The sequence below is a fragment of the Lolium perenne genome, chromosome 7 (assembly GCF_019359855.2).
Source record: "Lolium perenne isolate Kyuss_39 chromosome 7, Kyuss_2.0, whole genome shotgun sequence".
In the NCBI taxonomy this organism is placed as follows: domain Eukaryota; kingdom Viridiplantae; phylum Streptophyta; class Magnoliopsida; order Poales; family Poaceae; genus Lolium; species Lolium perenne.
In genome coordinates, this window is record NC_067250.2 from 256,838,667 (window position 1) to 256,982,845 (window position 144,179).

Consider the following 144,179-nt stretch of genomic DNA (forward strand, 5'->3'; position numbering starts at 1 on the left):
CATTTGTTTTATGAATTCAATTTGAAATGCAATCCAAATCTTCTCCCAAAACTCTAAGTTTCAAAAGTGGTCATGTCGAAATTCATCACACTCACCTTGCTCTAACCCTAATAGCAACGAGAGAGAAACCTCGATCCCTCTTAGGTTTTATGTAATAAAGCGCGGAAATTTCCCCCGTTTTGCGATGAAATGCACATCCCATTTCTTAATCTACCCTTCGTTAGTCCTATGTTCTGAGATATTACACCGTGGCAACTATGAGTAAATATCCAAAACAAATCGATCTGGAAAAGTAAGATCTAAATACCCATACCTAGACAAATTAATGTTCCAACAACACCATTGACGCCATGACGGAGATCTCGTCATTGAGTGAAGGGCCGAATATCACTTATTCTAGGCGATGCCATTCCATTGAGGCAGAGGCCAAAAAAGATGGTTACCGAAGCCCTAATTGAAACACTGTTTATTATTAAAAACTCCACTCATAGATTTGTTACCCATCCCTCCCAACACTAACGAGGAAGGCCGGAGGGGGAGCCAACCTACGGAGGAGGTTCAGCTCGAGAAGGTCTAAGGTAGTGATGGTTACCCCAAATATAAAAACCTAGTCACATAAAGTATCATATTTTTATCAATTTATATGACATGTGGACCTTCCCTATAAGATTGCATATGGCATTATATTGGATAAGTTTTTTTAGAAACACGCTGCAATGGACACACTCACACATACGTACATACGCTCCCTGTGAACACGCACACATCCTACCTATATAAGCACATCTAAGAGACTGATTCGGCATGCCTTGAAAGATTGATGAAGTAACAAATTTGCCTCGGTATTGACGGAGATGCTGCCTCCCACCGAAAGAAAATTTCTCCTATGAAATAAGCAAACCCTAGGTTTAATCCCTGGTGGGTTGGCGGTGGTACCATTGCCGTCCTAACCATCGAAATATGGGTTGGTTCTAGACGAGGCACCACTTTACACATTAATTCTTGGCGCTAGCACGAGCTTGATAGGTTAGCGCTAGGCAAATATTTGGTTCGTACGACATATTATTGGTTCATGCGTGTGAAACTATTGCGCAGTCAAACATACTTTTACCACGTACTACAATGATCTATGTTTTGGGATTAAATTACGGGATTAACACTAGATGCACATGTGTGGAATTCGATGACGCGAGTCGTGGGAGTGCAATCATTGCATGCGTCTAATTTCTCTAACAACTTCTTGTAGGTTCATGAAGTCCTTCATCTTAGTGTTGAACGTATACCACATCTGCTAGTATCCACACATATGAAGCGGAACATTGGTGCCAGATTGCTAGATCTGTTTGTTCGACCTGGAAATTTGTGGTGGTCTGGTGGCTAGGGATTCTAACACACTATGATGCAAGTGTAACCCTTGGTCACTTGTGATTCCACTTTATATAGGCGTTTGTATGGATCGATCCATGATTCGTGGTTCCAATAAACCATAATCTGAGTGCAACACCAATCCAAATTGCATCAAACTCTTTCCCGGCCCGACTCGGGTCTAGCCTAGTCGGCCTTTATATCAGCCAGGTCATATCTGACTAGCTCAGTACCCTTAAGCGTGTGACTTGCTGGTTTTCGACCACCTAGACACAACCAGAGTTAATCCTCTAAGTTCCCACCATGGCACCGAGTTCGAGTCGCTCCCATGACACCTAACCTCAAGTTGATAAACGATAGCAGTTTGTTAATGAAAATCATATTTATCGGTTAGGAAACTTGTATAAGTGCAACCTTACATCGAGCCCATCGTCACCATCATAAACTTCAAATCTATCCTTAGTAAATCTAATGTACTTAAGATTATCCTTACCAGCCGCCTAGTGGCTCTCGCCAAGATCAGCTTGGTAGCTGCTCGTAACGCTTAGTACACAGGAAACGTCAGGTCAGGTGCATATAATTAATGGCATAATCGATCTGACTGCCAAAGTGTATGGAATCAAAATTACATGACTCTTTAGATCTGTGAGGCCTCCGAGTCTTTCTTAGTCCTACACCACGTGACATGGGGCAAGAATGCTTTCTTTCCTACATTCATGTTAAATCTTTTCATCATATTGTCTAGATATGTATGTTGACTTCTCCCAAATCGTTCTCCCAAAAACTCTTGTTAGATGATCATTTGGAGTTGAAGTAAGTGAATATCATTTTCAATTAGCAATATGTCATCCATGAGTATGATCCAAAAAGTAACCGAGCTCCCACCGAACTCGTTGTATAAACAAGATTCTTCTTCATTTTTGTTGAAGCCGAACAATTTGACTATCTTATCAAAGCGAATTTTTCAACTCCGAAATGCTTTGTTCAACCAACAAATAGATTTCCAAAGTTTCCATATCTTTTTTAACATTATGGGGAATGGGGACCGCCAAAACCTTTGAAAAATATTATATACACATACTCGGTTAAATTTCCTTGAAAGAAAACCATACTGCTATTTGTCCGCCATATCTCATAACTGAAATAAGCGGCAATAGAAAAAGGAAATCTTGGGTGCAAAATAATTCTTTCTTGTGTATAAAGAAGCGGGAGAGTAGTGGCCGGAGGAGGACAATGTGGAGTGGGCGACACACTGGCGGCACAGTGGACTTCAGTTAGAATGTAACGCTTCTGTACAGAAAACATGAGCACAAGATGCACACAGCATACGTATTCCTCCCTGCGTGTACCCGAAGATTCTACGAAGAATTGTCAACACAACACAGCCAGGCATGACAAACAGAAAATAAAATAAAAGAAAAGTAGAGGAGCACAAAGAGCTGGAATACCGCGTACGTAGGTGCACTGCGAACAAATTTCCCATCCCCATACACCTTTTTGCATTTTGAGTTTCTTTTTCCTTTAAAGAATAGCCGGAATAAATAAAGCACACCGCCAGAATCCATGGAAGGAGAAGAGAACAAATGGAAGCGACCGGGCAACGGAGGCGGGCCCCGCTGTTTTCCTGTCCCGTGCCATCAAATCGTAAAGTCTCACTGCTCTCCGGTGATCTAGTCAGTTAACGAGGGCGTTTCCGGCAACATGCCACCCCCAAAAGCAGAGGCCATGGCAGCAAATCACAAGCTTTTTGTTAGTGGTGGCTCCGTCCGTGTCACTAGCCATATGTACACACAGCACGGCAGGGGGTCATTTCTGTCAATTCCTACTCCCTACAGTTCGTTGTTGGCGAGCTACTAGCTAGCTAGCCGGAGTCGTCGTCGGATCCGACGGCGGCGATGGAACGATGGGGCGGAAGATCACGGGCGCGCCGTACTGCGGGTAGAGCAGCATGAGCACCGTCGGCGCGTGCACGTACTTGGGCGACGGCCTGAACTGGAACCGCTGGAGCAGGACGGCGAGCGTGAGCTTGGCCTCGAGGATGGCGAGGTTCTGGCCGACGCACATCCGGGACCCGAGCCCGAACGGGATGAACGCCAGCGGGTGCGTCGCCGCCCGCGCGGCGCCGCCGGCGAACCGGGCCGGGTTGAACTGCGCGGCGTCGGCGCCCCAGAACCTCGCGTCGTGGTGCATCGCCATGATCGGGATCAGCAGCTCCGTGTCGCGCGGGACCGCCAGCTCGCCGCCGCCCAGGGTGACGTCCACCTTGGCCCTGCGGATGGTGGCCACCGCCGGTGGGTACAGCCTCAGCGTCTCGTTCAGGATCATCCCCAGCTGGAAAACAACACGGGGAAGAAACAACGTGAGGCTTTTCTTTCGTCGCTGTCGTGAGCAAGTTACCGAAACGCCCCCATCCCCTCCGGCAGGATGGTTTGGTGCTTTCGGTGTGTCGGAACAGTGGTTTGCGGGTGGCGTACCGTTTTCAGCCTGTGGAGGTGCTCCTTGGTGGGGAGCTCGCCGGGGCCGCAGACGGCGACGACCTCCTCCCGGGCGCGGTCCTGCCACTCGGGGTGCATGGCCAGGAGCACGGTGGTCCAGGTCAGAAGGTTGGTGGTCGTCTGCTTGCCGGCGAAGAAGAAGGTCTTGCACTCCTCCACCATGTCCTGCACCGGCATCGGCTGCGACTTCTTGTCCCGGGCATTGATCATCAGCCCCAGCAGGTCCTTGAAGCCGCCGTCGCGGCCCTTGCTCGTCGTCTTCGTTTCGTGTTCGTTGGCGGCGTCGCTGCGCCGGCCGATGAGCCGGACCAGGCCGCGCCTGATGTCCCTGTCCAGCCCCCACGACATCCGGTTCTTCTTCGTCGGCAAGAACCTGCAAAATCAATCGAGTTTAATATGGCGGGCGGTAAATCCGGTTTGGATTAATGCTGTATTTGATGACGTACCGGTATCCTGGGACGAGCACCTTGCGGAAGGCCTCGGAGGCGAAGGCCATGAGGCGGCCCTGCATGCGGAACACCACGCGGCCGGAGTCGTAGCTGCGCCCGAACGTGGCGCGCGTGATGGCCTCCTCGGTCACCGCCTGGAACCACTCCGCCACGTCCACCTCCACCTCGCCGGCGCCGCTCGCGCACGCCATCGCGCGCCACCTCTCCGCCAGAGCCGCCACCGACCTGCCGACGTGCGGGACCAGCCGCTGCAAAACACACACACATCGCCGCCGTGTCAGCCGCCTGCGCAGTGGCCAAAGGACCAGAGAGAAAGGGCACCATTCGTTTCATTCGTACGTTGAGGTTGTCGGGGTAGAAAGCGGGGGTGAGGACGCGGCGGTGGAGCGCCCACTTGTCGCCGTGGAGGCTGACGAGGCCGTCGCCCTCCAGCTGCCGGACGATGGGGTGCGCCTCGTACCGGTCGAACGCCTCCGCGCGCGTCAGGAAGATCTCGCGGACCAGCTCCGGCTCCGCCACCGTCAGCCGCGGCGTCGGCCCGAACCATATCAGGAACGTGGGACCTGCGCAGCCAGACACCACCATTAGAAGCCAATCCACTGATCGCGATAACGTGCAGTCAAGCAAGAGAATAATCATCAGAACAAGAAAAACACAGAAGCGGCGTGGGCGTGCATACCGTAGATCTTTCTCCAGTAGTGGTAGAAGGCGAGCACCCGGGGGAGCGCGTTGTGGGAGGTGGCCGGCGACATGGGCTTGGCGGTGGCGTCCACCATGAGCGCGACCATCTCGCGGACGGAGCCGAAGAGGAACCGGTACGGCGGGCCGCGCACGCCCTGCGCCGCGAAGTGCGCCTCCAGACGCCGCGGCCGCCACCACAGCGCGTCCGCCACCCGCGCCGCCACGTGCAGGAGCAGGCACGCCGCCGTCACGACGACGGCCAGCGAGCCCCACGTAGACCACCACCCCGGCGCCAACATCCCTGCCTCCTCCAAGCCCATGGATCCAATCCCCTGCTTCTTGAAACAGAGGAGACAGCCCGGAGAAGGGAACCAGAGTTTGCTTCCTTGGCGCGTTCGGTCTGCGCGGTGGGATGCTCGAGCGAGCGTTCTTGGGTTGGTTTGGCAATGAGAAGGGAGCAGGAGGAGGTGGGCGGCCGTTATATAGGGAGCGGCCGGCGGCGTTGGTCGGGCCCAACGAGAGCTCTGTTCTGCCCTGTTCTGATCATGTCTTTGGGTTTGTGGGAGTCAACGAGGTAGGTTTAAGAGGCGTCTTCATTGACCATACTGGGCCGCTGACGTGGCGTTTCGTGTTCCCTGTTGAAACTTGGAAATATGAGGAAAACGGCAGGTGGAAAGTCGGCTTGAAATCTGGAAGTCCAAAGATGTACTCCATCCGTTTATAACTACCCTGCGTTTTAGGTTTAGTCAAAAGTCAAATTTTACAAAGTTTGATTATAAATATAGGAAAAATATAAATATCTAAAATATAAAATTTGTATCATTAAAATCATATTAAAATGTATTTTTGTATTATGTAAATATGCAATTATAGATGTTGATACTTTATTCTATATCTTTCATCAAACTTTAGAAATTTTGACTCTAACTAGGGGCAGAACGCAGGGTAAAAATGAAAATAGAGGGAGTAGAAACCGAATAAAGGTTGAATGGCCATAAGTACAACATTTTACCTTCACATGTTCTCAGGCTAGTACCATAAGTAGAATAAGGTCTTAATTTTGAAACCAGACTATAAAGGTGTAGATTAGTTCTACAATACTCCTGCAAATTTAAATATTCACTATATCTGAGAGTGCCCCATTATGTACTTCTTTGTATAATTGGATTCTCTGTCTCCCAGAGGTTTTGACGGGATTGTTCTGTATTTTGCACATGTGGATGCCAACTAGGCTAGTGGTTACTTTCTAAGTAGGTTTTAATGTCTACCTAGCGAGCAATTAGTTGTACCTTAGTCACTTTCGAGTGTTGTTTTGTTATTTCAATTAAATTTTGCATTTGAAATTACATTCTTCCTATTTGTTTCATGGAGATGTAGAGCTTCGAGTTTTCTCAAAAAGCCGATCAATTCTAATTGGTTGAATTCCACTTCTCACCCCCTAGGTGCATTTGTGGCAACAATTACCGCATTTAGTATAAATTTATTCATATGACCTCTTTTAAGAAACATTGGACCCTTTTCCCCCTCTTGTGTGTCATGGGCAATGATACTAGGAAGACGCCAAGGAATGGAATGGGTAAAGAACAAAAGGCCAGCCATGAGCGCCGATGCTGCCCTTTGAGCATCAGACATTATTGTTGTGCCACATCGATCTAACAAGTTGATTTAAAATAGAACAGGGTAAAATCGTTTTCAAACCTTCTTAGATAAAATAAATTCGTTAGAATTTTAACTAGATGGGGTCGTTGTTGTCACAAATGCACAATTAAAAGAAGTAAAAAAAGTGAATTTCAATCATTATACTATGATATATCGATACAGACATGCTCGAGATAGAGCATAGTTTTAAGGATGGGTAAGATCATTACAACAGAAAGCAACCTGCTTCTATTAAGAGAGAAATGATTAATCAATAAATCACGGGAAAGAAAATCCTAGATATAGTGGGAATCTCAAAACACATGATCCCATTTCGATTGAAATATCCAAAAAAAACATAAGAATTAATAAAATCAGAAAATACACGATACATTGTCCAAATATTGCAAAAAAGTATCTTCTATGTTCTTGGAGCAAACTTCTACAAAAAAGAAGATATCAAACATTCTGGTCAATAAACAGTTAATATTTTTGTCGAAGATCCACAACTAATATTTGATATACTGGATCAAGAGACTATTTTCCCGAAGTTTCATGCAATTTGGGCATTGATCCGCGGAGGTTCAGCTAATTTTACGAGTCACTACATAAGAGCTGGATGAGTGTTTAAGATAGTTTGGATTGCACGAGCTCGTGCTATTGTAATGCTTGTGAATCCTGGAAATGTCTTTCAGTGAGAATATAAAGTGCAGAAAATTGTCATTAAATTCCTCTATTTCCCCTTCAAGAATGACAACTGTTCTTGGACTGAAATAAGGAGAAACACGTGTTCTATTAGTGCTTGACCCGAGTAACACTACTACAAACTTATATATGCGTACTAACATTGAAGGGTAGCTCAGAGCTGGAAGGAAATCTTTAGTATGGCCTGACCTGTTTATGCTTCTGTACGCAAGTCGAAACATTTTTTTTTATAGGACTCAAGTTGCTCAATTGCAGACACCTTCCTCCTATCTGTGTATATCTTGATGTGATTTCTCATCACGACTAATGATTGTATTACCTGCTAATAATAAACTAGTAGTTGGCATTATGTGCAGATGATTGGATACACCCAAACTAGACAGGTTATCTGTCTCTAAATTAAGAGAACCGTTGGACTAGAGCACTCATAGGGAAAACTAGTTAAGCATATTGACACCTGACCATGTCCCCAATTAGCTGGACACATATAAATACTCCCTATGTAGATTTGTGTAAGCCGTCTACACTTTATAGCGTTGGATTGCGACCATAAGATCTTTTCATGAAATACTTTATCAAGGGAGTATTTATTTTTCAATAAAGGGAATATATTAATATCGAGAGATATCAATTACACCCAGCTTTTGCAATAACACAATACCTTAATGGTAGTACGGATGCACATAGCTAAAAAAAATAAAAAGAAAAATTAAGAAATAAAAAGTCCTGCTACGGTGTTCCAGCCCTAGCAGCAACAATACAACCCAGGACAACACCTGAACTCCAGACTCTCCAAAAGCAATGCCTCCAAGAAGAGAACACTGCACAAGCGCCGTCTTTGCCCGATCAAAAGATCTTAAGTTTTCACTCTGAAGATAGTCCCGCTCTCAAAATAATATCTTTAGCAAGGCCATTGCCAGTCACGACCAATTATGGCCAAACCTTAGATTTTCACTCTCAAAGGTAAGACTCTGAACTTCAATTGTGTTGTCGTCCACATGTGCATACTGCTGCTGTGAAATCCCACCAAGCAAGTCCCTCAACATCACAGGGACTCGAACCTCCATTGCTGGTCCTCCAATCCGGCCTTCATAATATTCTCCGCCTCTGATTTCACTATGGATAAAAATGTCATCTGATGGCAACACAGAACAGAGCTTCGAGTCGCTCCCTCCAGAATTAACCTGTTTGAATAAAAGCATGGGTGCGCATGACCGATTACCACCGAGTCAGCAAACTCCGGTCATAAGGTGCACTGTTACATTCGCCCGCAGAGCCTTTCGGAACTTATCACTCCGGCTAGATGAAGAAGGACCGGCCTCAGGAAGGCCACCATCTTTGCAAAAGAAGAACCCTAGGACAACCACTTTTTTAGGCACAACGTATGGCCCCCATGTCACCACCCGCCGGTCGAACACATCCAGCAAACCCCACATCTAGGGTTTCCCCCAAAATATGGTAGGAGGCGGGAGCTTCGCGGCAACGATGCCTTCAACAAGGTAAACGCCGCCTGAGGACGCTGCCATCGTCGGTTCCGACCACATCGAAACCTGTCTCTCGCCGGCCTACCACCTCGCCTCCAGCCGCGCACTACAAACAAAGATACCGAGCTGTAGGAGAGTGAAACCGCATCCATACCAACCTCCATTAATCTGCCTGGATATGAGTCGACATGTCGTCCGCCACGCCGTTGTAGATCAAACGATGTTGTGACACCGGCGGGAACGCCACGTCCAGACCGTAGGGTGCCATCCTGGGCCGGTACCATCGGGCGCGGAAGCCATGGGAGGATCTGCCGCTGCCGGCACAAGCCAGGCCACGCCCAGTGATATGTCTCGAACGTATCTATAAATTTTGATGCTCCATGCTTGTTTTACACCAATTTAAATATATTTTGATCATGCTTCGTTGCACTTTTATACATTTTCCAGTACTAACCTATTAACAAGATGCCACAGTGCCAGTTCCATGTTTTCTACTGTTTTGTATTACATAAAAGTTGTAGAGGAAATATTCCCTCGGAATTGGATAAAACAAAAGCCGAAGTCAATATTTTTCCATAACAAAGACAGAGTCCAGAGGGGAGTCGAAGGGGGTAGCAGGGCGGCCACACCTGCCCTAGGCGCGGCCTAGCCCTGGCCCACGCCTAGGGGTGGTGTGGGCCACCCTGGCCTCCACCGACATCGCCCCTCTGCCTATTTATTCACGATCTCGAGAAAACCCTGAATACCCAAGCCTCCATCCACGAAAAGTTCCGTCGCGACCGTCATTATTAGCAGATTCATTTTCAGTAGTTTCCCTGATCAAACTAGAGGTTACCAAGGAACCATGCATAGCACTAAATAGGGAGCCGCCGAATACACCAGCTACACCTAACATGTGGAATGGATGCATAAGGATGTTGTGCTCTGCCTGGAATACAATCATAAAGTTGAAAGTACCAGATATTCCTAAAGGCATACCATCAGAGAAGCTTCCTTGACCAATAGGGTAAATCAAGAAAACAGCAGTAGCAGCCGCAACAGGAGCTGAGTATGCAACATCAATCCAAGGACGCATACTGATGTCTACGGGTGCTTCTATTCTTGTAGACAGTGTTGGGCCTCCAAGAGCAGAGGTTTGTAGAACAGCAGCAAGTTTCCCTTAAGTGGATCACCCAAGGTTTATCGAACTCAGGGAGGAAGAGGTCAAAGATATCCCTCTCATGCAACCCTGCAACCACAAAGCAAGAAGTCTCTTGTGTCCCCAACACACCTAATAGGTGCACTAGTTCGGCGAAGAGATAGTGAAATACAAGTGGTATGAATGAATATGAGCAGTAGTACGACGCCAGAAAAGTGCTTGCTGGCGTGCAGTTGATGGTAGTAATATTGCAGGAAGTAAACATGTAACAGAACAGTAAACAAGTAGCGATAGCAGTATTTAGGAACAAGGCCTAGGGATCATACTTTCACTAGTGAACACTCTCAACATTGATCACATAACAGAATAAATAAATAGATGCTAGACTCTACACCCTCTTGTTGGATGATGAACACCACTAACTGTGTAGGATTACACGAACCCTCAATGCCGGAGTTAACAAGCTCCACAATATTCAATGTTCATATTTAAGTAACCTTAGAGTGCATGACAGATCAACATAACCAAACCAAGTACTAACATAGCATGCACACTGTCACCTTCACACTACGAAAGGAGGAATAGATCACATCAATACTATCATAGCAATAGTTAACTTCATAATCTACAAGAGATCACAATCATAGCCTACGCCAAGTACTACACGATGCACACATTGTCACCATTACACCGTGCAGGAGGAATAAACTACTTTAATAACATCACTAGAGTAGCACACAGATAAATTGTGATACAAAAGACATTGCAATCATAAAGAGATATAAATAAGCACTTCACTATGCCATTCATAACAACGAATAAGTATTCTGTGAAATATAGCCTAAGAGACCCACACGGTGCACACACTGTCACCTTTACACACGTGGGACAAGGAGTCTCCGGAGATCACATAAGTAAAATCCACTTGACTAGCATAATGACATCTAGATTACAAGCATCATCATAGGAATCTCAATCATGTAAGGCAGCTCATGAGATTATTGTATTGAAGTACATAGGAGAGAGATGGACCACATAGCTACCGGTACAGCCCCGAGCCTCGATGGAGAACTACTCCCTCCTCATGGGAGACAACAGCGTTGATGAAGATGGCGGTGGTGTTGATGGAGAAGCCTTCCGGGGGCACTTCCCCGTCCCGGCGGCGTGCCGGAACAGAGACTCCTGTCCCCCAGATCTTGGCTTCGCGATGGCGGCGGCTCTGGAAGGTTTTCTCTGGTTTCGTCGAACGTGGTAGGGTTTTCGCAACGGAGACTTTAAGTAGGCGGAAGGGCAAGGTCGGTGGAGTCCTGGTGGGGCCACACACTAGGCCGGCGCGGCCAGGGCTTGGGCCGCGCCGCCCTACTGTGTTCCCACCTCGTGGCCCCACTTCGTTTCCCCTTCGGACTTCTGGAAGCTTCGTGGAAAAATAGGACCCTGGGCGTTGATTTCGTCCGATTCCGAGAATATTTCCTTACTAGGATTTCTGAAACCAAAAACAGCAACTGGCCCTTCGGCATCTCGTCAATAGGTTAGTTCCGGAAAACGCATAATAATGACATAAAGTATGCATAAAACATGTAGATATCATCAATAATGTGGCATGGAACATAAGAAATTATCGATACGTCGGAGACGTATCAGCATCCCCAAGCTTAGTTCCTGCTCGTCCCGAGCAGGTAAACGATAAACAAAGATAATTTCTGGAGTGACATGCCATCATAACCTTGATCATAATATTGTAAGCATATGTAATGAATGCAGCGATCAAAACAATGGTAATGACATGAGTAAACAAATGAATCATAAAGCAAAGACTTTTCATGAATAGTACTTTCAAGACAAGCATCAATAAGTCTTGCATAAGAGTTAACTCATAAAGCAATAATTCAAAGTAAAAGGTATTGAAGCAACATAAAGGAAGATTAAGTTTCAGTGGTTGCTTTCAACTTGTAACATGTATATCTCATGGATAATTGTCAACATAGAGTAATATAACAAATGCAATATGCAAGTATGTAGGAATCAATGCACATTTCACACAAGTGTTTGCTTCTTGAGATGGAGAGAAATAGGTGAACTGACTCAACAAAAAGTAAAAGAAAGGCCCTTCGCAGAGGGAAGCATTGATTGCTATATTTGTGCTAGAGCTTTTATTTTGAAAACATGAAACAATTTTGTCAACGGTAGTAATAAAGCATATGTATCATGTAAATTATATCTTACAAGTTGCAAGCCTCATGCATAGTATACTAGCAGTGCCCGCACCTTGTCCTAATTAGCTCGGATTACCAGGATTATCATCGCAATACACATGTTTTAACCAAGTGTCACAAAGGGGTACCTCTATGCCGCCTGTACAAAGGTCTAAGGAGAAAGCTCGCATTTGGATTTCTCGCTTTTGATTATTCTCAACTTAGACATCCATACCGGGACAACATAGACAACAGATAATGGACTCCTCTTTAATGCATAAGCATGTAGCAACAATTAATGTTCTCATATGAGATTGAGGATATATGTCCAAAACTGAAACTTCAACCATGATTCATGGCTTTAGTTAGCGGCCCAATGTTCTTCTCTAACATCATGCATGTTCTAACCATTTAATGAGTGGTAAATCTCCCTTCAGACAAGACGAACATGCATAGCAACTCACATGATATTCAACAAAGAGTTGATGGCGTCCCCAGGAGCATGGTTATCGCACAACACACAACTTAATAAGAGATAAAGTGCATAAGTACATATTCAATACCACAATAGTTTTTAAGGCTATTTTGTCCCATGAGCTATATATTGCAAAGGCGAATGATGGAAATTTAAAGGTAGCACTCAAGCAATTTACTTTGGAATGGCGGAGAAATACCATGTAGTAGGTAGGTATGGTGGACACAAATGGCATCGTTTTTGGCTCAAGGATTTTGGATGCATGAGAAGTATTCCCTCTCGATACAAGGTTTAGGCTAGCAAGGTTATTTGAAACAAACACAAGGATGAACCGGTGCAGCAAAACTCACATAAAAGACATATTGTAAACATTATAAGACTCTACACCGTCTTCCTTGTTGTTCAAAACTCAATACTAGAAATTATCTAGACTTTAGAGAGACCAATTATGCAAACCAAATTTTAGCAAGCTCTATTTATTTCTTCATTAATAGGTGCAAAGTATATGATGCAAGAGCTTAAACATGAGCACAACAATTGCCAAGTATCAAATTATTCAAGACATTTTAGAATTACTACCTGTAGCATTTCCCGATTCCAACCATATAACAATTTAATGAAGAAGATTCAACCTTCGCCATGAATACTATGAGTAAAGCCTAAGGACATATTTGTCCATATGCAACAGCGTAGCGTGTCTCTCTCCCACACAATGAATGCTAGGATCCATTTTATTCAAACAAAAACAAAAACAAAAACAAACCGACGCTCCAAGCAAAGAACATAAGATGTGACCGAATAAAAATATAGTTTCAAGGGAGGAACCTGATAAATTTGTCGATGAAGAAGGGGATGCCTTGGGCATCCCCAAGCTTAGATGCTTGGGTCTTCTTGAAATATGCAGGGATGAACCACGGGGGCATCCCCAAGCTTAGACTCTTCACTCTTCTTGATCATAGTATATCATCCTCCTCTCTTGACCCTTGAAAACTTCCTCCACACCAAACTCGAAACAAACTCATTAGAGGGTTAGTGCATAATCAAAATTCACATGTTCAGAGGTAACACAATCATTCTTAACACTTCTGGACATTGCACAAAGCTTCTGAAAGTTAATGGAACAAAGAAATCCATCAAACATAGCAAAAGAGGCAATGCGAAATAAAAGGCAGAATCTGTCAAAACAGAACAGTCCGTAAAGACGAATTTTAAAGTGGCACCAGACTTGCTCAAATGAAAATTCCCAAATTGAATGAAAGTTGCGTACATATCTGAGGATCACGCACGTAAATTGGCATATTTTTCTGAGTTACCTACAGAGAACCCTGCCCAAATTCGTGACAGACAGAAATCTGTTTCTGCGCAGTAATCCAAATCTAGTATCAACCTTGCTATCAAAGACTTTACTTGGCACAACAATGCAATAAAATAAGATAAGGAGAGGTTGCTACAGTAGTAAACAACTTCCAAGACACAAATATAAAAAAAGTACTGTAGTAAAATAAACACATGGGTTATCTCCCAAGAAGTTCTTTCTTTATAGCCATTAAGATGGGCTCAGCAGTTTTAGTGATGCACTCCCAAGAAATAAGAGTTGAAGTAAAAGAGAGCATCAAGAGGCAAATTCAAAACAAATTTAAGCCTAACATGCTTCCTATGAAAAGGAATCTTGTACACAAATGAATTCATGAAGAACAAAGTAACAAGCATAGGAAGATAAAACAAGAGTAACTTCAAAAATTTCAGCAAAAAGAGAGGTGTTTTAGTAACACGAAAATTTCTACAACCATATTTTCCTCTCTCATAATAACTTTCAGAGGCATCATGAACAAACTCAACAATATAAGTATCACATAAAGCATTCTTATTCACATGCATAAAAGTATCATTACTCCCCACATAAGCATAATCAATTTTAGTAGTTGTAGTGGGAGCAAATTCAACAAAGTAGCTATCATTATTATTCTCATCATCAAATATAGGAGGCATATTGTAATCATAATCAAATTTATCCTGCATAACAGGCGGTACTAAAAGACCAATATCATTATAATCATCATAAATAGGAGGCAAAGTATCATCAAAGTAAATTTTCTCCTCAATGCTTGGGGGACTAAAAATATCATGCTCATCAAAGCCAGCTTCCCCAAGCTTAGAATTTTCCATATCATTAGCAACAATGGTGTTCAAAGCGTTCATACTAATATGTTCCATAGGTTTTTTAATTTTCGCATCAAACCATCCATGTCTTAAATCAGGAAATAGAATAAGAAGCTCATTGTTGTCCATTATGCCTAACTAGTGTAAACAAGAAACAAAAAGATGCAATTGCAGGATCTAAAGGAAATAGCTTCGAGTACTTACAACGGAGAAAATAGCTTAGTAGCCGAGATCCGGAGTGTGAGTACCTTTTACCTTTCCTCCCCGGCAACGGCGCCAGAAAAGTGCTTCGTTGCCGGGATCCGGTGTGTGAGTGCCGTTTACCTTTCCTCCCCGGCAACGGCGCCAGAAAAGTGCTTGATGTCTACGGGTGCTTCTATTCTTGTAGACAGTGTTGGGCCTCCAAGAGCAGAGGTTTGTAGAACAGCAGCAAGTTTCCCTTAAGTGGATCACCCAAGGTTTATCGAACTCAGGGAGGAAGAGGTCAAAGATATCCCTCTCATGCAACCCTGCAACCACAAAGCAAGAAGTCTCTTGTGTCCCCAACACACCTAATAGGTGCACTAGTTCGGCGAAGAGATAGTGAAATACAAGTGGTATGAATGAATATGAGCAGTAGTACGGCGCCAGAAAAGTGCTTGCTGGCGTGCAGTTGATGGTAGTAATATTGCAGGAAGTAAACATGTAACAGACCAGTAAACAAGCAGCGATAGCAGTATTTAGGAACAAGGCCTAGGGATCATACTTTCACTAGTGGACACTCTCAACATTGATCACATAACATAATAAATAAATAGATGCTAGACTCTACACCCTCTTGTTGGATGATGAACACCACTAACTGTGTAGGATTACACGAACCCTCAATGCCGGAGTTAACAAGCTCTACAATATTCAATGTTTATATTTAAGTAACCTTAGAGTGCATGACAGATCAACATAACCAAACCAAGTACTAACATAGCATGCACACTGTCACCTTCACACTACGAAAGGAGGAATAGATCACATCAATACTATCATAGCAATAGTTAACTTCATAATCTACAAGAGATCACAATCATAGCCTACGCCAAGTACTACACGATGCACACACTGTCACCATTACACCGTGCAGGAGGAATAAACTACTTTAATAACATCACTAGAGTAGCACACAGATAAATTGTGATACAAAAGACATTGCAATCATAAAGAGATATAAATAATCACTTCACTATGCCATTCATAACAGCGAATAAGTATTCTGTGAAATATAGCCTAAGAGACCCACACGGTGCACACACTGTCACCTTTACACACGTGGGACAAGGAGTCTCCGGAGATCACATAAGTAAAATCCACTTGACTAGCATAATGACATCTAGATTACAAGCATCATCATAGGAATCTCAATCATGTAAGGCAGCTCATGAGATTATTGTATTGAAGTACATAGGAGAGAGATGAACCACATAGCTACCGGTACAGCCCCGAGCCTCGATGGAGAACTACTCCCTCCTCATGGGAGATAGCAGCGTTGATGAAGATGGCGGTGGTGTTGATGGAGAAGCCTTCCGGGGGCACTTCCCCGTCCCGGCGGCGTGCCGGAACAGAGACTCCTGTCCCCCAGATCTTGGCTTCGCGATGGCGGCGGCTCTGGAAGGTTTTCTCTGGTTTCGTCGAACGTGGTAGGGTTTTCGCGACGGAGACTTTAAGTAGGCGGAAGGGCAAGGTCAGTGGAGTCCTGGTGGGGCCACACACTAGGTCGGCGCGGCCAGGGCTTGGGCCGCGCCGCCCTACTGTGTTCCCACCTCGTGGCCCCACTTCGTTTCCCCTTCGGACTTCTGGAAGCTTCGTGGAAAAATAGGACCCTGGGCGTTGATTTCGTCCGATTCCGAGAATATTTCCTTACTAGGATTTCTGAAACCAAAAACAGCAGAAAACAGCAACTGGCCCTTCGACATCTCGTCAATAGGTTAGTTCCGGAAAACGCATAATACTTCACCTTAATGGGCCTAGGGGAATGCATCTTGTATTCGTTTGCCAATTGTGGGGTTGCCGGAGTGACAGCAACCTGAACCCCCGTTGGTATATCGATGCATGAGGGATAGCAGGATCTCAGAGTTTAAGGTTGTGGTTAGATTTATCTTAATTACTTTCTTGTATTTGTGGATGCTTGCAAGGGGTTTAATCACAAGTATGTATTAGTCCTAGGAAGGGCGGTGCATTAGCATAGGTTCACCCACACAACACTTATCAAAACAATGAAGATTAATCAACTATATGAAGCGAAAGCACTAGACTAAATTCCGGTGTGTCCTAAAGAACGTTTGGTCATCATAAGTAAACAAACCGGCTTGTCCTTTGTGCTAAAAAGGATTGGGCCACTGATACGTCCCAAACGTATCTATAATTTCTTATGTTCCATGCTACTTTTATGATGATACTCACTTATTTTATACACATTATATGTCATTATTATGCATTTTCCGGCACTAACCTATTGACGAGATGCCGAAGAGCCAGTTGCTGTTTTCTGCTGTTTTTGGTTTCAGAAATCCTACAAAGGAAATATTCTCGGAATTGGACGAAATCAACGCCCAGGGGCCTATTTTTCCACGAAGCTTCCAGAAGTCCGAAGAGGAAACGAAGTGGGGCCACGAGGTGGCCACACAACAGGGCGGCGCGGCCCAAGCCCTGGCCGCGCCGGCCTACTGTGTGGGCCCCTCGTGACGCCTCCTGACCTGCCCTTCCGCCTACATATAGTCTTCGTCGCGAAACCCCCAGTACCGAGAGCCACGATACGGAAAACCTTACAGAGACGCCGCCGCCGCCAATCCCATCTCGGGGGATTCAGGAGATCGCCTCCGGCACCCTGCCGGAGAGGGGAATCATCTCCCGGAGGTCTCTTCATCGCCATGATCGCCTCCGGATCGATGTGTGAGTAGTTCACCCCTGGACTATGGGTCCATAGCAGTAGCTAGATGGTTGTCTTCTCCTCATTGTGCTATCATGTTAGATCTTGTGAGCTGCCTATCATGATCAAGATCATCTATTTGTAATGCTACATGTTGTGTTTGTTGGGATCCGATGAATATTGAATACTATGTCAAGTTGATTATCAATCTATCATATATGTTGTTTATGTTCTTGCATGCTCTCCGTTGCTAGTAGAGGCTCTGGCCAAGTTGATACTTGTAACTCCAAGAGGGAGTATTTATGCTCGATAGTGGGTTCATGCCTCCATTGAATCTGGGACAGTGACAGAAAGTTCTAAGGTTGTGGATGTGCTGTTGCTACTAGGGATAAAACATCGATGCTTTGTCTAAGGATATTTGTGTTGATTACATTACGCACCATACTTAATGCAATTGTCTGTTGTTTACAACTTAATACCGGAAGGGGTTCGGATGATAACCTGAAAGTGGACTTTTTAGGCATAGATGCATGCTGGATAGCGGTCTATGTACTTTGTCGTAATGCCCTGATTAAATCTCATAGTACTCATCATGATATATTTATGTGCATTGTTATGCCTTCTTTATTTGTCAATTGCCCAACTGTAATTTGTTCACCCAACATCTGTTTATCTTATGGGAGAGATGCCACTAGTGAACTGTGGACCCCGGTCCTATTCTTTACATCTGAAATACAATCTACTGCAATTGTTCTTTACTGTTCTTCGCAAACAAACATCATCATCCACACTATACATCTAATCCTTTGTTTACGGCAAGCCGGTGAGATTGACAACCTCACTGTTACGTTGGGGCAAAGTACTGTGATTGTGTTGTGCAGGTTCCACGTTGGCGCCGGAATCCCTGGTGTTGCGCCGCACTACACTCCGCCACCAACAACCTTCAACGTGCTTCTTGGCTCCTACTGGTTCGATAAACCTTGGTTTCTTTCTTAGGGAAAACTTACTGCTGTGCACATCACACCTTCCTCTTGGGGTTCCCAACGGACGTGTGTCTCACGCACATCAGCCACTCGCTGCAATTATTACTCTCGCATTTTACTTACTTGTACTTTATTTATTTTCTATATCAAAACCCCCTGAAAACTTGTCTGTGAGCATTTACAGTGAATCCTTCATCGAAACTGCATGTCAACACCTTCTGCTCCTCGTTGGGTTCGACACTCTTATTTATCGAAAGTACTACGATACACCCCCTACTTGTGGGTCATCAAGACTATTTTATGGCACCGTTGCCGGGGAGTGAAGCGCTATTGGTAAGTGGAATTGGTAAGGAAAACTTTTACTGTACGTGCTGTTTTTATTTCTGCCTGCTGCTATAATTCATTATGGAGAGATCTTCTCTTGAATTCCTATTTGGAAAATCTACTACTACTGCAATGGTAGTGGATGAGGCGCCAGGTGAGAAAGAGATTGCATATAAAATACCTATGAAAATTATTGAACGTGTTGTGGATAACCGCTATGAAGGGGATGGAACTGTCCATCCTGGAGATCATTTACTGTTTTTACATGAATTATGCGGGTTATTCAAGTGTGCAGGTATTTCTATGGATGAAGTTGGGAAGAAATTATTCTCTATATCGCTGTCTGGTAAAGCGGCGCATTGGTATAAATTGCTGAAGAATGGGAATTCTCTTGACTGGAAGGATATTGTGCCTCTATTTTATTCTAAATTTTATCCTCCAAGTGAAATTCACAAAGACCGAAACCGCACATATAATTTCTGGCCTCATGATGGAGAGAGTATTGCCCAAGCATGGGGGAGATTGAAGTCTTTAATGCTCAAATGCCCCATTCATGAGCTTCCTGGTAATATCATCATTGATAATTTCTATGCAAGACTTTCTTTTCAAGATAAAACCTTGCTGGATACTGCTTGTTCTGGATCATTCACACGCAACAAAGAAGAGTTTAAATGGCAAGAGAATACTGAAGGATGGGAGAACGACAAAGGTAGAGAGTCAGGTATAAATTATGATTATGAATGCATTGAAACTTTTATGGATACTGATAAATTTCGAAATATGAGTGCTACTTATGGTCTTGACTCTCAAGTTGTTGCAAATTTTTATAAAGCTTTTGCCTCTCATTTTGAATTGCCTAGAAAGAATTTTGATAAGTATCATGAACCTTACAAAGATAAAACTGATTCATCTATAGGTAAATGTATTGAAGTTAAAACTGTTGATCACATTCTTCCTGAAGCTTACATTGAAAAAATTCCTTTTCCTGCTAAAATGAAAGAGTATTCTGTTATAACTAGTGTGGTTAGCAAAAGTGCAAAGAAACCTATAGAACCTGAGGAGCAAATAAATGTTGAACCTGCTGTTGCAATAGTTAAAGACCTTGTGACTGAAAATGTAGAAGATGGTCACATCATTTTATGTGAAGATGCTTCTAATATTGTTTCAGATCCTAGCAAGTCTAGGAAAGCCAGTGTTCCTATGCTCTCTGTTAGAATTGGTGAACATTGTTATTATGGTTTATGCGATATTGGTGCAAGTACTAGTGCCATTCCTTATGAGCTTTACAAGGAAATCATGCATGAAATTGGTTCTTGTGAACTTGAAGATATTGATGTGGATATTCGGCTAGCTAATAGAGAAACTATCTCTCCTATTGGTATTGTTCGAGATGTGGAAGTTCTATGTGGTAAAATTAAATATCCTGCTGACTTTTTGGTACTTGGTTCTGCTGCTAGTAAGACTTGTCCTATCATTTTTGGTAGACCTTTTCTAAATACTTGTGGAGCTATTATAGATTGCAAGAAAGAGGAAATTGTGACTAAATTTGCTGGTGAATCTTATGAGTTTAATTTCTCTAAATTTGCCAAAACTCCTTATAAAGCTGATTCGCCTAATAATGATTTTAGAGTTCCTTATGAAGCTGAATTGCCTAATGATGATTTTAGAGTTGAACAGCTTGCATTGCAGCAACATTTGGAGGATCATGAGAGCGAAATCTTTAGAGAAGAAAGGAATGGGCTTGATGAAATTTTCCTTCGTCAACCTATTCTTAAACACGACTTACCAGTTGAAGATCTAGGTACAACACCACCGCCAAAGGAAGATCCGGTTTTTGATTGGAAACCGTTGCCTGATAATCTTAAGTATGCTTATATTGATGATAAGAAAACATATCATGTTATTATTAGTGCTAAGCTTTCAGATTTTGAGGAAGAAAGATTATTGGAAATATTGAAGAAACACCGAGGAGCTATTGGCTACACTCTTGATGAGTTGAAAGGGATTTCTCCCTCTATTTGCCAACATGCCATCAACATGGAAGATGATGCAAAGCCTGTTGTTGAACATCATCGTCGTCTAATTCCTAAGATGAACGATGTGGTAAGGAATGAGGTATTGAAACTTCTTGAAGCTGGTATTATATTCCTATTGCTGATAGTAGATGGGTTAGTCTTGTGCATTGTGTTCCTAAGAAAGGAGGAATAACTGTTGTACCTAATGATAATGATGAGCTCATCCCTCAAAGAGTAGTTGTAGGGTATAGAATGTGCATTGATTTTCGAAAAGTTAATGAAATTGCTAAGAAAGATCATTACCCTTTACCTTTTATTGATCAAATGCTAGAAAGGTTATCTAAAAATACTCATTTCTACTTTCTTGATTGTTATTCTGGGTTTTCACAAATTGCTGTTAGAACTAAAGATCAAGAGAAAACCACTTTCACTTGTCCCTATGGAACTTATGCTTATAGGCGTATGCCTTTTGGTTTATGTAATGCTCCTGCTACTTTTCAAAGATGCATGTCTGCTATTTTTCGTGGCTTTTGTGAAAAGATTGTAGAGGTATTCATGGATGATTTTTCTGTCTATGGGAATTCTTTTGATAATTGTTTGCGAAACCTTGATAAAGTTTTGCAGAGATGTGAAGAAACTAACCTTGTTCTTAATTGGGAGAAATGCCACTTTATGGTTAATGAAGGAATTGTATTGGGACATAAAATTTCTGAGAGAGGTATTGAAGTTGATAGAGCTAAAGTTGAAGCAATTGAGAAGATGCCCTACCCTAGGGATGTTAAAGGTATTCGTAGTGTTCTTGGTCATGCTGTTTTTTATAGGAGATTTATTAAAGATTTCTCTAAAATTTCAAAGCCTCTTACTAATCTTCTTCAAAAAGATGTACCTTTTGTTTTTGATGATGATTGCAAGGAAGCTTTTGAAACTCTAAAGAAATCCTTAACAACTGCTCCTGTAGTTGAACCTCCTGATTGGAATTTACCTTTTGAAATTATGTGTGATGCTAGTGATTTTGCTGTAGGTGCTGTTCTTGGACAGCGAGTAGATAAAAAATTGAATGTTATTCATTATGCTCGTAAAACTCTTGATGCTGCGCAAAAAAATTATGCTACAACTGAAAAAGAATTATTAGCTGTAGTTTTTGCTTGTGACAAATTTAGACCTTATATTGTTGATTCAAAAGTCACAATTCATACTGATCATGCTGCAATTAGGTACCTTACTAGCAAAAGTGCCCGTGCGTTGCACCGGGTAACCAAATACCCAATATGTTGAAACTTCTCCTATTTATGACCATCATCGATGGGTCGCGTTTTCTCCTATGCATTATAATATCAGATTGCAATCCCCTCCCTGCACTGACTTATACCACACACTATAATGGTTGCCGTCATATTTATATTTTATTATGATATGAATTCAAATTTTATAATCACTCTGTTCCATAATTTATTTTGCTAACGGTTCAAAAATTCAGTTCTCACTCTGTTTCATAAATTCGTGTCGTAGATCTGGATGTATTTCTTCACAACATATGTCTCATACATCTAAACCGTGAAAGGAGTGGACTACTGAAAATGGCTAGTTCTGTAAAAAAAAATTAGTAAAAATCTAAATAGTTTAAAATTAGAGCTGAATTAATAAAATACAGTGGCCTTACTATGCTGTAGGCCAGAAAGTAGTTACCTGCTAGTATTTGCAACGATAGAATTTTTGTATTCTAGTCGTTGTAAATTTCAATTCAAAATTCTAAATATAATGGTTAACTTGAGACTGTGAAAAAGAGACATAACAATAATGTAGTCTATATTTATGTTCACCAAGACTGTATAAAAGTTAATCATTGCCGCCTCTGACAATATCATATTGCACAAGTAGTAATTGCACATCAAGTATGCTATCATGTACGATTGCTGCGCATGGCTGGCTGCATCCATCCTATCATGTGCAAGAAAAATTAACCAAATCCGTCAAGTGCAAAAGAACCAAGAGAGGACCGTGCCAATGACGGGCGCCAGCTAATCGTCTTTCCTCTGCACACACATGAGGGCTACTGCTTCAGCGTATGCAAGCTCGCCGTACTCCATCGGTGGCGTGGTGCGGCTCCGCTGAGCTCCTGACGGCAATCCTTCCACCGCGTTTCTCTCTCCTGTGAGAATTAACAGCAACCAGGAATTGATGACCAGTTTGCTTCCGTGATATTTGGGTTGTGCACCAAATCAAAACATGGCCACTCGATCCAGGATAGGCATACATTAGCGTCCAATCGGTCCAGAAGACCAGAATTATCTAGCTTTCGAAGCAGCAGAGAAACTCTTGCCCAGTCGCTAGTGACCACGTATTTCCTTTGGGTTTACTATTTCGGCCGGCCGGTGAGAGGTAGAGCACCAACAAACGATCTCCATCAGGAAGTGATGATGGCGGCGACCGTCCTACCAGGGCCGTGCAGCCCGCGCCTGTGAGCCGCAAGGGTCGCCGAGGGGTGATCGAGACCTCGGTAGACGACCACTCCGGCGAGGCGGCAAGGCAGACTTCATAGATAGAAGGATTCATCGCTCCGGGGCTTCCGTTGCTCACCGGAAGGTTAGTTTCGAGAATCTTTCGCGACCTAAATCCAGCGAGTTCGTCCAAACGATTTGATCAGAATTTCCGCTCTGTTTCTATGGGGATTAGCCTGGGGGAGAAGGACTATACACGGGTCGATTTTTTTGGCCGAGGAGGAAAGAAATTGCCATTGGGTTCTGGAGGAATCGAGTTCATACCGAGCTCGTTCTCCTTTTTTTAGCGTAATCTTTCGGTTAATAGGAAAGTGGGAGGAGGTGGGCCGATGCTGGGCCGATTCGGCTGGCCGACGTGAGAATAGCGAACTGGTGCGATGCACGGACGGGGCAAACAATCACGCGAAGGCCTCAACTCAACTTGACGAAGCGTTTTTCTGACTTTGCGGTGGCAATTGCCGTAATTACTACAAAAAGCAGGGGCAAGAAAAAACGGACCAACAAGAAGCTCTTTTGCTTTTATTATTAGGTATAGATATGGAAAAGAAAGATGCTAAACCAAGGCTTATTAGATGGGTGCTTCTTTTGCAATAATTTGATTTACATATTGTAGATAGGAAAGGTGCTGATAATCATGTTGCTGATAATTTGTCTAGATTGAAAAATATTGCTTATGATCCTGTTCTTGTTAATGATAGCTTTCCAAATGAACAATTGGCTGTAATAAAGGTGAGCTCGCGAGATAGTCCTTGGTATGCTGATTATGCTAACTTTATTGTTTCCAAGTACTTGCCTCCAACCTTTTCAGCTCAACAAAGGAGGAAATTCTTTTATGACTTGAGGTATTATTTTTGGGATGACCCACACTTATATAAAGAAGGAGTGGATGGTATTATGCGAAGATGTGTCCCTGAATATGAACAACAAGAGATATTGAGTAAGTGTCATGGTAGTGTTTATAGAGGACATCACGCCGGAGATAGAACCGCACAAAAGGTTCTACAGTCAGGTTTTTATTGGCCAACTCTCTATAAAGATGCAATGAAGTTTATTTTATCTTGTGATGAATGTCAAAGAGTTGGTAATATCTCTAGGCGCAATGAAATGCCTATGAATTATACTCTTGTTATTGAACCATTTGATTGTTGGGGATTTGACTTCATGGGTTCTTTCCCTTCTTCAGAAGGTAATACTCATATACTTATTACTATCGATTATGTTACTAAATGGGTGGAAGCCATACCCACAAAAAGTGCTGATGGTGAGACCTCTTTAAGAATGCTTTTAGATGTTATGTTTCCTAGGTTTGGAGTACCTAGATATCTTATGACTGATGGAGGTTCTCATTTTATTCATGGTGGTTTTAGAAAAACTCTTGCTAAATATGGTAATTAATCATAGGATTGCTTCAGCCTATCATCCTCAAACTAGTGGGCAAGTAGAATTATCAAATAGAGAAATTAAATCTATCTTGCAAAAGACTGTTAATAAATCTAGAAAAAATTGGGCTAGTAAGTTGAAGGAAGCATTGTGGGCTTATAGAACTGCTTATAAAAATCCTATGGGTATGTCTCCTTATAAAATGGTTTATGGAAAGTCTTGTCATTTACCTTTAGAATTAGAGCACAAAGCTTATTGGGCTGTAAGAGAACTTAATAAAGATTTTAAACTTGCCGGTAAGAAAAGGTTGCTACAATTGAGTTCTTTAGATGAATGGAGAAGTGAAGCTTATGAAAATGCTAAACTTTTTAATGAGAAACTTAAAAAATGGCATGATAGAAGAATTATTAAAAGAGAATTTAATGTTGGATATAAAGTCCTATTGTATCGGTCTCGTCTCGGATTTTTTGCAGGAAAATTACTCTCAAAATGGGAAGGGCCATATGTCATTGTGGAGGTGTATCGTTCAGGGGCAATAAAAATCGCTTCGCTGAAGGATGATGCCACACAAGTGGTGAATGGACAAAGACTCAAGCATTATATTTATGGAGATTCTTATAATGAAGATGTTGATGTTATTCGAGTGGTGACTCCGGAAACTTTCATCAAAGATCAAATTGATAGTTCTGCAGAGTTCGACTTTGAATAGGTAACACTTTTGGTAGTAAAAAGTCCGCGTTTAACTTTCCGAACAATGTTTTTGCTGTTTTTAGAAAATATGAAAAATTACAAGATCGAATCGGAGCGGAGGAGACGCACGAGAGCGCGTCCCCACGTGGTGGCGTGGGCCCCACCCTGGCCGTGCCGCCCTATGGGGACGGCTCCTCGGAGTCCCTCTCCCACTCAGGTTCGACCTGGTGCTTTCCTTCTGTCGTGAAAGTTTTTGCTATATAATCCCCCGGATCCCCCGAGGTCCGTATATCGTCTTCTCGTTGTGTTTTGTTTCGAGCTGTTTTCCGCCAGATACTGTTTTCAGATCTAGAGCCACCATGTCTTCGTCGGGAACTCCGAAGGACAGCTTCTTTGAGAACGTCGTCAACCCGTACATGAATGAGCTGAAGATGCATCCCAAGGAATTGCTGCTCGTAGATGGAGAGTTGCAGATTGAAGATTTCCGGGGTCCTAAAGGAGAAGGAAGTTTGAAGGACAGGATGGAGAAACTAGAACAAGAGGTCTTCACCTACAAGAAGATGGCTGAACATGAAGTGGACATCTTCCACAAAATTGTGTCTGAACTTATTGATGGACACAAGAAGGAGACCGCAAAGCTATGGGACGATATCCTCTCGCTCCACAACACTACCAACAAACTCCAGGCGCAACTTTATGATGTTCAGAATCAAAACTGTGAGTATGAAAACAGGTTTAAACACATAAGCTAAGTTGCCAGTTTCAGGATTCCTGAGACCAAGATGTCGTTTGTTGATGGAAAGCCTCTTCCTTGGAAGTCTGATGACGGGAAGAATTTATCATCACCACCGAAGGAGTAATTCATCACTGGTATTGGCATCCCCTTGGTTTGTTCCAAGCTTGGGGGGAGTGCCGCGGTATCACATCATCACTGTCTTTTACCTTTTTACTGTCAAGTAGTGTCATATCATGAGTAGGGAAGTTATCATATAAGATGGTTTGCAGTGTGGAAGTATCTCTCTTTTAGTTGTTTATCTATGTATCCCTTAGTGTGAGTTATCGTTATGGAATATTAATGAGAAGTTTTATCATTTACATTTTGCACACCTTATTTTAGTTTGCAATTTCTGTTATATGATTGATCTTGTTGTTAGTATTGGTATCACTTTGGGAGCATCAAGTAAATCTATTTGGTTTTGGCAAACTTAGCATTGGTCAACAACAACAATACTTTGAGACTTAAGTAGAAAAGAGGGAAATACATGTAGATATATTATTTCATTATCTTTCTTTCTTGATAGCTAATGAGCTTAGTATTCTGAAGTTAAAATTGTTTGTGTTTACAAGGAAGATGCATGATTGTTTCTATCACATGTATATTTGTTTGTTTCCCTCAACTCTTATGCTTGCTAACCAACCGTGCTAGCCAAAGACCTGTACTGAGAGGGAATGCTTCTCGTGCATCCAAAACCTTAAACCAAACCCATGCCATTTGTGTCCACCATAACTACCTACTATGTGGTATTTCTCTGCCATTCCAAGTAAATACTTCATGTGCTACCTTTAAACAATTCAAAAGAAGTTATTATCTCTTATTTGTGTCAATGTTTTATAGCTCATGAGGAAGTATGTGGTGTTTTATCTTTCAATCTTGTTGGGCAAACTTTCACCAATGGACTAGTGGCATATACATCCGCTTATCCAATAATTTTGCAAAAAGAGCTGGCAATGGGGTTCCCAGCCCCAATTAAAAACTGTCATTAATAATAATTCTCTTCACATGTTTTGCCCTGATTTATCAGTAAGCAACTTAATTTTGCAATAGACACTCCTCCATGGTATGAGAAATGTTGGAAGACACCCGAGGATTCGGTTAGCCATGGCTTGTGAAAGCAAAGGTTGGGAGGAGTGTCATCCATAAATAAAACTAAAGTACATGTGTAAACAAAAGAGAAGAGGGATGATCTGATGGGGTTCGTTGCATAGAAAACAAAAATTTTCCTACCGCAAAGATGAATAAATCCAAGATCTAATCTATGGAAAAGCCAAGATCTAATCTATGAGATCTGAACAACAAGATGGAGATGAGACTAACCCTCGAAGATTCCAAAGCCTACGAGATTAATCTCGTTGTTGGTGTAGACGATCGTCCCCGGTGCTGCAATCCGGCAGCACTTCCGTACTCGGTCGCGCGTACGGTGTCGATGAAGCCCGTCCTCTCCCCATTCCAGCGGGCAAAGGAGGTGTGGTAGATCTCCTCGAAATCCCATCAGCACGACGGCGTGGTGGTGGTGGCGGAGGAGAATCTCAGCAGGGCTTCGCCTAAGCCACAGCAGAGAGAAAGAGGAGGGAGGAGAGGTGGCGGCTAGGGTTTCAAGTTGGGGACTTGGCCGGCCACCCCTCCCCTCTTTATATAGTGGGGAGGGTCGGTTGGGGTGTCCCCCCCACGTCCAAACCCATCTAGGGCCGGCCAAAAGGGGGAGGGGGAACTTTCCTTCCCCCCCAAAGCCTTCCAATTTTAGGGTTTCCCCTAAACCCTAGGGTTGTGGCCGGCTTGGGCCTTTAGGGCTTGGTGCGCCTGGCCCATTAGGGCAAGGAAGCACCCCCTTGGCCCAAGTGGCCCCTCCCGGGGTCGTGGGCCCACTAGGGGTACCTCCGGGACCTTCTAGAACCTTCTCGGTCTTCCACCGGAAAATCCTGAACTTTTTCCGAACCCCAGAAATTAATTTCCCTTATCTTATTCTCCGGACCATTCCGGACCTCCTCGTGATGTCCTGGATCCCATCCGAGACTCCGAACAAACTTCGGTCTCCATCTCATATTCCGAATCTACTTATGCGATATCGAACCTTAAGCGCGTCACCCTACGGTTCGTGAACTATGCAGACATGGTCGAGACTCCTCTCCGACCAATAACCAATAGCGGGATCTGGAGATCCATAATGACTCCCACATATTCAACGATGACTTATTGATCGATTGAACCATGTACATACGATGCCGATTCCCTTTGTCACGCGATATTTTACTTGTCCGAGGTTCGATCATCGGTATCTCCATACCTTGTTCAACCTCGTTACCGACAAGTACTCTTTACTCGTACCGTGGTATGTTATCTATTATGATCCAATCATATGCTTGCAAGCTAATTAGACGACATTCCACCGAGAGGGCCCAGAGTATATCTATCCGTCATCAGGATGGACAAATCCCACTATTGATCCATATGCCTCAACTCACACTTTCCAAATACTTAATCCCATCTTTATAACCACCCATTTACGCAATGGCGTTTGATGTAATCAAAGTACCCTTCCGGTGTAAGTGATTTACATGATCTCATGGTCGAAGGACTTAGGCAACTATGTATTGAAAGCTTATAGCAAATTGAACTTAATGACTTGATCTTATGCTACGCTTATTTGGATGTATGTCCATTATATCATTCACCCAATGACATAACCTTGTTATCAACAACATCCAATGTTCATGATCACGAAACCATGATCATCTATTAATCAACAAGCTAGTTATACAAGAGGCTTACTAGGGACTCCTTGTTGTTTACATAACACACATGTATCAATGTTTCGGTTAATACAATTATAGCATGGGATGTAAACATTTATCATGAACACTAAGAAATAACAATAACTAATTTATTATTGCCTCTTGGGCATATCTCCAACAGTCTCCCACTTTCACTAGAGTCAATAATCTAGTTTACATTTGTAAAGATATAACACCTTGGCCTTCTGGTGCTTATCATGTTTTGCTCACGGGAGAGGTTTTAGTCAACGGATCTGACACGCTCAGAAACGTATGTATTTTGCAATTCATTTGCGTCTTAACGCATCACTCATTTTCCAAATGAGTCGGCATTAATTGTATGTGCTTTGTCCTCTGGTGGAACCTTAATTCCGCGGTCTGAAATAAGTCACTAATATTGTCACACACAATATAGCTTCAAAGTTCTGACACTATCAGAACTACACCAAGTTCTCAAAGAACTCCTAGACTTAACATCCTCAGTCATTGTCAAAACAATGACATACTCTGCCTTCGTTTGTAGAATCCGTCACAATATTTAGAACTGATCTAAATCTAGCATAGACTTCTTCTAGCTCATTGTGCTACCTTTTAAACAACACTTAGCCTAATTGAGATTGAAATTTTATTTTTATATGTGATCAAACTAATATCGGTGCAACACCTTACCCCATACAAAAACTATATATATCCTTGGTTCTTCTAAAGCACTCAGGGATATTTTTACTGTTGTCCAATGATCATTACATGAATCATTCTGGTATATATGCTCGTAACACTTTAGAGCACAGGACATCTGACTTTGTACATATTATTCGTGATCTAAAATCACTCATGTGTTTTTACTTATCGAGCGTCAAATACGCTCAAGTCTTGTTAAACCTTCGCATGAAAAGAACACCTTCTTAATATTTCTATATTGAACTACTTCAATATCCATTCTATGTACTTTGACTTAAACTTATTATGTGTTTCAATCTATCTTCATAGATCTTGACACTAAATATGTTTCAGTCCATATCCTTTCATTGAAGTTAATTCTCAACGAAACCTTTTATAATCAAGTATATAATTACATCATTTATAACCAACTATATGTCATCTACATAAAGTATTATAAATATGTCTCAGCGCTCCCACTTAATTTCTTGCAAATGCAAGCATCTTCATCGTTTCTGATGAAATCAAAAACTCTTTGACTATTTCATCCGGTGAAGATTCTAACTCCATGATACTCACTTCATCCAATTGAAGTTCGTATACCTATCTAGTATTCCACGGACTAGCAAAACTCTTTGGTTTGTGATACGTCCCAAACGTATCTATAATTTCTTATGTTCCATGCTACTTTTATGATGATACTCACATGTTTTATACACATTATATGTCGTTATTATGCATTTTTCGGCACTAACCTATTGACGAGATGCCGAAGAGCCAGTTGCTGTTTTCTGCTGTTTTTGGTTTCAGAAATCCTAGTAAGGAAATATTCTCAGAATTGGACAAAATCAACGCCCAGGGTCCTATTTTTGCATGAAGCTTCCAAAAGACCGAAGAGGAGACGAAGTGGGGCCACGAGGCGCCGCCACAATAGGGCGGCGCGGCCAGCAAGGGGCCCGCGCGGCCCTGTTGTGTGGGGCCACCGTGGCGCCTCTTGACCTACCCTTCCGCCTACTTAAAGCCTCCATCGTGAAACCCCCAGTACCGAGAGCCACGATACGGAAAACCTTCCAGAGACGCAGCCGCCGCCAATCCCATCTCGGGGGATTCAGGAGATCGCCTCCGGCACCCTGCCGGAGAGGGGAATCATCTCCCGGAGGTCTCTTCATCGCCATGATCGCCTCCGGATTGATGTGTGAGTAGTTCACCCCTGGACCATGGGTCCATAGCAGTAGCTAGATGGTCGTCTTCTCCTAATTGTGCTATCATGCTCGATCTTGTGAGCTGCCTATCATGATCAAGATCATTTCTTTGTAATCCTACATGTTGTGTTTATTGGGATCCGATGGATATTGAATACTATGTCAAGTTGATTATCAATCTATCATATATGAGTTGTTTATGTTCTTGCATGCTCTCCGTTGCTAGTAGAGGCTCTGGCCAAGTTGATACTTGTGACTCCAAGAGGGAGTATTTATGCTCGATAGTGGGTTCATGCCTCCATTAAATGCAGGACGTGACAAGAAAGTTCTAAGGTTGTGGATGTGCTGTTGCCACTAGGGATAAAACATCGATGCTTTGTCTAAGGATATTTGTGTTGATTACATTACGCACCATACTTAATGCAATTGTCTGTTGTTTACAACTTAATACCGGAAGGGGTTCGGATGATAACCTGAAAGTGGACTTTTTAGGCATAGATGCATGCTGGATGGCGGTCTATGTACTTTGTCGTAATGCCCTGATTAAATCTCATAGTACTCATCATGATATATGTATGTGCATTGTTATGCCTTCTTTATTTGTCAATTGCCCAACTGTAATTTGTTCACCCAACAATTTATCTTATGGGAGAGACACCGCTAGTGAACTGTGGACCCCGGTCTATTCTTTACATCTGAAATACAATCTACTGCAATACTTGTTCTTTACTGTTCTTCGCAAACAATCATCTTCCACACAATACGGTTAATCCTTTGTTCACAGCAAGCCGGTGAGATTGACAACCTCACTGTTACGTTGGGGCAAAGTACTTTGGTTGTGTTGTGCAGGTTCCACGTTGGCGCCGGAATCCCTGGTGTTGCGCCGCACTACACTTCACCGCCATCAACCTTCAACGTGCTTCTTGGCTCCTCCTAGTTCGATAAACCTTGGTTTCTTTCTGAGGGAAAACTTGCTACTGTCTGCATCTCACCTTCCTCTTGGGGTTCCCAACGGACGTGTGTTAATTGCACGCATCAGTTTGTATCTTGTATACACCTGTAATACACAATTCTATTAAGTAATGTATTTTGCCATCCTACTAGCATATCTCATAAAAGAAATATGTAGCGATTACTAGAATAATCCACATAGACTATAAGCATTGCTACGGAAGATCTAATCTTATCGTAGTCAACTCTTTGAACTTTGTCGTAAACAACTTTTCGACAAGTCGAGCTTCTTCAAGGATATTCCATCCAAGTCCATCAATTTTATAGATCCATTTACTTTCAAAAAAGCATTCATCCTTCTTGGATTTCATGTCGCATGGCCATTTTAACGGAGTCAGGGCCCATCATAACTTCTTTGTATGTAGTTGGTTTATCATTGTTCAAAATTAGTCCTTTGTCCACAAATCATTTATTTGATCACAAAGTAAACCATACCTACAAGGTTCAATAGGTACTTCGATCTCCATGGCTAAAACACTTTGTAGTCATGGGAGCCATGATCGTCGTGGCCGCTTCCGGAACCATTTCCGATGCTGCGCTACTCTGATCATTATGCTCAGGTTCATAAACCTTATCAAGTTCTATTGTCCTCCCACTCAAATACTTCGCTAGAAAACAATTTCTTGGAAATAAACAAGTAACATTAACAAACACTTTTGTCTTTTACTTCATAGTGGAAAGAATTCCCAATTCTGGGATAACAACAAAGACATTCATCCGATTTTGGTTGTAAACTTATTTACTTATGTTATGCATACCAAAATTTAAGAAAGGACTATTAGGGTTTATACCCATGCCATAACTTGTATGGTGTCATTTCAACGGATTATGATGATGCTATTTAGTGGCGGTAGTCTCTAAAGCATAATCCACAAAAATATAATGGCGTCATTTTATTTTACCTCATCATTAACCCAACAAGGTTTGGATACGTCTCTCGGATACTCCATCATCACTATGATACTCCAAGAAACGTGAGTTGTAGAATAATTTCATAACTCTCTTAGATGTTCGCTAAAACTCGTAATTCAAATATTTCCACCATGATCCAATCATACATATTTGACTTTTCTATTACGATGATTTCCACTTCATGCTGAAATTTATTTGAATCTATTCAAATGTTTCAAACTTCTTCCTTATTGAATAAATATATCCTTATATATACACTCAATTCATTGTTGGAAGTTTTCATGAAGTGGAAGAATCTCCCGCACACAACTATGCCTAGTGAACCACATACATCATCATGTATGTTTCCACTAAGTTAGTTTCCCATTCAACTCTTGGCCTATGAACGGTAGTTCAGTCATTCTCTTTAGAAAAGATTTGCAAGTGCCAAACGATTCAAAAATCAAATGACTCCAAAAATCCATTAGCATGGAGTTTCTTCATGCGTTCCTTTCTAACATGACCTAAATGGCGGTTCCACAGATAAGTGGAATTCAAATCATTTGCCTTATGTCATTTTAGCGTCAGTGTTATGCATGTGTGTTTCACCATAAAGATTTATAATAACTTGTCCATCGTACATGGAGTAATGTCATAATTTGAACAACTCATTGTTTTCATTTGACCAGAGCAAAATAATAATTATTAAGTTCTTTATTATAAATTCTAAGGGCTAGATAGAATGCCAACGACGAACATAATAACACTTTATTTTTGTTCCAGACGTGCATTCCTATCATATTCCTTGTCAGTCACTTAGGCCATTGTATTCTTGTATTGCGTTGTTTTGTATGACACTTCATACCAACCAATATGGTACAGATACCCAAGAATTTCATTGTGTGACCAAACTAGGAATACATTCATAACATGTATATCATTTATATACACCTGAGCTAGACTTTCTAGTCTTTTCTTTCTTTCTGCCAAAATATCTTTTATAGTTTCTCTTTTAGTTTTCCTCATTCTCAGAAATCACTTTCACTTTCAATAACTTCTAAGTCCATTGGTAAAATACCAATAACCTTGAGGTTCTTACTTTGAAGTTGATCATCATATGACAAGTGTTCCAGATTTCACTATTAGTAACCTTTTAATATAATGAACAATTTCACTCATAATTTTATCCATCATATCATGATGACTTTCTGAGACCATGTCTGTACATGCTAGGCTCGTAAAGTTTAACCTTAGTATTCGCATGTGCAAATATGGCTTGCACCCGTTGTATGCACACGTAGAATCTATAACACCCGATCATCACGTGATGCTTCGAAACGATGAGTCTTACCAATGGTGCATACTAAGGACGATCACTTCATGGATATGCGAATATCGTTAGTGCCCAACTAGTTGGAGGATTGAGATGCCGGACGTCTTCAACCTTCGTACATTCCCATAAAGCTTATGAGTTTATGTAGTCTCACTAGATTATATTCTATCATCTTGCAATAAGGTCTTAGATATCACATATATCTCCTACCTTGCTTATTTCCGAAAACAAAATTTCCAGCTCCTTACTTTTCAAATGGATTTGAACTTCAAGTTTCATGGAGACAAGATGATTTTAGGTACTAATTGAAACCATTGCTCTTTGAATCATCAATGTGAGGTTTACTAAAAGTTTGCAATAGCACTTAATCATTTCTTGATTCTTTAACAATACGGTACCAGTTCGTAAAGTTGCTTATCAGACTTAACTGTATTTCTATCTCAATTACAAGACTAGCGCATGGTAGAAAACGGATGCCAATTCTACAAATTTAATTCAAAATACTATTCAGACTATGTTCATGATAATTAGTTCATGTTTTAATCTAATTACTAATGAACTCCCACTTAATACAACATCCCTCATAGTTGTTAAGTGGCACACGATCCACATCCACTACACCAAAACCGATCATCACGTGACATGATGTAGCTTCAATGGTGAACATCAACATGTTGATCATATCATCCATATGACTCGTGTTCAACCTTTCGGTTTCCGTTGTCCCGAGGCCATGTCTGTACATGCTAGGCTCGTCAAGCAAACCGGAGTATTTCCGCGTGTGCAACATGGCTTCCACCCGTTGTATGTGAACGTAGAATCTATCACATCCGATCATCACGAGATGTTTCGAGACGACGAACTGTAGCAACGGTGCATACAAGGGTAGAACACTTTATTATCTTGATATTAATGTGAGGGATCATCTTATAATGCTACTGTCACGATCTAAGCAAGATAAGATGCATAAAGGATTAACATCACATGCAATTCATAATATGTGATATGATATGGCCTTTCTTCTTGTGCTTTTGATCTCCATCTCCAAAACACACGAGCATGATCTCCATCATCACCAGCATTGCACCAAGGTCCATGGCGCCGCTTCATGGTTGTCCATCACTTATAGCTACTATAACAACTACTTGAAATAAAGCTATTACATGATGAATAGACACGCAGGTCTTAACAAATTTGAAGACAACCATTAGGCTCCTGCCGGTTGCCATAATACAATAATGAACATCTCATACATCAAATATAATCATCATCACATCATGGCCATATCACATCACCAAACCCTGCAAAAACAAGTTAGACGCCTCTAATTTGGTTTGCATTTTTTACGTGGTTTAGGGTTTTCGAGTAAGATTCAATCTACCTACGAACATGAACCACAACGGTGATACTAGTGTTGACAATAGAAAGTGCAAATTGGAATCTTCACTATGGTGGGAGAGACAGACACCCGCAAAGCCACTTATGCAATACAAGTTGCATGTCAAGCGTGGAGCAAGTCTCATGAGACGCGGTCATGTAAAGTTAGCCCGGGCCGCTTCATCCCACCATCCCGAAAGATGCAAAGTACACAAATTAAAGCAACAAAAGCATCAACGCCCACAAAACCATTGTGTTCTACTCGTGCAACAGATCTATGCATAGACATGGCTCTGATACCACTGATGGGGTTCGTTGCATAGAAAACAAAAAATTTCCTACTGCAAAGACGAATAAATCCAAGATCTAATCTATGGAAAAGCCAAGATCTTATCTATGAGATCTGAACAACGATATGGAGACGAGACTAACCCTCGAAGATTCCAAAGCCTACGAGATTAATCTCGTTGTTGGTGTAGACGATCGTCCCCGGTGCTGCAATCCGGCAGCACTTCCGTACTCGGTCGCGCGTACGGTGTCGATGAAGCCCGTCCTCTCCCCGTTCCAGCGGGCAGCGGAGGTGTGGCAGATCCCCTCGGAATCCCATCAGCACGACGGCGTGGTGGTGGTGGTGGTGGAGGAGAATCTCTGCAGGGCTTCGCCTAAGCCGCAGCAGAGAGAAAGAGGAGGGAGGAGAGGTGGCGGCTAGGGTTTCAAGTTGGGGACTTGGCCGGCCACCCCTCCCCTCTTTATATAGTGGGGAGGGTCGGTTGGGGTGCCCCCCCACGTCCAAACCCATCTAGGGCCGGCCAAAAGGGGGAGGGGGAACTTTCCTTCCCCCCAAAGCCTTCCAATTTTAGGGTTTCCCCTAAACCCTAGGGTTGTGGCCGGCTTGGGCCTTTAGGGCTTGGTGCGCCTGGCCCATTGATACGTCTCAAACGTATCTATAATTTCTTATGTTCTATGCTACTTTTATGATGATACTCACATGTTTTATATACATTATATGTCATTATTATGCATTTTCCGGCACTAACCTATTGACGAGATGCCGAAGAGCCAGTTGCTGTTTTCTGCTGTTTTTGGTTTCAGAAATCCTAGTAAGGAAATATTCTCGGAATTGGACGAAATCAATGCCCAGGGGCTTATTTTTCAATGAAGCTTCCAGAAGACCGAGGGAGAAACGAAGTGGGGCCACGGGGCGCCGCCACACTAGGGCGGCGTGGCCTAGAGGGGGCCCGCGCGGCCCTAGCGTGTGGGGCCCCCGTGACTCTTCCGACTCCGCCCTTCCGCCTACTTAAAGCCTTCGTCGCGAAACCCCCAGTACCGAGAGCCACGATATGGAAAACCTTCCAGAGACGCCGCCGCCGCCAATCCCATCTCGGGGGATTCAGGAGATCGCCTCCGGCACCCTGCCGGAGAGGGGAATCATCTCCCGGAGGTCTCTTCATCGCCATGATCGCCTCCGGATTGATGTGTGAGTAGTTCACCCCTGGACTATGGGTCCATAGCAGTAGCTAGATGGTTGTCTTCTCCTCATTGTGCTATCATGTTAGATCTTGTGAGCTGCCTATCATGATCAAGATCATCTATTTGTAATGCTACATGTTGTGCTTGTTGGGATCCGATGAATATTGAATACTATGTCAAGTTGATTATCAATCTATCATATATGTTCTTTATGTTCTTGCATGCTCTCCGTTGCTAGTAGAGGCTCTGGCCAAGTTGATACTTGTAACTCCAAGAGGGAGTATTTATGCTCGATAGTGGGTTCATGCCTCCATTGAATGCAGGACATGTGACGAGAAAGTTCTAAGGTTGTGGATGTGCTGTTGCTACTAGGGATAAAACATCGATGCTTTGTCTAAGGATATTTGTGTTGATTACATTACGCACCATACTTAATGCAATTGTCTGTTGTTTACAACTTAATACCGGAAGGGGTTCGGATGATAACTTGAAAGTGGACTATTTAGGCATAGATGCATGCTGGATAGCGGTCTATGTACTTTGTCATAATGCCCTGATTAAATCTCATAGTACTCATCATGATATATGTATGTGCATTGTTATGCCTTCTTTATTTGTCAATTGCCCAACTGTAATTTGTTCACCCAACATGCTATTTATCTTATGGGAGAGACACCACTAGTGAACTGTGGACCCCGGTCCATTCTTTACATCTGAAATACAATCTACTGCAATTGTTCTTTACTGTTCTTCGCAAACAAACATCATCTTCCACACTATACAATTAATCCTTTGTTTACAGCAAGCCGGTGAGATTGACAACCTCACTGTTACGTTGGGGCAAAGTACTTTGATTGTGTTGTGCAGGTTCCACGTTGGCGCCGGAATCCCTGGTGTTGCGCCGCATTACATTTCGCCGCCATCAACCTTCAACGTGCTTCTTGGCTCCTATTGGTTCGATAAACGTTGGTTTCTTACTAAGGGAAAACTTGCTACTGTACGCATCACACCTTCCTCTTGGGGTTCCCAATGGACGTGTGTTAACTGCACGCATCAAGCTCTTTTTCTGGCGCCGTTGCCGGGGAGATCAAGACACGCTGCAAGGGGAGTCTTCCACTTCAAGTCTCTTTACTTTGTTTTTGTCTTGCTTTATTTTATTTACTACTTTGTTTGCTGCACTAAAACAAAACACAAAAAAATTAGTTGCTAGCTTTACTTTATTTACTGTCTTGTTCTCCATATTAAAAACACACAAAAATTAGTTACTTGCATTTACTTTATTTGCCTTTTGTTTATTTCATCATGTTTCCTCCTAAGTACACTCTAAAAGACATACCGGTGGGATGAGGGTCTATAATTGGAAGAGATAATATAGAAGATTTTTTCACTCATGTTAGTACATCTGAAGATTTTGAAGATAGACACTTGGTAGAACTTGCTCCTACTTATGAAATTGTTGCTGCTTCTTTAGTACACATGTTGGAAACTAAATTTGTTAATCTCAATCCTATAATTCAGCATATGTTTCTTACACTCTCTGATATGGAGGAAGGAGAAAAGAAAGATTTTGTCTTAGAAACCCTTCTTAAAGAATTTGGTGGTGTAGCAAGAGAGGCTAGAAAAGTCTTTATTAAATATAAAAAGCTTGGCTCTTACACCAACTTTGCTAGTACCCTTGAAAAGATGGACATTGATAGAATAAAGTACACTAATAATGTTAATGATGGAGGGGAGATTAAGACATCAATACCTTGCAAGCTCCTAGGAATGCATGAAGCTCTAGAAAATAACTATGGTTGGCTTGTTCCTGAAAATTTGTTTGATGAGAATAGCAAGCCTAAGAATAATGAAAAAGGAGCCTCTGAAACCTACATAGATAAGATACAATGCATAGTTGAGAAAACTCCAAACCCCTATGTTGATGCTTCATCTCTCGATAACACTTGATTCACACTTTCTGCGCCTAGCTGAAAGGCGTTAAAGAAAAGCGCTTATGGGAGACAACCCATTATTTTACTACAGAACTTTTGTTTTATATTTGAGTCTTGGAAGTTGTTACTACTGTAGCAACCTCTCCTTATCTTTATTTTATTGCATTGTTGTGCCAAGTAAAGTCTTTGATAGTAAAGTCAATACTAGATTTGGATTACTGCGCAGAAACAGATTTCTTGCTGTCACGAATTTGGGCAGGGTTCTCTGTAGGTAACTCAGAAAAATCTGCCAATTTACGTGCGTGATCCTCAGATATGTACGCAACTTTCATTCAATTTGAGAATTTTCATCTGAGCAAGTTAAATGCCCCATAAAAATTCGTCTTTACGGACTGTACTGTTTTGACAGATTCTGCCTTTTATTTCGCATTGCCTGTTTTGCTATGTTTGATGGATTTCTTTGTTCCATTAACTTTCAGTAGCTTTGTGCAATGTCCAGATGTGTTAAGAATGATTATGTCACCTCTGAATATATGAATTATGCACTAACCCTCTAATGAGTTTGTTTTGAGTTTGGTGTGAAGGAAGTTTTCAAGGGTCAAGAGAGGAGGATGATACAATATGATCAAGAAGAGTGAAAAGTCTAAGCTTGGGGATGCCCAAGGCATCCCCTTCTTCATCGACAACTTATCAGGTCACCTCTAGTGAAACTATATTTTTATTCAGTCACATCTTCTGCGCTTTCCTTGGAGCGTCTGTTTGTTTTTATTTTTGTTTTGTTTGAATAAAATCGGATCCTAGCATTCTTTGAGTGGGAGAGAGACACGCTCCGCTGTTGCATATGAACACATGTGTTCTTAGCTTTATTCTTAATGTTCATTGCGAAGATTGAACTACTTCGTTCATTGATATATGGTTGGAAACGGAAAATGCCGCATGTGGTAAATGGTATAATGTTTTGAATAATATGATACTTGGCAATTGTTGTGCTCATATAGATCATGTTTAAGCTCTTGCATCATGTACTTTGCACCTATTAATGAAGAACTACATAGAGCTTGTTAAAATTTGTTTGCATGATTGGTCTCTCTAAGTCTAGATATTTTCTGGTTGAGGTGTTTGAACAACAAGGAGACGATGTAAAGTCTTATAATACTTACAATATGTTCATATGTGAGTCTTGCTGTACCATTTATACTTGATTTTGCTTCAAACAACCTTGCTAGCCTAGCCTTGTATTGAGAGGGATTCTTCTCGTGCATCCAAATCCTTGAGCCAAAAACTATGCCATTTGTGTCCACCATACCTACCTACCACATGGTATTTCTCTGCCATTCCAAAGTACATTACTTGAGTGCTACCTTTAAACTTCTATTCTTTGCCTTTACAATATATAGCTCATGGGAAAATAGCTTTAAAAACTATTGTGGTGAAGAATATGTACTTATGTGTCTTATTTCTTAATAAGTTGGTTGTTAAGCGGTAACCATGTTTCTGGGGACGCCATCAACTTTTACCTTTGTTGAATATCATGTGAGTTGTTATGCATGTTCGTCTTGTTTGAAGTAAGGGCGATTTTCATGATCAAATGGTTTGAGTATGCATATTGTTAGAGAAGAACATTGGGCCGCTAACTAAAGCCATGAATCATGGTGGAAGTTTCAGTTTGGACACAAATCCTCAATCTCTTATGAGAATATTATCTGCTGTTGAATGCTTATGCATTAAAGAGGAGTCCATTATTTGTTGTCTATGTTGTCCCGGTATGGATGTCTAAGTTGAGAATAATCAAAAGCAAGAAATCCAATGCGGACTTTCTCCTTTGACCTCTGTATAGGCGGCATAGAGGTACCCCTTTGTGACACTTGGTTGAAACATATGCTATGCAATGATAATCCGTGTTAATCCAAGGTAATTAGGACAAGGTGCGAGACTATTAGTATAATATGCATGAGGCTTGCAACTTATAAGATATCTTATACATAACACATATGATTTATTACTACCGTTGACAAAATTGTTTCTATGTTTTCAAAATGAAAAGCTCTAGCACAAAAATAGTAATCCATGCTTCCCTCTGCGAAGGGCCATTCTTCTACTTTATTGTTGAGTCAGTTTACCTACTTCTTTCTATCTTAGAAGCAAACACTTGTGTAAACTGTGTGCATTGATTCTTACATGTTTACCTATTGCACTTGTTATATTACTTTGTGTTGACAATTATCCATGAGATATATATGTTGAAGTTGAAAGCAACTGCCGAAACTTATATCTTCCTTTGTGTTGTTTCAAAGCTTTCTACTAAGAACTTATTGCTTATGAGTTAACTGTTATGCAAGTCTTATTGATGCTTGTCTTGAAAGTATTATTCATGAAAAGTCTTTGCTATATGATTCAGTTGTTTACTCATTGTCTTCATCATTGCTTCGAATCGCTGCATTCATCTCATATGCTTTACAATAGTATTGATCAAGATTATGATAGCATGTCACTTCAGAAATTATCCTTGTTATCGTTTACCTACTCGAGGGCGAGTAGGAACTAAGCTTGGGGATGCTTGATACGTCTCAAACGTATCTATAATTTCTTATGTTCCATGCTACTTTTATGATGATACTCAGATGTTTTATATGCATTATATGTCATTATTATGCATTTTCCGGCACTAACCTATTGACGAGATGCCGAAGAGCCAGTTGCTGTTTTCTGCTGTTTTTGGTTTCAGAAATCCTAGTAAGGAAATATTCTCGGAATTGGACGAAATCAACGCCCAGGGGCTTATTTTTCAACGAAGCTTCCAGAAGACCAAGGGAGAAACGAAGTGGGGCCACGGGGCGCCGCCACACTAGGGCGGCGTGGCCTAGAGGGGGCCCGCGCGGCCCTAGCGTGTGGGGCCCCCGTGACTCTTCCGACTCCGCCCTTCCGCCTACTTAAAGCCTTCGTCGCGAAACCCCCAGTACCGAGAGCCACGATACGGAAAACCTTCCAGAGACGCCGCCGCCACCAATCCCATCTCGGGGGATTCAGGAGATCGCCTCTGGCACCCTGCCGGAGAGGGGAATCATCTCCCGGAGGTCTCTTCATCGGCATGATCGCCTCCGGATCGATGTGTGAGTAGTTCACCCCTGGACTATGGGTCCATAGCAGTAGCTAGATGGTTGTCTTCTCCTCATTGTGCTATCATGTTAGATCTTGTGAGCTGCCTATCATGATCAAGATCATCTATTTGTAATGCTACATGTTGTGTTTGTTGGGATCCGATGAATATTGAATACTATGTCAAGTTGATTATCAATCTATCATATATGTTGTTTATGTTCTTGCATGCTCTCCGTTGCTAGTAGAGGCTCTGGCCAAGTTGATACTTGTAACTCCAAGAGGGAGTATTTATGCTCGATAGTGGGTTCATGCCTCCATTGAATCTGGGACAGTGACAGAAAGTTCTAAGGTTGTGGATGTGCTGTTGCTACTAGGGATAAAACATCGATGCTTTGTCTAAGGATATTTGTGTTGATTACATTACGCACCATACTTAATGCAATTGTCTGTTGTTTACAACTTAATACCGGAAGGGGTTCGGATGATAACCTGAAAGTGGACTATTTAGGCATAGATGCATGCTGGATAGCGGTCTATGTACTTTGTCGTAATGCCCTGATTAAATCTCATTGTACTCATCATGATATATGTATGTGCATTGTTATGCCTTCTTTATTTGTCAATTGCCCAACTGTAATTTGTTCACCCAACATGCTATTTATCTTATGGGAGAGACACCACTAGTGAACTGTGGACCCCGGTCCATTCTTTACATCTGAAATACAATCTACTGCAATTGTTCTTTACTGTTCTTCGCAAACAAACATCATCTTCCACACTATACAATTAATCCTTTGTTTACAGCAAGCCAGTGAGATTGACAACCTCACTGTTACGTTGGGGCAAAGTACTTTGATTGTGTTGTGCAGGTTCCACGTTGGCGCCGGAATCCCTGGTGTTGCGCCGCACTACATTTCGCCGCCATCAACCTTCAACGTGCTTCTTGGCTCCTACTGGTTCGATAAACCTTGGTTTCTTACTGAGGGAAAACTTGCTACTGTACGCATCACACCTTCCTCCTGGGGTTCCCAATGGACGTGTGTTAACTGCACGCATCACCCATTAGGGCAAGGCAGCACCCCCTTGGCCCAAGTGGCGCCTCCCGGGGTCGTGGGCCCACTAGGGGTCCCTCCGGAACCTTCTAGAACCTTCTCGGTCTTCCACCGGAAAATCCTGAACTTTTTCCGAACCCCAGAAATTAATTTCCCTTATATGAATCTTATTCTCCGGACCATTCCGGACCTCCTCGTGATGTCCTGGATCCCATCCAAGACTCTGAACAAACTTCGGTCTCCATCTCATATTCCTAATCTACTTATGCGACATCGAACCTTAAGCGCGTCACCCTACGGTTCGTGAACTATGCAGACATGGTCGAGACTCCTCTCCAACCAATAACCAATAGCGAGATCTGGAGATCCATAATGACTCCCACATATTCAACGATGACTTAGTGATCGATTGAACCATGTACATACGATGCCGATTCCCTTTGTCACGCGATATTTTACTTGTCCGATGTTCGATCATCGGTATCTCCATACCTTGTTCAACCTCGTTACCGACAAGTACTCTTTACTCGTACCGTGGTATGTTATCTATTATGATCCAATCATATGCTTGCAAGCTAATCAGACGACATTCCACCGAGAGGGCCCAGAGTATATCTATCCGTCATCAGGATGGACAAATCCCACTATTGATCCATATGCCTCAACTCACACTTTCCAAATACTTAATCCCATCTTTATAACCACCCATTTACGCAATGGCGTTTGATGTAATCAAAGTACCCTTCCGGTGTAAGTGATTTACATGATCTCATGGTCGAAGGACTTAGGCAACTATGTATTGAAAGTTATAGCAAATTGAACTTAATGACTTGATCTTATGCTACGCTTATTTGGATGTATGTCCATTATATCATTCACCCAATGACATAACCTTGTTATCAACAACATCCAATGTTCATGATCACGAAACCATGATAATCTATTAATCAACAAGCTAGTTATACAAGAGGCTTACTAGGGACTCCTTGTTGTTTACATAACACACATGTATCAATGTTTCGGTTAATACAATTATAGCATGGGATGTAAACATTTATCATGAACACTAAGATATAACAATAACTAATTTATTATTGCCTCTTGGGCATATCTCCAACATGATCTACCTTGCTGGTAGAGATAACTTCCTTCATGGGAGCCGCTCTTTGAAAGTCTGTTTGGCAAGGGGGTTAGAGTGCCCACTACCACTCGTTGACAACAACAAACACCTCTCAAAACTTTATTTTTATGCTCTCTATATGATTTCAAAACTTGAAAAGCTCTAGCACATGATTTAATCCCTGCTTCCCTCTGCGAAGGGCCTATCTTTTACTTTTGTGTTGAGTCAGTAAACCTATTTCCCTCTATCTCAAGCAAGCAATTGAGTTGTTGTGATCCAACCATTTATATTGTGATCTATTTAATCATGTCTTTTATTCTTCCTTGTTTAGTAAATTTTTTATCTGAATGAATATGACTTTGAAGGTTATCTATGCTTGAAAAATAAGTACAATCTGTTAATCGTTCTTTGACCAAGAACAAAGTTTGCCATCACCAATTATGATTTCCTATGCACCTTTATTTGTGATTTCTCTTTACTTATTGCAAGTTGAGTTATATGAGGAAGTTGTTTACTAGAATGTCTTGTGTGAATTAATAAATGTGATGCTTCTTGTCCGTATTCTATTTATCGACTCTTCACTCCATAAACATGTGGTCTTGTTTACTGAGTTCAGTTTCGCTTGGGGACAAGCGAGGTCTAAGCTTGGGGGGAGTTGATACGTCCATTTTGCATCACTATTTTATATCATAAATTACTGTTATTCATTGATATATTTCATATTTAGAGATGATACTTATGTTATTTCACCTATTTTGCATGTTTCATGATTATTGGAGAATTACTCACCGGAGTCAGGATTCTGCTGGAAAAAGCGCCGTCAGGATACAATATTTCTGAAGATCAACAATTGACGGAAAATATACCGAAGCTCCTATTTTTCCAGATGATGGAGCCAGCCAAAAGGGGAGGCCAAGGAGGGCCACCATGGGCCCCCCATAGGCCGGCGCGACCACCAGGCCTAGCGCACCGCCATGTGGGGAGGGGACCCACGACCCCCCTCGGCCATCGCCCTTTCGCGTACTTCATCTCCAGAGAACCCTAAGGTGCGGGGGAACATCGAGGAGAGACACAGCCGCCTCTGCGGGGTAGAAAAACACCAGAGAGAAAAGAGCTCTCCGGCAGGCTGAAATCTGCCGGGGAAATTCCCTCCCGGAGGGGGAAATCGTCGCCATCGTCACCGTCATCGAGCTGGACTTCATTGGGATCATCATCATCATCATCTCCACCGTCGACACCATCATCTCCACCGCTGCCCCTCGTCTCCGCTGTAACATCTAGGGTTGAATCTTGATTATTTCATAGGGGAAACTCTCCCGGTGTTGATTACTCCTTGTTATTGATGCTATTGAGTGAAACCATTGAACCAAGGTTTATGTTCAGATTGTTATTCATCATCATATCACCTCTGATCATGTTCCATATGATGTCTTGTGAGTAGTTCGTTTAGTTATTGAGGACATGGGTGAAGTCTAAATGTTAGTAGTGAACTATGTTGAGTAATATTTAATGGTTTGATATTTAAGCTGTGGTGTTATTCTTCTAGTGGTGTCATGTGAACGTCGACTACATGATACTTCACCTTTATGGGCCTAGGGGAATGCATCTTGTATTCGTTTGCCAATTGTGGGGTTGCCGGAGTGACAGCAATCTGAACCCCCGTTGGTATATCGATGCATGAGGGATAGCAGGATCTCAGAGTTTAAGGCTGTGGTTAGATTTATCTTAATTACTTTCTTGTATTTGCGGATGCTTGCAAGGGGTTTAATCACAAGTATGTATTAGTCCTAGGAAGGGCGGTGCATTAGCATAGGTTCACCCACACAACACTTATCAAAACAATGAAGATTAATAACCTATAAGAAGCGAAAGCACTAGACTAAATTCCCGTGTGTCCTCAAGATCGTTTGGTCATCATAAGTAAACAAACCGGCTTGTCCTTTGTGCTAAAAAGGATTGGGCCACTCGCTGCAATTATTACTCTCGCATTTTACTTACTTGTACTTTATTTATCTGCTATATCAAAACCCCTTGAAAACTTGTCTGTGAGCATTTACAATGAATCCTTCATCGAAACTGCTTGTCAACACCTTCTGCTCCTCGTTGGGTTTGACACCCTTATTTATCGAAAGTACTACGATACATCCCCTACTTGTGGGTCATCATGAAGTCATGGAGTGGTTGCTGCTCCTGTTCTGGTTCTTGAGGTTCTTGTTCAACTTCTTCTTCTCCTACGGGTTCATCTTGTTGTTCGGGTAGATTTGCCTCAACCTGCGGATCATAATGCAAATGCCCTATACTCGAGAGAGAATAAACCATTAGGCAGAGGGGCAGCGATCAAGTGATCAGCTCCCGGTATATTGAAGTAATATCTACCTTCTATCTTTCTAATCATACCACATGCATTCGGAGTAGTAAAACCAAGAAGGCGAGGGCCTTCTAATGCTCGTAAATTACTTACATTGATATTAAGCCTTCTTGCCAAGATGGTGATGACTCCACCTCCACATATGGGGCCCCAAGCTTCAAGTGCTTGGTGGTTTAGGTAGATAATGAGAATGGCTCCCAAGGTTGGGCGGATGTTGCTTTCTGGGAACACAAACTTTGTGAGGATCATAATGTCCTCTTCATTAAGTCTTGTGAAATCACCTCGTGCCTACAAGGTGTTAGCAATAACATAGTACAAATAGCGAATAGGGGGGCACTCAATAATTTTTTTTCGCGGGAGTGTGCTAGATACTCTCAACCTAGAAAAAAACATGCTAGGTGAGGGGTGATGCGTGCAAGACACACGTCCATTGGGAACCCCAAGAGGAAGGTGTGATGCGTACAGTAGCAAGTTTTCCCTCAGTAAGAAACCAAGGTTATCGAACCAGTAGGAGTCAAGGAACACGTGAAGGTTCTTGGTGATGGAGTGTAGTGCGGCGCAACACCAGGGATTCCGGCGCCAACGTGGAACCTGCACAACACAATCAAAGTACTTTGCCCCAACGTAACAGTGAGGTTATCAATCTCACCGGCTTGCTGTAAACAAAGGATTAGATGTATAGTGTGGATGATGATGTTTGTTTGTGAAGAACAGTAAAGAACAATTGCAGTAGATTGTATTTCAGATGTAAAGAATGGACCGGGGTCCACAGTTCACTAGTGGTGTCTCTCCCATAAGATAAATAGCATGTTGGGTGAACAAATTACAGTTGGGCAATTGACAAATAAAGAAGGCATAACAATGCACATACATATATCATGATGAGTACTATGAGATTTAATCAGGGCATTACGACAAAGTACATATACCGCTATCCAGCATGCATCTATGCCTAAAAAGTCCACTTTCAGGTTATCATCCGAACCCCTTCCAGTATTAAGTTGCAAACAACAGACAATTGCATTAAGTATGGTGCGTAATGTAATCAACACAAATATCCTTAGACAAAGCATCGATGTTTTATCCCTAGAGGCAACAACACATCGAAAACCTTAGAACTTTCTGTCACTGTCCCAGATTTAATGGAGGCATGAACCCACTATCGAGCATAAATACTCCCTCTTGGAGTTACAAGTATCAACTTGGCCAGAGCCTCTACTAGCAACGGAGAGCATGCAAGAACATAAACAACATATATGATAGATTGATAATCAACTTGACATAGTATTCAATATTCATCGGATCCCAACAAACACAACATGTAGCATTACAAATAGATGATCTTGATCATGATAGGCAGCTCACAAGATCTAACATGATAGCACAATGAGGAGAAGACAACCATCTAGCTACTACTATGGATCCATAGTCCAGGGTGAACTACTCACACATCGATCCGGAGGCGATCATGACGATGAAGAGCCCTCCGGGAGATGATTCCCCTCTCCGGCAGGGTGCCGGAGGCGATCTCCTGAATCCCCCGAGATGGGATTGGCGGCGGCTGCGTCTCTGGAAGGTTTTCCGTATCGTGGCTCTCGGTACAGAGGGTTTCGCAACGAAGGCTTTAAGTAGGCGGAAGGGCAGGTTTAGGGGCAGCACGAGGGCCCCACACACCAGGGCCGCGCGGCCAAGACCTGGGCCGCGCCGCCCTGTTGTGTCGGCGCCTCGTCGCCCCACTTCGTTTCCCTTTCGGTCTTCTGGAAGCTTCGTGGAAAAATAAGACCCTGGGCGTTGATTTCGTCCAATTCCGAGAATATTTCCTTTGTAGGATTTCTGAAACCAAAAACAGTAGAAAACAACAACTGGCTCTTCGGCATCTCATCAATAGGTTAGTGCCGGAAAATGCATAATAATGACATATAATGTGTATAAAACATGTGAGTATCATCATAAAATAGCATGGAACATAAGAAATTATAGATACGTTTGAGACCACTACAAGAAAAACCTTCCATAGTGACATTTTACTAGAGACACTTCCTACTTTGCCTCTTTAAAAATCACATTAAGACACTTTACATGTTGTAGTGAGACTTTTTTAGACACTTCAGAAATAGTCTCATATGTAGAGACATTAGTTGAGACATTTCTGTAAGGGGTTGCAGTTTTCATTCTATAGACAACTAATGAGACACTCCAAAGTGTCACAAATAAGTTATCAAGAGGCAACCCGTGAGACACTTCGTTCTATGTCTTTAATTTTTATCTAGAGACAATGTTTGAGGTATTTTGCTTGTTCTCTAAAGACATTTGTTCTATGTTTGGGTCATGGTGGATAATACTAATTAGAAATTTGTTCCAAGTATCAACATATACTTGTGAAAGGGTGAGATGGTTAATGGAATAAGTCTTAATCACTAAGGTCATGAGTTCGAGTATCACTTTTCACATGGTTTCTTCTCATTTATTTACTCTAGAGACACAATATAATGCCTCTTTTATGTCTTCTAAAATGTAGAGACATTATTACTATTGTCCTTACCACGTAGAGACACCGCCCGTAGTGACAGTTCTGAGACAATATGGAAAGTGCCTCTATAACTATGAAGGAGCAATTTAAGTGTCTCTACGGGACCAAAATAGTGTCTCTATATGCCAATTCTCTTGTAGTGGACGTATCAAGCATCCCCAAGCTTAGTTCCTACTCGCCCTCGAGTAGGTAAATGATAACAAAGATAATTCCTGAAGTGACATGCTATCATAATCTTGATCAATACTATTGTAAAGCATATGAGATGAATGCAGCGATTCGAAGCAATGATGAAGACAATGAGTAAACAAATGAATCATATAGCAAAGACTTTTCATGAATAATACTTTCAAGACAAGCATCAATAAGACTTGCATAAGAGTTACTCATAAAGCAATAAATTCTTAGTAGAAAGCTTTGAAACAACACAAAGGAAGATATAAGTTTCAGCGGTTGCTTTCAACTTCAACATGTTTATCTCATGGATAATTGTCAACACAAAGTAATATAACAAGTGCAATAGGTAAACATGTAAGAATCAATGCACACAGTTTACACAAGTGTTTGCTTCTAAGATAGAAAGAATAGGTAAACTGACTCAACAATAAAGTAGAAGAATGGCCCTTCGCAAAGGGAAGCATGGATTACTATTTTCGTGCTAGAGCTTTTCATTTTGAAAACATAGAAACAATTTTGTCAATGGTAGTAATAAATCATATGTGTTATGTATAAGACATCCTATAAGTTGCAAGCCTCATGCATAGAATACTAATAGTGCCCGCACCTTGTCCTAATTAGCTTGGATTAACACGGATTATCATTGCATAACATATGTTTCAACCAAGTGTCACAAAGGGGTACCTCTATGCCGCCTGTACAGAGGTCTAAGGAGAAAGTTCGCATTGGATTTCTCGCTTTTGATTATTCTCAACTTAGACATCCATACCGGGACAACATAGACAACAGATAATGGACTCCTCTTTAATGCATAAGAATTTAATAACAGATAATATTCTCATAAGAGATTGAGGATTTTGTGTCCAAACTGAAACTTCCACCATGATTCATGGCTTTAGTTAGCGGCCCAATGTTCTTCTCTAACAATATGCATACTCAAACCATTTGATCATGAAAATCGCCCTTACTTCAGACAAGACGAACATGCATAGCAACTCACATGATATTCAACAAAGGTAAAATTTGATGGCGTCCCCAGAAACATGGTTACCGCTCAACAAGCAACTTATTAAGAAATAAGATACATAAGTACATATTCTTCACCACAATAGTTTTTAAGGCTATTTTCCCATGAGCTATGTATTGTAAAGACAAAGAATAGAATTTTAAAGGTAGCACTCAAGTAATTTACTTTGGAATGGCAGTGAAATACCATGTAGTAGGTAGGTATGGTGGACACAAATGGCATAGTTTTTGGCTCAAGGATTTGGATGCACGAGAAGTAATCCCTCTCAATACAAGGCTAGGCTAGCAAAGTTGTTTGAAGCAAACTCAAGTATAAAACGGTGCAGCAAGACTCACATATGAACATATTTTAAGCATTATAAGACTTTACATCGTCTCCTTGTTGTTCAAACACCTTAACCAGAAAATATCTAGACTCTAGAGACCAATCATGCAAACCAAATTTTAACAAGCTCTATGTAGTTCTTCATTAATAGGTGCAAAGTACATGATGCAAGAGCTTAAACATGATCTATATGAGCACAACAATTGCCAAGTATCAAATTATTCAAGACATTATACCAATTACCACATGCAGCATTTTCTGTTTCCAACCATATAACAATGAACGAAGTAGTTCAACCTTCGCCATGAACATTAAGAATAAAGCTAAGAACATATGTGTTCATATGAAACAGCGGAGCGTGTCTCTCCCACATAAAGAATGCTAGGATCCGATTTTATTCAAACAAAAAAAAAACAAGAGCAAACAGACGCTCCAAGTAAAGCACATAAGATGTGACTGAATAAAAATATAGTTTCACTAGAGGTGACCTGATAAGTTGTCGATGAAGAAGGGGATGCCTTGGGCATCCCCAAGCTTAGATGCTTGAGTCTTCTTGAAATATGCAGGGATGAACCACGGGGGCATCCCCAAGCTTAGACTTTTCACTCTTCTTGATCATATTGTATCATCCTCCTCTCTTGACCCTTGAAAACTTCCTCCACACCAAACTCGAAACAAACTCATTAGAAGGTTAGTGCATAATTGAAAATTCATATATTCAGAGGTGACATAATCATTCTTAACACTTCTGGACATTGCACAAAGCTACTGAAAGTCAATGGAACAAAGAAATCCATCAAACATAGCAAAACAGGCAATGCGAAATAAAAGGCAGAATCTGTCAAAACAGAACAATCCGTAAAGACGAATTTTTATGGGGCACTTAACTTGCTCAGATGAAAATTCTCAAATTGAATGAAAGTTGCGTACATATCTGAGGATCACACACGTAAATTGGCAGAATTTTCTGAGTTAACTACAGAGAATTCTACTCAAATTCGTGACAGTAAGAAATCTGTTTCTGCGCAATAATCCAAATCTAGTATCAACATTACTATCAAAGACTTTACTTGGCACAACAATGCAATAAAATAAAGATAAGGAGAGGTTGCTACAGTAGTAACAACTTCCAAGACTCAAATATAAAACAAAATTGCAGAAGTAAAATAATGGGTTGTCTCCCATAAGCGCTTTTCTTTAACGCCTTTCAGCTAGGCGCAGAAAGTGTGAATCAAGTATTGTCAAGAGACGAAGCATCAACATCATAATTTGTTCTAATAATAGAATCATAAGGTAACTTCATTCTCTTTATAGGGAAGTGTTCCATACCTTTCTTGAGAGGAAATTGATATTTAATATTACCTTCCTTCATATCAATGGTAGCACCAACAGTTCGAAGAAAAGGTCTTCCCAATATAATGGGACAAGATGCATTGCAATCAATATCCAAGACAACAAAATCAACGGGGACAAGGTTATTGTTAACCATAATACGAGCATTATCAATCCTCCCCAAAGGTTTCTTTATAGCATGATCAACAAGATTAACATCCAAATAACAATTTTTCAATGGTGGCAAGTCAAGCATATCATAGATTTTCTTAGGCATAACAGAAATACTTGCACCAAGATCACATAAAGCATTACAATCAAAATCATTGACCCTCATCTTAATGATGGGATCCCAACCATCTTCTAACTTCCTAGGAATAGAAGTTTCAAGTTTTAGTTTCTCTTCTCTAGCTTTTATGAGAGCATTTGTAATATGTTTTGTAAAGGCCAAATTTATAGCACTAGCATTGGGACTTTTAGCAAGTTTTTGTAAGATCTTTATAAATTCAGAGATGTGAAAATCATCAAAATCTAAACCATTATGATCTACAGAAACGGGATCATTGTCCCCAATATTTTGAAAATTTTTAGCAGTTTTATCACAAACAGTTTCAGCAGTTTTAGCAGTTTCGGGCAATTTTGCATGCTTTGCACTAGGAGTAGAAACATTGCCAACACCAATTATTTTACCATTGATAGTAGGAGGTGTAGCAACATGTGAAGCATTATCATTACTAGCGGTGGTAATAGTCCAAACTTTAGCTACATTATTCTCTTTAGCAAGTTTTTCGTTTTCTTCTCTATCCCACCTAGCATGCAATTCAGCCATCAATCTAATATTTTCATTAATTTGAACTTGGATGGCATTTGCTGTAGTAACAATTTTATTATCATTATCCCTATTAGGCATAACTTTCAATTTAAAAAGATCAACATCAGAGGCAAGTCTATCAACCTTAGAAGCAAGAATATCAATTTTATCAAGCTTTTACTCAACAGATTTGTTAAAAGCAGTTTGTGTACTAATAAATTCATTAAGCATGACTTCAATACCAGGGGGTACACTCCTATTATTGTTGTAAGAATTACCATACGAATTACCATAACCATTACCATTATTAGAAGGACATGGCCTATAGTTGTTACCAGAATTATTCCTATAAGCATTGTTGTTGAAATTATTATTTTTAATGAAGTTCACATCAACATGTTCTTCTTGGGCAACCAATTAAGCTAAAGGAACATTATTTGGATCAACATTAGATCTACCATTCACAAGCATAGACATAATAGCATCAATCTTATCACTCAAGGAAGAGGTTTCTTCAACAGAATTTACCTTTTTACCTTGTGGAGCTCTTTCCGTGTGCCATTCAGAGTAATTTGTCATCATATCATCAAGAAGCTTTGTTGCCGCCCCCAATGTAATGGACATAAAGGTACCTCCAGCAGCTGAATCCAATAGGTTCCGCGAAGAAAAATTCAATCCTGCATAGAAGGTTTGGATGATCATCCAAGTAGTTAGTCCATGGGTTGGGCAATTCTTTACCAAAGATTTCATTCTCTCCCATGCTTGAGCAACATGTTCATTATCTAATTGATTAAAATTCATTATGCTACTTCTCAAAGATATAATTTTAGCAGGAGGATAATATCTACCAATAAAAGCATCTTTACATTTAGTCCATGAATCAATACTATTCTTAGGCAAAGATAGCAACCAATCTTTAGCTCTTCCTCTTAAGGAGAAAGGAAACAATTTTAATTTTATAATGTCACCATATACATCCTTATACTTTTGCATTTCACATAGTTCAACAAAATTATTAAGATGGGCAGCAGCATCATCAGAACTAACACCAGAAAATTGCTCTCTCATAACAAGATTTAGTAAAGCAGGTTTAATTTCAAAGAATTCTGCTGTAGTAGCAGGTGGAGCAATAGGTGTGCATAGGAAATCATTATTATTTGTGCTAGTGAAGTCACACAACTTAGTATTCTCAACAGTTCCCATTTTAGCAGTAGTAAATAAAGCAAACTAAATAAAGTAAATGCAAGTAACTAATTTTTTTGTGTTTTTAATATAGAGATCAAGACAGTAAATAAAGTAAAGCTAGCAACTAATTTTTTTTGTATTTTTGATATAAAGAGAAAACAAAGCAGTAAATAAAATAAAGTAAAGCAAGACAAAAACAAAGTAAAGTGATTGGGAGACTCCCCTTGCAGCGTGTCTTGATCTCCCCGGCAACGGCGCCAGAAAAAGAGCTTGATGCGTGCAAGACACACGTCCGTTGGGAACCCCAAGAGGAAGGTCTGATGCGTACAGTAGCAAGTTTTCCCTCAGTAAGAAACCAAGGTTATCGAACCAGTAGGAGTCAAGGAACACGTGAAGGTTCTTGGTGACGGAGTGTAGTGCGGCGCAACACCAGGGATTCCGGCGCCAACGTGGAACCTGCACAACACAATCAAAGTACTTTGCCCCAACGTAACAGTGAGGTTATCAATCTCACCGGCTTGCTGTAAACAAAGAATTAGATGTATAGTGTGGATGATGATGTTTGTTTGCGAAGAACAGTAAAGAACAATTGCAGTAGATTGTATTTCAGATGTAAAGAATGGACCGGGGTCCATAGTTCACTAGTGGTGTCTCTCCCATAAGATAAATAGCATGTTGGGTGAACAAATTACAGTTGGGCAATTGACAAATAAAGAAGGCATAACAATGCACATACATATATCATGATGAGTACAATGAGATTTAATCAGGGCATTACGACAAAGTACATAGACCGCTATCCAGCATGCATCTATGCCTAAATAGTCCACTTTCAGGTTATCATCCGAACCCCTTCCGGTATTAAGTTGTAAACAACAGACAATTGCATTAAGTATGGTGCGTAATGTAATCAACACAAATATCCTTAGACAAAGCATCGATGTTTTATCCCTAGTAGCAACAGCACATCCACAACCTTAGAACTTTCTCACACGTCCTGCATTCAATGGAGGCATGAACCCACTATCGAGCATAAATACTCCCTCTTGGAGTTACAAGTATCAACTTGGCCAGAGCCTCTACTAGCAACGGAGAGCATGCAAGAACATAAACAACATATATGATAGATTGATAATCAACTTGACATAGTATTCAATATTCATCGGATCCCAACAAACACAACATGTAGCATTACAAATAGATGATCTTGATCATGATAGGCAGCTCACAAGATCTAACATGATAGCACAATGAGGAGAAGACAACCATCTAGCTACTTCTATGGACCCATAGTCCAGGGGTGAACTACTCACACATCGATCCGGAGGCGATCATGGCGATGAAGAGCCCTCCGGGAGATGATTCCCCTCTCCGGCAGGGTGCCGGAGGCGATCTCCTGAATCCCCCGAGATGGGATTGGCGGCGGCTGCGTCTCTGGAAGGTTTTCCGTATCGTGGCTCTCGGTACAGAGGGTTTCGCGATGAAGGCTTTAAGTAGGCGGAAGGGCTGGTTTAGGGGCGGCACGAGGGCCCCACACGCCAGGGCCGCGTGGCCAAGACCTGGGCCGTGCCGCCCTGTTGTGTCGGTGCCTCGTCGCCCCACTTCGTTTCCCTTTCGGTCTTCTGGAAGCTTCGTGGAAAAATAAGCCCCTGGGCGTTGATTTCGTCCAATTCCGAGAATATTTCCTTTGTAGGATTTCTGAAATCAAAAACAGCAGAAAACAGCAACTGGCTCTTCGGCATCTCGTCAATAGGTTAGTGCCGGAAAATGCATAATAATGACATATAATGTGTATAAAACATGTGAGTATCATCATAAAAGTATCATGGAACATAAGAAATTATAGATACGTTTGAGACGTATCAAGGGGTTCAAAGTAAGTCATGCATAGCGGTTGGCGGTGGTGCTATTCTCAAAGCCAAAGTGGTTGCACCACTAATCTAAAGTAAGATCATACTCACGGTTCATCAAACGGACGGATATCCGGTCGACTCCGGGTTAATTCTCCTCAGTGTTGTAGTAGTGGTTCACAGTGTGCCTCAGGGTGCTGAGGAACTCGAGTATCAAGCGGGGATATGTGGCAGCCTCTAGAAAAGAAAATTCAAGCAAACCAGCATTGTTGCAAAGAGTATTGAAATTATCGCGCAGGGCGTAGTTGGTTAAGAATATGGGGGCATGCCCATTTTTTCGACTTAATCTCGCGGTCCTTGATACGGTTGAAATGGTTGAGATGACGGTGGTCTTCGAACACGATACCGAGCGAAGAGGGTGAGTCTTCAACCGGTAGTGTGGCATGTGCAGCCACATCACGCGAGCGGCTCCTTGAGTTTATCTAAAATAAATAATTAATAGTTTAGTATCTTAGGCACAACTAAAAATTCCTAATAAAAATAAAAATCTGATCCGATAGAAATAGACATATGATCATCCTCTACACATCTTATAAAAGAATCTCCTCTACAATTGCAATCTAGAATGCTCATTAAGGTGATGAAGTTCATAATATGACCTAAGTCTAAATTGATAATGACAAAAGCAAGAGCATGCATTCGCGGATAAAAAGTTGGGAATCGGAGGAGAAACGTACCATACTTCGATGGAGTGCGAGGAAGAGGAAGAGATAGAGAGGATATTAATTTTTTTATTTGGTTACCTCTTCCCGACCTATTTATGGCGTCTGATACGTGGTACGGGCGCATCCTGCCCGTACCAGGTGCAGTCGCCTTAGGAGTAAGGAGGTCGACGCAGTACGGCCGGACGGTGCGGTCGTATTGGCCCATACCGATGGTCGTTAAAATTAGAGTATCCTTACCAAAAAAAATTGGAGTTCCGTCGCTGAAACGGTACGGGCGCATGGTACGGTCTGGTCTGCCCGTACCGATGGTCGCGAAACTTAGAGATGATTTTGGCGAAACTTCCAACTTTTTTTCCTCGAGGCTGCGGATGCGGTACGGGCATGTGGTACAGGCGGCTTCGGCCGTACTGATGGTCGCGAAAGTTACAGTAGCCTGCAAACTCAAAAAAATTTAGGGAAATGGTACCGATGCATAATTTTTTTGAAAGTACATTCTGTTGATGTATTACCATTGCTTGCTCCACTACCGTTGGTGTAGTTATTATTTGAAACTCCTGCATTGTTGTTATATTGTCTAGGAAATTAGAGCCATAGTTTTGTCTCTTCCATGCAGGGTTATATGGATTTCTTACTATGAAGTCTACTTCCACAACATTAGAGTTGGTGATGGCATTAACTTGGGTACTTTGTTTACCCTTAAGAATATGTATAAGCTCATCTACCTTTGAAGTAAGCTCTTCATTGTTACCTTCGGTGATTGTATTCTCCTTTCTCTAGGAGGATCTTTCTACATGCCATTGGGCATGGTTGCTTTGCATATCATCTAGAAGCCTCCTTGCCAGTTCAACTGGCTTGCTCATGAATGTTCCTCCAGCTGCAGTATCAAGTATAGACTTTGACATTGGGTTAAGGGCATTATAAAATAAGTTTAGGATTAACAAATCCTCCATTCCATGACTTGGACAGTTCATGGTGGCTTCCTTCATCCTTTCCCATGCAAGCGCTAGTGGCTCGCGGTCTTCTTGTCTAAAACCTGTAATGTTAGAATGCAGTTGCATAGTCTTTGCTGGTGGGAAAAATTTAGTCATAAATATATTAGTACATTCATCCCATGAAGTTATAGTGCCTTTAGGTAAAGCTAGAAACCAGTCCTTTGGTTTCCCTCTTAATGAAAAAGGAAACAAGCGTAATTTTACCGCATTGGGCTCAACATCTTTAATGTGCATCATATCACATATTTCATTGAATGTATTTAAGTGCATACATGAGTCCTCAGCGGCTGAGCCTCCAAATTGGTTCTGCTGAACCAAACTTAAAAGGTTAGGCTTAATTTCATAGTTCTCTACTGCAATAGCGGACTGAGTTTTGGGTGCACGAATAAAATCATCATTGGGGATATCATATTCTCCAAGCTTCTTTTTTGCCATAATGATTATCCTTTTGGTATTTTGTTCTATGATTGTAAAATAACAAGTAACTAATTTTTTGGGGTTTTCAAGTAAAGAATGAAACTGTAAACTAATAACAATAAATAAAAACTTAAAACTAAAGATAAAGTAACTAACAAAGTCTGTAGTAACCTTACCGGAATAGCGAAATTGCTTCCCTGACAACGGCGCCAGAAAAAGGGTTGATACCTTCATCCGGATTATGGATTGTAGTATGATAAGATTTTTTCCCTAGAAGATCTAGGTTTAATCGAACCTTGGGAAGCACTGCTAAAATGATGTAAAGGAAACATATACAAGACTTGCTAGTGTAGTTTATTGTCAGTTTCCGGACCTATCTAGTTTACTTTTAAGGGGGTTGTGTTCAATGATGGAAATAGGCCAGGGTTAAGGTTTCACCTGCAGCTATTCATACATATATGATTGAAGCACATATGTGTAACAAATAAAATAGACATAAGATATTTGTGAGTAGCACATCCATAAATAATCTTACCCCTAAAGCCAGAGGTGACAAGAGACTAATGGTCCAACCATTGTCCTTACAGCTGCAAGCAATAATAGTTATTAACTAAATGAATACAGACCAAAGCCTTAAGCTAGATGATTGTGCCGTAATCCCGAATGAATCATTAAACATGTACTGTTACTTTCCCCTTTCTGTCACCGAGATTTCGCGGTAGCACGCCTTTCTCCACTCATCCCACCTATTCCCTTGATCGAATCAAATGATATGGGTACCTACAGATCATTGAGATGAGGCAAAGAGACAAGGATACTAGATTGCAAAACTCCTATTCAATCCTTACACATATAATAAGATTAGATGCACATGAATGTTGCGAGGATTCACCCCAACCCGCGGCTCGTGAGGACTACTCACACATAATATCAAGATCAAGTACAAAGACAGAAATCATTGTGCAAAATACTTAGATTGAAATCAGAATATTCTTACAATGGTCGTCAATTCTCAAGGAGATCTCTATTACAATGGTGATGCCTATGGCTATGGAGGAGATGGGATGGTTGTACTATGGTGGTGGATCTCCTTCGGTGTGGTGCATATGGATCTGGTGGATTTCGGCTCTGTTTGGTGACGAATGGCTCCCTTTTCAGCGTCGGTCCCTTCACGAAACTTATAGGGTTTGACCTCGGTAATACGGTGGCACACGGTACGGGCGCACGGTACTGGTGGGGCTTGACCGTACTGATGCTTGTTAAAGCCCCTGGAACCGCCTTTTCGAGTGTAGTCAACTTTGCCATGCTCATGACGTGATTTCCTTCAGTAATTGCAGGTCCATTTGTCATTATGACGACATCATAAAATAGAAGAGATTGCACATCTTTGCATTAATTAGTCATTAGTGGCGAGTTGAGAGGTAAACTTAGTCATTTTCTTGACTTAGCTAAGGGTTTAAACGCGAGAAAATATGGCGTATTTCACAACCATCATCTAGCCATCATGATCTTCAAGCACTGCAAGCAATATAAATGAGCAAACAAATAGAAGTGTGTGATGATAAAAATAGCAAGGATGCAGGTTGAGCCTCTCATGACAAAGAAGTCCGCATACCAATGAACATCCAAGGCAAATAGAGAGTCCGCAAACTAAGTCTAGTGCGCAAGCAATCTTGTTGTAGATAGGACTAGTTTTATGGACAACCCCTTGCCTTATATTGTGCCACACAACAAATCTTTGGCCATTAGAGCAGGATGATGCAAGCAAAACTATAAGGCATCAAATCATTGAACACCAGAATTGATGATATTCAAACAAGTACAAGGCACAAGGATAAGAGTTTGTGCATTTCTCCAAGGTTGGATAGCATCAAATGTGGTGTCATTTGGTTGACACTTCAAATCATTGGCAAAAAACAAGGAAAACCTCATTGGGTTCACACATCATATCATAGGCCAAAGCGCTAGAGTTAAAAGGGAACCAGGTTCACAGAGCAAAAAACAGATCATACTAGTTGGTATCATACAAAAGATCACACATAAACTAGGTTCACAATGCAAACAAAGGCTAATTATCCTACATTACAAGCCATCTTATCTTTCATTACTCATCTCAAATATCCCTAATCATCATAGCTTTATCATTGTTTACGTAACCTTGTTTCAGGAGATCATACACGACATACTCTAAGTTTTTCTTATCTAGCTTAAGCTCCTCTGTTTCTTCCCTCAATGTCTATGTTTCTCTCTCCCACTCCTCCTCCCTGCCCTCAATATTTGTGTGCTTGTGTTCTATGCACACTCTTCAACGTAGATACATGTTTATCCAAATCATCTAGTTCATCTTGGGCTCGATTATGAACAAACTAGGCCATTACTAACATAAAAACATCACCAGGAACAAGCATAGTCAGGCCTCATAAAACATATCATGAGCAAGTGGATGAGATGTTTGATCAGAACCTATTGCATGATCAAACATCAGACTTCGATCATGGCACTAGGTTCTGACAATACGTCTCTTAAGTTGCTTAGCACTAGTGTCTAATCATCGACATGAACAGTAAAGTCCCAATGTGACCACTAATGAACCTAACCAGATCTGGCCAAATGAACCTACGGGCATGACCGTTGCTCTGAAAACCAACTACACAAACACCGATCTACCCACTGGAAACCAGTAATCATGCAAGAAAAGCAAGAACTACCCAATATAACCGATAAGTAAACATATCTAGAATGCATGTGTGTAATAATCATACATCGAACATCGCAGAACCGCATATCTATGAACATTGAAGCCTAAAAGGTTGGATTCGGGTCTTACCGCCATGGATGTTCTTGCCCAGCTGAGATTGAACCAGAGAAGAGGGGAGTCCGTGTAGGTGAACTTCAACCAAGGAAGAGGGCGTCCCCGAATGCATGCTCTTCAGTACTGCTCGCGATGGTCTTCGATCTACCGGTGGCAGTACAACCGCTGGTGGCGAGAGGAGAGAAAAGGTAGAGGAGAAGGCGAGTGAGAGAGGGCGAGAGTGAGAGGGGAGAAAGGGCGGGACGGGATTTATCCCGCGCTTTCTTGTGTGTCTCCCAGTCTTCCCAACGCGTGCAGCGTTCCCCTCCCCCCCTCACGGTAGCCAGAGTCTGGCCGGGGAGAAACGACCGAATCGGTCGTTCTTCTTGGGCCATGTTTTCCACTTCATCTGGCTGCTTTAAGAACCTTGCTATGTAGAAAATCTTTTTCGTTGTGGCCTACCAAATGTCTGTTTTCTGGCCCAACTAATGCGAGAAAAAGGCTTTGTGAGCAATCAATCACGCCCTATAAATTGATCTAAAGTGACCGATCACTTCTTCCTGCGAGAAATAGAGAGTAACGTATTGATTTTTTGTGAAAAACTCAAAAGTCATGATTGTTTTGTAGCCCTAGCCTTAAATATGGTGGCTTTTGCAATTTTCTCGGTAGCGGCGAGGACCAAGAAGCAGGGCAAATAGACCGAAGTCAAATAGCCCTTGTCACTTCGGGCATGTTTGGTTCCCAGCCATATTTTTCAATGCGAAAGTTTGGCAATGTGGCATGTGTTTGATTTTTCCACACTTTGAAGCTGCCACACTTTACTATCTATATGACCCACTTGTTATAGAGTGCATTTTTTGCCAACTTTTACCACACTTAGTAGTTTTTTAAATTCTAACCACACTTTTATGGCTGCCATATTTGCCGATGTTAGGTTTGGCAAAATATGGCTGGCAACCAAACATGCCCCTCTTGTGTGGCTAGGTTGTTGTCTCTTTCATTCTCGTGGAAGTCGGACAAACAGATCTCTGTCAAGGGTCGGAATTACCCACAAGCAAGTCTTACAGAGTCCACATTTTCCACTTGACCATATCGTCCAAGGCACGCCAAGGTCGAACATTGGCGACTTTGGTTTCTTGACCCGGGCACCGAAAGAAACACAAAGATAATAAATAAGCTGCAAAGTTCGTTTCCAGAGGAAAAGAAAAACAATCAGGGTCCATCCATGCAGTACTGTATCCATGGAAGCAAGGGTATTTCTTTCCCCAAGACCCCAGAAGTGCTCTTGGTCGCTTGATGAATGTTAATGACAACTCTTGCTTTATGCGTCTTGGGAATATTGTCGGAATTCATGCGTCTTTGGAGGATTTCGATTTTGGAGTGCTATTTTTGTATAACGTCCTGGTAGGTTATATGATTTTTTTAATATGTATGTTTCTATGGTATGCGTTACTGCAAATTCTATGAAAAAGTTAACATTAGCTAAAGCTCATTTTATTCACTCAAGAGGTCAAACGCATGTCACAGAACTGCATATATCAATTCAATCTCTAAATAGAAAAGACAGTACAGATCCACTCTAGCTAAGAAAAGACAAATTAAGCTTTTGGAGGTGTGGTACACCAGTCCTCTCTGCCGTGGGAAGGTTTTCATATATTCGTTTAGATTTTTTAGTGTCTTATTTGAGATGGTGAGGAAGCGGCTGCATCTTAAAATTAAAATAAAGTTTTTTCGGTCCTATGCTCTGTTCTGGTGTGCATCTGCACCGGTGGAGGGCGTATGAAGGTGTGCGTCTACTGATCTCTCAGATTGTTTGTCCTACTATCAATGATTATAAATAAACCGTTGTACTTCTTCCCTAAAAAAAAAGCTTCTGTACAGAGAATGATTTGGCAGTTCGGTTTGAACAGGTGCTTAACGGTACTACGTGGTCGTAGATATGCACTAGAAAACGGTTTATCGACGCTCTCGGCAGTCGCCACATGGAGCCGAAGCTGGAGTTGGAGGACAAGGCAGCTAGCATGCATGCATGTTCTACGGACCACGGCCGGGCGGGCGCATCTTCGAGCGACCAATGCAGTGTGATCTAGCTAGCATTTTGGAGCTGTCCCAACCGATCAAATACACGCGGAAACTTCTACGCATCGGAACGAGAGTACGTGGTTGCGTACGTTGGGATTCTTGGTTGGTTGCGAGGAGGTCAACCAGAGCGCGCGCTGCGTGCGGTGGCGCCCCCGCCGTGTGTCGTGGCATCGCATGGCAAGTTGATGCGCGTATAATCGGGGGTGTACTGTTGAGCTCGACTGCTCGAGTATAGCACTCGCGTATAAAAATGTTGTTGATCGATCCGAAGCCGGGAAAGGAGGTGGGCGCGCGCGGGAAACGACAGGCGGAGCCGCGGAGGCCGGGACAGGTGCGCGTGTGTCGTCGGCGTCGGCGCGCGCGCGCACCGCGGGACGGTGCCGGGCGGGAGGAACACGAAGCTCGGATTTCCGGCTCGGTGGTGGGCGCGCGCAGCCCCGCGTCCCGGGAACTCCTCGCCGCGCGAGCCGCGGCGACGGTTGCTTGCTGCCGCTGCATGAAGCTGCGCTGGCTCGAGATGCGCGCGTGTTGTTGCAATGGGAGAGAGGAACATTCCCGTGCATGCACATCTCGTGATGTCTCTGGCATAGACTTCGTGTGCGTGCATGTGCGCGTCCCGCGATCCCACGATCTATGCATGGTGGTCTGTTGATCTCGGGTGAGTTAACTTAAATCGGACACCATAGTTTTATTGGGTGTGGCCGTGGACATAAAGGACGCCTTTGGTTATCTGGGTTGGATTCCTACACCACACTGACGCATCGAGAAGGAAGTTCCATCTTGTTCGAACGGGCCACGATGCAGGTTTGGGCTGAAGCTTTTCACCCATCAGAAACCGTGAGGCTCAGTTTGTTTGGTTTCATACGAGGCCATTTATCCACACGGCGATCTTACCTCTCACCTCCTCACCTATCATAAAGCCTCACGCCGCCGTTCACAAGTTTCGGCACATCGGCGATCACGAAGGCAGACATCACCATGGCACCGTTGGTCACGTCAGTCAAAACCATCACCACGTCGCTGACCACGAAGACGAAGAGCACCATGACACTATCGGTCACGCCGGTCACTAGCATGGGCACGTCGCCAACCACGAAGATGAAGACCACCATGGCACCGTCGTTCACGCCGGTCACAAGCTTCACCACATCGCCGACCAGGAAGACGAAGACCACCATGACGTAGCCGGTCACAAGCAGCACCACGTCACCGACCACGAAGACGATCGTACACCACCATGAAACTGCTGTTCACAACCGTCACAAGCATCACCATGTCGTCGACCACGAAGACGAAGACCACCATGACCCCGCCGGTCACACCGGTATAAGCATCACCACATCGCCAATCACGAAGACAAACACCACCATGACACCGCCGTTCACGCCCATCGCATGCATAACCATGTCGCCAACGACGAAGCTGAATACCACCATGACACCGTCGGTCACGCCGGTAACAAGCATCACCACGTCGCCGACCACGAAGATGAACATCACCATGCCACCACCACCATGGATTATCACCTCTCACTTCTCACATATCATCACCACGTCGCCATCCATGAAGATGGCAAGCGAGAAGCTAAGCAAAAGTACTACAAACTATACTCACACATACGTACACATTACAATATACTAGCCAGTCATTTATTTATCTGTATATGTTCACCAAAACAAGAACCTTTCAACATGAAAGTCATGCGGAATGATGTGGTGAACCCACTCCTCAAAGGAAATTTCAAACGGTTGAGCGTGTGCGATGAATTTGGCAAAATTCTCTCAAAACTTCATACACAAAATTGACGATTTACGACTGACGAAACTCGAAACCGATCGTGGGAATTGATTCATATCATCGACACGCATCTTTTTCATGTACAACTTATTTCGATTCGAACTATGTTTGGGTTGATTTCAAGAGAGGGTGTGTGGAATAGTGTAAGGGAGAGTGAGCCTAAGCAAGACCACGTGCAACCGTTGCATCCGTCGGGCCAAGGAGTAGCGGGAACGGGACATGCTCGCTAGGAACGCCCGAACTTGATGTTTCTCCAGGGCCTGTCCCGGGGGTGCTTTAAGACCCGTGCCATGCAAGAACACGAGTGAGTCCACGCAACCAAACGGTCCGAAAATTGCTAGGCCGATGCGAGCCAAGGGGCGCCCAGGCTACCAAACACGCCCAAAATCGCCTTGTGCCCACTCTTGTCCGTTAGAATCGGGGGAGGCCGGGCACATGTTTTTTTTTCGTCCACGGTCATGGACAACATCGCCATTAATGTTGGCGATAGCTTTTGGCGCGACCGCTTGGTTCCCGCACGCTCCATCAATTCGTACATGCCGGCTTTGGGTTTCCCAGGCGCATGCTCAACTGTTACCCGCCTTAGCCATGGCTATAAGAGCGTCGCCGCTGTTGGTGGAAGGAAGAACCCTGAACAACCCACAATATCCATGGCCGACAACAACGCTATGTGAACGAGGATTAGCCGGATGGTACGCGAGCGCTACCCTGACGACCCCAACGGGACGACTATCAACACCCGGGAGGCGTTCGAGGCAGAGGAAACCGCCGCACACACCGCCATCGAGGCCCATGAGGAGCGGTTCAGGCCATACGTTGACGGGATGGGGGAGGTGGTGGGCGCCACGGCGCTCGAGGTCTTGGCCGAGGAACATGCGCGCATGTAGGCATAGAACATGCGAGCGAAGAGGGAGGAAGTCGCAGTGTCATCTTACTGTGTGTTGGTCGAGACCTAGAACACGCTGGATGTGGCATGTTTGGTGCTGGCAGCGGTGCATGAGAAGCTAGCGGGGATCACGGTGCATTCGCCCGTCGAGGATGCTTGGGCTTCCATTCATCAAGCCGCAGCGGACTTGAAGGCGGCATGGCACCTCACGGAGGCCACCATATCTAGCACATATGCATACTCGAAATAACTTGATTACATCCTTTATTTCTACACCAATAGGTATCCACAACCAAAAGAATACATGACATCAACAAATATAGTGCAATATTGAAAGTGTTACCCGTGACAACATGGTTCTACTAACAATCAACTCATAATTTGTCAAAAACATAACTTACATAACTAAAATCACAATGGGTTTCGTCCCCACATCTTACTTCACATGAGCTTTAAATCACATAAATGGGATAATTTTGAAAATTTCAAAGGCCTAGCACATACATTACACTTGAAATAACATTTTCTATATATGTAAATATGGTGGATATTACTGGAATAACTTGGTTAATGGGATTTGGATGCACAAGTCTTTGCCTGTTTACCTTTTTTGGGGCTTAACAATAGGGAGAAATTGACCACCTATAACATGCAAAAGCGTCCATAATTCTAAGTATTTCTTATTAAACAAAGTAACATAAAGTTAACCATCCATGCATGTGAATAAAATATAGCACTAAATATGAAACATGCAAATCATCATTCTTTAAAGCATATGAAACAAATAACACTATGCATAACTTGTATTTCAATTTTTATTTCCCTTCCTCTTTTTCTTAGGTAGAATCCAATCTAATTATTCTTTTATCCTTGTAGTTCTTATATACTCTTTTAAAATAACTTCAAGTGGTGGTATCATTTTTAGAAATATAAATAAATACAAAAAACAAACATAAAACTATATAAAGACACTCCAAGTTATATGATCATCTTATGTTGCTAAAAAAAGTTTAGAGGTTTGCAAACCGAGAGTTTAATAGGTTCAGTGGGGTGCCTTGGGCATCCCCAAGCTTATGGTACTCACCATTCTTCAATAGCTCATGGTGTGGTGTTCCTCCATTTCCGGTAAAAAAACTTCAACATAAAACTTTCTCCCATATCTTTTCTATGGGGTGACATTAGTGGTACAAAGATATAATGCAAACTCCCATGAAATCCTTAAACATAATTTTATTTGAGTTTTCAAGTAGGTACATTTCGTTTTCTACATTCCTAAAATCTCAACAAACTCAAAAATAATTAAATTGGAACTTAAAGGCAATCATAAAACAACAGGAGACATAATATGTCAAGAAAAATAGCAGTTGCATAACATATATTTTTCGACCACTTATGCATGTCATAAATTTTGGCATTTTTTTTGCATATAGAGGATGAAAAGTTGAAACTACAGTATTAATATGAGCGACCTGAGTTACAGAAAAATTCAAATAAATTTTTTTGTGAACAGTGTTCTACAAAAAACTGCATCTCCATATGTTTCATCAACTCTTAGACATCCAAATAGGTAAAACTTGGTACTTTGTAAAAAACTACAGAAACTCAACTAAAAAAAGAATTCATTACTCTAGTGAATAAAATAAAATTAAGAACAAACGGGTTACCTCCCATAGAGCGATTTCTTTATAGCCATATAGCTATGCTTCCTTACTTGGTTTAAGATAGGTAGATATCATGTGGCAGCTTCTGTCTAGGTGACATCTCGTTCCTTTGGAAGTGTTCCATGTACCTCTTATGAGAAACAAAAGCTTCATTCCTTTCATTTGGATCAATAAACCTCATCTGGTTCTCAAAAAAGTTCTTCCCAAATATCATAGGACTAGAGGTCTTACTCCCCATGTTCATGATAACAAAATCAATAGGAACACAATTCATATGTAACTCAACCATGACATTATGTACTTTACCTAAATAATTCTTTGTTGAATCATCAACAATTAAAGTATCTATTGAGAATTTTTCAAGTTTTCGAGTTCTAGCAATTTATATAATTCTTTTGACAAACTGAAACACTAGATCCTGTATCTAATATAATATGATGAGTTTCTTTGCTAATAGTGATTAGTATCTTGGGAGCTAAGCACCCACAATATTAGGTGTGGTATCATAGCTTCATTCATATATCTAGCTATATTTTCTTTTATAAGATAATTTGCTATATATGAACCAATCCTGCTTGATGAACATTAATAGAAGAATCAGTAGAATTTTTTGCAATATATTAATGAGTTCATGCATGCTACATTTATCAAGATCTAATAGAAGTTTATTTATGTCATTAATCATTTTAACTTCCTCTACTTGTTTTTCATTCATAACATAAGTGATTCTTTTTCTGATTTTTCCATAATATTAAGGATTTCCCAAAATCTATCTATTATTTCTTGTACATATTTAATAGTTTCTTCATGATGCCTTTGGGTTTGAATAGGATTTCTAAAGGATATCACTTATTTGGTTAAATGGTCTACTTTCCCATTTAAAGCATCTTGTTTCCAAAAATTTGCTATAAATGCCTTATTGAGCTCTTTTTATGTTGATATAAAAGATCTAATGGTGTTTTCAAAATCATTGGAAACATTATTACCACTAGTGTACTTATTATTAACATAAAGTGGCATACCATAAGAGTTATTACAGTGTTCTTCCCGTACCCATTATTATCAAAGTTTCTTATGTATTTAACATCTATATTTTCAGCATCATTTCCTACAAAATCTTGTAAAGGAACATTATCAATATTTTGTTTAGAAATGTTTGCAAGTATGGTATCAACTTTATCAGCCAAGAAATCTACTACAACAACAGAGTTGACCCTCCTAGAAGATAGATTTTTCTCCCAAAATAGTTTTACTCATGAAGGCGCCCCCTATAGCTGAATCTAACATGCTCCCGGACATATAGTTTAACCAATAATAGAAAGAGTGTAAACTAATCCATTCATTTACTCCATGTGATGGACAAGTTATAAGCATCATTTTAATCCTTTCCCAAGTTTTTTCTATATTTTCATTATCACTTTGTTTAAAAGATAGGATGTTATTCCTATTTTGCAGGATTTTAATAGGGGATAGTAGTCTTTACGAAGGCTTCTTTAAGATCATCCCGGAGTTTATACTAGCAGTAGATAGTGATAATAACAAATCTTTAGCTTCTCCTATAAGTGAGGATGAGAATAGTTTATGTTTAACAATATCATTTTCCACGTTCTTGATTTTTTGCATTTCACAAAGGTCTTGTAGATGCATTGATGCTTCCTCAGTAGCTCTTGCCCCAAATTGTTCTTCAGCGATAAGATTAAGTAGCAGATGACTAATTTCAAAACCATCAGCCTTAATTTTAGGATTTGTAATTGGCCTAGGAGGAAATTGCAAGGACCAGCAACTCTTGGGGAGGATGTTGCACAAACAAGTGAGTTAGAAATTTCGTTGCGCAAACCAGTGATTCTTGCAGAGAATATTGCAGAAAACTGTAGTGACCACTTAACAGGACATCTGACTATTGGGGTTCTCTTTATCGACTGAATTAACGTGAGCCTAATCCTAATAGAGTAGGGATTTTTTACTCTAGAACTCCCATGCTCGCCTCATTGAAAAAGATGGAAACCATTTCATGAGTTTTATGAATTACACCCAATGGCATATATCCTATTTTTTCTCTTAATTTTAATCCAGATTGTTTTACGATTTTAGAGCATCTCTAGATGCCTCCCCAAAGCGAGCCTAACGGTATTTGGGCCACGTCGGACAATTTTTCGTTCCCAGCCGCGCGCCCCAAAGATATTTCCGTCAGGCGCGGTCCAATACGGTGTACGACGCTCCGAGCCCGTTCCCGCCAAAGGGGACGCTCCGGGCACGTCGGACACAACGAAAAGTGAGGTGGGGAGAGGCACGCCCAACGCGTCAGTGGCACGGAAGTCTAAAACCCCGTCGCCTACCTCTGGTCAAGAGATGTTAATGGCGCCCAGCTTTCCTATGTGATGAAATGACAGCGTCTCGTCGTGCATGTCCGCGTGGCCATCCGTGCCGGCGTTTATTGCGGCCAACGCCCCGTTACCGCCTCGTCTGCCGCCGATGTAAAATAAAGAGCGCCCCTCCTTCCTTCCCCATTCCAATCTCGTCGCACCCCTTGCTCTCGCCGCACCCTCCTTCATCGGTGCCAATGTCGTCCTCCCGCAAGAACGTCCTCGGGTGGCAAACGGCTTCGGCCACGGCGGCCTCACGGTGACGGAGGTGTGGGTGATGTACCACGCGCGGTACCTTGCCCCGCCAGACATGTGCCTGCCAAGCAGCGGCGGCTGGAGGATGGTCATCAACGGGGTGGGCGTCCCGCCGCCGGGGGCGGGGGGAACCGAACGTTGGAGGGACGCGATCAGGACCCAGCGTGCTCGCCTCAGCGCCGAGGAGCGAGCCGATCCCATCTGGGCCCTCACTGGTAACGACGACTGGTGGGCGGACTTCTTCCAGGCGCTCGTCGACCTAACCAACGATAGCGAAGCTGGGCCAAGCGGCACGGTGAAGGACGAGCCCATCGACGAGCCCGGCGAGCGCGGCAAGAAGGATGTTCCATCTCGGCGTCGAACGCCACGTGGGCCACACGCTCCTCCTCTGCTTCCTTCTCCGCTTCAGCCAGGAACTTGGTGTCCCTGGTCGGGTCGAGGAGGTCGTCGGTGATGTCGTTGTCATCGAACTCCTCGTCAGAGCTCGAGGCCGGGGGAGGTGGAGTCGGAGGTGGAGGCGTGGAAGCTTGGCCGCGGCCGGCGCTGCTCATGGTGGCAAAGGTGGAGGTTGAGCGGCAACGGCGGCTAGGGTTTAGTGTGGGAGGAGATGACATGCGCGCGTCCCTGTTATATAGGCCGGAGGCAGGCAACGGCCGCGCCACGCGTGGCATCGCCATTACTTCGTGCGCATAGGTTGGCCATGGCCCTGCGCCGCGCGAGATATCGCCACTACGCGGCCGCAGACTGCCGAAGCGACGTCACTACTGGCGCATCGAGCCTAGGTCACTGCCAGGCCCGACAAAATGTCCGCCACACGCGAGCTGACACTTTGCGCTTCCACGCAGCGTCGAGACGCATCCAAAGCGCATATTTGAGCCATGTTTACGTCGCTGCGGACGGTTCGGTCTTGGAGCCGCCCTAATAAAGTAGGCCTTTCTTTAATCATATACTCTATTAACCATATGACCTGATCATTGCAACGAATTAGAACTAAAGTCACTGGTCTGCGCAAAAATAATCTTGAGTCACTGGTTTGTGCAAAGTCTGCCCCAAGGGTTGCTGGTATACGCAATTTCCTCTTGGCCTAGCAATAAATTGATCTTTAGGAGTGTTGGTGTAGTCACATAGTTTTGTTGTTCTTTCTCCCATGTTTGCAAGAAGAAAAGTTACACTAAGTTTTATGGATTTTTGTGAATAGAGAAAAAGTATAAAACAATACTTGGAAGTAAAGAAGCAAGGGGATAAATAAAACAGGAGGAAAATCTAAATAAAGAAAAAAAGTAAATTGCTTTGTAATCTAAAGGAGCAGAAAAGCTCACAATGGTGCAGCTTCCCCAAAACTTAGGTGTTTTCATAGTGTTGATGATGAGGGCACTGAAGATATGTTCTAGAAGTTGCCAGAAAATGCTCTTGCAGTGTAGTGGAGTTGAATATATGCTCCTAGCTTGACAATGATGTAGTTCTTGGAATTCCCCAGCAACAGCGCCAAAAAAATTTCTAGCAGTTGGCGTGGGAATTTAACCACACTACAACCATTATCATATGCTCTTCCAACTCCCAGGCAAAGGCGCCAGAAAATTTTCTAGCATTTGTCGTGGGAATTTAACCACACTGCAACCACTTTGAGATGCTCTTCCAATTATACCCGGCAACAGCGCCAGAAAAATGTTCTTGATCGATGGAAACAACTCCATGTGTACCAACTCGTTGGGACTCCAAGTGCAGAGTGTTGTAGAAAGCGTCCTTTCTTCACAAGGGTGGCTTGAGGGTTTATATCGAACACTCAGGGAATTGGCAAAGAGATGTATTTTGCTTATCCCCTTCAAGCAACCTACAAAACAAAATATTTTCCTTGTGTCACCAACTCCACCGTGTGGTTTTCAAGCACAAGGTTTCATATTAGTAAAACTGAAAGAAACCTGCAAATATATGAAGTGAAACAATCTATTACTAGACATGGAAAGTAAAAAAAAGATAAGTTATTTTTTGGGTTTTCGTTTGTGTTTGCTAATAGTAGAAGTGTTTTTGTACTTTTGGATTTAATTATTGCAAAAAATATAAAAGGTGATAAAAGTGCTCAAAAGTTGTTTCTTATAATAAAAAGTGGACCGGAGTTTATGGTTTCATTTGTCCACTGTTGGGTTCGTTGCATGAAAAACAAAAATTGTATCGCAAAGACGAATAAATCCAAGATCCTATCTATGGAAAAGCCAAGATCTAATCTATTAGATCAGAGCAACGAGATAAAAGAGAGACTAACCCTCAAAGATCCAATGCCTTAACGAGATCAGATCTCGTGGTTGATGTAGATCCGGAATCACTTTCGTACTCGGTCACACGTACGGTGTCGATGATGTCCTTCCTCTCCCTGTTCAGCGGTCAGCGGAGGTAGTAGATCCCCTCGGAATCCCAGACGCACCACGGCGTGGTGGTGGTGGTGGAGGATAAATTCCTACAGGGCTTCGCCAAGCCTACGCAGGAAGAAGGATGATGGAGAGAGGGGAGGCTAGGGTTTGGGGGATGTTGTGCTGTGCTGCAACCCTCCCCTCCCTCTTATATAGGCATGGGGGGCAGCCTTGGCTCCTCCTCCAAGCCCTAGGGTCGATAAAAAAGAGGGGCAACATTCCCCCTAGTTAAGTCCTTATTTTCAAGAGATTTAATCTTGTCCACTTCATCCAGCAGCATGGGCCTTGGGGGCTGGTGTGCCTGGCCCATGTGGGCCTATGCAACCCCTCTGGTCCATGTAAGTCGTTCGGGATAGGTGGGCCCCACTATGGTACCCTCCGGAACCTTCTAGAACCTCTGGTACAATACCAAAAAATCCTGAACTTTTCCGGTAACCCTGAAAATGACTTCCCATATATGAATCTTATTCTCCGGACCATTCCGGACCACCTCGTGATGTCCTAGATCCCATCCGAGTCTCCGAACAATACTCGGTCTCCATCTCATATTCCATATCTACTATACAACATCGAACCTTAAGTGTGTCACCCTACAGTTCGTGAGCTACGCAGACATGATCGAGACACCTCTCCGATCAATAACCAATAGCGGGACCTGGAGATCCATAATGGCTCCCACACATTCAACGATGACTTCGTGATTGAATGGACCATCAACATACGATACCGACTCCCTTTGTCGTGTGATACTTTACTTATCCGAGGTTCAATCATCGGTATCTCTATACCTAGTTCAACCTTATTACCGATAAGTACTCTTTACTCATTACCGCGATATGTCATCCCTTCTGACCTTGTCACATGCTTGCAAGCTAATTAGATGACATTACACTGAGAGGGCCCAGAGTATATCTATCCGTCATCAGGATGGACAAATCCCACTCTTGATCCATGCACTTCAACTCATACTTTCAGAATACTTAATCCCATCTTTATAACCACCCAATTACGAAGTGGTGTTTGATGTAATCAAAGCATCCATCCGGTGTAAGTGATTCACACAATCTCATGGTCGAAGGATTAGGTTACTGTGTATCGAAAGCTTATAGCAAGAGGAACTTAATGACTTGATCTTATGCTATGCTTACTATGGGTGTATGTCCATCATACCATTCACCTAATGCTATGATCTTGTTATTAATAACATCCAATGTTCATGATCAGGAAACCATGATCATCTATTAATCAACAAGCTAGTTTACCAAGAGGCTTACTAGAGACTCTGGTTTATTTACAAAACACATATGTATTAATGTTTCTGGTTAATACAATTATAGCATGGGATGTAATCATTTATCATGAACACTAAGATATAACAATAAAAACTTTTATTATTATCTGTTGGGCATATCTCGAACAGTCTCCCACGTGCACTAGAGTCAATAATCTAGTTTACATTTTTAAAGATCTAACACCTTGGTCTTCTGGTGCTTATGATGTTTTGCTCATGGGAGAGGTTTCATTCAACGAATCTGACACGCTCAGAAACGTATGTATTTTGCAATTCATTTGCGCCTCCACGCATCACTCATTTTTCAAATTAGTCGGCATTAATCGTATATGTTTGGTCTTCTGGTGGAACCTTAATTCCACGGTCTGAAATATGTTACCAATATTGTCACATACAATATAGCTTCATAGTTCTGATACTACCGGAATTACACCAAGTTAAAAAATAATTTATTAACTCAAACACCATCGGTCATTGTCAAAATAATGATATACTCTACCTTCGTTTGTAGAATCCATCACAACATTTAGAACTCATCTAAATCTAGCATAGACTGCTTCTAGCCCATTGTGCTACCTTCTTAATGAACACTTAGCCTAATTGAGATTGAAATTCATTTTTATATGTGATCAAACTAATATCGGTGCAACACTTTACATCGATTTGTTTGTCATTACCACATGCAGAACTATATATATCGTTGGTTATTCTAAATCACTCACGGATATTCTTACTATTGTCCAATGATCATCACATGAATCATTCTGGTATATGCTCGTAACACTTTAGAGCAGAGGACATATGGTTGTGTACGTATTGCTCGTGATCCAAAATCATTCATGTGTTTTTACTCATTCAGTGTCAAGTACACTCAAGTTTTGTTAAATTTCACATGGAAAAGAACACCTTCTTGACGTTTTCATATTGAACTACTTCAATATTCATTTTATGTACCTTGACTTAAACTTATTATGCGCTTTAATCTATCTTCGTAGATCTTGATGCTAAATATGTTCTTAGTACATATTCTTTCATTGAAGTTAATTTTCAATGAAACCTTTTAATAAAGTAAAAATTACATCATTTCTAATCAATGAGATGTCATCCACATAAAGTATTATAAATATGTCTTAGTGCCCCCACTTAATTTCTTGCAAATGCAATCATCTTCATCGTTTCTGATGAAATCAAAACTCTTTGATTATTTCATCCAGCGAAGATTCCAACTCCATGATACTCACTTCATCTATTGAAGTTTGTATAGCTATCTAGTATTCTACGGAATGGCAAAACTCTCAGTTGTATCTTGTATACACCTTTAATACACATTTCTGATAAGGAATATATTTCTGCCATCCTACTTACATATCTCATAAAATAAATATGTAGGGATTACTAGAATAATCCAAATAGACTATAAGCATCGCTGTGAAAGATCGAATCTTATAGCAGTCAACTCTTTAAACTTTGTCGTAAACCAACTTTCGACAAGTCGAGCTTCTTCAAGGATATTGAATCCATGTTCATTAATGTTATATATCCATTTACTTTCAAAAAGTATTTATTCCTTTAGAAGTTTTACCAAGCTCCAAGCTTGATTATAGATACTATCTTGGATTTCATGGGACTTGGCCATTTTAACGGAGCCAGGGCCCATCATAGCTTCTTTGTATGTAGTTAGTTTATCATTGTTCAAAATAAATACTTTCTCCACAAATCATTTATTTGATCACAAAGTAAACCATACCTACAAGGTTGAATAGGTACTATGCACTAGGGACCTCATCCCTTCCCCGTCTACAATACAGAAGGGCGATTTGTGAGCCTCCCGTGGGTGAACCACCTCGCCGGCGCCGAATCGTCGGTTCCCTCGCCCTCCGGCGGCCGCTCCGGCGGCGGGAGGACGGGGGAAACCAATTTGCGTCGTGTATATAGTGTGAGTTGGCCTAGGGGTCCCAGCCGGCGGCGTCGGGGTGGAGGCGGCGCAACCGGAGTGGTTTTGCAGGTGGTGGTCTCTCCCCTCGACGACGGAGCTCGGTGGAGTTCGGTCGTCGATCTACTACCTCGTCGACCTGGTGGTACTGCGGTGCTGCCTAGGTCGTCTTCCCCATCGCCGGGTACCGCGGGACGGCGGATCTGGCGTTCGAAGTTCTGCAAGATGTTGGTGTTGTTCAGCGCGGCGACGAAGGCGGCCTCCGGTGCAGATCCTCCGGGATCGGTGCTCGGCGACTTCCCGCTGGCTTGGGGATGCTCCAGATCCATGGCGTCTAGGGGAGTAGGAGCAGCGGCGCGCTGATGTCTATGGGTGCTTCTATTCTTGTAGACAGTGTTGGGCCTCCAAGAGCAGAGGTTTGTAGAACAGCAGCAAGTTTCCCTTAAGTGGATCACCCAAGGTTTATCGATCTCAGGGAGGAAGAGGTCAAAGATATCCCTCTCATGCAACCCTGCAACCACAAAGCAAGAAGTCTCTTGTGTCCCCAACACACCTAATAGGTGCACTAGTTCGGCGAAGAGATTGTGAAATACAGGTGGTATGAATAAGTATGAGCAGTAGTAACGGCACCCAGAAAAGTGCTTTGCTATCCAGAACTGGCGTGTGGTTGATGGTAGTAGTATTGCATGAAGTAAAGATGCAGTAAAACAGTAAACAAGTAGCGATAGCAGTATTTAGGAACAAGGCCTAGGGATCGTACTTTCACTAGTGGACACTATCAACATTGATCACATAACAGAATAAATAGATAGATGCTAGACTCTACACCCTCTTGTTGGATGATGAACACCACTAACTGTGTAGGATTACACGAACCCTCAATGCCGGAGTTAACAAGCTCCACAATATTCGATGTTCATATTTAAATAACCTTAGAGTGCATGACAGATCAACACAACCAAACCAAGTACTAACATAGCATGCACACTGTCACCTTCACGCTACGAAAGGAGGCATAGATCACATCAATACCATCATAGCAATAGTTAACTTCATAATCTACAAGAGATCACAATCATAATCTACGCCAAGTACTAACACGATGCACACACTGTCACCATTACACCATGCAGGAGGAATAAACTACTTTAATAACATCACTAGAGTAGCACACAGATAAATTGTGATACAAAGCACATTGCAATCATAAAGAGATATAAATAAGCACTTCACTATGCCATTCATAACAGTGAATAAGTATTCTGTGAAATATAGCCTAAGAGACCCACACGGTGCACACACTGTCACCTTTACACACGTGGGACAAGGAGTCTCCGGAGATCACATAAGTAAAATTCACTTGACTAGCATAACGACATCTAGATTACAAGCATCATCATATGAATCTCAATCATGTAAGGCAGCTCATGAGATTATTGTATTGAAGTACATAGGGAGAGAGATGAACCACATAGCTACCGGTACAGCCCTTAGCCTCAATGGAGAACTACTCCCTCCTCATGGGAGACAGCAGCGTTGATGAAGATGGCGGTGGAGATGGCAGCGGTGTCGATGGAGAAGCCTTCCGGGGGCACTTCCCCGTCCCGGCGGCGTGCCGGAACAGAGACTCCTGTCCCCCAGATCTTGGCTTCGCGATGGCGGCGGCTCTGGATGGTTTCTCGTACCGTGGCTTTTTCGTGTCGAGGTTTTAGGTCGAGGGGCTTCTTATAGGCGAAGAGGCGGCGTCAGAAGGGGTCTGGGGCCACCAGACAATAGGGCGGCACTGCCAGGGCCTGGGCCACGCCAGCCCCATGTGTGGGCCCCCTGTGGGTCCACTCTGGCGACTCTCGGGTGTTCTGGAAGCTCCCGGGGATTCTAAGATGCTGGGCGTTGATTTCGTCCGATTCCGAGAATATTTCCTTACTAGGATTTCTGAAACCAAAAACAGCAGAAAACAGCAACTGGCCCTTCGGCATCTCGTCAATAGGTTAGTTCCGGAAAACGCATAAATATGACATAAAGTATGCATAAAACATGTAGATATCATCAATAATGTGGCATGGAACATAAGAAATTATCGATACGTCGGAGACGTATCAGCATCCCCAAGCTTAGTTTCTGCTCGTCCCGAGCAGGTAAACGATAACAAAGATAATTTCTGGAGTGACATGCCATCATAATCTTGATCATACTATTGTAAGCACATGTAATGAATGCAGCGATCCAAAACAATGGTAAATGACATGAGTAAACAAATGAATCATATAGCAAAGACTTTTCATGAATAGTACTTCAAGACAAGCATCAATAAGTCTTGCATAAGAGTTAACTCATAAAGCAATAATTCAAAGTAAAGGCATTGAAGCAACACAAAGGAAGATTAAGTTTCAGCGGTTGCTTTCAACTTGTAACATGTATATCTCATGGATATTGTCAATGTAAAGTAATATAACAAGTGCAATATGCAAGTATGTAAGAATCAATGCACAGTTCACACAAGTGTTTGCTTCTTAAGATGGAGAGAAATAGGTGAACTGACTCAACATAAAAGTAGAAGAAAGGCCCTTCGACGAGGGAAGCATCGATTGCTATATTTGTGCTAGAGCTTTGGTTTTGAAAACAAGAAACAATTTTGTCAACGGTAGTAATAAAGCATATGTGTTATGTAAATTATATCCTACAAGTTGCAAGCCTCATGCATAGTATACTAATAGTGCCCGCACCTTGTCCTAATTAGCTCGGATTACCTGGATTATCATTGCAATGCATATGTTTTAACCAAGTGTCACAAAGGGGTACCTCTATGCACTTTGTACAAAGGTCTAAGGAGAAAGCTCGCATTGGATTTCTCGCTATTGATTATTCTCAACTTAGACATCCATACCGGGACAACATAGACAACAGATAATGGACTCCTCTTTAATGCATAAGCATGTAGCAACAATTAATTTTCTCATATGAGATTGAGGATATTTGTCCAAAACTGAAACTTCCACCATGGATCATGGCTTTAGTTAGCGGCCCAATGTTCTTCTCTAACATTATGCATGCTCTAACCATTCTAGCGGTAAATCTCCCTTACTTCAGACAAGACGGACATGCCTAGCAACTCACATGATATTCAACAAAGAGTAGTTGATGGCGTCCCCAGGAACATGGTTATCGCACAACAAGCAACTTAATAAGAGATAAAGTGCATAAGTACATATTCAATACCACAATAGTTTTTAGGCTATTTGTCCCATGAGCTATATATTGCAAAGGTGAAGAATGGAAATTTTAAAGGTAGCACTCAAGCAATTTACTTTGGAATGGCGGAGAAATACCATGTAGTAGGTAGGTATGGTGGACACAAATGGCATAGTGGTTGGCTCAAGGATTTTGGATGCATGAGAAGTATTCCCTCTCGATACAAGGTTTAGGCTAGCAAGGTTTATTTGAAACAAACACAAGGATGAACAGGTGCAGCAAAACTCACATAAAAGACATATTGTAAACATTATAAGACTCTACACCGTCTTCCCTGTTGTTCAAACTCTTTACTAGAAATTATCTAGACCTTAGAGAGACCAATTATGCAAACCAAATTTTAGCAAGCTCTATGTATTTCTTCATTAATAGGTGCAAAGTATATGATGCAAGAGCTTAATCATGAGCACAACAATTGCCAAGTATCAAATTATTCAAGACATTTTACCAATTACTACATGTAGCATTTCCCGTTTCCAACCATATAATAATTAACGAAACAGTTTCAACCTTCGCCATGAACATTAGAAGCTAAGAACACATGTGTTCATATGAACCAGCGGAGCGTGTCTCTCTCCCACACAAGCATTTATTCAAACAAAAACAAAAACAAAAACAAACAGACGCTCCAAGTAAAGTACATAAGATGTGACCGAATAAAAATATAGTTTCAAGAGAAGGAACCTGATAATTTGTCGATGAAGAAGGGGATGACTTGGGCATCCCCAAGCTTAGACGCTTGAGTCTTCTTGAAATATGCAGGGGTGAACCACCGGGGCATCCCCAAGCTTAGAGCTTTCACTCTCCTTGATCATATTGTATCATCTCCCTCTCTTGATCCTTGAAACCTTCCTCCACACCAAACTCAAAACAACTCATTAGAGGGTTAGTGCACAATTAAAACTTACATGTTCAGAGGTGACACAATCATTATTAACACTTCTGGACATTGCACAAAGCTACTGAAAGTCAATGGAATCGAAAAATCCATCAAGCATAGCAAAACGGGCAATGCGAAATAAAAGGCAGAATCTGTCAAAACAGAACAGTTCGTAAAGACGAATTTCTAAGAGGTACCAGACTTGCTCAAATGAAAATGCTCAAATTGAATGAAAGTTGCGTACATATCTGAGGATCACTCACGTAAACTGGCATAATTTTCTGAGTGACCTACAGAGAATTAGGCCCAGATTCGTGACAGCAAGAAATCTGTTTCTGCGCAGTAATCCAAATCTAGTATCAACCTTGCTATCAAAGACTTTACTTGGCACAACAATGCAACAAAATTAAGATAAGGAGATGTTGCTACAGTAGTAACAATTTCCAAGACTCAAATACAAAATAAAGTTACTGTATCAAAATAAACACATGGGTTATCTCCCAAGAAGTTCTTTCTTTTTAGCCATTAAGATGGGCTCAGCAGTTTTAATGATGCACTCCCAAGAAATAAGAGTTGAAGCAAAAGAGAGCATCAAGAAGCAAATTCAAAACACATTTAAGTCTAACATGCTTCCTATGCATAGGAATCTTGTAAGTAAACAAGTTCATGAAGAGCAAAGTGACAAGCATATGAAGATAGAACAAGTGTAGCTTCAAAAATTTCAGCACATAGAGAGGTGTTTTAGTAACATGAAAATTTCTACCACCATATTTTCCTCTCTCATAATAACTTTCAGTAACATCATGAGCAAACTCAACAATATAACTATCAAGTGAAACATTCTTATCATGAGTCTCATGCATAAAATTATTACTACTCCCAACATAAGCATAATCAATTTTATTAGTTGTAGTGGGAGCAAATTCAACAAAGTAGCTATCATTATATATAGGAGGCATATTGTAATCATAATCAAATTTATCCTCCATAACAGGTGGCAACAAAAGACCAATATCATTATAATCATCATAAATAGGAGGCAAAGTATCATCAAAGTAAATTTCCTCCTCAATCTTGGGGGACTAAAAATATCATGCTCATCAAAGCCAGCTTCCCCAAGCTTAGAATTTTCCATATCATTAGCAACAATGGTGTTCAATGTGTTCATGCTAATATGTTCCATGGGTTTTTTAATTTTCGGATCAAACCATCCATATCTTAAATCAGGAAATAGAATAAGAAGCTCATTGTTGTCCATTATGCCTTACTAGTGTAAACAAGAAACAAAAAGATGCAATTGCAGGATCTAAAGGAAATAGCTTCGAGCACACACACAATGGCGCCAGAAAAGTACTGTTACCTGGAACCGGAGTATGAGTGCCTTTTACCTTTCCTCCCCGGCAACGGCGCCAGAAAAGTGCTTGGCGCGTAGTTGACGAGGGAGGAAATGGTGTAGCTTTCCTTCGTTCCCCGGCAACGGCGCCAGAAAAGTGCTTGATGTCTACGGGTGCTTCTATTCTTGTAGACAGTGTTGGGCCTCCAAGAGCAGAGGTTTGTAGAACAGCAGCAAGTTTCCCTTAAGTGGATCACCCAAGGTTTATCGATCTCAGGGAGGAAGAGGTCAAAGATATCCCTCTCATGCAACCCTGCAACCACAAAGCAAGAAGTCTCTTGTGTCCCCAACACACCTAATAGGTGCACTAGTTCGGCGAAGAGATTGTGAAATACAGGTGGTATGAATAAGTATGAGCAGTAGTAACGGCACCAGAAAAGTGCTTTGCTGTCCAGAACTGGCGTGTGGTTGATGGTAGTAGTATTGTAGGAAGTAAAGATGCAGTAAAACAGTAAACAAGCAGCGATAGCAGTATTTAGGAACAAGGCCTAGGGATCGTACTTTCACTAGTGGACACTCTCAACATTGATCACATAACAGAATAAATAGATAGATGCTAGACTCTACACCCTCTTGTTGGATGATGAACACCACTAACTGTGTAGGATTACACGAACCCTCAATGCCGGAGTTAACAAGCTCCACAATATTCGATGTTCATATTTAAATAACCTTAGAGTGCATGACAGATCAACACAACCAAACCAAGTACTAACATAGCATGCACACTGTCACCTTCACGCTACGAAAGGAGGCATAGATCACATCAATACCATCATAGCAATAGTTAACTTCATAATCTACAAGAGATCACAATCATAATCTACGCCAAGTACTAACACGATGCACACACTGTCACCATTACACCGTGGAGGAGGAATAAACTACTTTAATAACATCACTAGAGTAGCACACAGATAAATTGTGATACAAAACACATTGCAATCATAAAGAGATATAAATAAGCACTTCACTATGCCATTCATAACAGTGAATAAGTATTCTGTGAAATATAGCCTAAGAGACCCACACGGTGCACACACTGTCACCTTTACACACGTGGGACAAGGAGTCTCCGGAGATCACATAAGTAAAATTCACTTGACTAGCATAACGACATCTAGATTACAAGCATCATCATATGAATCTCAATCATGTAAGGCAGCTCATGAGATTATTGTATTGAAGTACATAGGGAGAGAGATGAACCACATAGATACCGGTACAGCCCTTAGCCTCAATGGAGAACTACTCCCTCCTCATGGGAGACAGCAGCGTTGATGAAGATGGCGGTGGAGATGGCAGTGGTGTCGATGTAGAAGCCTTCCGGGGGTACTTCCCCGTCCCGGCGGCGTGCCGGAATAGAGACTCCTGTCCCCCAGATCTTGGCTTCGCGATGGCGGTGGCTCTGGATGGTTTCTCATACCGTGGCTTTTTCGTGTCGAGGTTTTAGGTCGAGGGGCTTCTTATAGGCGAAGAGGCGGCGTCAGAAGGGGTCTGGGGCCACCAGACAATAGGGCGGCACGGCCAGGGCCTGGGCCGCGCCAGCCCCATGTGTGGGCCCCCTGTGGGTCCAGTCTGGCGACTCTCGGGTGTTCTGGAAGCTCCCGGGGATTCTAAGATGCTGGGCGTTGATTTCGTCCGATTCCGAGAATATTTCTTTACTAGGATTTCTGAAACCAAAAACAGCAGAAACAAAGAACTGCCCTTCGGCATCTCGTCAATAGGTTAGTTCCGGAAAACGCATAAATATGACATAAAGTATGCATAAAACATGTAGATATCATCAATAATGTGGCATGGAACATAAGAAATTATCGATACGTCGGAGACGTATCACGCGCCACCGACAGCACTGGGGTGTTGCCGGCGTGGTCGTTTTACAGTTGGGCTGGTCTGTAATTTTGTTTTCTTGTGGGGGCCTCTCTGTAATTTGTCTGAACTAATATCAACGCCTTCCTCCGCAATAAAAAAGGTTGAATAGGTACTTCGATCTCCATGCCTATAACACTTTGTAGCCATGGGAGCCATGAGCGTCGTGTCCGCTTTCAGAACTATTTTCGACGCTGCGCTACTCTGCTCAGGTTCATCAACCTTATCGAGTTCCATTGTCCTCCCACTCAAATATTTCGTGAGAAAAAATTTCTTGGAAATAAGCAAGAAACATCGACAAACACTTTTGTCTTTGACTTCATAGTGGAAAGAATTCCCATTTTGTTCTCTGGGATAACCAACAAAGACATTCATCCGATTTTGGTTGTAAACTCATTTACTTATGCTATGCATACCAAAATTTAAGAAAGGACTATTAGGGTTTATACCCATGCCATAACTCGTATGGTGTCATTTCAACGGATTATGATGAGGCACTATTTAGTGTAAAAGTGATAGTCTCTAGAGCATAATCCACAAAAATATAATGGCATCATTTTATTTTTATCTCATCATTAATCCAAGAAGGTTTGGATACGTCTCTCGAATACTCCATCATAACTATGGTGTTCTGAGAAACGTGAGTTGTGGAACAATTTCGTAACTCTCTTAGATGTTCGCTAATTAAAACACGCAATTCAAATATTTCCACCATGATCCAATCATAGATATTTGAGTTTTCTATTATGATGATTTCCACTTCATGCAGAAATTTATTTGAATCTATTCAAATGTTTCAGGCTTCTTCCTCATCGAATAAATATATCCACTTAATTTATTTTTGGAAGTTTTCATAGAGTAGAAGAATCTTCCGCACACAACTATGCCCAATGAATCATATACATCATCATGTATGTTTCTACTAAGCTAGTTGCCCGTTGAACTCTTGGCCTATGAACGGTGTTCTAGTCATTCTCCTTAGAAAACATTTGCAAGTGCTGGACGATTCAAAAATCAAATGACTTCAAAAATCCATTTGCATGGAGTTTATTCATGTGTTTCTTTCTAACATGACAAAAATGGCAGTTCCACTATTAAGTGGAATTCTTATCATTTGCCTTATGATATTTTAGCGTCGGTGTTATGCATGTGTGTTTTACCATTAAGATTGATAATAACTTATCCATCGTACATGGAGTATGGTCATAATTTTTAACAACTCATTGCTTTCATTTGACCAGAGCAAAATAACAATTATGAAGTTCTTTATTATAAATCTGAAGGGCTAGGTAGAATGCCAACGATGAACATAATAACACTTTATTTTTGTTCCAGACGTGCATTATTACCACCTTCTTTGTCAGTCACTTAGGACATTATATTCTTGTATCGTTGTGTTGTATGACATCTCATACCAATAAATATGGTACAAATACCAAAGAATTTCATTGCGTGACCAATCAAAGAATACACCCATAACATGTATATCATCTATATACACATGAGCTAGATTTTCTAGTGTTTTCTTTCTTTATGCCAAAAACATTTGTAGTTTTTCCTTTGGCTTTTCTCATATTTCAGAAAACACTTCAACATCAATAACTTTTAGACTTGTTTGTCAAATACCAATAACCTTGAGATTCGTACTTTGAAGTTGATCGTCACATGACAAGTGTTCCGGATTTCTCTATTAGTAACCTAGCCTTTAATGTGATGAAAAATTTTACTCATAATTTTATCCATCAAATCATGACAACGTCATGAGTGTTCCGAGACCATGTATGTACATGCTAGGCTCATCAAATTTAACCTTAGTATTCGCATGTGAAAATCTGGCTTGCACCTGTTGTATGCACACGTAGAATCTATAACACCCAATCATCACATGATGCTTCGAAACGATGAGTCTTAGCAACGGTGCATACTAAGGACGACCACTTTATGGATATGTGAATATTGTTAGTGCCCAACTAGTTGGAGAATCGGGACGCCTAGCGTCTTCAACCTTCGTGCATTTCCATAAAAATTATAAGTTTATGTAGTCTCACTAAATTATATTCTACCATCTTGCAATAAGGTCTTTGATATCACATATATCTCACACCTTGCTTATTTTTGAAACCAAACTTTCCAGCTCCTTACTTTTCAAATAGATTTGAACATCAAGTTCCACGGAGACAAGATAATTTTAGATAGTAATTGAAACCATCGCTCTTTGAATCAGGAATTTGAGGATTACCAAAAATTTGCAATAGGACTTAATCAATTCTTGATTCTTTAACAATACGGTACCAGTCTGTAAAGTTATTTGTCAGATTTAATAGTGTTTCTATCTCAATTACAAGACTAACGTATGGTAGATAACGAATGCCAATTCTACAAAAATAAATTCAAAATACAATTCAGACTATGTTCAGGATAATTAGTTCAAGTTTTAATCTAATTACTGATGAACTCCCACTTAATTCAACATCCCTCATAGTTGTTTAGTGGCACACGATCCAAATTCACTGCACCAAGTCCGATCATCACGTGAGATGATGTAGTTTCAATGGTGAAAATCAACATGTTGATCAGATCATCTATATGACTCATGTTGAACGTTTCGGTTTTCTGTGTTCCGAGGCCATGTTTGTACATGCTAGGCTCATCAAGAAAATCCAAGTATTTCCGCGTGTGCAACATGACTTACACCCATTGTATGTGAACGTAGAATCTATCACATCCGATCATCACGAGATGCTTCAAAATGACGAACTTTTGCAATCGTGCATACGAGGGGAGAACACTTTATTATCTTGATATTTATGTGAGGGATCATCTTATAATGCTACCGTCGCGATCTAAGCAAAATAAGATGCATAAAAGGATAAACATTACATGCATGGATAATGTGATATGATATAGCATTTTCTTCTTGTGCCTTTGATCTCCATGTCCAAAGCACACGAGCATGATCTCCATCATCTCCAGCATTGCGCCAAGGTCCATGGCGCCGCTTCATAGTTGTCCACCATCCATAGCAACTATTACAACTACTAACTCATAGTAATGAAATAAAGCTATTACATGGTGATTGACACGAAGGTCATGAAACAATAAAGACAACCATTAGGCTCCTGCAGGTTGCCATATTACAATAAGGATCATCTCTTACATCAAATATAAACATAATCACGTAATGACCATATCACATGACATGCCCCTGCAAAATAAGTTAGCCGCCTCTAATTTTCTTTGCATGTTTTACGTGGCTTGGGGCTTTTGAAAAAGAACCGATCTTACCTACGAACAAGAACCACAATGTTGATACAAGTGTTGTCAAGTGTAGATTGTAAATTGGATCTTAACTATGGTGGGAGGCATGGACACCCGCAGAGCCACTTATGCAATACAAGTTGCATGTCAAGCGTGGAGCAAGTTTCATGTGCGAGGACATGTAAGGTCAGCCCGGGCCGCTTCATCGCACCATCCCACAAGATGCAAAGTACACGAAAAGCAAATAACAACAAAAGCATCAATGTCCACAATACAATTGTATTCTACTCGTGCAACAGATCTACGCATAGACACAACTCTGATACCACTATTGGGTTCATTGCATGGAAAACAAAAAATTCTATCGCAAAGATGAATAAATCCAAGATGGTAGTAGATCCCCTCAGAATCCCAGCAGCACGACGGTGTGGTGGTGGTGGTGGAGGAGAAATTCCTGCAGGGCTTCGCCAAGCCTGTGCATGAAGAAGGAGGAGGGAGAGAGGGGAGGCTAGGGTTTGGGGGGATGTTGTGCTGTGCCCCAACCCTCCCCTCACTCTTATATAGGCATGGGGGGCTGTCTTGGTGATGACCCACAAGTATAGGGGATCGCAACAGTCTTCGAGGGAAGTGAAACCCAATTTATTGATTCGACACAAGGGGAGACAAAGAATACTTGAAAGCCTTAACAGCGGAGTTGTCAATTCAGCTGCACCTGGAAACAGACTAGCTCGCAAGAGTTTATCAGTAGTAACAGTTTTATAGCAGTAGCAGTAGTGAAATAACAGCAGCAGAGTAACAAAGACAGCAGTAGTGATTTTAGTAAACAGCAGGATTAAAATACTGTAGGCACGGGGACGGATGAACGGGCGTTGCATGGATGAGAGAAACTCATGTAACAATCATAGCAGGGCATTTGCAGATAATAATAAAACGGTGTCCAAGTACAAAGCAATCAATAGGCATGTGTTCCAATTATAGTCGTACGTGCTCGCAATGAGAAACTTGCACAACATCTTTTGTCCTACCAGCCGGTGGCAGCCGGGCCTCTAGGGAATCTACTGGATATTAAGGTACTCCTTTTAATAGAGTACCGGAGCAAAGCATTAACACTCCGTGAACACATGTGATCCTCACATCACTACCATCCCCTCCGGTTGTCCCGATTCTTGTCACTTCGGGGCCATTGGTTCCGGACAGCGACATGTGTATACAACTTGCAGGTAAGATCATAAAACAATGAATATCATGATGAAACAATAACATGTTCAGATCTGAGATCATGGCACTCGGGCCCTAGTGACAAGCATTAAGCATAGCAAGTTGCAACAATATCATCAAAGTACCAATTACGGACACTAGGCACTATGCCCTAACAATCTTATGCTATTACATGACCAATCTCATCCAATCCCTACCATCCCCTTCGGCCTACAGCAGGGGAATTACTCACTCATGGATGGGGGAAACATGGCTGGTTGATGGAGAGGCGTTGGCGGTGATGATGGCGATGATCTCCTCCAATTCCCCGTCCCGGCGGAGTGCCAGAACGGAGACTTCTGGCTCCCGAGACGGAGTTTCGCGATGTGGCGGCGTTCTGGAGGCTTTCTGGCGACTTCGACTTCTCCCCGTGCGTTTTTAGGTCGAGGCCGATAAATAGTCCGAAGGAGGGCGTCGGAGGCCGGCCGAGGGGGCCACACCATAGGGCCGCGCGGGCCCCCCCTAGGCCGCGCCGCCTTATGGTGTGGGGCCCTCGGGCCTCCACCTTAATTGTCCTTCTGGCTCCGTCAGTATTCTGGGAAAATAGGGCCTTCTGCATAAATTCCGAGGATTTTCCCGAAAGTTGGATTTCTGCACAAAAACGAGACACCAGAACAGTTCTGCTGAAAACAGCGTTAGTCCGTGTTAGTTGTATCCAAAATACACAAATTAGAGGCAAAACAATAGCAAAAGTGTTCGGGAAAGTAGATACGTTTTGGACGTATCAACTCCCCCCAAGCTTAGCTTATTGCTTGTCCTCAAGCAATTCAGTTAACAACTGAGCGATAAAAGAACTTTCACGAACACATTTGCTCATATGATGTATATATTCTCATGCTATGGCTAATACTTAAGTAGTTCATAGTGAGATATATGCAAATAAGATCATCTAACAGCTATGTCAATCATGAAGAGGTACCAACAATTAATAATAAGCATCATGAATCATGTATGTAAGCAGGATTGCAATGTTCATAAGAGAGTATGATAAAGTGGTATCTCGCTTGCCCGTATTTGATCGGCAAAACATAAATGCCCAGGCACCTCTGGAGTTCATAGAAAGACTAGAAGTAGTGATTGTCAAAGATAAAAGCATCAAAGTTATACCACAATCAATCATATTTTGAGACAAGCATATTATACTAAGAATGACAGTTGTGCTCTCAAGATAGTGCTCAAAGAAATAATGGAGACACAACATAGAAGTAAAAGATTGACCCTTCGCGAGAGGGAAGCAGTGGATTAACATGCGCTAGAGCTTTTCATTTTTGAAATCAGGAGTAAAATCATTTTGAGAGGTGTTTGTTGTTGTCAACGAATGGTAATGGGTACACCAACTACCTCGCCAACCGGACTTTCAAGAGCGGCTCCCAAGAATTATTTGCATATTTATGTGGCACTCCTTCCAACCTTTCTTACACAAACCATGGCTAACCGAATCCTCGGGTGCCTGCCAACAATCTCATACCATGAAGGAGTGCCTTTTTATTTTAGTTTTATTATGATGATGACACTCCCCCCAACCTTTGCTTACACAAGCCATGGCTAACCGAATCCTTCGGGTGCCGTCCATCAATCACAAACCATGGAGGAGTGTCTATTTAAGTTAATTAATTTGGGACTGGGAATCCCATTGCCGGCTCTTTTTGCAAAATTATTGGATAAGCGGATGTGCCACTAGTCCATGTGAGAGTCCGTCAAAAGTAAATGACAAGGTTGAAAGCTAAACACCACATACTTCCCCATGAGCTATGAAACATAAACACAAATTGAGAAGCATTTTGAAGGTTTTAAAGGTAGCGCATGAGAATTTACTTGGAATGGTTTGAAATGCCATGCATAGGTATTTATGGTGGACACTTTGGAACAACTTGGTTTTCAGGTGTTTGGAAGCACGAGCAGCGTTCCCGCTCAGTACAAGTGAAGGCTAGCAATAGACTAGGGAGCGACAAATCAAGAGAGCAAAGAATCGTCATAATCATGCTTGCGGCAAAATAAATTAACGGAGGCATAAAAGTGATACAAGAACTCTGAAGCAATATAGATCATCGAGGCTTAATTGACTTTTTGTTCAGTCATATGCATGCGTGAGCATGTGCCAAGTCGATATAAATGAATTATTCAGAGGAGGATACCACAATGCCATACCTACTTATGAATAAAACAATGCAAGCAAACATCCATGACATGCTACTCATATTAATAAATTGGAGTTAAACATGAGAGATCATGAACTACTAGACTTTCTCAAATAACATATACCTCACATGAACCAACTAAGCATGCTCACATGGATGAGTATATGTACAAAAATGAAAACAAATAGAGTTCATACCAGCCTCTCACCACAATCCAATTGTCGTAGATCGTCATTATTGCTTTTCACTTGTGTACCTTGGATAATATGAAATGAAAACCACGCTCCAGCCACCGAAGACCATTGAACTCAAGATGAACTTTACAAACCAAAGAAGAACAGCAAATATTTTTGGTGTTTTCGAATTAGAAACAAGAACAAAAGGAAACAAGCAAACAAAGCAAAATCTTTTTGGGTTTTCTTATAGCAAACTAGCAATAGCAAATAAAGCGAAACAAATGCAAGAAACCAAAGCAAACAAATGGTGAAGAGAAACAACAGAAATATTTTTGGTCTTTTTGTGTTTTGGAAAGGAAACAAAGCAAAAACAAGAAATAGCAAAGTAGAAGAAACACAGAAAAGCGAGATGGCAGAAATCTGCCAAAACCTGACAGCAGTACAGAAATCGATTTTTACAAAAATCTTACGTTGCTCAGCTCGAAAAGTGTTCAACTAATGAAAGTTAGATAACAACCTGGGGAACCTGCACAAAAATTGGCAGCTCAAAATAACGTTCTGGCTGTGCGCACGAATTTTTCTAGTAACAGTCCAGAATCTGTTTTCAGGCAGCACTTCCCCAAATATCATCTCCCTCTCATTAGAAAACCACTCAAAGAGACTAAACAAGTATGTGCAAGTATCCAGCAACCATAATATGCAAAGAATGAGTGATGCCGGTATACCTCCCCCCAAGCTTAGGCTTTTGGCCTAAGTGGAGTTCAATCCCATCGAGACCATGAGGTAGTATCTCCGTAGTACGACGAAGATGGATCATATTCCGGGCATGTGCTAGAAGAAGCACCCGGATACGTGACGGTGTAGTCGTGGGAGGCCTCGGCGTCCTCGGAGTCATGCTGCTGGTGGAAGTCTTGTATCTTCATATGTTCATCCACCTCCTCCTTAGTGCACGACCATGATTGCCTGTCAATACTGAACAAACCTGGTTGGGGAAGAGGGATTTCCTTCTCATCCCCGTCAGCAAACAACATTCTATAGACCATATTATCTAAAGTAGAATCAGCGGTAACAAAATGATGACTCTTCATAGCAGCAATATCGAGTCTCCTAGGGGTCAATGGCACATCATTAGGATCAAGAGGAAGTCTTAAATATGTTAAAACGCGCAATGCAATAGTTCCTCCAAAAATAGGCCCCCTATTAGACAGGCGGCGAGCAATAAGAGAACCAAGGTGATAAGATGTCCGACCAGTAAGTGCAATATTCAAGAAAGCAAGATGGTAACTAGAAATATTGCTAGTGTTCTCCCTACCAAGAATGCTAGTAGCAATGTAATATGCAAAATACTTAATGGCGGGGAGTTGAATGTTCCTTATCTTGCCACGCTGAATGGTGCGACAATCATCATCGGTGATCCCTCGATAGAGCTCCAACAAGTCCCGGGGGTTGTCATCAATCCTCCTTGCTGTACCTACAGGGGCAATATCCAATGCACGACAAAAATCTTCCAATTCCATAGTAACAGGATTACCATAGATCTTGAATGCAACTGTCGGCTCGTATTGCGTGTTGTTGAACCTGAAGCTCTCGACGAAAATTTTGGTGAGCATATAGTATTGCTCCCTTTCGTCTTCCACGTAGGTGCTTAAGCCCGCCCTATTGACAAGGGTGAAGAAATCATCCAATATCCCTGCATTTCTCAGAAAATCATAGCATGGAAAAGATGAAGCATTAGGAGTCACGTTGTCCTCTTCGGGCGCGAAGCTAGGCGCGATGATATCCTCATTGTACGATCGCCTAAGCCGGGTGGCGGCCCTAGAAGGCCTCCCGGTGCTGGTTGTTCCTTTCTTGAACAACTCTCCAAAGTTGAACTTCTTCATCTCTTCTCTGAAATTTTCAACAAGTGATATAAAATTTGATTTGGTGACATATAAATGAGGGAAACTACCATAGGAACTTGCTAGAGTACTTATCATGCATCAAAACTAGTTTCTACCACTTAGAACAAGCATGCAAGCTCACTAAACATGTTACCTACAGCAGCAAAATATTCAAGATATACTCCACCAAACAAAATTCTACTTGGATAATCGGAGGAGTCACATACCGAAGAGCAAATGTGCCAAATCTTAGACAAAAATCTGGGCTGAGCAAAGAGATCGAGAAATCTGGAGTTCTTGAGCAAAAACGCGAGTGAGAGGAACCTGGTGCGAGTTTTTTCGGGAGAGAGAAGATGCTAGGAGAAAGAGATGAAATAGTGGGGCAAGGAGGGGCCCATACCACAGGGTGGCGCGCCCCCCTCCTTGGCCGCGCTGGCCTGTGGTGTGGCACCCTGTGGTGCCCCACAGGTCATCCTCTGGTGCTCCCAGGTGCCTCGTCGAAAAATAGGACCAACGGTATAATTTTTGTGAATTTTTGAAAACTTTGAAAAATGCACATTTCTGGGTAAGTTTATTATTACTGGCCAGGAAAATTTTTGAAATCTCCAATTAACTAAGGAACTTTGCAAATTAAAAGTGCTACAGCAACTAGAGAAAGTGGAGGAAGAAAGAGATGTTGTTTACCTCCTCTATGCATATAAAAAGTATTTGTTAACAAGGTTGATCAAGTCTTGCCACCAAATAAATTTTACCTAGCATAAGAAGAAATAAACCTCAAATCAATCATGTTACCTTGAATTGTATTGATATGGATCCAATCACGAGAGTTTGATATTCTTCTTTAGGCTCATATATAGGACAATCAATAGTTCCCACTTTGATAGTTCTCACATTAGAAATAGTATTAACTCCACACGCTTTCTCAATCCTCTTGGGAAAATAAACGGTATGCTCCCTATCATCAACATTGAAAGTAACCTTTCCTTTATTGCAATCAATAACAGCCCCTGCGGTGTTAAGAAAAGGTCTCCCAAGAATAATAGACATATTATCATCTTCAGGCATTTCCAACACAACAAAATCAGTTAATATCAAGCAGTTATTAGTAACTTGAACAGGAACATCCTCACATATACCAACAGGAATAGCAGTAGATTTATCAGCCATTTGCAAAGATATATCAGTAGGTATCAACTTATCTAAGTAAAGTCTCTTATAAAGAGAAAAAGGCATAACACTAACACTGGCTCCCAAGTCACATAGAGCAGTTTTAACATAATTATTCTTAATAGAACAAGGAATAGTAGGTATACCTGGATCGCCCAACTTCTTTGGAACTTTGCCATTGAAAGAGTAATTAGCAAGCATAGTGGAAATTTCCTCATTGGGGATTTTCCTTTTGTTAGTAACAATATCTTTCATATACTTTGAATAAGGAGGCAATTTAATAGCATCAGTCAAAGGGATTTGCAAGAATAAAGGTTTCATCCAATCACAAAATTTATTATAGTGTTCTTCTTCCTTTGATTTTAGTTTCTTAGCAGGAAAAGGCATTTGCTTTTGAACCCAAGGTTCTCTTTCATTACCATGTTTCTCAGCAATAAAATCTTCTTTAGTGTACTTTTTTTTTTAGCATGCTTTTCAGGTTCTTCTTCAACATCTTCTTTATCAGAAGCATCATTCTTATCATTATCTTTATCATGTTCATTACCACTTTCAGTTTCAGCATCAGAAATAGAAATGCTATTAGGATCATTAACAGGTTCAGAGGATTCTACAACATTCTTATGTTTCTTTTTCTTTTTCTTAGATGGAGCACTAGTTTTAGTTCGTTGAGAATCTTGTTCAAATCTTTTGGGATGTCCCTCAGGATATAAAGGATCCTGAGTAGAAACACCGCCTCTAGTTGTTACTTCATAAGCATATTTTTCTTTAGAATTATTCCCCAACAAGTCATTTTGCACTTTAGTGAGTTTATCAATTTGAGTTTGAACCATATGAAAATGTTTAACAAGCATCTTAACATCATTGGAGGTTCTCTCTACAATATCATGCAATTCACTAATAGCTCGAGAATTTTCCATTAAATGATTCTCTACTCTCATATTAAAATTTTCTTGCTTAACAATATAATTATCAAACTCATCTAAGCATTGTGCAGGAGGTTTTGAATACGGAATATCTTCCCTAGTAAAGCGTTGAAGGGAGTTTACCTCAATCATGGATGAAGGGGGAATTATCTCACATATATCTTCTATGGGAGGAAGATTCTTCACATCTTCAGATTTAATACCTTTCTCCTTGAGAGACTTCTTGGCTTCCCTCATATCTTCATCATTAAATTTAATTAAACCTCTCTTCTTTAATATTGGCGTTGGAGTTGGTTCAGGCGTAGTCCAATCATCATGATTCCGGCCTATTTTAGCCAATAATTCTTCAGCGTCGTCTGGAGTTCTTTTCCTGAAAACACAACCAGCACAACTATCCAGGTATGCCCTAGACTCAATGGTTAGTCCACTATAAAATATATCAAGTAAATCATGCTTTTCCAAATCATGATCAGGCCGAGCTCTAATAAGAGAGCAAAATCTCGCCCAAGCCTCAGGCAATTTCTCTCCATCTTCCTGGTCAAAATTATAAATTCTCTGCAAAGCAATATGTTGAGCACTAGCAGGAAAGTATTTACGGAAGAAAACATCAAGCAATTCTTTTGGACTTTTAATAGAATCAGGTGGCAAACTATTATACCAAGTTTTAGCGTCATCCTTTAATGAGAATGGAAAGATTTTAGCAACAAAGTAAGTATGCTTCTTAACATCATCAGAAAACAAGCTACTTAGAGTAGATAACTCAATCATGTGTTCAACGGCACTTTCTTTTTCAGTACCACAAAAGGGTGTTTTCTCAACAATAGCTATATGAGATAGATCAAGAGAAAAATCATAATCTTTATCCTTAATGTTTATAGGAGATGTGGCAAATTTAGGATCAGGAGACAGTTTATATCTAACAGCATGTTCTGCAAGCAACTTTTTAATTTTTCTTGCATCAGTAGTAGCATTGCATTTTTCAATAAAATCATCATTAAGCTCCACATAATCTTCATCAGGATCATCACTAGAATAATCAAGTTCAGGTGAATTAACAGGTGTAGTAGCATTTTCATTAGGAGTTTCAGTATTTTCAATTTGTCTAGACCTAGCAATTGTAGCATCTAGAAAAGATCCCAATGAACCACTATCATCAAGCACAGCAGAAATATTATCAATATTATGAGAGTTTTCAGATTCAGCAGAAGTACCCGCATGTGAAGCATGTGGCGGTGAAACAAGTTTATCAATCACAGATGGTGAATCAAGAGCAGCAGAGGTACTCAGAGTTGTACCTTTTCTTGTAGTAGATGGTAATATGGCGACCTTAGTATCGCGGGGTTTACCCATGATGGAGAATTTGCAGCGAACAATATCAATCCAAGTGAACTTCCAAATAAAGCTATGCTCCCCGGCAACGGCGCCAGAAAATAGTCTTGATGACCCACAAGTATAGGGGATCGCAACAGTCTTCGAGTGAAGTAAAACCCAATTTATTGATTCGACACAAGGGGAGACAAAGAATACTTGAAAGCCTTAACAGCGGAGTTGTCAATTCAGCTGCACCTGGAAACAGACTAGCTCGCAAGAGTTTATCAGTAGTAACGGTTTTATAGCAGTAGCAGTAGTGAAATAACAGCAGCAGAGTAACAAAGACAGCAGTAGTGATTTTAGTAAACAGCAGGATTAAAATACTGTAGGCACGGGGACGGATGAACGGGCGTTGCATGGATGAGAGAAACTCATGTAACAATCATAGCAGGGCATTTGCAGATAATAATAAAATGGTGTCCAAGTACAAAGCAATCAATAGGCATGTGTTCCAATTATAGTCGTACGTGCTCGCAATGAGAAACTTGCACAACATCTTTTGTCCTACCAGCCGGTGGCAGCCGGGCCTCTAGGGAATCTACTGGATATTAAGGTACTCCTTTTAATAGAGTACCGGAGCAAAGCATTAACACTCCGTGAACACATGTGATCCTCACATCACTACCATCCCCTCCGGTTGTCCCGATTCTTGTCACTTCGGGGCCATTGGTTCCGGACAGCGACATGTGTATACAACTTGCAGGTAAGATCATAAAACAATGAATATCATGATGAAACAATAACATGTTCAGATCTGAGATCATGGCACTCGGGCCCTAGTGACAAGCATTAAGCATAGCAAGTTGCAACAATATCATCAAAGTACCAATTACGGACACTAGGCACTATGCCCTAACAATCTTATGCTATTACATGACCAATCTCATCCAATCCCTACCATCCCCTTCGGCCTACAGCGGGGGAATTACTCACTCATGGATGGGGGAAACATGGCTGGTTGATGTAGAGGCATTGGCGGTGATGATGGCGATGATCTCCTCCAATTCCCCGTCCCGGCGGAGTGCCAGAACGGAGACTTCTGGCTCCCGAGACGGAGTTTCACGATGTGGCGGCGTTCTGGAGGCTTTCTGGCGACTTCGACTTCTCCCCGTGCGTTTTTAGGTCGAAGCCGATAAATAGTCCGAAGGAGGGCGTCGGAGGCTGGCCGAGGGGGCCACACCATAGGGCCGCGCGGGCCCCCCCTAGGCCGCGCCGCCTTATGGTGTGGGGCCCTCGGGCCTCCACCTTAATTGTCCTTCTGGCTCCGTCAGTATTCTGGGAAAATAGGGCCTTCTGCATAAATTCCGAGGATTTTCCCGAAAGTTGGATTTCTGCACAAAAACGAGACACCAGAACAGTTCTGCTGAAAACAGCGTTAGTCCGTGTTAGTTGTATCCAAAATACACAAATTAGAGGCAAAACAATAGCAAAAGTGTTCGGGAAAGTAGATACGTTTTGGACGTATCACTTGGTCCCTCCTCCAGGCCCTAGGGTCGACTAAAAAGGGGGGGGGCAACTTTCCTCCCAAGTTATGTCCCTCTTTTCAACGGATTTGATCTTATCCGCTTGATCCAACAGCATGAGCCTTGGGGGCTGGTGTACCTGGCCCATGTGGGCCTAGGCAACCCCCTCCGGTCCATGTTGGTCGTTCGGGATAGGTGGGCCCCACTATGGTACCCTCCAGAACCTTCTAGAACCTCTAGTACAATACCGAAAAATCCAGAACTTTTCCGGTAACCCTAAAAATGACTTCCCATATATGAATCTTATTCTTCGGACTATTCCGGACTTCCTCGTGATGTCCAAGATCCCATCCGAGTCTCCAAACAATATTCGGTCTCCATCTCATATTCCATATCTACTATACAACATCGAACCTTAAGTGGGTTACCCTACGGTTCACGAACTATGTAGACATGATCGAGACACCTCTCCAATCAATAACCAATAGCAGGACCTAGAGATCCATAATGGCTCACACATATTCAACGATGACTTCGTGATCGAATGAACCATTAACTTACGATACTGACTCCCTTTGTTGCACGATACTTTACTTATCTGAGGTTCGATCATCGGTATCTCTATACCCAGTTCAACCTTGTTACCGATAAGTACTCTTTTCTCGTTACAGTGATATGTCATCCGTTGTGACCTTGTCACATGTTTGCAAGCTAATTAGATGAAATTACACTGAGAGGCCCCAGAGTATATCTATCCGTCATCAGGATGGACAAATCCCACTCTTGATCCATGCTCTTCAACTCATACTTTCAGAATACTTAATCTTATCTTTATAACCACCCAATTACGAAGTGGCGTTTGATTTAATCAAAGCATCCATCCGGTGTAAGTGATTCACACAATCTCATGGTCGAAGGATTAGGTTACTATGTATCGAAAGCTTATAGCAAGAGGAACTTAATGACTTGATCTTATGCTATGCTTACTATGGGTGTATGTCCATCACATCATTCACCTAATGATGTCATATTGTTATTAATAACATCCAATGTTCATGATCAGGAAACCATGATCATCTATTAATCAACAAGCTAGTTTACCAAGAGGTTTACTAGAGACACTGGTTTGTTTACAAAACACACATATATTAATGTTTCCGGTTAATAAAATTATTGTATGGGATGTAAACATTGATCATGAACACTAAGATATAACAATAAACACTTTTATTATCGCCTATTGGGCATATCTCCAACATGGCACTAGATCATTGATAGAACAAGAGAGAGAGAGATCAAGCTACTGCCACAAACCCGTAGTCCCGAGGTGTACTAATCCTCTTCATCATGGTGATTTTGGTATAGATGTTGGAGAGGGTAGAGAAACCACTGGATGGCGCTTCCGCCTCCAATCTTTGTTGGGCCCAACTCTATTTTGTTGTTTTTGTGTTACGCTCCGCCTCCTCTTCGAGATCCGTAGGGGGGCTTTATATATGCGTTTTTAGGTCAAGACGTCGAGGTAGGCCTTTGGATGCATGACTGAAGATTTTCAAGGATGGAAAGAGCATGCTTGGACCGCCCCCTCCTAGGCCACACCACTTGGTCTGTTTCAGGCCTCCGGGCCCCGTGATGACCCACAAGTATAGGGGATCGCAACAGTCTTCGCGGGAAGTAAAACCCAATTTATTGATTCGACACAAGGGGAGACAAAGAATACTCGAAACCCTTAACAGCGGAGTTGTCAATTCAGCTGCACCTGGAAACAGACTAGCTCGCAAGAGTTTATCAGTAGTAACAGTTTATAGCAGTAGCAGTAGTGAAATATCAGCAGCAGTGTAACAAAGACAGCAGTAGTGATTATAGTAAACAGCAGGATTAAAATACTGTAGGCACATGGATGGATGACGGGCGTTGCATGGATGAGAGAAACTCATGTAACAATCAAAGCAGGGCATTTACAGATAATAATAAAACGGTGTCCAAGTACTAAGCAATCCATAGGCATGTGTTCCGTATATAGTCGTACGTGCTCGCAATGAGAAACTTGCACAACATCTTTTGTCCTACCAGCCGGTGGCAGCCGGGCCTCTAGGGAATCTACTGGAAATTAAGGTACTCCTTTTTAATAGAGTACCGAAGCAAAGCATTAACACTCCGTGAACACATGTGATCCTCACATCACTGCCTTCCCCTCCGGTTGTCCCAATTTCTGTCACTTTGGGGCCTCGGGTTCCGGACAGCGACATGTGTATACAACTTGCAGGTAAGATCATAAAACAATGCATATCATCATGAAACAATAACATGTTCAGATCTGAGATCATGGCACCCGGGCCCTAGTGACAAGCATTAAGCATAACAAGTTGCAACAATATCATCAAAGTACCAATTACGGACACTAGGCACTATGCCCTAACAATCTTATGCTATTACATGACCAATCTCATCCAATCCGTACCATCCCCTTCAGCCTACAGCGGGGGAATTACTCACACATGGATGGGGGAAACATTGATGGTCGATGGAGAGGCGTCGGTGGTGATGATGGCGATGATCTCCTCCAATTCCCCGTCTCGGCGGAGTGCCAGAACGTAGTTTCTAGTCCCGAGACGGAGTTTCGCGACGGTGGCGGCGTACTGGATGGTTTCTGGCGACTTCGACTTCCCCCCTCGCGTTTTTAGATCGAAACCCTTAAGTCCAGAGGGGGGCGTCAGAGGCCAGCCAAGGGGGCCACACGCTAGGGCGGCGCGCCCCCCCTCCAGGCCGCGCCGGCCTACTGTCTGGGGGGCCTGGGCCTCCCCCAGGTATGCCCTTCTGGCTCTGTGATTCTTCTGGAAAAATAGGCCCTTCGACATAAATTCCGGGGATTTTCCTGAAAGTTGAATTTCTGCACAAAAACGAGACACCAGGGCAATTCTGCTGAAAACAGCGTTAGTCCGTGTTAGTTGTATCCAAAATACACAAATTAGAGGCAAAACAATAGCAAAAGTGTTCGGGTAAGTAGATACGTTTTGGACGTATCAACCCCCCAAGCTTAGCTTATTGCTTGTCCTCAAGCAATTCAGTTAACAACTGAGTGCGATAAAAGAACTTTCACGAACACATTTGTTCATATGATGTAAATATTCTCATGATATGGACAAGTACTTAGGCAATTCATAATAAGATACATGCAAATAAGATCATCCAATAGCTATGTCAATCATGGAAAGGTACCAACAAATTAATAATAAGCAGCATGATTCATGTCTATCAGCAGGATTGCAATGTTCATAAAAGGGTATGATAAAGTGGTATCTCCCTTGCCCGTATTTGAACAGCAAAACATAAATGCTCAGGCACCTCTGAAGTTCATAGAAAGACTAGAAATAGAGATTATCAAAGATAAAAGCATCAAAGTTATACTACAGTCAATCATATTTTGGGACAAGCATATTATACTAAGAATGACAGTTGTGCTCTCAAGAAAGTGCTCAAAGAAAGGATGGCGACTCAACATAAAAGTAAAAGATTGACCCTTCGCAGAGGGAAGCAGGGATTAACATGCGCTAGAGCTTTTCATTTTTAAAACAGGAGTAAAATTATTTTGAGAGGTGTTTGTTGTTTTCAACGAATGGTAATGGGTACACCAACTACCTCGCCAACCAGACTTTCAAGAGCGGCTCCCATGAAGGACGTTATTTCTACCAGCAAGGTAGATCATCCCTCTTCTCTTTTGTTTACACATGTACTTTAGTTTTTATTATGAGTGACACTCCCCCCAACCTTTGCTTACACAAGCCATGGCTAACCGAATCCTCGGGTGCCTTCCATCAATTTCATACCATGGAGGAGTGTCTATTTGCAAAATTAAGTTGCTTACTGATGAATCAGAGCAAAACATGTGAAGATAATTATTAATGAAGTTATTAGTTGGGGCTGGGCACCCCATTGCCAGCTCTTATTATGAAAGTCTATCAAAAGTAAATGACAAGGTTGAAGGATAAACACCACATACTTCCTCATGAGCTATAAAACATTAACACAAATTGAGAAGCATTTTGAAGGTTTAAAGGCAGCGCATGAGAATTTACTTGGAATGGTTTGAAATGCCATTCATAGGTATTTATGGTGGACACTCTGGAACAACTTGGTTTTCAGGGGTTGGAAGCGCGAGCAGCGTTCCCGCTCAGCACAAGTGAAGGCTAACAATAGACTGGGGAGCGACAAATCAAGAGAGCAGTCACTGTCATAATCGTGCTTGCGGCAAAATAAATTAACGGAGGCATAAAACTGATACAAGAACTCTGAAGCAAAGTAAATCATCGAGGCTTAATTGAATTTTGTTCAGTCATATGCATGCGTGAGCATGTGCCAAGTCGATTCGAATGAATTATTCAGAGGAGGATACCACAATGTCATACCTATTTATGAATAAAACAATGCAAGCAAACATCCATGACATGCTACTCATATTAATAAATTGGAGCTAAACATGAGAGATCGTGAACTACTAGACTTTCTTAAATGATATATATATCTCACATGAACCAACTAAGCATGCTCACATGGATGAGTATATGTACAAAAATGAAAACAAATAGAGTTCATACCAGCCTCTCACCACAGTCGAATTGTCGTAGATCGTCATTATTGCCTTTCACTTGTGTAGCTTGAATAATATGAAATGAAAACCACGCTCCAGCCACCGAAGACCATTGAACTCATAATGAACTTTATAAAACCAAAGAAGAACAGCAAATATTTTTGGTGTTTTCGAATTGGAAACAAGAACAAAAGGAAACAAGCAAACAAAGCAAAATCTTTTTGGATTTTCTTATAGCAAACCAACGATAGCAAATAAAGCAAAATAAAAGCAAGAAACCAAAATAAACAAGTGGTGAAGAGAAATAACAGAAATATTTTTGGTCTTTTTGTGTTTTAGGAAAGAAACAAAGCAAAAACTAGAAAATGAAAACTAGAAAAGTCACATAAACACAAAGTAGCAGGAATTCGTTAAACTTGACAGCAGTACAGTAATCGATTTTTAAGAAATTCTTCCGCTGCCCAGATCGAAAAGTGTTCAACTAATTAAAGTTAGATAACAACCTGGGGAACATGCATAAAAATTGGCTTCGCAAAATAACGTTCTGGCTATTTTTGAGAATTTTTTTGGTATCAGTCCAGAATCTGTTTTCAGGCAGCACTTCCCCAAATATCATCTTCCTCTTATTAGAAAACCACTTAAAGAAGCTAAACAAGTATGTACAAGTATCCAGCAACTATAATATGCATAGAATGAGTGATGCCGGTATACCTCCCCCCAAGCTTAGGCTTTTGGCCTAAGTGGAGTTCAACCCCAGCGAGGGTCAGTGTTCCACGCCGGTGGATCATACATGGCGTAGTCATAGTAAGGTCCCGGTGCAGGAGAAAAGGGCGAAGGCTCCACATGCCCAAGATGTTGATGCGAAGAACTTGCTGCATCGGATGACGAGTTGAGGTGTTCCTCGGCCTCCTCCGTGCCGTCTCTTGCATGATGGCCATCTCCCTCCAAGTATGCATCCAGTTCACCTTCCGTGACTGACCAATCCTTCCTGGAATCAAAGTTAAACAGAACAGGTGCAGATAATCCTACTAGTCTTTCAGTTTTCTTAGTTGTTCTCCAAGTTTTCTTATGAAATGTTATCTTGTAAGACAGGTTACTCAAACTAGACAAATCAGAAACAAATTCATGTTTAATCATGGAGACTATGTCAAGTTTCTCTACGGAAAGCTGAATATCAAGATGGTGAGGTTCTACACCATGCATAGCTAATAAACGAGAGGTGATGAGACCTCCGCAAATCCCTCCCTTCTCACGGTTAGTAGCAAGTCTATAGGCTATCAAAGCTCCCAAATTATAAGTCCTATCACCTTGTAATGCAGCAGCTAGACAAGCTAAATCTTGGATAGATAACTTACTTGCATTCTTTCTAGCAAGAACACACTTGGTGATGAAATAAGCAAAGTAATGAATAGCTGGGAGTTGAATACTACTGATTTCACCACCATCCTCTGAGAAGCTTCTTTCATGACAAATCATCTTGTAGAGATTCAAGAGCTCCTGCGGTAATCCCCTTATCTTCTCGCATGATCCCCATTGCGGCACTCTAATGGCTGCACAAAAATCATTGAAAGGCAAGTTGACAGTTTTATTATAAATTTTGTACCGAACCATGGGGTTAGATTGCGACCAATTGAATTCAAAATCTTGCACTACAGACATAGTCAGTTTTGCATATTGGCATGGTTCATCAACAATAAAATCATCCAACCCTGCACGGGAAATTAGATCTTGAACATCTCGCAAGATTCCTGCACTCCTCATAAAATCTCGTAAGAGGGGTATACTCCCTCTTCGCGGTGAACTCTCATGAATTGTTGCACCTCCAATTCTTGTTGGTTTAGTTGATGCCTATTCCACTCCATTTTCTAAAAAAATTCAACAATCATTATAAAATTTCATTTGGTGACATATAATTGAGGGAAACTACTATAGGAACTTGCTAGAGTACTAATCATGCATCAAAACTAATTTTTACAACCTAGAACAAGCATGCAAGCTCACTAAACATGTTACCTACAGCAGCAAAATAATCAAGATATACTCAACCAAACAAAATTCTACTTGGATAATCGGTGGAGTCACATACCGGAGAGCAAATGTGCCAAATTTCAGACAGAAATCTGGGCTGAGCAAAGAGATCGAGAAATCTTGAGCTCTTGAGCAGAAACGCGAGTGAGAGAAAGCTGGTGCGAGTTTTTTCGGGAGAGAGAAGAGAGTGGGAGAAAGAGATGAAGTAGTGGGGCAAGGAGGGGCCCACACAACAGGGTGGCGCACCCCCCTTGCTGGCCGCGCCGGCCTGTTGGGTGCCACCCTGGGGTGCCCCACTGGTCATCCCCAGGTGCTCTCAGGTGCGTCTTCGAAAAATAAGACCAATGGTATAATTTTTGTGAATTTTTGAAAACTTTGAAAAATGCACATTTCTGGGTATTAAATTTATTATTACTGGGCAGAAAAAGATTTTTGAAATCTCTAATTGACTAAAGAACTTTGCAAAACAAAAATGCTACAGCAAGTAGAACAAGTGGAGGAAGAAAGGAATGTTGTTTACCTCCTCTATGCATATAAAAAGTATTTGTTAACAAGGTTGATCAAGTCTTGCCACCAAATAAATTTTACATAGCATAAGAAGAAATAAACCTCAAATCAATCATGTTACCTTGAATTGTATTGATATGGATCCAATCATAATATTTTGATATCCTTCTTTAGGCTCATATATAGGACAATCAATAGCTCCAACTTTGATAGTTCTCACATTAGAAATGGTATTAACTCCACATACTTTATCAATCCTCTTGGGGAAATAAACGGTATGCTCCTTTTCATCAACATTGAAAGTAACTTTTCCTTTATTGCAATCAATAACAGCCCCTGCGGTGTTAAGAAAAGGTCTACCAAGAATAATAGACATATTATCATCTTCAGGCATTTCCAACACAACAAAATCAGTTAATTAATATCAAGCAGTTATTAGTAACTTGAACAGGAACATCCTCACATATACCAACAGGAATAGCAGTAGATTTATCAGCCATTTGCAAAGATATATCAGTTGGTATCAACTTATCTAAATAAAGTCTCTTATAAAGAGAAAAGGCATAACACTAACACCCGCTCCCAAATCACATAGAGCAGTTCTAACATAATTATTCTTAATAGAACAAGGAATAGTCGGTATACCTGGGTCGCCCAACTTCTTTGGAACTTTGCCATTGAAAGAGTAATTAGCAAGCATAGTGGAAATCTCCTCATTAGGAATTTTCCTTTTATTAGAAACAATATCTTTCATATACTTTGAATAAGGAGGCAATTTAATAGCATCAGTCAAATGGATTTGCAAGAATAAAGGTTTCATCCAATCGCAAAATTTATTATAGTGTTTTTCTTCCTTTGATTTTAGTTTCTTAGCAGGAAAAGGCATTTGCTTTTGTACCCAAGGTTCTCTTTCATTACCATGTTTCTTAGCAGTAAAATCTTCCTTCGTATACTTTTTATTTTTAGCATGCTTTTCAGGTTCATCTTCAACTTCTTCTTTATCAGAAGCATCATTCTTATCATTATATTTATCATGTTCATTTCCATTTTCAGTTTCAGCATCAGAAATAGAAATACTATTAGGATCATTAACAGGTTCAGAGGATTCTACAACATTTTTATGTTTCTTCTTCTTTTTCTTAGAAGGAGCACTAGGTTCAATTCGTTGAGAATCTTGTTCAACTCTTTTGGGATGCCCCTCAGGATATAGAGGATCCTGGGTAGAAACACCGCCTCTAGTTGTTACTTCATAAGCATGTTTCTCTTTAGAGCTATTTTTTAACAAGTCATTTTGCACTTTAGTGAGTTGATCAATTTGAGTTTGAACCATATGAAAATATTTAACAAGCATCTTAACATCATTGGAGGTTCTCTCCACAATATCATGCAAATTACTAATAGCCTGAGAATTTTCCATTAAATGATTCTCTACTCTCATATTAAAATTTTCTTGCTTAACAACGTAATTATCAAACTCATCTAAGCATTGAGCAGGAGGTTTCGAATACGGAATATCTTCCCTAGTAAAGCGTTGAAGAGAGTTTACCTCAATCATGGATGAAGGGGGAATTATCTTGCATAAATCTTCTATGGGAGGTAAATTCTTCACATCTTCGGATTTAATACCTTTCTCCTTAAGAGATTTCTTGGCTTCCCTCATATCTTCATCATTTAATTTAATTAAACCCCTCTTCTTCAATATTGGCGTCAGAGTTGGTTCAGGTGTAGTCCAATCATCATGATTCCGGCCTATTTTAGCCAATAATTCTTCACTTAAATGCAGAGTTCTTTTCCTAAAAACACAACCAGCACAACTATCCAAATATGCTCTAGACTCAACGGTTAGTCCACTATAAAATATATCAAGTAAATCATGCTTTTCCAAATCATGTCCAGGTCGAGCTCTGATAAGAGAGCAAAATCTTGCCCATGCTTCAGGCAATTTCTCTCCATCTCCCTGGTCAAAACTATAAATTTTCTGCAAAGCAGCATGTTGAGCACTAGCAGGAAAGTATTTCCGAAAGAAAACATCAAGCAAATCACTTGGACTATTAATAGAACCAGGAGGCAAACTATTATACCAAGTTTTACATCATCCTTTAATGAGAAAGGGAAAATTTTAGCAACAAAATAAGTACGCAACTTGACATCATCAGAAAACAAGCTACTCAAAGTAGAAAGTTCATTCATATGTTCTACAGCACTTTCTTTTTCAGTACCACAAAAGGGTGTTTTCTCAACAATAGCTATATGAGATAGATCAAGAGAAAAATCATAATCTTTATCCTTAATGTTTATAGGAGATGTGGCAAATTTAGGATCAGGAGATAGCTTATATCTAACAGTATGTTGTGCAAGAAACTTTTTAATTTTTCTTGCATCAGCAGTAGCATTGCATCTATCAATAAAATCATCATCAAGTTCCACATAATCCTCATCAGGATCATCACTAGAATATTCAACAGACTCAGGTGAATTAATAGGTGTAGCAACATTTTCATTAGGAGTTTCAGTATTTTCAATTTGTCTAGACCTAGCAATTGTAGCATCTAGAAAAGATCCCAATGAACCACTATCATCAAGAACAGCGGAAACATTATCAATATTATAAGAATTTTCTGATTCAGCAGAAGTACTAGCAAGTGAAGCTTGTGGTGGTGAAACAAGTTGACTTATCACAGATGGTGAATCAAGAGCAGCAGAGGTACTCAGAGTTGTACCTTTTCTTGTAGTGGATGGTAATATGGCGACTTTAGGATCGCGAGATTTACCCATGATGGAGAATTTGCAGCGAACAATATCAATCCAAGTGAACTTCCAAATAAAGCTATGCTCCCCGGCAACGGCGCCAGAAAATAGTCTTGATGACCCACAAGTATAGGGGATCGCAACAGTCTTCGCGGGAAGTAAAACCCAATTTATTGATTCGACACAAGGGGAGACAAAGAATACTTGAAAGCCTTAACAACGGAGTTGTCAATTCAGCTGCACCTGGAAACAGAATTGCTCGCAAGAGTATATCAGTAGTAACAGTTTATAGCAGTAGCAGTAGTGAAATATCAGCAGCAGTGTAACAAAGACAACAGTAGTGATTATAGTAAACAATAGGATTAAAATACTGTAGACACAGGGATGGATGACGGGCGTTGCATGGATGAGAGAAACTCATGTAACAATCAAAGCAGGGCATTTACAGAAAATAATAAAACGGTGTCCAAGTACTAAGCAATCCATAGGCATGTGTTCCGTATATAGTCGTACGTGCTCGCAATGAGAAACTTGCACAACATCTTTTGTCCTACCAGCCGGTGGCAGCCGGGCCTCTAGGGAATCTACTGGAAATTAAGGTACTCCTTTTAATAGAGTACCGGAGCAAAGCATTAACACTCCATGAACACATGTGATCCTCACATCACTGCCTTCCCCTCCGGTTGTCCCAATTTCTGTCACTTTGGGGCCTCGGGTTCCGGACAGCGACATGTGTATACAACTTGCAGGTAAGATCATAAAACAATGCATATCATCATGAAACAATAACATGTTCAGATCTGAGATCATGGCACTCGGGCCCTAGTGACAAGCATTAAGCATAACAAGTTGCAACAATATCATCAAAGTACCAATTACGGACACTAGGCACTATGCCCTAACAATCTTATGCTATTACATGACCAATCTCATCCAATCCCTACCATCCCCTTCAGCCTACAGCGGGGGAATTACTCACACATGGATGGGGGAAACATTGCTGGTCGATGGAGAGGCGTCGGTTGTGATGATGGCGATGATCTCCTCCAATTCCCCGTCCCGGCGGAGTGCCAGAACGAAGTTTCTGGTCCCGAGACGGAGTTTCGCGATGGTGGCGGCGTACTGGATGGTTTCTGGAGACTTCGACTTCCCCCCTCGCGTTTTTAGATCGAAACCCTTAAGTAGTCCAGAGGGGGCGTCAGAGGCCAGCCGAGGGGGCCACACGCTAGGGCGGCGCGCCCCCCTCCAGGCCGCGCCGGCCTACTCTCTGGGGGGCCTGGGCCTCCCCCAGGTCTGCCCTTCTGGCTCCGTGATTCTTCTGAAAAAATAGGCCCTTTGACATAAATTCCGGGGATTTTCCTGAAAGTTGAATTTCTGCACAAAAACGAGACACCAGGGCAATTCTGCTGAAAACAGCGTTAGTCCGTGTTAGCTGTATCCAAAATACACAAATTAAAGGCAAAACAATAGTAAAAGTGTTCGGGAAAGTAGATATGTTTTGGACGTATCACCCTGCTCATGAGGTTCCATTTCTCCAAGTCATCGTCTTTGTGAAATAATAATCCTCATAAAATCCAAGGTCAATTTAACTTTGTTTAGGTCCATGAAAGTTAAAATACACAAAACAAGGAATTCTGGTTTTGCAAAGTTATAACCAAAATAAGGGGGGTCATTGGTAAATCCCAAAATCAATATAAAACATCGATATAACATTAAATATGTGGGAATATGTATAAACTACAAAGTTCATGTGTGTATTTTACATGCATCACCATGTACTCCGATCGTGGAGATCCTCCGTGGCAAGTATTCTTCCTACACTTTACCAAGATGTCGTATTTCTCATCTGATGGTTAGAGCGTTGTGAGTAACATTGAAGCCTAACTCTAATACTTTAGATTTGTTCTGGATCTGAGTAACATATCACCAAGAACTAACTAATTATATTCTGACTTAGGATAACCCAAAGGACATTGATTTCATCAATTGGCTCATTAAAAACTACACCCATATGAAGATCATCTTCGATAGTCGTATTCCCAATGCTCCAATATCTCCAACAACGTCACACCATGCTCTCAGAAACCACCAGATATCTTGCGATAACCGTGAGTGAAGGACGCTGGTTTACGACGTTCCTGAGAAAGCAGACTCCTCTGAGGAGCCGGCTCACAAGTTGGGTTGGTGGTGCTAATGGTGATGATGTTGATGCATGTTATGGGAATAGCCAGGTTTTATAAAAATTGATGCCAAATTTTTATATTTTGCGAGGTGGAGCAATGTATTAACCGTTTGGTTGATGAATTTCTGTTCCACTTCTCGTGAACTCGTGGTGAAACATTAATTAGCGTCGTGACTTTACTACAATATTAATCATACTGATTGTTTCTCTATTGGACATTTTTTAATTGCAATTGTGCAAAACACATTCTCTGCGGTCTTCTCTATGCTTACACATAACCTATGAGGTAACCATACCAGGAAAAACCGCATGTAACCATACGGCTGGCAATTAGCTGACACACAAATTTCAGGCCCTTAAAAGGATTCTGCTATAATAGAGAGAAAAAAATTCACAGCCAAATTAGGAGAGGAACATAAATTAGGGCTTCCATTTTTCGGCGCTGTTTGGCTAGAGCAAGTTCTCTAATTGCAAAAATTGCCGCAAGAAACCAAACAAGCCCTTATCTGTGGTGGAATAGTTTTTTGACGACAAAACTACGGTCGAAACCTAAATTCTAACTTCCATTTTTCTGAGCCAAATTCTCCTGTTGCCTAAAATTGCTGCAAGCAACCAAACACGCTCTTATGTGCTGATATGTGCGAGCTTCCCCACTCTAAGTACACTCCGAAACCTCCTATGTACGCGAGGTCCACGATATGGCCCAGGAATATATACAATTCTTTATTCTTGTTACAATTAACCAACTATTGATAAGGTGGTCAAAATGGGTAATAAGAGCCTGTTTGATTCGTCGGGCAGGGAAAAATGCAGCATTGCAGCGTCACACACACTTCAATTTTACTGGAATTTATCTGAACCAAAATTTGTTTGATTCCATCGCAGGAAAATGAAGAATTCTAAAAAAAGAGGTATGGTAGGATATTGGATTTTCTATGAAATCAAATGCAAATGATTTCATGGGAAATTTCCTATGAAAATTAATGCTACAAATCAAACAACCATTATAGAATCTTTTTATAGGATTTAATCCTAGAAATTTCCTATATAAATTCTTTAAATCAAACAGACCCTAGTAGTAGTAGATTATGTTATTAGGGTCTGTATTTATATATAAATCCTACAAATTTCCTATATAAATGCTACAATTTTTAATAGGATTTAATCTTACAAATTTCCTATATAATTTTTTTTATAGAATATAATCCTACAAATTTCCTATACAAATTTCATTTATAGGATTTAATCCTACAAACTTCCTATATACAACTTAGGATCACATAACGTTCTAATTTTGTGGTTTCCCCCTATTCACATGCATGTTTTAGAAACTAGTCTTGCACACCGAAGAAGCCTGATAAATCAGAATATTGAGCACTTTGCTCGTAGATGAATGATGCAGGACAATTGCAACCATTCTAAACAATAGATAATAACCCAACCAATATACACAAAAAAAACCGACAAGCACCTGAAACAAGCGCTCGAGCAACATCGTCTACATCTTTGTTCCAATAAATTGACACAACTTTATCTAGATACACATGTATCTACACACTACAATGCGTCCAGATACTTATGTATGTAGATAAAATTGAATTCATTAATTTGAAATAGAGGAAATATTTATCTTTTTCATTAATCAAGAAGGGATTTAAAATTTCCTAGCTAATTAACAAAGAGAAAAATATCACAAACGCCCACACGCAGCTTGCCGCATGAAGCTTCTCCGCTAAGCATTGTCATCGTTTGATCCGAGGAGGCCCGGGCCTAAGGTGTCCACCGAAGCATTTTCGGAGGGTAGACGAGAACTGCCGCTTGACGCCCTTAGCAAGGTGACAACATCCGTAGACGATGCCGTTAAATCAGAGTTTGGCTCTTTCTTGAAGTAACCATCAATTTTTAATCTGTCACTCTCATATGAGAAAAGGACCGTAAAGAAATGATGTGCACTTTCGGCAATATATTAGCTAGTATTACCATTCGTTCCTGTGACGGAACTCAATTCCCATAGTCAAGCGCATGACAGACCTAACTTTGTCATGCATCTGGGAGGGGGTCAATTCGCTTAATTCTGCTGTCCCGTGACGGCAGCCGGAGATGCAAGCCAAATTGCACGCTGGTGGTGCCTTCGACGCGATTTCGCGCGCTCGCTTTCTGCGCCGGCCGGCCGGCAGGATCTCTGCAAAAGCGAAAGGCGGAGCCGCTTTTGGTCGATCAATTTCCTCCCATGAGGCAAGCATAACGAACTACCTGGTCAAAAACGCGACGTGCTACGCCTTTTGGGTTGGAGTTTAGACTCGACGACGACGTAAAGGCCTAACCACCGCGCGTATGCACCGGCAGCCAGATCGATCCATCGATCGAAGGCAACGCGCCGAAGGAACCGATGCATGTGTGTACACGCTTGATACACCTCGCTAGCTAGCAAGATAGACATAACATCACAAGCTCAGCTGTCTATCAGCACTTCTTTTTGTCGTGTATCTTTCAGAGAATACTTGTAAAGTTTCTGTGATATTTTGTTTTCTAAGCATTTCCTATAATGTTTTGGAAGAAAATCTAACATTTTCAGCTATTACGACATCGATTGTCACATGCCTCTTCCATCAACGTCGGCTGCGAAGTCTAAATGATTTGTTGGCCAACCGTTGAATGAGGAAACATTTCGGTTTGGCTAATTCTCAGTCGACTCCTAAGCTATATGATTGTATTGTCATTCGTGTGCAAGCATGAGTTGCAACATTCATTGCAACCAGATTTTTTTGTAGGTACATATGCAGTTGTATCCGAGAAAATTAGATTGCTTCGTGATTCGTGCTAATCATGAGTTGCAACACGGGTTGCAATTGCATGCGAGAAAAATTTCTGGACCGTTAAAAAGAAGTAGCCTTAGAGAACTTACAATTCATTAATAGCTTAATTAGTCACAAAGTTAAATTAGTTAGGTCGTGAGAAACGACAACAAAAGTACGAAGTCATAGACTCATAGTACTGGAGTACATGTTAATCAGCATGACCTGCAGCTGCGCCTGCCATTAGCGGCACCGTCACGGACCATCCATCCAATTAACTAAACGGGTCCAAAGGAGCATGATTAAGCAATTGGATTCAGTCCAAAACACACAGCAGCTTTTCGCAGAGCTTGGTTGCCAAGCCTACACTATTCTACTATAGTAAAAGATCTCCAAATGGCGATCGACATCTACACACATGCGATGCGTACGCGCTATTTCTTGCGTGCGTAGGCCCCATCAACATAAGCATAATGGAGTCGGTACATATGGACGTAAAACTTACCTGCCGCGACAGCGAGACGCGATAGCCTTTCTTCCCTGGAGCTGCCGGACGACAGCAAAGTGCCAATGGCTTTCAGTTTCAGGGGACAGTAACAAGACGCCGCAGATCGGATGTTGAGCTAGGAGTGGTGTGCATGAGATCGATATTGCGTGTGTGTGACAGCTTGAAGTGGTGGTCATGCACGCGAGATGTGTGCTCCTCGTGGATCACAACTTTTTATGATCGTATAGAGCCATAGAGGTGTGTTTGGTAACCCGCATCACCTTGGTCTAGGCTGTCGAACATAATTCAACCCGATCGGTTGTCCGGTTGATCTCTGTGGTGTGTCCAACATGGATCGGAAATCACTATTGGGGCAGGCCTCGAAGGAACCCCGAATCTGCCGTGCTTTCTGGAGCCTGCCTTGTTTTTAGCTCTAGTGCGGTGAGGCGATGCAAGGTTTGCCCGTGCTTTGGTTCATCTCATTCTCCCTTAATCTCCTTCGCCCATCCACTTCTAGTCAACAACTATGTTCTGGTTCAACATAAGATGTACATAAAAAAGACGTGGGTCGATGATTCTAGTTCATTTCAACAATACACTTTTAGTTTTGTTAGTCGTAAATCGTAAATTTTGTATTCATATTTAGAGTTTTTGAGTGAATCTCATCAAATTTTTCGCGCACGATCGATCGTTTGAAATTTCTTCTGAGAAGTAGCTTTACCTCACCTTCCTGCACAACTCCCATTTTATAAGTTCCTCGTTTGGCTGGACATAGACGGATATATAAAAAAAACTCACTAGCATACTCTAACTTGTGCATATTTGTGAGTTCATTATTTGGGGTAACTCTGCTCAACGTCTAACTTGCTCTCTTGATCATCTTGTTTGCTAGCCATCGCCGATATGGCATGGTGACATTTTTACACGCCATCATGGTAGGCTTTGTGTCCGGCTTCATAAGATGCGATGTGGTGATGGTAAGTGAGAAAGTAACCCTTGGTGGTAACCACCCTCATCGTCGGCTGCGGCATGGTATATTTCCTTGCGCCGTCGTGGTAGGCCGCCCAGCTTCGTCCACATCAACCTGGTGATGGTAGATGAGAGATAAGATCACTACATGAATATATAAGATGTAAGTCTAAAGTATGCGAGTAAGCAAGCAAAGTATATCCAATGACGCAAGCCAGACCACCAAACAAAGTGCCGAAAATTGCCTGACACTTGTTTCAGAGTTTCAGAGAACACAAACATCCACACAAGTTACCAAACACGCCCTAGACGTCTGAAATGAGGTTGGCTTGCTACAGCCGGCCGGCCGTAGAGACGAGAAAACAGCATTAGTCAGGCAGAGGAAAGCTGATGTTACGTTTTGTACGTAGGGACGGCCGACAGATTGAGCAGGCGCGGTGGCGTGGTCGACGTGGCCTCGTATCCGACCATGCATTTTGTGTCGCTCCATGCACGTCTCACTGATCCGTGCATGCGATGAGTGGGAGGTCGGTCGCTGTGGGCCGGCGGGCCTGCCCGAGGTGCACCAACCGGCAGATGGAGCCCAGGAATGTCGATGGCTCGCACCATAAGTACACGCCCAATCTGCATGCGCTTGATCGATCGCGATCTGATGGGTCTAGGTCCAGCCCCACGACGTCCACGTACATGGGACAGCGTGTGTACGTACGCGCGTGCCGCCTCCGGCGCGCGACAGGCGCTATCTCCGGTGGCTTCCCCTGTCCCTCGTCTCCACGGCCGGCGCACGTGCCGGCCGGCCGCGGCCGCATGGAGTTCGGCGACGGTGCGCGTGTCCATCATTTTTCGCCCCTTCCTCCAACCTTTGGAGTACCTATTACTTCCTCTGTTCCGTTTTCTTTTACTTCGTATTTGACTCCGATTTTGTATAACTTTATACTAAACCAGAGTTAATTAAAATGGAACGTAGAGAGTTCGGACCTTCTTCGTCTAGTCGGCCGTGTGAAGCTCCGCCCATGCACGTACAATGCTTGTCCATTAGAGGCTGCCCGACATGCCCATGCATGATAGTTCTGCGTAGCATCACTGATTCACAGTCAGTCCGTTGTCACTGCCGGTCTCCAATGATACTTTTTTTTTCTATAAAGGAATATATTAATATCAGAAGATACCAATTACACCTAGCTTTTGCAACAACGCACATTTTAATGGCAGTACAGATGCACACAGCCAAAAAAGGAAAAAAGAAAACTAAGAAAAAAAAGTCCAGCTACAACATTCTAGGCCTAGCAACAGCAATACATCCACCATCAAGACAACACCTGGAATACAGACTCTCCAAAAGCGACGCCTCCAAGAAGGAAACAGTGCACCAGCGCCGTCGTCGCCCGACCAAAGATCTTAGGTTTTCACCCTGAAGATAGTCCCCGCTCTCAAAACAATGCCTCCAACAAGGTCATTGCCAGACACAACCAGTTAAGGCCAGACCTTGGATTTTCACCCTGAAAGGTAGGACTCTGAACTTCACCTGTGTTGCCGCCCCCACTATTTCATACCACTGCTGCGAAGCCCGGAACACCAAGCAAGTACCTCAACAGCGCGGAGACTTAAATCTCCATTAGCTAGACCTCCGATCCGGCCTTCATGATATTCTCTTCTTCTAATATCAACCATGGACCAAAATGTCACTTGATGTCAACACAGAACAGAGCTTCGCACCGCTCCCTCCAGAACCAAACGGCTGGATTAAAAACATGGGTGCGCACGACCGAATACCACCCGACCCAGCAAACTCCAGTCAAAAGATGCACTGTTACATTCGCCGGCGGCGCCTTCCGGAACTCAACACTCCGGCCAAATCAAGAAGGGCAGACCTCAGGAAGGTCTCCATCTTCGCGCGAGAGAAACCCTATGACGTGGGCATTACCCTTCGGGTAACCGTTATAGCCCTATCTTGTACGGCCCAACTGGAGGCCCATGAAGACGCTCAACGGAAAGGTGGACTACTACGTCGGTGCCGAAGAAGATTCCTTGAAGAACAAGACGAAGAGACGAAGAATACAAGGAAAGTCTAGAACTAGGGCCCTTTGTAACCTAGTCGTACCCGAACAGATCTCTCGAGACCTGGATCCCTATATAAGGGCCAGGAGAGGGGTTGCCGAGGACACACGCAATCTTAGCAATTTTAGCCACCATAAGTCTAGAGCTAGGTCCCTGCAGAACTTAGCCTCTCGACGAGATCACAGCCGAAACCTTCGGCACCCCATTGTAACCCGGTATTTTCACAATGAAAATCAGACAGGAAGGACGTAAGGGTTTTACCTCATCGAGGGCCCCGAACCTGGGTAAATCGCTTCCCCCACTTGTTTGATAACCGATGTCTCGTGTCAGCCTACAAGATTCCATCTACCCTAAGCCCCAAACGGAGGGCATTGCCGAGGAGTACCCTCGACAATTGGCGCCGTCTATGGGAAGCTTGTCGGCACAAGGTAGGTCATCGGCAGTTCCAGTTACGTTTGCAGCGTTCATGCTAGAGTCACCAACACCATCAAATCCAAGAGATTCAGTTCGCTGCGGGTCCTTCGAGTTCGTACCGAACGCTGAGGCATCGCATCCGATCTCCACGGAGTCGCGCGGCAACATGGATACTACTTTCGGTGGTGTTCACTTCATCATCGATTCCAGAGGGTTTCTTCGCCTCCCTAGTTCAAACGCGTCAAGCTCAAGAACTTCGGTTCCAGATGATACCGCGCCAGTAGCAGCCTTGGCAGTCCTGCCTAGGAGTACGGGAGAGGGCAGCCGAAGCAGCTTCGGCAGCATAGAGGAGCAAAGGAAAAGACGAAGAGATTCACGCCATGAAGAAGAGGAGCAAATTGCGACTCGCCCCCGATAGTATGAACGAGGATATCACAACACGCAGCCGAACAAGAATCGTCTTCGCACACCTTACCTATCGGCCACATAGCAACTTGAAGCACCGTGTTACCTGCATTCTTACATCGACCCAAATGATAACCTTGAAAATTCCAGTCATCTGCTCAGAAATTGTCGGCAGTTCCTCGAAGTTCGGCAGTTCTGCGACGATCTTAGGGCCGAAGCCACAGCAAGAGCTCACTCAGCAGAAAGAAGAGCGGCATCCTATGATTATCCACCAGAACCATATATACCAGAAGGAAGAGACATGTACGTACCAACCGAAGTATTCCCAGAGTCTCGCGGACAGGTCAGCATGATCCATAAAACAAGTTTTTCAAAGAGAGAAGTCAAGAAGTTTTCGCGAGAAGTAAAGTACGCAAAGGTTGCTATGGTCGATGCACCTGAGTATATCGATTGGTCAGACCAAAGCATATCTTTTAGCAAAGCGGGTCACCCGAAGGATGTTCCAAGGCCTGGCCACGCCGCCTTAGTCCTTGAAGCACATATCGGAGGGTAGACCATGAGCAATGTATTTATGGATGGAGGAAGTGGTCTGAATCTGTTATTCGCTAGCACAATGAAAGCAATGGGCCTGACGGTTGACATGCTAAGAGAGTCCGACACAGGATTCCACGGCATCATCCTTACCCGACCCGCTTACTCCCTTGGTAAATCTCACTGGATGTAGTTTTCGGTACACCTAGCAACTTCAGAAAGGAGAAAATCGAATTTGAAGTGGTTGATTGGGAATCTCAATATCACGCCATCCTCGGCAGACCAGCGTTTCCCAAATTCATGGCGGTACCTCATTACGCGTACCTGAAGTTGAAGATGCCAGGCAATAACGGAACAACAATAACCGTTCACGGAAGTTTCTCTCGTTCAGACAGCTGTGACAGGGATTTCCAGAAGATCGCCTCGAAGTTTGGCGTTAAGGAAGAGCTCAACGCACTCGACGCTATCACAGACCACACAAAACCACCAGCCGATAACCGGAACGTCAGGTCCAACGAATTTTATGTAGCAAAGGAGGCAAAGAAACAGTAGGTGCACCCCTCTGACCCGAAGAAGACAGGCAATACTTCGGCAGATCTTACTGTTGCATAGGAAAGCGCGCTCATCGAGTTCCTCCGTGAGCACTGGGAAATATTTGCATGGGAGTCATCCGACATGCCAGGTATTCCCAGGGAACTCGCTGAGCACGCCCTTAATGTTGACCCAAAAGCCAAACCTGTACAGCAGACAATGCGCCGGTTTTCAGAGCCGAAGAGGAAAGCTATTGCCGAAGAAGTTAATCGACTCTGCAAAGCTGGATTCATTCGGGAGCTCAAGGAAGCTGAGTGGATAGCCAATCCAGTCATGGTGCCGAAAAAAGATACGACAGCTCTTCGCATGTGTATCGATTACACAAGCCTCAACAAGCATTGCCCTGAGGACCACTTCCCACTGCCTTCTTATTGACCAGATAGTTGACTCCACGGCGGGATGCGATCGTCTTTCTTTTCTTGATGCGTATTCTGGGTATAATCAGATCAAGCTCAAGAAAGAAGACCAGGAGTTAACCGCGTTCATCACCCCGCACGGTGTTTACTGTTACAACGTTATGACTTTCGGGTTGAAAAACGCAGGCGCAACTTATCAGCGGTGTATGTAAGCCTGCCTTGGATAGCAGATGGGAAGGAATATCGAAGTCTACATCGATGCTATCGTGGTCAAAACCAAGCACACAGCTACCGTCATCGACGATTTGCGAGAGACTTTCGACAATCTCGACAGGTATAAAATCAAGCTGAATCCGAAGAAATGCTTCTTCGGGGTGCCAGGAGGACAAGTACTCGGGTACTTCATCTCAGCCAGAGGGATAGAGACCAATCCTTTGAAAATCAAAGCTATTCTCGACATGGAGCCACCAAAGAATTTGCACCAAGTGTTGTAGTTGGCAGGATGGCTGCCAGCGCTCAGTAGATTCATCGCCAAGTTGGGAGAGAAAGCTCTGCCCTTCTATCAGTTGATGAAAAAATCAGAAAAGTTCGAGTGGACAAACGAGGCGCAGGAATCCTTTGATAATTTAAAGAAGATCTTATCGACATCCCCAATACTCGTAAATCCACATGAAAAAGAAATAATGCTCATGTACATAGCAGCAATGGTGCAGGTCTTCAGCACCGTCCTAGTTGTTGAACGCGAGGAGGAAGGAAGAGTTCATGGCGTGCAATGACCCGTTTGATACCTCAGCGAGGTACTCACGCTAGCAAAACAGAGATATCCTCATCACCAGAAGTTAGCATATGCGGTATGGAGAACAACTCGTAAGCTGCGCCATTATTTTACGGAGAACCCGATTATCGTGGTAAGCGAAGCACCATTGAAGAATATACTTACCAACCCAGAGGCTACTGGTCGAGTATCTCAATGGGCTATCGAGATAGCACCATGATACGTCCAAAACGTATCTACTTTCCCGAACACTTTTGCTATTGTTTTGCCTCTAATTTGTGTATTTTGGATACAACTAACACGGACTAACGCTGTTTTCAGCAGAATTGCCGTGGTGTCTCGTTTTTGTGCAGAAACTCAACTTTCAGGAAAATCCCCGGGATTAATGTCGAAGGGCCTATTTTCCCAAAAAACTCACGGAGCCAGAAGACCAGAAGGAGGGGGGCAACGAGGCGCCAACCCCATAAGGCGGCACGGTGGGCCCCTGGGCCGCGCCGCCCTATGGTGGCGACGCCTCGGGCGGTCCCAGGTGCTCCCCTCTGACTACTTAAGGTCTTCGACCTAAAAACGCACGGGGGTGAGACGAAATCGCCAGAAGCCATCCAGAACACCTCCGCCATCGCGAAACTCCGTCTTGGGACCAGAAACTCCGTTCTGGCAGTCCGCCGGGACGGCGAATTGGAGGAGATCATCGCCATCATTACCACCGATGCCTCTCCATCAACCAGCCATGTTTCCCCCGTCCATGTGTGAGTAATTCCCCCGCTGTAGGCTGAAGGGGATGGTAGGGATTGGATGAGATTGGTCATGCAATAACATAAGATTGTTAGGGCATAGTGCCTAGTGTCCGTAATTGGTACTTTGATGATATTGTTGCAACTTGTTATGCTTAATGCTTGTCACTAGGGCCCGAGTGCCATGATCTCAGATCTGAACATGTTATTGTTTCATGATGATATTCATTGTTTTATGATCTTACCTGCAAGTTGTATACACATGTCGCTGTCCGGAACCCGAGGCCCCAGAGTGACAAAAATTGGGACAATCGGAGGGGAAGGCGGTGATGTGAGGATCACATGTGTTCACGGAGTGTTAATGCTTTGCTCCGGTACTCTATTAAAAGGAGTACCTTAATTTCCAGTAGATTCCCTCGAGGCCCGGCTGCCACCGGCTGGTAGGACAAAAGATGTTGTGCAAGTTTCTCATTGCGAGCACGTACGACTAAATATGGAACACATGCCTATGGATTGTTTAGTACTTGGATACTGTTTTATCACTATCTGCAAATGCCCTACTTTGATTGTTACATGAGTTTCTCTCATCCATGCAACGCCCGTTCATCCATCCCTGTGCCTACAGTATTTTTAATCCTGCTGTTTACTATAATCACTACTGCTATCTTTGTTACACTGCTGCTGATATTTCACTACTGCTACTGCTATAAAACTGTTACTACTGATAAACTCTTGCAAGCAAGTCTGTTTCCAGGTGCAGCTGAATTGACAACTCCGCTATTAAGGCTTACAAATATTCTTTGGCTCCCCTTGTGTCGAATCAATAAATTGGGTTTTACTTCCCTCGAAGACTGCTGCGATCCCCTATACTTGTGGGTCATCAAGACTATTTTCTGGCGCCGTTGCCGGGGAGCATAGCTTTATTTGGAAGTTCACTTGGATTGATATTGTTCGCTGCAAATTCTCCATCATGGGTAAACCTCGCGATACTAAAGTCGCCATATTACCATCCACTACAAGAAAAGGTACAACTCTGAGTACCTCTGCTGCTCTTGATTCACCATCTGTGATAAGTCAACTTGTTTCACCACCACAAGCTTCACATGCTGGTACTTCTGCTGAATCTGAAAACTCTTATAATTTTGTTGATGCTTCTGCTGTGCTTGATGACAGTGGTTCATTGGGATCTTTTCTAGATGCTAGGTCTAGACAAATTGAAAATACTGAAACTCCTAATGAAAATACTGCTACACCTGTTAATTCACCTGAGTCTGTTGAATACTCTAGTGATGATCCTGATGAAGATTATGTGGAACTTGATGATGATTTTATTGTTAAATGCAATGCTACTGCTGATGCAAGTAAAATTAGAAAGCTTCTTGCACAACATACTGTTAGATATAAGTTGTCTCCTCATCCTAAATTTGCCACATCTCCTATAAACATTAAGGATAAGGATTATGATTTTTCTCTTGATTTATCTCATATAGCTATTGTTGAGAAAACACCATTTTGTGGTACTGAAAAAGAAAGTGTTGTAGAACACATGAATGAACTTTCTACTTTGAGTAGCTTGTTTTCTGATGATATCAAGAAGCGTACTTATTTTGTTGCTAAAATTTTTCCTTTCTCATGAAAGGATGATGCTAAAACTTGGTATATTAGTTTGCCTCCTGATTCTATTGATAGTCCAAGTGGTTTGCTTGATGTTTTCTTTCGGAAATATTTTCCTGCTAGTGCTCAACATATTGCTTTCAGAATATTTATAGTTTTGACCAGGAAGATGGAGAGAAATTGCCTGAAGCTTGGGCAAGATTTTGCTCTCTTATCAGAGCTCGGCCTGGACATGATTTGGAAAAGCATGATCTACTTGATATATTTTATATTGGACTAACCATTGAGTCTAGGGCATACCTGGATAGTTGTGATGGTTGTGTTTTCAGGAAAAGAACTCCAGACGAAGCTGAAGAATTATTGGCTAAAATAGGCCGGAATCATGATTATTGGACTACACGTGAACCAGCCCCGACGACAATATTGAAGAAGAGGGGTTTGATTAAATTAAATGATGAAGATATGAGGGAAGCCAAGAAATCTCTTAAGGAGGAAGGTATTAAATCTAAAGATGTGAAGAATTTACCTCCCATAGAAGATTTATGTAAGATAATTCCCCCTTCATCCATGATTGAGGTAAATTCTCTTCAACGCTTTACTAGGGAAGATATGCCGTATTCAAAACCTCCTGCTCAATGCATAGATGAGTTTGATAATTATATTGTTAAGCAAGAAAATTTTAATATGATAGTAGAGAATCATTTAATGGAAAATTCTCAAGCTATTAGTAACTTGCATGATATTGTGGAGAGAACCTCCAATGATGTTAAGATGCTTGTTAAACATTTTCATATGATTCAAACTCAAATTGATCAACTCACTAAAGTGCAAAATGACTTGTTAAAAAATAGTTCTAAAGAAAAACATGCTTATGTAGTAACAACTAGAGGCGGTGTTTCTACTCAGGATCCTCTATATCCTGAGGGGCATCCCAAAAGAGTTGAACAAGATTCTCAACGAGTTGAACCTAGTGCTCCTTCTAAGAAAAAGAAGAAGAAACATAAAAATGTTGTAGAATCCTCTGAGCCTGTTAATGATCCTAGTATTATTTCTATTTCTGATGCTGAAATTGAAAGTGGTAATGAACATGATAAAGATAATGATAAGAATGATGCTTCTGATAAAGAAGAGGTTGAAGATGAACCTGAAAAGCATGCTAAAAATAAAAGTATACTAAAGAAGATTTTATTGCTAAGAAACATGGTAATGAAAGGGAACCTTGGGTTCAAAAGCAAATGCCTTTTCCTGCTAAGAAACTAAAATCAAAGGAAGAAGAACACTATAATAAATTTTGTGATTGGATGAAACCTTTATTCTTGCAAATCCCTTTGACTGATGCTATTAAATTGCCTCCTTATTCAAAGTATATGAAAGATATTGTCTCTAACAAAAGGAAAATTCCTAATGAGGAGATTTCCACTATGCTTGCTAATTACTCTTTCAATGGCAAAGTTCCAAAGAAGTTGGGCGACCCAGGTATACCGACTATTCCTTGTTCTATTAAGAATAATTATGTTAGAATTGCTCTATGTGATTTGGGAGCAGGTGTTAGTGTTATGCCTTTTTCTCTTTACAAGAGACTTTATTTAGATAAGTTGATACCGACTGATATATCTTTGCAAATGGCTGATAAATCTACTGCTATTCCTGTTGGTATATGTGAGGATGTTCCTGTTCAAGTTACTAATAACTACTTGATATTAACTGATTTTGTTGTGTTGGAAATGCCTGAAGATGATAATATGTCTATTATTCTTGAGAGAACTTTTCTTAACACCGCAGGGGCTGTTATTGATTGCAATAAAGGAAAAGTTACTTTCGATGTTGATGACAAGGAGCATACTGTTTATTTCCCCAAGAGGATCGATAAAGTATGTGGAGTTAATACAATTTCTAATGTGAGAACTATCAAAGTGGGAGTTATTGATTGTCCTATATATGAGCCTAAACAAGGATATCAAAATATTATGATTGGATCCATATCAATACAATACAAGGTAACATGATTGATTTGAGGTTTATTTCTTCATATGTTATGTAAAATTTATTTGGTGGCAAGACTTGATCAAACTTGTTAACAAATACATTTTATATGCATAGAGAAACTAAACAACATTTCTTTCTTCCTCCACTTGTTCTACTTGCTGTAGCACTAATTGTTTTGCAAAGTTCTTTAGTTATTTAGAGATTTGAAAATATTTTTCTGCACAGTAATAATAATTTTAATACCCAGAAATGTGCATTTTTCAAAGTTTTCAAAAATTCAAAAAAATTATACCGTTGGTCTTATTTTTCGAAGAGGCATCTGGGAGCACCTGCGGATGACCAGTGGGGCACCCCAGGGCTGCACCCCACCAGCCGGCGCGGCCAAGGAGGGGGGCGCGCCACCCTGTGGTGTGGGCCCCTCCTTGCCCCACTAACTCATGTCTTCCTCCCATTCCACTCTCTCTCCCGAAAAAACTCGTACCAACTTTCTCTCACTCGCGTTTTTGCTCAAGAGCTCAGGATTTCTCGATCTCTTTGCTCAGCCCAGATTTCTGTCTGAAATTTGGCACATTTGCTCTCCGGTATGTGACTCCTTCGATTATCCAATTAGAATTTTGTTTGGTTGAGTATATCTTGAATATTTTGCTGCTGTAGGTAACATGTTTAGTGAGCTTGCATGCTTGTTCTAAGTTGTAAAAACTAGTTTTGATGCATGCTTAGTACTCTACCAAGTTCCTATAGTAGTTTCCCTCAATTATATGTCACCAAATCAAATTTTATAATGTTTGTTGAAAAAATTCAGAAAATGGAGTGGAATAGGCACCAATTGAACCAACAAGAATTGGAGGTGCAAGAAGTTATGAGAGTTCACCGTGAAGAGGGAGTATACCCCTCTTACTACCCATGCATAGATTTTATGAGGAGTGCAGGAATCTTGCGAGATGTTCAAAATCTGATTTCCAATGCAGGGTTGGAAAGTTTTGTTGTTGGTGAACCTTACCAATATGCAAAACTGACCATGTCAGTGGTGCAGGATTTTGAATTCAATCGGTCTCAATCTAACCCCATGGTTCGATACAAAATTTATAATAAAACTGTCAACTTGCCTTTCGATGATTTTTGTGCAGCAATTAGAGTGCCACAATGGGGATCATGCGAGAAGGTTAGGGGACTGCCGCAGGAGCTCTTGAATCTATACAAGATGATTTGTCAAGGGAGAAGCTTCTCAGATGAGAGTGGTAAAATCAGTAGTATTCAACTCCCAGCTATTCGCTACTTTTCTTATTTCATCACCAAGTGCGTTCTTGCTAGGAAGAATGCAAATAAGTTATCTATCCAGGATTTGGCTTTCCTAGCTGCTGCATTACAAGGTGATAGGACTTATAATTTGGGTGCTTTGATAGCCTATAGAGTTGCTACTAACCGTGAAAAGGGAGGAATTTGTGGAGGTCTCATTGCCTCTCGTTTATTAGCTATGCATGGTGTAGAACCTCACCATCTTGATATTCAGCTCTCCATAGAGAAACTTGACATTGTTTCTATGATTAAACATGACTTTGTTTCTGATTTGTCTAATTTGAGTAACCTGTCTTACAAGATAACATTTTACATGAAAAGTTGGAGAACAACTAAGAAAACTAAAAAGCTAGTAGGATTGCCTGCACCTGCTTTGTGTAACCTTGATTCCAGGAAAAATTGGTCGGTCACGGAAGAAGAACTGAATGCATACATAGAGGGGAATGGCCATCATGCAGAGGACGGCACGGAGGAGGCCGAGGAACATCTTGACTCGTCATCTGATGCAGCAAGCTCTTCGCATCAACATTTTGGGCATGTGGAGCCTTCACCCTTTTCTTCTGCACCGGGACCTTATTATGACTACGCCATGTATGATCCACCGGCGTGGAACCCAGACCCTCGCTGGGGTTGATCTCCACTTAGGCCAAAAGCCTAAGCTTGGGGGGAGGTATACCGGCATCACTCATTCATTGCATATTATAGTTGCTGGATACTTGTACATACTTTTTTAGCTTCTTAAAGTGGTTTTCTAATAAGAGGGAGATGATATTTGGGAAAATGCTGATTGAAAACAGATTCTGGACTGATACCAAAAAAAAATTCTCGAAAACAGCCAGAATGTTATTTTGCGAAGCCAATTTTTGTGCCTGTTCCCCAGGTTGTTATCTAACTTTCATTAGTTTAACACTTTTCGAGATGAGCAGCGGAAGAATTTCTTAAAAATCGATTACTGTACTGCTATCAAGTTTGACGAATTTCTGCTGCTTTGTGTTTATGTGACTCTTCTAGTTTTCATTTTCTTGTTTTTGCTTTGTTTCTTTCCTAAAACACAAAAAGACCAAAAATATTTCTGTTGTTTCTCTTCACCATTTGTTTATTTTGGTTTGTTGCTTTTATTTTGCTTTGTTTGCTATCGTTGGTTTGCTATAACAAAATCCAAAAAGATTTTGCTTTGTTTGCTTGTTTCCTTTTGTTCTTGTTTCCAATTCGAAAACACCAAAATATTTGTTGTTCTTCTTTGGTTTTGTAAAGTTTATTATGGAGTTCAGCGGTCTCCGGTGGCTGGAGCTTGGTTTTCATTCCATATTATTCAAGCTACACAAGTGAAAGGCAATAATGACGATCTACGACAATTCGACTTTGGTGAGAGGCTGGTATGAACTCTATTTGTTTTCATTTTTGTACAAATACTCATCCATGTGAGCATGCTTAGTTGGTTCATGTGAGGTATATGTCATTTAAGAAAGTCTAGTAGTTCATGATCTCTCATGTTTAGCTCCAGTGTATTAATATGAGTAGCATGTCATAGATATTTGCTTGCATTATTTTATTCATGAATAGGTATGACATTGTGGTATCCTCCTCTGAATAATTCACTTGAATCGACTTGGCACATGCTCACGCATGCATATGACTGAACAAAAGTCAATTAAGCCTCGATGATTTACTTTGCTTCAGAGTTCTTGTATCACTTTTATGCCTCCGTTAATTTATTTTGCCGCAAGCATGATTATGACAGTTACTGCTCTCTTGATTGTCGCTCCCCAGTCTATTGCTAGCCTTCACTTGTACTGAGCGGAACGCTGCTCGTGCTTCCAAACCCCTGAAAACCAAGTTATTCCAAAGTGTCCACCATAAATACCTATGCATGGCATTTCAAATCATTCCAAGTAAATTCTCATGCGCTACATTTAAACCTTCAAAATGCTTCTCAATTTGTGTCGAGGAAGTATGTGGTGTTTATCTTTCAACCTTGTCATTTACTTTTGACAGACTTTCATAATGGACTAGTGGCACATCCACTTATCCAATAATTTTGCAAAAAGATCTCGCAACGGGGTTCCCAGCCCCAATTAATTAACTTTCATTAATAATTCTCTTCACATGTTTTGCCCTGATTCATCAGTAAGCAACTTAATTTGAAAATAGACACTCCTCCATGGTATGAGAATGTTGGAAGGCACCCGAGGATTCGGTTAGCCATGGCTTGTGTAAGCAAAGGTTGGGGGGAGTGTTACCCATAATAAAACTAAAATACGTGTGTAAACAAAAGAGAAGAGGGATGATTTACCTTGCTGGTAGAGATAACGTCCTTCATGGGAGCCGCTCTTGAAAGTCTGGTTGACGAGGTAGTTGGAGTACCCATTACCATTCGTTGAAAACAACAAACACCTCTCAAAATAATTTTACTCCTGATTTAAAAATGAAAAGCTCTAGCGCATGTTAATCCCTGCTTCCCTCTGCGAAGGGTCAATCTTTTACTTTTATGTTGAGTCACCATCCTTTCTTTGAGCACTTTCTTGAGAGCACAACTGTCATTCTTAGTATAATATGCTTGTCCCAAAATGTGATTAACTGTGGTATAACTTTGATGCTTTTATCTTTGATAATCTCTACTTCCAGTCTTTCCATGAACTTCAAAGGTGTCCGAGCATTTATGTTTTTCTGTACAAATACGGGCAAGCGAGATACCACTCTATCATATCCTTTTATGAACATTGCAATCCTGCTGATAGACATGATTCATGATGCTTATTATTAATTTGTTGGTACCTTTTCCATGATTGACATAGCTATTAGATGACTTTATTTGCATGTATCTTATTATGAATTGCCTAAGTACTTGTCCATATCATGAGAATATTACATCATATGAACAAATGTGTTCGTGAAAGTTCCTTTATCGCACTCAGTTGTTAGCTGAATTGCTTGAGGACAAGCAATAAGCTAAGCTTGGGGGGAGTTGATACGTCCAAAACGTATCTACTTTCCCGAACACTTTTGCTATTGTTTTGCCTCTAATTTGTGTATTTTGGATACAACTAACATGGACTAACGCTGTTTTCAGCAGAATTGCCCTGGTGTCTCGTTTTTTGTGCAGAAACTCAACTTTCAGGAAAATTCCCGGGATTAATGTCAAAGGGCCTATTTTCCCAGAAAACTCACGGAGCCAGAAGACCAGAAGGAGGGGGGCCACGAGGCGCCAACCCCATAAGGCGGCGCGGTGGGCCCCTGGGCCGCGCCGCTCTATGGTGGTGTGATGACCCACAAGTATAGGGGATCGCAACAGTCTTCGCGGGAAGTAAAACCCAATTTATTGATTCGACACAAGGGGAGACAAAGAATACTTGAAAGCCTTAACAGCGGAGTTGTCAATTCAATTTGTGCACTGGAAACAGACTTGCTCGCAAGAGTTTATCAATAGTAACAGTTTTATAGCAGTAGCAGTAGTGAAATAACAGCAGCAGAGTAACAAAGACAGCAGTAGTGATTACAGTAAACAGCAGGATTAAAATACTGTAGGCACAGGGATGGATGACGGGCGTTGCATGGATGAGAGAAACTCATGTAACAATCAAAGCAGAGCATTTGCAGATAATAATAAAACGGTGTCCAAGTACTAGGCAATCCATAGGCATGTGTTCCGTATATAGTCGTACGTGCTCGCAATGAGAAACTTGCACAACATCTTTTGTCCTACCAGCCGGTGGCAGCCGGGCCTCTAGGGAATCTACTGGATATTAAGGTACTCCTTTTAATAAAGTACCAGAGCAAAGTGATACGTCTCCAACGTATCGATAATTTCTTATGTTCCATGCCACTTTATTGATGATACCTACATGTTTTATGCATACTTTATGTCATATTTATGCATTTTTCGGCACTAACCTATTAACGAGATGCCGAAGAGCCAATTGCTGTTTTCTGCTGTTTTTGGTTTCAGAATCCTAGTAAGGAAATATTCTCGGAATTGGACGAAATCAACGCCCAGGATCTTATTTTTTCACGAAGCTTCCAGAAGTCCGGAGAGGAAACGAAGTGGGGCGACGAGGTGGCGACACGCCAGGGCGGCGCGGCCCAGCCCCTGGCCGCGCGGCGCTGTTGTGTGGGCCCCTCGCGTCGCCCCCTGACCTACCCTTCCGCCTACTTAAGCCTTCGTCGATAATAACTCCAGTACCGAGAGCCACGATACGGAAACCTTCCAGAGACGCCGCCGCCGCCAATCCCATCTCGGGGGATTCAGGAGATCGCCTCCGGCACCCTGCCGGAGAGGGGAATCATCTCCCGGAGGACTCTTCACCGCCATGGTCGCCTCCTTAGTGATGAGTGAGTAGTTCACCCCTGGACTATGGGTCCATAGCAGTAGCTAGATGGTCGTCTTCTCCTAATTGTGCTATCATTGTCGGATCTTGTGAGCTGCCTAACATGATCAAGATCATCTATCTGTAATGCTATATGTTGTGTTTGTTGGGATCCGATGAATAAGTGAATGCTATGTTATGTTGATTATCAATATCATCTATGTGTTGTTTATGATTTTGCATGCTCTCCGTTGCTAGTAGAGGCTCTGGCCAAGTTGATACTTGTAACTCCAAGAGGGAGTATTTATGCTCGATAGTGGGTTCATGTCTCCATTAAATCTGGGTGAGTGACAGCAACCCCTAAGGTTGTGGATGTGCTGTTGCCACTAGGGATAAAACATCAATGCTATGTCTAAGGGTATATTCGTTGATTACATTACGCACCATACTTAATGCAATTGTCTGTTGTTTGCAAATTAATACTGGAAGGGGTTCGGATGATAACCTAAAGGTGGACTTTTTAGGCATAGATGCATGCTGGATAGCGGTCTATGTACTTTGTCGTAATGCCCAATTAAATCTCACACTACTCATCATAACATGTATGTCCATGGTCATGCCCTCTTTATTTGTCAATTTTCCAACTGTAATTTGTTCACCCAACATGTTTATTCTTATGGGAGAGACGCCTCTAGTGAACTGTGGACCCCGGTCCATTCTTTTACATCGAATACAATCTACTGCAATAGTCGTTCTACTGTTTTCTGCAAACATCATCATCCACACTATACATCTAATCCTTTGTTACAGCAAGCCGGTGAGATTGACAACCTCACTGTCACGTTGGGGCAAAGTACTTTGGTTGTGTTGTGCAGGTTCCACGTTGGCGTCGGAATCCCTGGTGTTGCGCCGCACTACACTCCGTCGCCATCAACCTTCAACGTGCTTCTTGGCTCCTACTGGTTCGATAAACCTTGGTTTCGTACTGAGGGAAAACTTGCTGCTGTACGCATCACACCTTCCTCTTGGTGTTCCCAACGGATGTGTGTTGTACGCGTATCAAGCTCTTTTTCTGGCGCCGTTGCCGGGGACCTGAAGAAAAGTTACACCACAGAGATCTCTAACTCCCACGTCAACTTTGCGCCAGCAGCTCTTTTTCTGGCGCCGTTGTCGGGGAACGAGAAGGAAATTACACCACAGAGATTTCTAACTCCCTCGTCAACTACGCGCCATCAAGACTTTTTCTGGCGCCGTTGCCGGGGAGATCAAGACACACTGCAAGGGGAGTCTCCACTTCCAATCTCTTTACTTTGTTTTTGTCTTGCTTTATTTTATTTACTACTTTGTTTGCTGCATTATATCAAAACACAAAAAAATAGTTGCTAGTTTTACTTTACTTGCTATCTTGTTTGCTATATTAAAAACACAAAAAAAATTAGTTACTTGCATTTACTTTATCTAGTTTGCTTTATTTACTATTGCTAAAATGGGTACTCCTGAAAATACTAAGTTGTGTGACTTCACAACCACAAATAATAATGATTTCTTATGCACACCTATTGCTCCACCTGCTACTACAGCAGAATTCTTTGAAATTAAACCCGCTTTACTAAATCTTGTTATGTGAGAGCAATTTTCTGGTGTTAGTTCTGATGATGCTGCTGCCCATCTCAATAATTTTGTTGAACTATGTGAAATGCAAAAGTATAAGGATGTAGATGGTGACATTATAAAATTAAAATGGTTTCCTTTCTCATTAAGAGGAAGATCTAAAGATTGGTTGCTATCTCTGCCTAAGAATAGTATTGATTCATGGGCTAAATGCAAGGATGCTTTTATTGGTAGATATTATTCTACTGCTAAAATTATATCTTTGAGAAGTAGCATAATGAATTTTAAACAATTGGATATTGAGCATGTTGCACAAGCATGGGAAAGAATGAAATCTTTGGTTAAAAATTGCCCAACCCATGGACTGACTACTTGGATGATCATCCAAACCTTTTATGCAGGACTGAATTTTTCTTCGCGGAACCTATTAGATTCAGCTGCTGGAGGTACCTTTATGTCCATCACTCTAGGCGACGCAACAAAGCTTCTTTATAATATGATAATTAATTACTCTGAATGGCACACGGAAAGAGCTCCACAAGGTAAGAAAGTAAATTCTGTTGAAGAAACCCCTTCCTTGAGTGATAAGATTGATGCTATTATGTCTATGCTTGTGATTGGTAGGACAAATGTTGATCCTAATAATGTTCCGTTAGCTTCATTGGTTGCCCAAGAAGAACATGTTGATGTAAACTTCATTAAAAATAATAATTTCAACAACAATGCTTATCGGAACAATTCTAGTAACAACTATAGGCCATATCCTTATAATAATGGCAACGGCTATGGTAATTCTTATGGGAATTCTTACAACAATAATAGGAATTCACCCCCTGGACTTGAAGCCATGCTTAAAGAATTTATTAGTACACAAACTGCTTTTAACAAATCTGTTGAAGAAAAGCTTGGGAAAATTGATATACTTGCTTCTAAAGTCGATAGTCTTGCTGCTGATGTTGATCTTTTGAAATCGAAAGTTATTCCTAATGAAAGCAATGATATTAAGTCATTTGCTACAGCAAACACCATCCAAGTTAGAATTAATGAGAATATAAGATTGATGGCCGAATTGCGTGCTAGGTGGGAAAAAGAAGAAAATGCTAAAGAAGATAATATAGCTAAAGTTTGGACTATTACCACCACTAGTAATGCTAATGCTCCACATGTTGCTGCACCTCCTACTATTAATGGTAAAATAATTGGTGTCGGCAATGTTTCCACTTCTAATGCAAAGCGTGAAAAACTGCCTGAAACTGCTAAAACTGCTAAAACTGTCTGTGATAAAACTGCTGAAATTTTTTCCAACATTGGGGACAATGATCCCATTGCTTTAGATTATAATGGTTTGGATTTTGATGATTGTCACATCTCTGAAGTTATAAAGTTCTTACAAAAACTTGCTAAGAGTCCTAATGCTAGTGCTATAAATTTGTCTTTCACAAAACATATTACAAATGCTCTCATAAAAGCTAGAGAAGTGAAATTAAATCGTGAAGCTTCTATTCCTAGGAAGTTAGATGATGGTTGGGAGCCCATCATCAATATGAAGGTCAATGACTTTGATTGTAATGCTTTATGTGATCTTGGTGCAAGTATTTCCGTTATGCCTAGAAAGATCTATAATATGCTTGACTTGCCACCATTGAAAAATTGTTATTTGGATGTTAATCTTGCTGATAATTCTACAAAGAAACCTTTGGGGAGAGTTGATAATGTTCGCATTACTGTTAACAATAACCTTGTCCCCGTTGATTTTGTTGTCTTGGATATTGAATGCAATGCATCTTGTCCCATTATATTGGGAAGACCTTTTCTTCGAACTGTTGGTGCTATTATTGATATGAAGGAAGGTAATATTAAATATCAATTTCCTCTCAAGAAAGGTATGGAACACTTCCCTAGAAAGAGAATGAAGTTGCCTTTTGATTCTATCATTAGAACAAATTATGATGTTGATGCTTCATCTCTTGATAATACTTGATACACACTTTCTGCGCCTAGCTGAAAGGCGTTAAAGAAAAGCGCTTGTGGGAGACAACCCATGATTTTACTACTGCACTTTTGTTTTATATTTGAGTCTTGGAAGTTGTTACTACTGTAGCAACCTCTCCTTATCTTAGTTTTGTTGCATTGTTGTGCCAAGTAAAGTCTTTGATAGTAAGGTTCATACTAGATTTGGATTACTGCACAGAAACAGATTTCTTGCTGTCACGAATCTGGGCCTAATTATCTGTAGGTAACTCAGAAAATTATGCCAATTTACGTGAGTGATCCTCAGATATGTTCGCAAATTTCATTAAATTTGAGAATTTTCATTTGAGCAAGTCTGGTGCCTCTTAGAAATTCGTCTTTACGGACTGTTCTGTTTTTACAGATTCTGCCTTTTATTTCGCATTGCCTGTTTTGCTATGCTTGATGGATTTTTCTATTCCATTAACTTTCAGTAGCTTTGTGCAATGTCCAGAAGTGTCACCCCTGAACATGTGAATTTTGATTGTGCACTAACCCTCTAATGAGTTGTTTTGAGTTTGGTGTGGAGGAAGTTTTCAAGGATCAAGAGAGGGAGATGATACAATATGATCAAGGAGAGTGAAAGCTCTAAGCTTGGGGATGCCCCGGTGGTTCACCCCTGCATATTTCAAGAAGACTGAAGCGTCTAAGCTTGGGGATGCCCAAAGCATCCCCTTCTTCATCGACAACATTATCAGGTTCCTCTAGTGAAACTATATTTTTATTCCATCACATCTTATGTACTTTGCTTGGAGCGTCTGTTTGTTTTTTGTTTTTGTTTTGTTTGAATAAAATGGATCCTAGCATTCATTGTGTGGGAGAGAGACACGCTCCGCTGTTGCATATGGACAAATATGTCCTTGGGCTTTACTCATAGTGTTCATGGCGAAGGTTGAATTTGCTTCGTTAAATTGTTATATGGTTGGAAACGGGAAATGCTACATGTAGTAATTGGTAGAATGTCTTGAATAATTTGATACTTGGCAATTGTTGTGCTCATGTTTAAGCTCTTGCATCATATACTTTGCACCTATTAATGAAGAAATACATAGAGCTTGCTAAAATTTGGTTTGCATAATTGGTCTCTCTAAGGTCTAGATAATTTCTAGTAAGGGTCGAACAACAAGGAAGAAGGTATAGAGTCTTATAATGCTTACAATATGTCTTTTATGTGAGTTTTGTTGTACCGCTTCATACTTGTGTTTGTTTCAAATAACCTTGCTAGCCTAAGCCTTGTATCGAGAGGGAATACTTCTCATGCATCCAAAATCCTTGAGCCAAACACTATGCCATTTGTGTCCACCATACCTACTTACTACATGGTATTTCTCCGCCATTCCAAAGTAAATTGCTTGAGTGCTACCTTTAAACAATTCAAAATTTATCATCCCTTATTTGTGTCAATGTTTTATAGCTCATGAGGAAGTATGTGGTGTTTATCTTTCGATCTTGTTGGGCAACTTTCACCAATGGACTAGTGGCTTCATCCGCTTATCCAATAATTTTGCAAAAAGAGCTGGCAATGGGATTCCCAGTCCCAAATTAATTAACCTTCATAATGTTACAAAAATAGACACTCCTCCATGGTATGTGATTGTTGGACGGCACCCGAGGATTCGGTTAGTGATACGTCTCCAACGTATCGATAATTTCTTATGTTCCATGCCACATTATTGATGTTATCTACATGTTTTATGCACACTTTATGTCATATTCGTGCATTTTCTGGAACTAACCTATTAACAAGATGCCGAAGTGCCAGTTGCTGTTTTCTGCTTTTTTTGGTTTCAGAAATCCTAGTAACGAAATATTCTCGGAATTGGACGAAATCAACGCCCAGGGTCCTATTTTGCCACGAAGCTTCCAGAAGACCGAAGAGGAGACGAACTGGGGCCACGAGGTGGCCACACCCTAGGGCGGCGCGGCCCCCCCTTGGCCGCGCGGCCCTGTGGTGTGGGCCCCTCGTGCCGCCTCCTGACCTGCCCTTCCGCCTACTTAAAGCCTCCGTCGCGAAACCCCCAGTACCGAGAGCCACGATACGGAAAACCTTCCAGAGACGCCGCCGCCGCCAATCCCATCTCGGGGGATTCAGGAGATCGCCTCCGGCACCCTGCCGGAGAGGGGAATCATCTCCCGGAGGACTCTACGCCGCCATGGTCGCCTCCGGAGTGATGTGTGAGTAGTCTACCCCTGGACTATGGGTCCATAGCAGTAGCTAGATGGTTGTCTTCTCCCCATTGTGCTTAATTGTCGGATCTTGTGAGCTGCCTAACATGATCAAGATCATCTATCTGTAATTCTATATGTTGCGTTTATTGGGATCCGATGAATAGAGAATACTATGTTATGTTGATTATCAAAGTTATGTCTATGTGTTGTTTATGATCTTGCATGCTCTCCGTTATTAGTAGATGCTCTGGCCAAGTTGATGCTAGTAACTCCAAGAGGGAGTATTTATGCTCGATAGTGGGTTCATGTCTCCGTGAATCTGGAGGGCTGACAAGAACCTCTAAGGTTATGGATGTGCTGTTGCCACTAGGGATAAAACATTGGTGCTATGTTCAAGGATGTAGTCACTGATTACATTACGCGCAATACTTAATGCAATTGTCTGTTGTTAGCAACTTAATACTGGAGGGGGTTCGGATGATAACCTGAAGGTGGACTTTTTAGGCATAGATGCATGCTGGATAGCGGTCTATGTACTTTGTCGTAATGCCCAACTAAATCTCACTATACTCATCATAATATGTATGTGCATGGTCATGCCCTCTTTATTTGTCAATTGCCCAACTGTAATTTGTTCACCCAACATGCTGTTTATCTTATGGGAGAGACACCTCTAGTGAACTGTGGACCCCGGTCCAATTCTCTATACTGAAATACAATCTACTGCAATACTTGTTCTACTGTTTTCTGCAAACAATCATCTTCCACACAATACGGTTAATCCTTTGTTACAGCAAGCCGGTGAGATTGACAACCTCACTGTTTCGTTGGGGCAAAGTACTTTGGTTGTGTTGTGCAGGTTCCACGTTGGCGCCGGAATCTCTGGTGTTGCGCCGCACTACATCCCGCCGCCATCAACCTTCAATGTGCTTCTTGACTCCTACTGGTTCGATTAAACCTTGGTTTCTTACTGAGGGAAACTTGCCGCTGTGCGCATCACACCTTCCTCTTGGGGTTCCCAACGGACGTGTCAACCACACGCATCAAGCAAATTTCTGGCGCCGTTGCCGGGGAGATCAAGACACGCTGCAAGGGGAGTCTCCACTTCCCAATCTCTTTACTTTGTTTTTGTCTTGCTTAGTTTTATTTACTACTTTGTTTGCTGCACTAAATCAAAATACAAAAAAATTAGTTGCTAGTTTTACTTTATTTGCTATCTTGTTTGCTATATCAAAAACACAAAAAAATTAGTTACTCGCATTTACTTTATTATCATGTCTAGTCCCGTAGTTGTTACTCTATCACCTGAGGAATCGATCTTCACTTTTAAACAAGGAGGTGAAGAGAATTTTAAAGAAGCATGGTCTAGAATTTTTGATGCTTATAGTAAAACTGAACCTAAAATGACCTTAAGTTTGCTTCTTAGTAATTTCTATTTCGGGCTTATTCTTCGCTATAGATATGCCTTAGATGCTGTAGTGGGAGGAGATTTCCTTCATTGTGATGGGGATCAAGCTTTTAATGCTATAAGGAAATTGATTACATCATTTAGCTCCGATAATAATTTTGATCCATCTCATGCTAGCATGCATAATAGATTAAACACTATTGAAACAAATATATCCTGTTTAAAAGAAGTGTATAACCGAATTCGCGAATATTATGATTATGTTCCATTAAGCTTCGAACCTTCAATGTGGGTGCCTACCGTTAAAGCTACTATTGGTGGTGAAACTTTTCCTGCTCGTTGTGATATTATGTCCGAATTTTGCCTCATGCCTGAAAATTTTTATAAATCTTTGACACTTTGGGGACTTACTGAAGGGGGAGAAGAAATAACTCTTACGGATAACTCTGTTGTAATTCCTAAGGGTATAGCTGAAGGTGTTTTCACAACCTTTCTTGGAAGGACGGTATCCACTGATTATCTCGTTATTGAATGTGTAGGGACAGGACAAATCACGCTTGGAAGATCCCTGCTGAAACTCATGGGAGCAGTCATAGATGTTGGGAAAGGCACTCTAAATTTTACCTCTACACCCGGATGCGGTCATGTATTCCCTAGACCAAAGAGTAGGAATAAGAGTAAGAAAGGTAAGAGCAACACCCCTGGTAAGAATGCCGACGCATCATCTCTTGATAATACTTGATACACACTTTCTGCGCCTAGCTGAAAGGCGTTAAAGAAAAGCGCTTATGGGAGACAACCCATATTTTTACTACAGTACTTTGTTTTTATTTTGTGTCTTGGAAGTTGTTTACTACTGTAGCAACCTCTCCTTATCTTAGTTTAGTGTTTTATTGTGCCAAGTAAAGTCGTTGATAGTAAAGTTCATACTAGATTTGGATTACTGCATAGAAACAGATTTCTTTGCTGTCACGAATCTGGGCTGTTTTCTCTGTAGGTAACTCAGAAAATTATGCCAATTTACGTGAGTGATCCTCAGATATGTACGCAACTTTCATTCGATTTGAGCATTTTCATTTGAGCAAGTCTAGTGCCTCAATAAAATTCGTCAATACGAACTGTTCTGTTTTGACAGATTCTGCCTTTTATTTCGCATTGCCTCTTTTGCTATGTTGGATGAATTTCTTTGATCCATTAATGTCCAGTAGCTTTATGCAATGTCCAGAAGTGCTAAGAATGATTATGTCACCTCTGAACATGTTAATTTTTATTGTCCACTAACCCCCTAATGAGTTGTTCTAAGTTTGGTGTGGAGGAAGTTTTCAAGGATCAAGAGAGGAGTATGATGCAACATGATCAAGGAGAGTGAAAGCTCTAAGCTTGGGGATGCCCCGGTGGTTCACCCCTGCATATTTTAAGAAGACTCAAGCATCTAAGCTTGGGGATGCCCAAGGCATCCCCTTCTTCATCGACAACATTATCAGGTTCCTCCCCTGAAACTATATTTTTATTCCATCACATCTTATGTGCTTTGCTTGGAGCGTCGGTTTGTTTTTGTTTTTTGTTTTGTTTGAATAAAATGGATCCTAGCATTCACTTTGTGGGAGAGAGACACACTCCTCTGTAGCATATGGACAAGTATGTCCTTAGGCTCTACTCATAGTATTCATGGCGAAGTTTCTTCTTCGTTAAATTGTTATATGGTTGGAATTGGAAAATGATACATGTAGTAATTGCTATAAATGTCTTGGGTAATGTGATACTTGGCAATTGTTGTGCTCATGTTTAAGCTCTTGCATCATATACTTTGCACCCATTAATGAAGAAATACATAGAGCATGCTAAAATTTGGTTTGCATATTTGGTCTCTCTAAGGTCTAGATAATTTCTAGTATTGAGTTTGAACAACAAGGAAGACGGTGTAGAGTCTTATAATGTTTACAATATGTCTTTTATGTGAGTTTTGCTGCACCGGTTCATCCTTGTGTTTGTTTCAAATAAGCCTTGCTAGTCTAAACCTTGTATCGAGAGGGAATACCTCTCATGCATCCAAAATCCTTGAGCCAACCACTATGCCATTTGTGTCCACCATACCTACCTACTACATGGTATTTCTCCGCCATTCCAAAGTAAATTGCTTGAGTGCTACCTTTAAAATTCCATCATTCACCTTTGCAATATATAGCTCATGGGACAAATAGCTTAAAAACTATTGTGGTATTGAATATGTACTTATGCACTTTATCTCTTATTAAGTTGCTTGTTGTGCGATAACCATGTTCACTGGGGACGCCATCAACTACTCTTTGTTGAATTTCATGTGAGTTGCTATGCATGTTCGTCTTGTCTGAAGTAAGAGAGATCTACCACCTTATGGTTAAGCATGCATATTGTTAGAGAAGAACATTGGGCCGCTAACTAAAGCCATGATCCATGGTGGAAGTTTCAGTTTTGGACATATATCCTCAATCTCATATGAGAGAATTATTAATTGTTGTTACATGCTTATGCATAAAAGAGGAGTCCATTATCTGTTGTCTATGTTGTCCCGGTATGGATGTCTAAGTTGAGAATAATCAATAGCGAGAAATCCAATGCGAGCTTTCTCCTTAGACCTTTGTACAGGCGGCATAGAGGTACCCCTTTGTGACACTTGGTTAAAACATGTGCATTGCGATGATCCGGTAGTCCAAGCTAATTAGGACAAGGTGCGGGCACTATTAGTATACTATGCATGAGGCTTGCAACTTGTAAGATATAATTTACATGATACATATGCTTTATTACTACTGTTGACAAAATTGTTTCATGTTTTCAAAATCAAAGCTCTAGCACAAATATAGCAATCGATGCTTTTCCTCTATGGAGGACCATTCTTTTACTTTCATTGTTGAGTCAGTTCACCTATTTCTCTCCACCTCAAGAAGCAAACACTTGTGTGAACTGTGCATTGATTCCTACATACTTGCATATTGCACTTATTATATTACTCTATGTTGACAATATCCATGAGATATACATGTTACAAGTTGAAAGCAACCGCTGAAACTTAATCTTCCTTTGTGTTGCTTCAATACCTTTACTTTGAATTATTGCTTTATGAGTTAACTCTTATGCAAGACTTATTGATGCTTGTCTTGAAGTACTATTCATGAAAAGTCTTTGCTATATGATTCACTTGTTTACTCATGTCATATACATTGTTTTGATCGCTGCATTCGCTACATATGCTTTACAAAATAGTATGATCAAGGTTATGATGGCATGTCACTCCAGAAATTATCTTTGTTATCGTTTTACCTGCTCGGGACGAGCAGAACTAAGCTTGGGGATGCTGATACGTCTCCAACGTATCGATAATTTCTTATGTTCCATGCCACATTATTGATGTTATCTACATGTTTTATGCACACTTTATGTCATATTCGTGCATTTTCTGGAACTAACCTATTAACAAGATGCCGAAGTGCCGATTCTTTGTTTTCTGCTTTTTTTGGTTTCAGAAATCCTAGTAACGAAATATTCTCGGAATTGGACGAAATCAACGCCCAGGGTCCTATTTTGCCACGAAGCTTCCAGAAGACCGAAGAGGAGACGAAGTGGGGCCACGAGGTGGCCACACCCTAGGGCGGCGCGGCCCCCCTTGGCCGCGCGGCCCTGTGGTGTGGGCCCCTCGTGCCGCCTCCTGACCTGCCCTTCCGCCTACTTAAAGCCTCCGTCGCGAAACCCCCAGTACCGAGAGCCACGATACGGAAAACCTTCCAGAGACGCCGCCGCCGCCAATCCCATCTCGGGGGATTCAGGAGATCGCCTCCGGCACCCTGCCGGAGAGGGGAATCATCTCCCGGAGGACTCTACGCCGCCATGGTCGCCTCCGGAGTGATGTGTGAGTAGTCTACCCCTGGACTATGGGTCCATAGCAGTAGCTAGATGGTTGTCTTCTCCCCATTGTGCTTAATTGTCGGATCTTGTGAGCTGCCTAACATGATCAAGATCATCTATCTTTAATTCTATATGTTGCGTTTGTTGGGATCCGATGAATAGAGAATACTATGTTATGTTGATTATCAAAGTTATGTCTATGTGTTGTTTATGATCTTGCATGCTCTCCGTTATTAGTAGATGCTCTGGCCAAGTTGATGCTAGTAACTCCAAGAGGGAGTATTTATGCTCGATAGTGGGTTCATGTCTCCGTGAATCTGGAGGGGTGACAAGAACCTCTAAGGTTATGGATGTGCTGTTGCCACTAGGGATAAAACATTGGTGCTATGTTCAAGGATGTAGTCACTGATTACATTACGCGCAGTACTTAATGCAATTGTCTGTTGTTAGCAACTTAATACTGGAGGGGGTTCGGATGATAACCTGAAGGTGGACTTTTTAGGCATAGATGCATGCTGGATAGCGGTCTATGTACTTTGTCGTAATGCCCAACTAAATCTCACTATACTCATCATAATATGTATGTGCATGGTCATGCCCTCTTTATTTGTCAATTGTCCAACTGTAATTTGTTCACCCAACATGCTGTTTATCTTATGGGAGAGACACCTCTAGTGAACTGTGGACCCCGGTCCAATTCTCTATACTGAAATACAATCTACTGCAATACTTGTTCTACTGTTTTCTGCAAACAATCATCTTCCACACAATACGGTTAATCCTTTGTTATAGCAAGCCGGTGAGATTGACAACCTCACTGTTTCGTTGGGGCAAAGTACTTTGGTTGTGTTGTGCAGGTTCCACGTTGGCGCCGGAATCTCTGGTGTTGCGCCGCACTACATCCCGCCGCCATCAACCTTCAACGTGCTTCTTGACTCCTACTGGTTCGATTAAACCTTGGTTTCTTACTGAGGGAAACTTGCCGCTGTGCGCATCACACCTTCCTCTTGGGGTTCCCAACGGACGTGTCAACCACACGCATCAGTTAGCCATGGCTTGAGAAAGCAAAGGTGGGGAGGAGTGTCATCTAAATAAAACTAAAATAAAAAGGGACTCCTTCATGGTATGAGATTGTTGGCAGACACCCAAGGATTCGGTTAGCCATGGTTTGTGAAAGCAAAGGTTGGAAGGAGTGCCACCCAAAAATAAAAATGTTTCATGGGAGCCGCTCTTTGAAGGTTTGTCTGGCAAGGGGGTTAGAGTACCCGCTACCATTCGTTGACAACAACAAACACCTCTCAAAATTTACTTTATTGCTCTCTTTATGTTTTCAAAATCAAAGCTCTAGCACAAATATAGCAATCGATGCTTCCCTCGTCGAAGGGCCAGTCTTTTACTTTTATGTTGAGTCAGTTCACCTATTTCTCTCCATCTCAAGAAGCAAACACTTGTGTGAACTGTGCATTGATTCCTACATACTTGCATATTGCACTTATTATATTACTTTATGTTGACAATATCCATGAGATATACATGTTACAAGTTGAAAGCAACCGCTGAAACTTAATCTTCCTTTGTGTTGCTTCAATACCTTTACTATGAATTATTGCTTTATGAGTTAACTCTTATGCAAGACTTATTGATGCTTGTCTTGAAAGTACTATTCATGAAAAGTCTTTGCTATATGATTCAGTTGTTTACTCATTACATTTACCATTGTCTTGGATCGCTGCATTCATTACATGTGCTTACAATAGTATGATCAAGATTATGATGGCATGTCACTTCAGAAATTATCTTTGTTATCGTTTACCTACTCGGGACGAGCAGGAACTAAGCTTGGGGATGCTGATACGTCTCCAACGTATCGATAATTTCTTATGTTCCATGCCACTTTATTGATGATACCTACATGTTTTATGCATACTTTATGTCATATTTATGCATTTTCTGGCACTAACCTATTAACGAGATGCCGAAGAGCCAGTTGCTGTTTTCTGCTGTTTTGGGTTTCAGAAATCCTAGTAAGGAAATATTCTCGGAATTGGACGAAATCAACGCCGAGGATCTTATTTTTCCACGAAGCTTCCAGAAGTCCGGAGAGGAAACGAAGTGGGGCGACGAGGCGGCGACACGCCAGGGCGGCGCAGCCCAGCCCCTGGCCGCGCGGCCCTGTTGTGTGGGCCCCTCGCGTCGCTCCTGACCTACCCTTCCACCTACTTAAGCCTTCGTCGATAATAACTCCAGTACCGAGAGCCACGATACGGATACCTTCCAGAGACGCCGCCGCCGCCAATCCCATCTCGGGGGATTCAGGAGATCGCCTCCGGCACCCTGCCGGAGAGGGGAATCATCTCCCGGAGGACTCTTCACCGCCATGGTCGCCTCCGGATTGATGAGTGAGTAGTTCACCCCTGGACTATGGGTCCATAGCAGTAGCTAGATGGTCGTCTTCTCCTAATTGTGCTATCATTGTCGGATCTTGTGAGCTGCCTAACATGATCAAGATCATCTATCTGTAATGCTATATGTTGTGTCTGTTGGGATCCGATGAATAAGTGAATACTATGTTATGTTGATTATCAATATCATATATGTGTTGTTTATGATCTTGCATGCTCTCCGTTGCTAGTAGAGGCTCTGAACAAGTTGATACTTGTAACTCCAAGAGGGAGTATTTATGCTCGATAGTGGGTTCATGTCTCCATTAAATCTGCTGGAGTGACAGGAACCCCTAAGGTTGTGGATGTGCTGTTGCCACTAGGGATAAAACATCAATGCTATGTCTAAGGATATATTCGTTGATTACATTACGCACCATACTTAATGCAATTGTCTGTTGTTTGCAACTTAATACTGGAAGGGGTTCGGATGATAACCTGAAGGTGGACTTTTTAGGCATGGATGCTTCCTGGATAGCAGTCTATGTACTTTGTCGTAATGCCCAATTAAATCTCACACTACTCATCATAACATGTATGTGCATGGTCATGCCCTCTTTATTTGTCAATTGTCCAACTGTAATTTGTTCACCCAACATGTTTATTCTTATGGGAGAGACGCCTCTAGTGAACTGTGGACCCCGGTCCATTCTTTTACATCGAATACAATCTACTGCAATACTCGTTCTACTGTTTTCTGCAAACATCATCATCCACACTATACATCTAATCCTTTGTTACAGCAAGCCGGTGAGATTGACAACCTCACTGTCACGTTGGGGCAAAGTACTTTGGTTGTGTTGTGCAGGTTCCACGTTGGCGCCGGAATCCCTAGTGTTGCGCCGCACTACACTCCGCCGCCATCAACCTTCAACGTGCTTCTTGGCTCCTAATGGTTCGATAAACCTTGGTTTCTTACTGAGGGAAAACTTGCCGCTGTACACATCACACCTTCCTCTTGGGGTTCCCAACGGACGCGTGTTGTACGCGTATCAAGCTCTTTTTCTGGCGCCGTTGCCGGGGACCTGAAGAAAAGTTACACCACATAGATCTCTAACTCCCACGTCAACTTTGCGCCAGCAGCTCTTTTTCTGGCGCCGTTGCCGGGGAACGAGAAGGAAATTACACCACAGAGATTTCTAACTCCCTCGTCAACTACGCGCCATCACAAAGCATTAACATTCTGTGAACACATGTGATCCTCACATCACCGCCTTCCCCTACGGTTGTCCCGATTTCTGTCACTTCGGGGCCTCGGGTTCCGGACAGCGACATGTGTATACAACTTGCAGGTAAGATCATAAAACAATGCATATCATCATGAAACAATAACAAGTTCAGATCTGAGATCATGGCACTCGAGCCCTAGTGACAAGCATTAAGCATAACAAGTTGCAACAATATCATCAAAGTACCAATTACGGACACTAGGCACTATGCCCTAACAATCTTATGCTATTACATGACCAATCTCATCCAATCCCTACCATCCCCTTCAGCCTACAGCGGGGGAATTACTCACACATGGATGGGGGAAACATTGCTGGTCGATGGAGAGGCGTCGGTGGTGATGATGGCGATGATCTCCTCCAATTCCCCGTCCCGGTGGAGTGCCAGAACGGAGTTTTCTGGTCCCGAGACGGAGTTTCGCGATGTGGCGGCGTTCTGGAGGGTTTCTGGCGACTTCGACTTCCTGCCTCGTGTTTTTAGATCGAAACCCTTAAGTAGTCCAGAGGAGGGCGTCGGAGGCCAGCCGAGGGGGCAACACAGTAGGGCGGCGCGCCCCCCTCCTGGGCCGCGCCGGCCTAGTGTGTGGGGCCCTCGGGCCTCCACCTGGCTTGCCCTTCTGGCTCCGTAATTCTTCTGGAAAAATAAGACCTTCGACATAAATTCCGGGGATTTTCCTGAAAGTTGGATTTCTGCACTAAAACGAGACACCAGAGCAATTCTGCTGAAAACAGCGTTAGTCCGTGTTAGTTGTATCCAAAATACACAAATTAGAGGCAAAACAATAGCAAAAGTGTTCGGGAAAGTAGATACGTTTTGGACGTATCAACTCCCCCCAAGCTTAGCTTATTGCTTGTCCTCAAGCAATTCAGTTAACAACTGAGTGCGATAAAAGAACTTTCACGAACACATTTGTTCATATGATGTAAATATTCTCATGCTATGGACAAGTACTTAGGCAATTCATAATAAGATACATGCAAATAGGATCATCCAATAGCTATGTCAATCATGGAAAGGTACCAATAAATTAATAATAAGCATCATGAATCATGTCTATCAGCAGGATTGCAATGTTCATAAAAGGATATGATAAAGTGGTATCTCGCTTGCCCGAATTTGAACAGCAAAACATAAATGCCCAGGCACCTATGAGGTTCATAGAAAGACTAGAAATAGAGATTGTCAAAGATAAAAGCATCAAAGTTATACCACCGTCAATCATATTTTGGGACAAGCATATTATACTAAGAATGACAGTGGTGCTCTCAAGAAAGTGCTCAAAGAAAGGATGGTGACACAACATGAAAGTAAAAGATTGACCCTTTGCAGAGGGAAGCAGGGATTAACATGCGCTAGAGCTTTTCATTTTTAAAACAGGAGTAAAATTATTTTGAGAGGTGTTTGTTGTTGTCAATGAATGGTAATGGGTACACCAACTACCTCGCCAACCAGACTTTCAAGAGCGGCTCCCATGAAGGACATTATTTCTACCAGCAAGGTAGATCATCCCTCTTCTCTTTTGTTTACACACGTACTTTAGTTTTTATTATGAGTGACACTCCCCCCAA

The 144,179-nt window shown here is 41.8% G+C and overlaps 1 protein-coding gene across 1 annotated transcript; it reads right to left on the bottom strand.

Moving 5' to 3' along the window:
• Window positions 1–2,859: 2,859 nt before the first annotated feature.
• LOC127313491 (cytochrome P450 734A4) lies at window positions 2,860–5,448 on the bottom strand. The gene is made up of 5 exons (XM_051343986.2): window positions 4,989–5,448; window positions 4,649–4,872; window positions 4,307–4,557; window positions 3,840–4,233; window positions 2,860–3,696 (listed from the first exon to the last, which is right to left on the bottom strand). The coding sequence occupies exons 1-5, from the start codon at window positions 5,308–5,310 to the stop codon at window positions 3,223–3,225; spliced, it is 1,665 nt and encodes a 554-aa protein (XP_051199946.1). The 5' UTR covers window positions 5,311–5,448; the 3' UTR covers window positions 2,860–3,222.
• Window positions 5,449–144,179: the final 138,731 nt, after the last annotated feature.

Coding starts and splice junctions, on each gene's coding strand:
- LOC127313491 (XM_051343986.2), bottom strand. CDS start 5,310: ATGGGCTTGGAGGAGGCAGGGATGTTGGCGCCGGGGTGGTGGTCTACG. Junction 4,873..4,988: donor CTACTGGAGAAAGATCTACG/GTATGCACGCCC, acceptor CTGGCTGCGCAG/GTCCCACGTTCCTGATATGG. Junction 4,234..4,306: donor GTGCTCGTCCCAGGATACCG/GTACGTCATCAA, acceptor TTGATTTTGCAG/GTTCTTGCCGACGAAGAAGA.